General features: G+C 44.4%; 1 protein-coding gene across 1 annotated transcript; it reads right to left on the minus strand.

Moving 5' to 3' along the window:
• Nucleotides 1-15,738: 15,738 nt before the first annotated feature.
• On the minus strand, nucleotides 15,739-92,660 carry PLPP3 (phospholipid phosphatase 3). The gene is made up of 6 exons (XM_081145513.1): nucleotides 91,903-92,660; nucleotides 51,920-52,077; nucleotides 38,438-38,718; nucleotides 37,970-38,027; nucleotides 29,295-29,471; nucleotides 15,739-15,978 (listed from the first exon to the last, which is right to left on the minus strand). Exons 1-6 carry the CDS (start codon nucleotides 92,039-92,041, stop codon nucleotides 15,856-15,858), a joined length of 936 nt encoding a protein of 311 aa, XP_081001639.1. The 5' UTR covers nucleotides 92,042-92,660; the 3' UTR covers nucleotides 15,739-15,855.
• Nucleotides 92,661-108,954: the final 16,294 nt, after the last annotated feature.

Below are 108,954 nucleotides of genomic sequence, written 5' to 3' on the forward strand. Positions count from 1 at the left end.
AGAAATGAGAGTATATAAAGTACTTGTTTAATAAGTGCTGAACAAGTGTAAACTTCTATTATGTTATGTCTCACCACTAAATTATTAAGACAGACCACATACTACAGACAGGGAAGAGCACCTGGATTCCAGGCCCGGTTTTGTCACTCTCTTGTTTTGTGATCGGAAATAATTACTTACCCTCTCTGGGCCTCCATTTATTTCCTCCCTAAGGGCCTTCCAGTTCTTACACTCCCTGGGTGCCAGAATCCTGCCCCTTGGAGCCTTCTGCTCCCTGGGCCTGAGCAGCTCCATCTCTGCCTGTGGAACTCCCTGCTCATCCTGAATGACGGGTTAAATTTAACTTCCGCTGGGGATACCTTCCTGAATAGCACAGAGACAAGCAAACAGACAAAAACAAACACGGGCATTTTCCCTGGCCTGTAGGATACAGCACGGTCGACTATCATTAGTGTCTCTGGTTCTCTCATCAGCAAACCAGGTACCCCTGGAGGGCATGGCCGGGGCAGGGTAATAAAAAGCGCTTGGCCTTTGAAGGCAGATAGGGGCCAAACCCGAATTCTGTCCCTACTAGCTAGGTGATGTCTAGGTGATGGGCAAGTCACTTCAACTCTCTAAGCCTCAATGGCCTCATCTTAAAACAGGGAGATGTGTGCACATCACAGGGATGCGAGGCTTCAGGAGCTGGGACAGGAACATCAGAATCAGTCACTGAGAAAGGCTTTGCTGGAAGTTCCTTTCTTTCGGGAAACATTCCCAGGGTGTGGCACAAAGGGAAGCCCAGAGTAATGTGTGCACGGAACCTGCGTGTAGAGCTGCCTGGAAACCCAAACCCTGCAGCCGCCAGGCTCCCCGCGGCTAAGCCACGGCCACAGAGCGTTGACGTCCCACCGCCCTCCTGACCCCTTCCTTCCCAAACAGGGCCTGGCCGCCAGCCCCGGGCAGCGCCTTTGGGGCCGAGCCTGCCCCGCCCTCGCGCCCGAGTCGGTCTCGGTTGCAGGGGGCTGGGGGGGAGCTGGGGGGGGAGGGGGCCAAACAAAACCTCACCGCGCCTCCCAGACGGACCCACGGCTACAGAAGCAGCACGTGCACGCGAAAACGCCCCGGCCGGGCACGACAACAGGGGTTAGGAGCTCTGAGCCTCCCCGCTCCCCCAGCAACCCGGCCCCGGGACCCCACCGCGCAGCCGCCGACTCTCTGGAGGGGACAGAGGAGTCGACAGGAGTCCACGCCGCAGAGAAAGGACGCGGGCTCCTCCCTGGGCCCGCCTCCCCAAGCCGGCGATAGGCCCCGCCCACGGACGCGGGGCTGCCAGTCAGCGCTTTCTTCTCTTTCCTGCAACTTGATTGGACAGCCTGGAGCAACGGAGGCGGGAGGAAAACCCGGGACCAAAACAAATGCAACCGCGGCTTCGCAGGAAACCGACCGAGCCGGCCACGCGGGAGCTGAAGCTCCGCCGAAGGAAACCGCAATTCAGTTCCTCCGAGCAGTGAAGACAGTTCCCCCCTGGAAACGACGGCGGAGGCAATGAAGGAAGAGAAGGAGAGCTTGGGGGGAGGAGGAATATACATACATACATATATACATATATATATATATCTTGGCTGAAGTTTTAAAAAGAAAAACCAATACTGCAAACGCATTTGGGTAACCCACCGAGATTTAATAACCCATCGATCTCGCATCCCCATGCCTTCCCTTCTCTCCTTCCGCAGCGCCAGGTCCAGGCCCCGCCGTATTTTCCCAGCTCTGACTCCGGGCAGACCCCAGCGGGTTAATCCGCTCCGCCGCCCGCCCCCACCTGCGCCGCCCGGGGCTGCTCGCTGCCCGCCGACCGGACTCCCTAAATTCCTGACTCCGCGCCCGGGCCTGCTGCGTTTCCCGAGTTAGCTGTCCCTCTCTTCCAAACATCTATTTTACAGCTTCTCTCCCGTCGGCCTCCCCCCTCCTCCCCCATCCTTGCCGCTGCGAATCTCGCTTGGATGTTACAGAGGAAATAGAGGCGCTCGGACCAGACGTTCCTCCTGCGCGCCCCCCGCGCCCGCGCCGGCCCCGCCCGCGCCCGCGCCGGCCCCGCCCCCGCCCCCCGCCCCCCGCCCCCTGCCCCCTGCCCGCCCAGCGCTTTCTCGCGCCCTTCCTGGGCCTCCGCTCCGCTCCGCTCGGAGCGCACGCCCTTCACCGCCCAGCAACCCTCCCTCCTCGCCTGTACCAGCACCTTTCCCCCCTTGACTAAATCTTTGTCCTCAGCACACAACGTCTCCCATCTTTAAGCAACAGCAAACTAAAACTAAACCAAAAGCAAAAAATCTCTGTTTGCATATCTTCTTCCAACGATGTACCCATTGTTCAGCATCCCCTTACAGCACAATTCAGCAAGAACAGGCTGTGCCAGTGCTTTTCAAACTTGTTTGGTTCACCTACCCCCAAAAGAATTTTGAAAAATTATGTACTCTTACACACATTTTAGAGCCGACATCTAAAATTGTTCATTTTAAGTTTAAATAGTTGCAAGGAAGGTAATTTATGACAATTTGTAAATATTAAATGTTTGAAATAAAGGTACAAAGTCAATTTTTTAAACGCATCTAGTTAAATTTAAGTATCATAGCAGTCTGATGCTTACATTTACTCTAAACCTAATGCAGATTATATGATTAAAATTCTTTTATTGATCAATTATATCATAAATCACTAATAAGAATATGTATATAAATAGAAATGTAAAACATTTTGTTTCCTGTAACCATTATAGTTCTAAGTATTATAAAATTCCATCTGAACTGACATCATAATTATCAGTAGTACACAATCGATCAAAATATAGATTTTAAAAAATAATCTTTAAACTTATAAAGTACAATTTTGTAGGAAATTCATTTCATAATGAGATATATGAAGATTTTAAAATTAGTTCATGTATCCATTGGTATATAATATTTATCGCTAAAGTGACACAGGGTTAAACATCAATTCTATTCTCTTTTTTTCTCATATTTACAGATGTCAACACTGAGAAAACTTTCTCAAAAATACATATGTGGGGAAAGAGTTTTATTATAGGAATGTGACTCATTCTTTGAACTCCATCTAAACTATATTCCAAAAACCACATAGTGAACTATCATCAAAACTTATTTTGAAAAATATGGAATCTGATAGCTAATAAATTAGGAGCTCGGTGTAGAGCATGCTAATTGTGAGGTGCCTCTTAGACATTCAAGCAGAGATATTAAAGGACTGCATCTTCTCCCTCCTGTGGCAGGAATGATGGTGCCCTAGCAGGATCAGGATGGGAGAGGTGGCTGCAGAGGCTGACTCTGGCCTTGACCGCCAGTGGAAGGGGGAGAATGCTGCACTGGAGTCAAAGGACGAGTTCTAGTCATAGGACCAGCACTGTTGGCAGTGTGACCTTGAACCAGTTATAAAACCTCTCTGATCCTCAGTTTCCTCTTCTCCTTTCATGCAGGTCTGCAGAATCTGAAGGCAGGAGGAACTCTGACTGGGAACCCAAACTTTCGGAGTTCTTTAACTTCTTAGGATAACAAAATAACACAGATCCAGGTGCAGCTAAATCACCAGGCATGCACTCCAATTTTCCCCCCCTTTTTTCCTTTTTAACACATCCTTATTGATTTCAGAGAGAGGGAGAGGGAGAGAGAGACAGAAACATCAACGAGGAGAGCGTCATCATTGATGGGCTACCTCCTGCACGCCCCTGACCTGGACCGAGCCCACAGCCGAGTATGTGCCCCTACCGACTGGGAATCAAACATCGACAGCCCGGATCCCAGGTCGACGCCCAGCCGCTGAGCCACACCCAGCCAGGCCGGATTTGTTTGTTTGTTTGTTTTAACTTCTAAGTGTAGTAAAATACTACATAAGAAGGCAACATAAAATTACCATCTTAACCATTTTAAAATGAACAGTAAGTGTTAAGAATATTCACATTGTTGTACAGCCAACTGCCAGAGCTTGGTCTTCTTGCAAAACTGAAACCTATACCCAAAAAATAACAACTTTGCATTCCCTCCTCCCCTCAGCCCTCAGCCCCAGGCAACCACTATTCCACTTTCTGTTGCTATTGCTATGACTATTCTAGATACCTCATAAAAGTGAAATTAATAGCATTTGTCTTTTTGTGACTAGCTTATTTCATTTAGCATAATGTCAAGGTTCATCCATGTTTTAGCATGTGTCAGAATTCCTTTCACGTTAAGACTGAGTAATCTTCCTTTGTAAGTACATACCAACTCTAAATTTTATTCTACACGGGGATGAGATGTTTGTTTATTCAAGAAGCGTTTAAGTGCCTACGATGGTTGGGTATATACATCTGTGTATGATGTACAATGTGTGCCAAACAGATACAAGGTTCAGAATGTAGTATAGATTTGAAGTGGGCCCATTGTCCTGTCCCATCTTTTCACCTACCCACCAAGCCTCTAGGTCAGAATATCAAGTTGGCACCACAGTCTCAATATTCCAGTTTGGAACCTGAGACTACCTCGTTTTATTCTCCGCGAAGACAGTGCATGTCCAGGTTCCTCCTCACACCCACCCAGCCCTCCGCCCCACCTGTATTCATTCCCCTGTAACAGCTGCACAGGCGTGTGTATCGCTCGTGAGACTGTGCACCTACTGGCAAACCGGGAGCAAGTAAGATTTATTCTGTACCCTCAGCACTTTAACAAGATACGGAGCTCATAGAAATCTTCAATAACTGTTTTGTAATGTTTACTCCTAAATCTGGAAAAATCCCTTCTTTATTTATTCAGATTATTCAAAATAATTCAAAATTCAAGGTAATTAAAAAAGTACTGCTTGCCTAATTGTGCCAGGCTCTGATCTAGGGGATGGGACTGTTAAAAAGAACGAGACAAGCTTGATCTGAACTCTTACAACACTTTCTGGTCAGAGGGTGAGAAATCAGCAATGAGTAGAATACCAGATGGTGATTAGAACAGGGTACCAGAGGAGCAAGGGCTAATTTCTCCTGGAGGGTCCGGGAAGTCCTCTCTGCAGAAGTATTTGTTGAGCAGAGATCTGAAAGACAAAGAGCCAAGCAGGGGAAGGTTATAAGGAAGGGCTTTCGAGGAAGCAGGAACAGAGAGTGCAGAGGTCCTGAAGCACAAAAGTTGTACTGATGCAAGTTAAAATCATACTATACCCTATTTTAGAAATAACCAAATCTAAGAGAGAGGCAGTGATTTGTCCACCTCTCACAGAAGTGGTAGGTAGATCAGGAGTTGCATACAGTCAGAAAGCAATAATACTTAAGGGGTTTGCAAGCATTTATCAAAGCAGTTCAAACCCCTAAGCTATAGAAAAAGAATAGCCTAGCTGAACTTGACCCCCACTGGGCCATCTACCTCATCCCTGCTCATGGCTTGCTTCGCCTTCACCATGCCCAGGCGGTTGACTCCTAAAAGTCTATCTTCAGCTCAGACATCTTTCTAAGCTAGAGATTCTAGCCCATAACAGGAAATACAAGCTCTATTATGTTTTGTACATTACTGCATGTTCAAAACAAAGCATTGTCTGGCACATAGTAGATACTCAATAAATATTTGTTGAATGAATGAATGGATGAACTGCTGGCCTATTTACCCAACTACTTATCCAGCTGGATGTATTCATCTCAACATCCCACAAGCACCTGAAGTTCAGCATATCCAAAACAGAACCACATCTCTCTTGCTCTCTCCTCCAACTGCCCTTTCCCTGTTTCTTCTCTCTGAGGTCGGTACACACTCCACCTGATTGCCCGGCTCGGAAACCTGGGCTTCACATTTCGTTTCTTCTCTCTGTTTTCACCCATCTCACATAGGCCATGACATCTTTCCAGTTCTAACTCTTAATATTTCTAGAATCCACCTCTGCATTTACATGTCTTCCGCGTATGCTTTGTCTAAAAACTTTATCATTTCTCTCCTGGATTTTTATAATAATCAACTAATTGTCTCATTTCTTTCTGTCTGCCTTAGATAAACTAATTTTTTTAATGGTTTTAAATTGTAAAATCTACATATTCATTCTAAAGATATGGAAAGTACAGAAAAACTTAGAAATCACCAATAATCTCACTATGCGGAGATAACTATAGAATTTTGTTTCATTTGTTTGTTTGTTTGTTTGTTTGTTTGTTTGTTTTGGCACAATTTCTTTCAGTGGTTTTGCTGTTCATTTTCTATCTATTTATTTTAAACCAAAATCAAAATCATTGAATCTAAGCTTTCAAATTGGGGGGAGGTTGGCATTTTTTTATGAATAACTTCCTATACAATTAAATATTGTTGAATACATTTGAATGCTTTCAACTATTACATCAATTGAATATATCATTATTTAATCATTTTCCAATTAACATTTAGGCTGTTTCCAATTTCATTATTATAAAACGGCTTTCAATGTACATTCTTGTACCTAAATGTTTGTCTTTATCTCTGATTTTTTTCTTATGGTAAATTCCTAGAAGTAAAATTATTAGATCAAATTATATGAGCATGCTTAAGGCTCTTGACACGTTTGTCAAGGTTTCTCAGAGTAACTTAAAAATGCAAATCATCATTATTCTCAGCTCATTAAATACGTCCAACCGCTGGACATGGTCGTGTTCTTTGCCTAGAACACTATAATCCCTTTTTTTCATCTAGCCAACTCTTAGTTGTTGCTTTACAATTTAGCATTAAGCATCATCCATTTAAGATAAAATAAAATGTCTCCCATTTAAATGCTTGCAGTGAGTCAGACTATGCTAAAACTCATTTAATCATCACGACCGCTTCACACAGATACGCTCTCTCCAAAGTCCAGCTGAAGAAATACTGGCTCGGTTAGTGAGTGGCTTATGTAGTTAAGTGGCAGAGTGGAGATTTAAACTCAGTCTATCCGACTCTAAGCCCGTGTTCTTTCTCAGTATGTGTAGGATTTGCTGGCCTTCTGATCTTCCTGTCACTTAGATTCCTCTTCTCTGGGTTTCCATAGTATGCTGGGCTTACCTTTGTCTTTCTGTTTGTCCATCTATCAGTCTCCCTTGTTAGATTGTAAATTCCTTGAGGGCAAGCACTATGTCTAATTCACAGTGTCAGAGCTCAGTGAATATTCATTGAATGAATGAGGAATTAATATACAAACAATGGTTGTAGTCTTACAACTCTGACCTCGGTTTTCCTTAATTTCCTTTGCTGTCACTAATGATGACTTTATGGCTTTGTCGCCTTGGGGGATCACCACTCATTTCCTCTGAGGTCTTGATTCATGCTGGGGTCCTCCAACTGAGCAGTGGTGACATCATGGTCATAGAGCTCCTCTGCCAATAGAGGTGGAGCCCGGACAGCAGCCTGTGAATCAAGCAGAGGAGAAAGATGTCAAGAGGGAGCACCAGTAGAAAGTTTGTTTGCCCACATGTGCCAGAGTAATGAGGGGAAAGGAAACACAGAAATAGAAGACAGAGGCTTAATGGGATGGAAAGAGGCCCCTGTATGAGGCAGGAACTGGCTTCAATGGATTAAAATGAAAATGAAAATGAAAAACTTGGCACATAAGCTTCAATTGGAATCAAAGAGCTCAGGTCCACAGGAACCATTGTTGTCCACCAAGGCTGTAGCATTAATGTCAAAACTCACTCTGCCCCCTCCTCCCAACACCGTGAACCCAAGAGCAGGGTGCTGTTTACTTAGGTACCATGGATTCCACACCCCATGACAGGCACCTTCCATAGAGAGAGCTTCTAAGAGCTGCTTGGACCACATAGTCCACAGTCTGGTCAGCAAAGTGGCAATTATCCTTTATTTCTCCTCTCCACTGTCACCGCAAACATCATAGCATCTCCACAAATGCTACCTAAGGGTTTGTGTCAACCACTCAGAAGAAGCAGCGTGAATATGCACATACATGCATATTCCATGGACACACACACACACAAACTTGCATGCATATCCAGAGATACACAATCATGCACCTGCAAATACATTTATATATACTTGTATATACACACATACACTTTTATGTATGTAAACTAAAGGATACACTCTCTAGGCATCTATTCAATCAAAAAATATTGAGTACCTACTTTGTGCTGGCCACTGCGCTCCATCCTAAGGAAAAAATGAAGGATAAGATATTGTGATTACCCTCAAAGAGTTCACTGTCCGTGGATGAGATAGACATACAGCTAATCACAGAGCAAGACGACAGTGGGAGGCCAGCAGCGCCATCCAACCCAGCCTCCGGGCTCAGAGTTTTCCCAGCGAAGGTGGAAGCAGATCTGATCCGTGAAGATGACTGGGAAGAAGTAGCTCCCTATGCAACAGCAAAGTGGAATGAGATTGGGATCATTGCAAGTGGTGCAGCATGGCTGGGTTTCGGGGGATAAAGGAGAAAGGTAGGTGCATGGAAAGAAATAGGGGTAGAGAGATAGGCAAGGCCCAGATCAGGAAAGGAATCCCATGTTGAATTCCAAATCTAGAACCATGGCTGACTTAACTAATGTAAAACTACCTTCCTCGGAAAAAACACATAGGGATGCTGCATAAAATGTAACAGCTCCCTCCATTCAATAAAGTATAACAGTTCTCTTTCCCCATTAATACATGGGCCAGATCAAAAGAAGTTCCATTTATTAGAACTGAAAGGAGAGTATAAAACCAAGGTAATAGCTCAGGTTGAAGTTGAAGTTGGAGAGGTGTGTAGAGGGCAAGTCATGGTTTCACATATCTATCTAAGAAGTCTGAACTATTTTCTGAAATCCTTTAGAGAGTTTCAAAAGAGAATGCCTTGGTTAGATTTGCATAGCCCAGAGCCTATAAAGGCCCTGAGACTCCTTCCTGTCCCAAGTAAATACAAAACTGCTTTTTAGAGACCAGAGCACATGGGACTCCCCCAGGAAACACAAGCACTGCTATAGATAAGCTCACAATAAAAAACTATCAACCACGCAAGTTCAACCTATTTAGTATCCGAAATAGAAAATAAAACCCAAAGGGATTTTACTTATCCACACTTATCAGATTGTTAAAATTTAAAAGGCTTACAACACCAATTGTTGAGAATGGACATCAACTGGAAATCTCAGATGATACTAGCAATAGTGTCAATTTGATACAACTACTTCTGAGAGCATTTTGGCAATAATGTTTATCAAAGCGGAGACGTACATACTCTACCAACCAGCGATTTCATTTCTATGTATATTGGGTCTGAAACTCTCATTGTCTTGGACAGGGAGAAAGACATAAGGGTGTCCATTGCTGCACTGTCTGTAACAGTGAAAAACCAGAAGCAACCTAAATGTCCATCGATTGTGTAATGGATTAATAAGGTAGGTATGGTTTACCCATACAGTGATGTACAGGGTGATCAAAATGAACATTCTAGATCTATGTGCCATCATGTATAAATTGCAAAAACACAAGTTGAGTGGTTAGAGCAGATTATAAAAATACGACTACTTTGATAATACATATTGACATGCACACATATGTAAACTCACCAAACAGTCTGTCTGTAGCTCTGTCTGTAGCACCCTTACATGAAGGGGTGCACATCAACATTCAGGATAGTGCTTACCTGGGGGTGGGACGTGTGGAATGGAGGGACTGGGCATAAATTTTATCTTAACAGCTTATTTCTTAACAACAATATTTGATCTGGAACAAATAGGGCTGTTTCTCTTTTTCTTATTCATTATTATTTACAAACCTTTTGGTATTTAAAAATAAACTACCAAAGCCTCCCTGATACTTAACACTCATCTCTGAGATCTGGGGCCATTCACTCCACATCTTCATTTAGGGGGAGCAGAGAACCTGAACGTGACTGTGTGCACTCAAGAGTTTTTGAAAACTGCAAAGGGCTGTTAAAGGCTAATGGTCATCAATGGAAGGATTCATGCAGGAGCTGGCATTTTTTCCAGAGTTGGATGTTCTAGAAGGTTACACAAGAAGGGGAGAGGGACCACATAAAGGACCTCAAAGTCCTATTGATTCATTCCATTCTCACTCCCACAGCCGTTCATCCAGGTCCCTCCTCCCCTTATTACATTACCATGATTATTTATTTACTCCTGTGTCTCTCCTTTGGCAGGGCTCTTTCCCTTCATTTTATTGGTGCAGAGGCGCAGTGTAAACAGGCTTCAGGCTCTAGGTAGACCTCAGGGAAACCAGTCTCAGACAGGACAGGTCTTCCTGCCGAAATCTCTCATAGCTTCCTATATTTGTTCTTTATAACACTTGTCTTAGTTCTTAATTACACATTTGTGTGATTATTAGGAGATTCTCTCCTAGCCTATATAAGCCCCTAGAAGCTGAGACCCCATTCGTTTTATCCACTATCCTGTCTCAGGTGTTTACCAGCGCATGGTATACAGTAGCTAATGAATATTAGTTAACAAATAACTCACATGGTTTGGATCTGAATCCCAGAGCTAACCCATTCATTGTATGGCATGGCTTCACGTGTCCTGAAGTCCCCATGAAATGGGGTTATTTCTTCCTGAGACTAGTTTAGTCCATCAAGTACTATTGGAAAGCTATAATAAAAAGACTGGAAGACTAGTAGTAAGGGGAGACTTGGGGTTTGGTCTCACGTTTTTTCCCACTAACTTGCTGTGTGTCCCTCATCTCCCACCAGCAGTTATTTTGTCCATCTGGACCTACGTTCCCCTAGATTTGAAGGGAGAAATTTGGACTCTGGCCTTAAACGTCTCCTTGGCTGCATCTTGGGGCCCAAAGTTACATTTCCACTTGCAGCAAAATGCTGAGAAAGTGCTGAGCTAGTGCAGGGGCGTAAATGGGGCTTGTCTAGCAGCAAAAAGCAGGCTGAGCTTGGTCACAGAAAAGGAAGCCACAAGCCACATGGGTTATTCCCCAGGCCCTGAAACCAAGTGAACTTTGCCTATGGACTTTGAAATTGCCTGGGACTAATGACTCCCTTTTTTCCTTCCAGTTTCTCTTTTGAACAAGAATTTCTGTAACTGTTATCCTATGCCTGTCCCATCATTGAATTTTAGGAGCAGATAACTTGTTCCTCGAGTTTCATAGGTTCACAGATGGAGAACAGCTGTGCCTCGGGATGGGTTAAACCCAGAGCCGTATCCTTACCTGGTTCAGGTCCTGCAGTTTGGATGGTGAGATTTGGGACTTTGGAGTTGAACATTTTGGATTTAGAGTTGATGCTGTAACGTGTTGATATCTGGGGGAATGTGACCATATATGTATGTGGGATGTGTGTGAACCTTTGGGGCCAGAGGCTGAATTGTGGTAGGCAGAATAGTGGCACCCTCGTCATATCCATGTTTTTCATCCCTGCACCTGTTAATATATTCTGTGACATGGCAAAGGAGAATTCAGGTGGCAGATGGCATTCAGGTGGCTAATCAGCTTACCTTTACATAGGCAGATTATCCTGGATTATCTGAGTGAGCCCTATGTAATCACCAGGGCCCTAAATGGGTAAGGAGGGGCAGAAGAGGGGAACCAGAGAGATGGCAGAGCGAGGACTGGGCCCAGTGCTGCTTGGCTTTGAAGGTGAAGGATTGCAGGTGGCCTCTAGAAGCCAGAAAAGGCCTGGAAACAGCTCCTCCCCTGGAGCCTCCAGATCTGTAGGATAATAAATTTGTCTTGTATTAACCCACCAAGTTTGTGGTCATTTGTTAGAGCTGCAGTAGAAAACGAATACAAGCCCTGGCATGCAGTTTACTCTTCTAGGATCTTAGACAAGTTGTTTCATCTTTGCATTCCTTAGTATTCCCTGTTTCTCAAAAAAATAACTGCTATGAGGATCAAACGTGTGAAAGTGCCAGGCACACAGGTGACTCAATAAACGTGAATTTCCAGCTTCCCCTCTTTTTCCAGATTGAGGAAAGACAGGGAAGAAAATGAGGGGCCAAAGGCCATTCTCAGCAGTGCACCTCCTTTCTTTGATGTTGGCTGTGTGAAAGACTCCCTAAGTGAGCTCCCAAACACACCTTATCTAGAGCAATGCTCCATATCTGCCTTTGGGGACCCACAGCTCCTCCCTTCCTGGTGAAACTACTTTTAGAATACAAAAGCCCTTTAGAAGAGCTTGAGGTCTGAAGAGCAGGTGGAAGCTGCGCTCACCTCCTCCCATGACCACATCAAAATTACAACTTAATTATAGAACAATCAACCTCGATAACCATCCTGCGAAGACAAGCTGAACAGAAGTCCTATAACTAAGGATATAAAGAAGCCACACTGGGACTAGTAGGAGGGGCAGAGATTGGAATGGCTGACCCCGCACCCGTGTGTGGTGTTTGAAAATTGGAAGGGGTATCTCAGCTGTGGAGGTCCCCAAGGAGGAAAGGTCTCAGTCCCACACCAGAACATCAGTGCTAGGAGCCGTAATATCTTGCTATGAAAATGCACGAATTCTGTCTGTCTAGATGGGAGAAAATGCTGCTGAAAACCCAGGTGTCCTCTTAAAGGGCCAGCATACAAACTCTCACTCCAGGCACTCACCTTGGGTTCCATAGGAGGGACAAAGGCTTGGGGGTGGGGGAGGCACACCAGAGACATACAGGGAAAAACTGAGTTGTTTGGCTTTGAGGCGAGGTCTGGCAGGACAGTCACCATTGTCCCTGTGCTAAGCCCTCCCCACTGTGCAACCAAATATTAACCTGCATTAGCCTGGTGAACTTCACTAGCTCCAACTTATGATTCCGAGGCTCTGCCCTACCCAACTAAACTCCTGAAGCACCTGGCTCAGGTGATCAGGAAGATTGGGCCACTGGGCCCCACAGGCCACCTACTACATAGGGCCACCCTGTCATGACTGGAAGTCACAGAAGATCTACCTAAAACACAGAAACAAACACAAAGAGGCAGCCAAAGTGAGGAGTCAAAGAAACATGCCCCAAATGAGAGAACAGGAGAAATCTCCAGAAAAAGAACTGAGTGAAATGGAGGCAAGTGATCTCCAAGATACAGAGTTCAGAACAACGGTTATAAGGATGTTCAAGGAACTTAGGGAGAGAATAGATAAACTCAGTGAGAACTTCAACAAAGAGATAGTAAGCATTCAAAAAGGACATAGAAACCGTAAAAAATAACCAGTTAGAAATGAAGACTACAATAACGGAAATGAAGAATGAATCAACAGCAGATTAGATGAAACAGAGGATCAAATTGGCAATTTGGAAAACAAGGTAGCAGAAGACACTCAACCAGAAAAGCAAAAAGAAAAAATAATTTAAAAAAAAATGAGACTAGTTTAAGGGAACTTTGGGACAAAATCAAGCACAACAACATTGCATCATAGGGGTACCAGAAGGAGTAGAGAGAGAACAAGGGTTATTTACAATAGTGAAGATATGGAAGCAACCCAGGTGCCCATCAGTAGATGGATAACGGAGCTGTGGTGCTTATATACAATGGAATAATACTTGGCCCTAAAAAGGAATGAGATCCTTCCATTTGCGACATGGTTGGACCTAGTGGGTATTATGCTAAGTGATATAAGTCAGACAGAGAAAGACAAATACTATATGACTTCATTTATATGTGGAATCTAAAGAACAAAATAAACGGACACAACAGAAACAGACTCATAGATGTGCAGAACAAGTTGAGGTTTGCCAGATGGGAGGGGGGCTAAGGGGATGGGTGAAAAAGGTGAAGGGATTAAGGAGTGCACATTGGTAGTTACAAAACAGTCACGGGGATGTGAAGGACAGCATAGGGAATAGTCAATAATATTGTAATAACCATGTATGGTGCCAGGTGGGTACTTGAATTATCAGGGGGATCGCTTTGTAAATTGTGTAATTGTCTAACCACTACACTGCATACCTGAAACTAATATAAAATTAAATTGAATGACAGCTGTAACTGAAAAACAAAAAGAGTCTGAGATCGCGTAACAAACAGGCTTTCAGAGATAAAGAACAGCAGAGATAGCTGCAGCCATAGGATGGCCGCCGTATTTCCCACTGCAAGAATCAGGAGTTGAGGTAGGTCCATTCACAGAGACGGGCCTGCCCTTCCCGCTCGCTCCTCCTACCCACAGACCCCCAGCAAACACCCCTCGCACATTCCAGGCTTCCAACTCCTTAATTAGTTGTGTTATGAGCTTTTATTTAAAAAGCACATTTAATACAAGTATAGTTTCGCAGATACAAGTTTTCACTTTGTATTCTACAAAAGTCTTTGAATATTATTCTCTTTACAAAATGGAACCTTACAAAAATACTGACAATTTAATGTTTTTATACAGTTTTCTCTAGTTGTAGTTATTTCTTTTATTGTAAAACAATGTCTACCACAGAGCTACAATATTTTAGTTGATATTAAAAAAATTTAACTCAATGCTTTTTTAAGCAGCTAATGAAATAACACAGGTCGAGACACAGTTTATAATCATAGTGGATATAGCTAAAATTGTTTCAGAAATAATATCTTACATAGTTAACTTTTAATGTTTTTATACATTATTTATATAATATTTATATATAAAAATCATAGCTTGCTATACGTTGAAATGACAGGACGGCTTCTGTGGTAAAGATGTGCTTGTGGTTGATCCGTGTGGTTACATTTAGCCCTTTGAAAGGTTTGCACCCAAGATCTGAAAGCATTTCTTCCTTCCTCCTTTCCTCAAAGGTTCAGTAGAAGGGGACCTGTCTACTGCCCAGAGTGGACCTCGCATGGGAGGGCACTTACGGACCGGGGATGGAACCTCTACGGAGATTTAACCCATGTGTTCTGCCCAGCAGAACCTACCAAGAACTGCCCCAGAGATCAACCCCAAGACAATAGTGCTTTACACAGCTCAGCAAGGGCGGCTCCCACAGACCCTCGTCAGCTCCCTTCTCTGGAAGGGCAGCCTCTCAGGATGGGACCGTCTGCTGCTCTGGCTCCTCCTGAACTTGGAGGAGCCACAAGGTTGGTGCATTTTTCATTCTTGCCCCTTCGCTCCCCCACCTCTTGTACGGAAGGCTGCTTTCCATCAGCCGGTGGCAGGCCGCGCCTCGGCTCGTCTCCGGACCCTCCCAGGAAATCCCGGTGGCACGGAGCAAGGATTTCAAGGGGAAAAGCAGTAACCAAAGCTAATCATTACTAAGAGTGTACAAGTGCCCGGTGATCGATTACTGCGTCAGCATCCTGCAACCGAGGTTTCAACATCACAGGATGACGCGTCGAAAGAAGACACACGAGGGCCTGGACCCTCGATCTCTTCTGAAATTGTGCTATTTGTGAAATTCACTCATCCACAAAGAGTCTCCTAATCACTAACGTGAGGGACTGTGGCGGCGCTGGGCCAGGAAGTGACTGATAAGGCTTTAGGTCTAGGAAGCTGGATTCAGGATCTGAGCATCTGAGCATCTGCTCCTTCTCTGTATTGAAAAAAACCCCCCAAACTTCCTGAAACCAAAGTCACAGTAGGAGACAGAGTGGTGTGGGCAGAGAGACGCAAGAGGGGCACCCCCCATGGCTATTTTCTCGCTTCAGTGCTATTTCTGGCATCTTGTGCTACAATGTGAATTTAAGCTTTTCTCACAGGCCTGGGACGCCTCAGGTCACAAAGGTGACCAGCAGACTCGACTCAAAACATTTTAGTGTTTGTTCCAGAACAAGCCGGTGTTCACTAGAACATGAACACTTAACCCAATTGCACATCCAGGACTCCGGCACGTGGGGTTAGTTTGCTGTTGTTTCCACATAGGTGAACACTACCTATCTTGGAAGGCCACAAAGTTAAGACATTTTTTTTTTCCTTTTTAAAATCAGTCGGGTAAAAAGTTCTTCCCTACATTCTACTGTCTGATGAGATTGGAGAGCAGCAAGACCTTGCTGTCAGCAGTCATTTTACAAGAACAGCTCAGGAGGTGGGCGGCACCTACACCATGTTGTGGTGATTGTTCCTGTCGATAATGTCCACAGGTGAAAGGATTTCCTTCCTGATGGGGGGAGACAGGGAGAGCGCCGTCTTGGTCTTGAAGAGGTCGGTCACGAAGAAAACCTAGAAGGACAAATCAGAGATCCAAATTAGAGATCGACAGCTGGGGTCTGGGGAAAACAAAGGGAAGGTGACAAGGGTGTAGACTTTAGGAAAAAGGGGTCCTGAACCACAGATCTTAGAATAAGGAAGGACCGTAGAGGGCATATAGTCCAACTCTTACTGTACAGGTAGGGAAACTGAGGCCCAGAGAAGGGCCGTGACATGCTCCAGGTTGCACAGCCATGGTAGGAACATAACTCAGTTATGTGGACCCCCAGCCCAGTGCTCCATGTCTTCAACCCCCCAATTCCTTATTTCTCAAGGCAAATGCACAGCAATGAAAGATAAGTTCCTAAACAAAGGAAGCAAGTCCTAATTGGTCAGTCATTAATCCATGATCATTTCCCTTGGCTCACAAAGAACTCTAGGGTGTAACCAAAAGATATCAGCCACTATGAATTCCTATCAGCAGGAACAAGAGTAAGGAAGCCCTTGTGGCCACTTTTCCTGGAAGCCCAGTGATATCAACAATTTGATGGGGGGGTCAAGAAGCCAGGGTCTTGCTGCAGAGGGCGTCAGCAACTAACGGGGAGGAAAGGTCAATGAAAACTCGCCTATCGCTCCATTGAGGTCCTTCCTTCCTCTGAGCTCGCGACCCCACTGGGTCTCTCTCAAATCACTGAGAAACTCTTTCTGAACACCCACTAGCAAGGGGGTGAGGATGACCTGTCTCATCCTCAGGTGTAGTTCCTGTCTCAATTAGCTTCCGACGAAAGATGCAAGAACTTGGTGAGTTACTGGAGCAAGAAAAATTTATGCTTTGTATTAGATGGCAAAGTAAATACAGACATCAATTTGAGCCACTTAGCAACAGGGGTTTGTAGTAAGTCACCATAAGCGGCACCTATCAGTCATGTAATTTAATAGGAAACACATGGCTGGGTTTCGAAATGGGGAATGAAACACTTTCAAAGTGCCTCTGCCTAATAGCTCTTTGGATGGAAAAGTCTTTGTCCTGCAGAGGGTAATGTGCTCACTGTTAACGATGGCATGGTGACTCATTCCGGATACATTCTAGGCAAGCAAATAAAGTTCTTAATAAAACTTCACCGCCGTCACGGCTAGTTCTTCATAAAACTTCACCAATGTCATGGCTCTAGCAGCCAGGGACTGGCCATACTAAGGACTTGGATCATTTGCTGAGCCAATTGCCACAATGTCCCTTCTGTAGTTATGCAACGATCAACAACGTGCTACAAAAATCACAGCAAGAAACTGGTGACGCTGACGACCCCAGGTGGACTGTGTGGCTAGAATACAGACCTACTTACTGGTCACCATAAAATCCGTTACCCCCTTTGAATTTTGTACTGATTACATGAATTGTCCCCATATATAACCTACTAAAACATTTTATTATTATTTTTTCCTAAAAAGAAAAAAGGCTGGGCTATTTCTGCGCTACAGTGAGGAAGTGAAATATTAGCCAAGATTTTAATGCACTGACAGCCTGAGTGCTCTTGAGTGTACCACTTTGCAAAGGAAAACATTCAGCTCCGTGTCCCTGTCTTTTCTAAGGAGGTACGGCCAGTGAGAACTGTGGCCCAGAAAGGTTTGTCTCCCAGCCAGAGCCAAACCTGAGAAACAGGAATGAAAAGATCTGTCCTCAGCCCTGCCAGGGGGCTCTAGACTCCCCTGCTCAGGAGCCTGTACAAGTGCTCAGAAAAGGGGTTTTCACGTGCTCATATAAGGAAATCCTAGCGAACATGAATAAAGTTAAATGTGGAGATAAGCTTTTCAACTTTCTTCTGATAGGTAGAGAGCCAATGTCCTCATCTCTGCCTGGAAATCACCTTCCCCTCCCTCCTTTACTGTCCAGAGGAAGGTTTCGATCAATCCCTCCAGAGCAGGATTTCGACTCCACTTCTTCTAGCCTAGCAGCGAGCTCTACCACGTAAGGCTCTTACCACTCTCATTTCTGAGAGGTCTTTCCCCAGCCTCCATCCCGTCTGCTGAGGGCAAATACAGCAGGGGACAGCCCCTTACCCCCAAATAAACATCTCCCATTCAAGATCCTAACACCACCTTAAGCTATAGTGACTTATTTCCCAATTCAATTTTCTGAGCACATATCCACTGCATACTAGGGCTTCTGTTTCCTAACTGCAAGATAGAACAATATGAAGGTCAAAGGCAACAATGTACTTGAGAAGACCTAAGTCTATCTCTGGTACATAGTTCGATAAAAGGCGCTCCTTTCTGTAATTCCCCGGTCACCAAAGTAATGACTGAACCTAGAGATGGCCATGTCCTCTTGTGTCTCCAAAACTCTGCTGATCAGTCTTTCTTCCTAGCTGGGAGGCTTCCTGAGGATGAAGCCTTGGACCTAATCACCCCGTATCACCTACAGCACTCAGCATTAAGCCTTGCACACACCAGGGGCTCAGCAAATGTTTGTTGTTAAATTTCTAAACTCCTCCCTACTGTAGCAAGCACTCTGGCCTTGGATCCTATCAGCACACATAACGCCTGCAGACTTCAGGGGAATAACACTCTCACACACCACGTGCACACAGCCAAGCGGCAAGATGAAAAGTTGAGTTGGGTCCAGCTGAATCCCACCCCCGAAGCTGTATTAGCTGTATTAGCTGTATTTCACGTTCAGCGTGGCTTGAGGTTATACAAACACTTTTTTGGGATCATGAAACACGATCCTGTCAAGACTCAAACAGGGCTCAGTCTTCCTAATGCTTGGACAGCAGAACACAAAAAGGACTAGTAAGAGCGAAAATGTCTTGGCTTGGAGCCGATCCATTTCCTGCAGAAGATGATCTCCACCCAGAAAGAAAACCCAGAGGCCCAGGCTGGGGAGGGTCTATATAAATTAGTTAGCTCTCTTAGGTCTATGGAGCAAATCCATTTCCAGCCCCAGTCCCACTCCACAGATCTTCTCCCCTGGAAGAAAGGACACATCAGCAATCACAAAATCTATGCCTGAAACACCAAGAAGAGTTATAATTCCACCTCTCCTTTTGTTTGCATTTTCTAAATTGCTTTCTTGAAAAATGCAATCAGTAAACACTTACTGAACATTTGCTCAGTGCCAAGTCCCGAGATTATAAGAATAAATATGCATAAGATGGTGTCCTTTGCCCCCCAAGAGCTCACAGGGCAATGAGGGAGAGATCTGGGCAAATAGATCACTACAATTGCAGTGTTTTAAGGATTATGATAGGGGGAAGCCAGGGTGTTAAAGAAGCACAGAGAAGGTGGCATCTAACCCAGGCTGAAGGGGAGGAGAGAGGGCCTTAGAAGGCTTTCCCCAGAGGAGGTATATTTGAGCTTAGCTTTGAAGGATAAGTAGGAGTTAGGCAGGTGGTGAACGACAGGAATGTTGTTCTAGGCACAGGGAGCAGTGTGTGCAGGCTCGGCAGCGAGAGTACAGCATGTCCGGGAGCTGCGGGAAGCTCCGCACGGCCAGGGCCAAGCAGTCAATGCGGCCGGAGAGGAGACAGACAGATCTTCAGAAGCCTCCGAGGATACGTTAAGGAACTCGGACCATGTTCTCTTGGCCTTCGGAGTCACTGTCTGGGATGAATCAGGAGAGCAGCGTGTTGGGAAGACTTGCACTAAGATCATGATGGTACCCAAGAACGGAGAAGTTAGGAAGGGTGCAGAGAGCCGTCAGGACACTGTTGCAGAATCTAGGAGAGCGTGAGTTCTGAGCTACAACCATGCAGTGCAGATGAAGAAGAATTGATGGTTTGTGAAATGCTGAGTACAGAGCTGCAGTGGGTGGAGCCGGCGCACACACCTGTACAGGGGAGGGGATGCTTTTCTCTCCAGCTCTGTGTTCACCTCTAGAAATCTCTGCATTTATTCCTATCAGAACCCTTAAAGTTTGGGTAACTGTGATAGTGAAAAGAATTCTAGCTCTGCTTCCCTCTGCCTTCTAAGATTTTGGCTCCCTCTGATATTCTCTTGGGGAAGTGTTCTGCCCTCCTGGGTTGGAATGGCAGGCTGTTCTGTGATCTCACTTACTCAAGCCCTCAGGACAATGTAGCCCTTCCATCAAGAGCAAGACCACACACAGACAAGGCAACTGAGGCCTGGAGGGGCCCCATCCACTGTGATGAGGAGCTGGAACAGGGCATTCCTTATAACAACTATAGATATACCATTGGTCACTGTCTCCCACTCCCCACCCAACATGCACAGCACTGTTCAAAGCTTTGTTCTTTGGAGTGGGACAGACCTGTCTTCAAATCCAAGTTCTGCCATTTTCAGCAAAACACCGAAATGAGGGATACACTGCCTACCTCAGAGGGTCACTCTAAGGATTACAGGACATAACACAAGGCACAAGTGTGGCGCAGTGCCTGGTGCCCAATAAAAGGTTAATAAATGGGACGGGAGGCATTTCACTGGCTTGTATGTTCAGTACCTACCTGTACAAAGTCACTTCTCTTCCCTCCCCCTAGTGTGGAGCGAGAAGAAAGAAGAGAAAGAACTAGGAAGGAGGAGAGAGGGGAAAATAGGGATGACCGAGAGTGTGAGTGAACCCGTGGAAGCCTGCACAGGCTCAGGCTGGCGTGAAGGCCGCCGGCACTTGGGGGCTCTCCACCGCACAGATTGGGCTCGCTCTCAAAGACCATCATTTCCAGGGCAATTCTGGAGAATGAGTTGGCACAATCAAAAGGGAAGAAGCTGCAATGTCTTGCTGCCAGCAGTCACCAGCTCGGAGATGCCAGCCTCCCGGAGCACAGACAGCCCAGCCCTGCTGCTGCCAGGAACAAGAAGTGTGGTGGCAGCCGGGTTTCCACGCCCACTGCAGCGAATGGCCAAGTCAGCAAATTCTGAGGGCCACTGTCAGGGCAGATTATGACAGCAAAATTGTCCTTTAAGTGTTTCTGGAGTCCCTGGGTATTTCAAACCTGAGAGTGCGTAAGCGAACTCCCCGAAGACAGGAATTGTATATTTACTCGTCAGGACGTTCTCAAGCCCGTTGGGCTTAGATGCGGGCACACAGCTGATAAGTATAAAAGCAGAATTTGGGGATCTTAGGACCAGAAGAAAACTGAGGGTTGTCTACTGTGGTATTTCTGAAAGTGTCATCCTCAGATCATCTATTTCACAATCAGCTGGCTGCTTCTCGAAAAAGCAGATTCCTGGGCTCACCCAGGAATTTACTCAGTTTACTAAATCTGAATTTAATAAACACTGCTGGTGTTTGTTATCAGAGTAGTTAGGCAGACCATTAGTGGACAGTTTATAAAATTGAATAGATGGCCCCAACCCTAATCTGCCATTTAATGGCTCTGTGTCTTAGATAGATATCTTACCATCTTTTCGAGAGCAGCTCCTTTACCTACACTGGGCTTCATTAATACCTTCCTTGCCACCCTTGTCTTCTCTTTGGCACCCATATTGAACTTCTAATGACATTCTGCCTAAGCATTAAGCATAGGCTTTAATACATAATGCTTGAAATGCTATGCTATGTTTCCCCTTTAGACTGTGAGCTGCTCGAGGGAAGGAACTGTGCCCAGAGCTCCGCAACTGCAGTCCTCAGTAAATCTAGTCCACCCCCATGTGGGGATAGACACCACACGCTGCTCCTTTTGCATCCCACTCTAACGTAACGAGCGATCTATAGATTAAGGAGCAATTTTCTTTGCAGGAGAAAGTCTTGAGTCTTGACTCACTCTCATGCCTGAAGTATAGTAAATGTCTAAAGAAAAGCCATCTTTGGCAGCCCTATTTTTGGACTAAATGGGAGTTAAAAGCAATCATTACTTTTTAACCTCAATAAAGAGTTTTCAGTGGTTTTTGGCCCTGGGAATTTGCGTGATTTCCTAATGTACCTGAGAGGAAGCATGATGGGGTGGAAAGAGTGTCCCACTAGAAGTCAAGATCGAGTCCCGAAATTGTCACGCCTGTGTGGCCCAGGCTAAGTCACACTCTTGTCTAAGGCTTGAATTTATACAAAATGAAGAGGTTTATGACTTCAGATGATGAATCTGCACTGTATTTTGTGCAAATGTTTCTTTAAAATCTACCTTCCCATTGTTACTGTAAGGCTAAAATAGAAGGACTTATGTGGAAACACTTCTAAAGGTCCATTCAAATCCTACTTCGGTTACCATCGTTCACAATCAAATTCCTACTGAGGGATGTGAAGGAGGGAGTTAGTCCCATAGAAGAAAGGAGAGCTTGGGGCAGCAGAGGAGAGGGAGTGCAGGCAATTCTGAAGGCCAAGGAGCCTTACAGAGGGGCACTTCTGGGCTGTCATGAAGAAGGGTTTCTGGTAAGGAGGACCCACAGGGCTCACAGCTCTGTCAGTGGGGTGCTTGACTCAACAGGAGCTGGAGTTCAGGAATGTAGTACCCAGGGATGATGGGCTGACCAAAGGCAGGAACCCTCACTCTCAAAACTCATGCATTCTGAAGCTGAAAGCGTGAAGGGGACCATGATTTGCCGAGCCCAATTCCCATTATCCCACTGGTCCCACCATTTTGAATTGCAAGGGTCAGAAGACATCTCATGCTCTCCTCCTTCTCCAAGTCCGTGCCATTGCCTCAGCATGACATGCCCTTCCTTATCTTTTGCATCTCATAGGAAATGTCCACTCATTTTTCAAGAATCATCTCCTCTAGGATTTTTTTTCTAGCCTTCTAACACCCTCAAGGAGAATGAACTATCCCCTCTTTTGAGCCCCAACTGTCCCCAGAAGAGGGTCCCATCCTTGCAGCTTGTCCTTCAATTGCATGTTTGTTCACATGTCTGTCTGTTCTAGATCAGTGTTTTTCAAACTTTATGTCATAAATCACTAGTAAGTTACAAAATCAATATACTGGACGGTCACCACCAGCATTTTGAATGATTAAATTAAAAATATTATAATGTATCACACACAATACAGCTAAGTCTTAGTTTGTGAAATATTTTAGTTATGTGTAAGTGCCTGCATTGGGTTATGATGTAAAATGTATTTATTATGGATTGTGGTCAAGTCTTGGAAAGCTACTGCACTCTAAGCTCTCTAAGGATCAACTCTTTTTAGTGCATCTCTTTAACCCAGTACCTAACGGATCATACACATTCAGTCAATGTGTTGCATGTGCCAAGCATGATACATATTCACTGAATCCTCAATCCAAAGATCGTGTAAGGTTATTACAACTCGTACTACACAGAATGGGAAACGGTGGGTGAGAGGAAGTGACTTGCCTAACAAGCAAGCGGCAGGAATACAAGGCCCCTTTCTGAGTCTCTGGCCCATCACCTACCTCATCCATCTCAGCAGGGGAATGCAAAGGAGATTTTAGAAGAACGCTGCAAACTGTGGATACTGCAAAGACACTGTCATCCTCTATGTGGGGGGGTGTCAAAGTTTATCTGTGCCTTTGCTTTCCACATCCACATTCCTGGCACCCCTGCCCACCTGAGAGTGTGGGCCTGGGGTGGCAAAGAGCTAGGCTTCTGCAGGCCCAGAAGAGATTTGGGAGGTCATTTCATCTACTCCCCTGTGCCGACGCAGAGCAGAATAAATCCAAGGGGAATAGGTGGTATCTCCCCCATTGGAGAAGAAAGAGATCCCACAAATTCATGGCACAGACCAAGCATGTTTTTGGAGTTTACTGTTCTAGTCCTTGGAGATAGAATCAAGACCCCCGGGATCTGGTTCCACTCTGCCCCTGTGTGTCCTGGGCATGTCACACACACTCTCTCTGAACCCCAGTTTCCTTTTGAGGGCATGGTCACCAATGAACTCCTCCTCACATGCACAATTCTCGTTCATCTCTTTACCTCACCGAGGCAAAGACAAAGAACACCCTCGCCCTTCCCTACATCCTGGAGGAAGACAGCGGCACACAAAAGAGCGACGGCCAGCAGAGCCCCACCCCTGGGGAAGAGGAAAACCAGGAAAGACTCTGCTGTGTGTTTATGAAACTCACGGAGCAGCTGCTTCCTCTGCTGAACCCACAGCAATGGCGGCCTGGCCCTGCCCTGACCCCTCCCAGGGCCCCACAATTTGCCATCTGTTAGAGGGTCAAAGGAGGAGGTGACCAGATAGGCAAGTTGTCACCAGAAAGGAAATGAACTGATGTCTGTCCCCTCATCCCAGTCCCTGGATTACTCCAGGGAATGGGTATGGTGAGTCCAGCTGAAGAGCTCACACCTCGATAGGACTGAGTGTGTGTGTGTGTGTGTGTGTGTGTGTGTGTGTGTGTGTGTTTACATGGACCTGTCTGCGTGTGTCTGTGGTTCTGAGTGCGGATGACAGATGGAGAGGATGGATGTCTGTGTGTCTGGGTGTGACTGGCTCTGTCCACCTGTCTTTGGGTCTCTCTGGACCCTGGCTCTCTACTTTTGTCCTGCATACCTCTGCCCACATGTGTAAATGTGTATATCAGTGTGCAGGCCCATCCGCCCCTATGTGCCCATGTTTTCGTATCGAGTCCATGATAAAGTACTGAGTCTATGTAGGTTTACTGTCTGTGTTGGGTGCCATTGTCTTCTCTCTCTGAAAAGGGCTCACTAGTGAGCAGTGGGGGAGGAAACCAAGCCCACTCCTGTCTGGCATGTGATTTTTGTCTAGACACGTCTACTTGCTGTGACAGGACTTACTCTCAGCAGACCTGTGTAAAAGTGCTTGGTTGTCATGGCCTGTTACTTAGGCTCTGCGGTGACTAAGCCAATGTTCATGTCATGTTCCCCAATAGAGGCCATTTTCCTGAGCATTTCAGGGAGATGGTAACATCTGAGAGAGCAAGTCCAGTTCAGTTACTGCAGAGTCAGCCACACCATAGAATCTCTGTGGGAGAAGGTCACAGAGCTGCAGGGCCTCCAAGATCAATTCACAGTTGAGGAAACTTGGCTCAGAGGGGAAGTATCTTGCTTGAGATCACAAGATAATTCATCACTCATTCTTTCACAGTGTGTCAGCCACTGTTCTAGGCTCTGAGAATGAATAGCCAGAAAGTTAAGCCGTGCAGTCTGCTATTAAGGTACCTGCAATAATATTGGGGAGACAGACATATGAGCAGACAATTATGACAGAACCAGGCTGAATACCATAGCAGGAAAAACATGCAAAGGGTCACTGGGGCACCAGAAGAAAGTTAGAGAATTCTGTCTTCAGAGAAGACCAAGGGAAGGTGTAGTAGACTAAACAACGGCTCCCAAAGATGTCCTGTCGTAATTCCCAGAACCTGTGACTGTTACCTGACATGGCAAAATAGACTTTGCAGATGTGATTAAGTTAAAGATCTTGAGATGGGAAGAGATTACCCTGGATTATCCAGGTGGGTCCAATGTAATCATGAGTCCTCATAAGAGGGAAGCAGGAGAGTCAGAATCACAGGAGACGTGACAATGGAAGCAGGGGCCAGAGAGAGAGAGATTTGACGATGCTAATGCTGCTGGTTTTGAAGATGGAAGAAGGGAACACAAGCCAAAGCATGCAGGCAGCCTCTAGAAGCTGGAAAAGTCAAGAAAATGATTTCCCTAGAGCCTCCAGAAGGAACACGGCCCTGCCAACACCTCGATTTTAGCCCGTGAGACCCATTTCGGAATTCCGAACTCAAGAACTATAAGACGACGAATTTGTGTTGTTTTATAGCACCAAGTTTGTGGTAATTTGTTACAGCAGCAACACGGGAAACTAACTCAGAAGGTTTCATCAGAGATGAGGGAAAACTGGAACTGTGTAAGGGGACAACTGTGTAAAGTAAGAGAGCCCAGAGAGTTGGAGAATATTGACAAGTTCGGCATGCCTGGAGGGGAGCGGGAGGTGGGGCCCCGAGAAGCAGCTTGGGGCGGGCAGCCCTGGCTCTGTGTGGAACCACCTCCTGGCTTCTCTACTTTTTCTCCATGTAACTTAAACCTTCTTAATCCCTGTTTTCTCATCTCTTCAGTGGATATAAGGTTCAATATAGGATCTGGGGAGGACTGAAGAGGATCTATGTAAAGTACTTAACATAGTGGCTGGCACCTAAGCTTTCAGTATATGTTAGAAACTATTATTTCCGTGTTAAGTTAATGGGGGTCCATCGAAGCTTGGCTTAGGAGGTTATCAGGCAGAGTGGGAAATGGACTCTGGGTTCCTTGGCACCCCAAGCTGTGGCCTTGTACCTTCCTGGTCCTCCCAACTGACCTCAGGTGAGATCTCTGTGTTTCAAGACACATTCAATACAGCCACATTCAGGGCGAGAAGAGAGCTTGGCTTTCCCTGGGTTTCCCTGGGACAGCCAGCCTTGATTCTTGGGGGAAAGTTCTGTCCGACACACGCAAAGCAGAGGCCTGCCGAGGCTGAGAGTGCTACGGGGCACAGTTCCGGGAAAGGGCCTGAAAAGGCTAAAACCTGTGGTACAGATGCCCTCCACCCTCCGCACAGTTCCCTCTCCTGGGCACACGGTGTCTTCAAATGGCCTCTTGGTTCCCCAGACCCATCTCTGCTCAATCCGGGATCCCGAGCCTTGCTTCTGTCTTCCTCACAATCAAAACCTGATGACAGCCCGGCCGGGCGTGGCTCAGCGGTTGAGCGTCGACCTGGGATCCAGGCGATCAGGGTTCGATTCCCGGTCAGGGCACATGCACGGCTTGTGGGCTCGATCAATGACTCTCTCATCATTGATGTTTCTATCTCTCTCTCTCCCTTTCCTTCCCTCTCTCTGGAATCAATAAAGATACATTAAAAACAAAAAACAAAAAAAAAACACCTGATGACAGATCTTATGATGGGAAAGGAGCCACTGCCCCTTCCCCCCAAGCTGAGCAATCGCAGGCTCCTCGGCTGACTAGCCGCAGCTTCTTGCCCCAGCCTCTCAGATGGCCTAATGAGGGGCCCCCTCAGTGCCGTGATTCCAAGGTAGCCAGGACCATGAGCTCCTGAGCACCAGGCCGGGGGCTAGGCATTTGGAGAACAATGATAAATAAGATCGAGTGTTCTCGATGTTAAGATCGAATGATAAGTTGTTCTCATGTGTTCACAGCTAAGGGGGCAAAGGACAGGGAAAGATTTATCACCCTTTTCTGAACCACCTTTTCACTGTATAACAGGCTTTCAGACAGAGCAATGGCTAGGTCAGCCCATGGGGTAGGGAGGCTCAGTGACACCCTTAAATTATGCCCTTTTAGCAGCTGTCCATGCTGCTATGCCTTGGGTTAACGCTGGCTGACCTCAGCTCCAGTGACCAGCCCTCCTTGCCAAGTGCAGAGGGCAAAGCTTTGGAGTCTGGGAACCTCTGGGAGCAGCTGTCAACTAGCTGTGACCTTGGATGACTTGAGACATCTCTCTGAACCTCAGTTACTTCATCTGTAAAATGGCTTCATGGGCCCAAAAGGAGACAATGAATAAGAGATCTAGAATAGTGCTGGCACAGAGTAGGTACTTTATCAGTGCTAGGACCAGATTCCCATCCTGTGTCACAGTAGGCCAGAGCCACAAAGAATGAAAGTCAGGCCCCTTCATTTCCCTTCTTGAATATAAACCCTGGTTGTCCCGGACACTTAGTCTAATTGTGAGTGACTAGTGCTCCAGGATAGAAAAGAGAGGAAGGCTACGAAGGATCCCCGATCTTTCAATTTTTTTTAATTGGGGGTGCAGGAGACTCTAATTAGGGCAGTGGCGCCAAGAAGGAAAACACTACAACAGGCCTTGTGGGCCTCCTCCTGCTGAGAAGGGTACAGTCAGCAAAGCGTTACCCCTTAGTGCATACACCCATCCCCCACTGTCACTTCACATGAAAGGACCAAGCATAAGAAAACAAGCTGGTCAGTGACAGCTGCTCTCATTAATGGCTGCTCCCCCAATTTCTCTCCCTTCTGGCCTTGACTGAAAACAGGAAAGTAACGAATAAAGCCATCAAAAGAGCCAGTCCCCTAGGTTAGGGCTCCCAGGCCAGGCTGGCGTGTAGCTCAGAGGCTACTTTCTTTGTGGCGCCCACTCTGATTGCCCCAACTCCCCATCCCTCTTGCCCACTGCAGAGTCAGGCCCTCGCCTGCCCACTGCAGTGCCCTGTCCCTGTCTCCATTGCAGCCCCACGTGTAATGTAACTCCTGCGTTTGGCCTGGCTGGGAGCAACTAGACAGGGATTTTCTTGGGAGCAAGGGCTTATCCATTTCCCTGTCTTCAAGAGGATGTCCCCTACAGTGTCCTCAAGAAAGGGCATGTCAGCTCATTGATTCTAGCTTCTTGCTGATGAGGCATGCGCTTATTTACTCTGAGCTAGGAGCCCTGAGAGGCCTTGGTAAGACAGGAGAATTACATATATGTTACATATATGGTCCCTGACCCAAGGAACGCACATTCTAAAAGGAGACACACATCAACAATTTCAACATAGATAAGCGTTATCACAGAGGAGAGTGAGAGAGGTTGCTGTAAGGGGACATGGGGCTGCAGCTAGGCTTAGAAATTAGGAAGGGACAGGGACTGGTCTATATCTCTCTACTGTTCATGATTCTTACAGTTAATGAGCAAAGGTTCTACTAACAACAATACAACTTCTATGCCTGTTGCTTAAACATCCAGTCATTACTGTATTCTGGGATTCCTGCCGAGCTCCCCTGAGAAGGGCCCAGAAGGCACAATGTCAGAATAGGCACTCATTCACATATGCTGAATATGCCCCTCAAAGCTTTTAGCAGGCAGGAAAAGCAGGTTCCCGAGGAGACCGAGGCTCAGAGAGGTTGAATACCTTAACCCACCCTCGCTGGGATCAGTATGTAAGAAGGGGAACCCATTCATTTGGGGCAAATCAGAAGGTGGCCCATCCCAAGTCCCTTCTCTAGTGAGCTCTATGACATGATGGGCAAGGCCCTCAGGTTGGGGGAGGCCTTAGCCTCTCCAGACTCCCTCTTCTCCAGCCAACATTGGGGTAGGGTCTGAGCAAAGGTCACAGCGGGAGAGACAGAAGTTTACCAAGAAGCTGAGTTCTACTAAACGGTAAGTGTCCACCAAAGCAGTATTTGAGCACTCTGAGACTTGACATGTGACCTGGGCCAAGTTTCTTCCCCTCTCTAACCCTAAATGTCTTCAGATATAAAGTGAGTTGGATGATATCTACGATCTCCCAGGTGCGACACTCTACAAGCCCAAACTTGCCATTATTTTCAGAACAGAGGATTTACAGACCCTTTTGGATGAAAACACACAGGTTGAAAGAGGCAGTCACTATTCGCATTTTCCCAGAGGGGTGCTAGGGTGGGGTGGCTCTTCAGATACTCAGCAGAAGACTAAGAGCTTTCTGGCTGTGGTCACTGAGCTGGAAACATTTGCGAAGCAGCAGCCGAGGGCTCTGCTCACATACCGAGGACAAGAGGCTACTTACTATGCAGCAGGCGACCAGGGCTCCTTGAGCAAATCCTGCCAGGACGTCGCTGGGATGGTGCTTGTGGTCAGATACGCGGGACAGTCCTGTGTAAAAGGCCATCATGATCAGGGTGAACTGCAGGAGCGGCCGGAGCAGACGCGCACCTCTCCAAGTGAAGCGGGCCTGGAGGTACAGCTGCAGGCAGGAGAGAGAATGAACAGAGCGGGTGACCCACCGCTCACGGCACCACAGCACCCGGGCCACACGCTGCCTCCACAGCCTGGGCTTGGCATGTTGTAGAAAGAGCATTCAACCTGACATGACCTCAAGCCAGACATCTAAACCTCGAGCCTTAGTTCCTGTACTAAAAAAATAAGAAAAATGGAGTTTTCCCAGGGAGATCAGCTAGAGAGGGCTGAGGAAGATGACACAGGACAAAGGCCTTAGCATATCACTTGGCACATTCTAGACAATAAACGTTGCTTACTCCTTGATTGAAACTGATTAAAAAACAGTAACCAGGGTTATTGGAGGTTTTGGGGTTTTTTACAAACGGTAATTCATTGAACGCATTTGTGTGTTTCCCTGGAGCTATGGCTGTGGAGCCCCTACCCTACCTGCCTCTCAGGACCCCCATGGGAACCGAGGTGCATTCTGAGAAGCAGAGGTCACCATGACAGTCACAGGAGATGGGTCTGCTTCAGAAGAAAGCAGCTCTATCAAAGGACAGGCTTCTAAGTGTCAACTTGGGCCTGTGGATGTTGAATTAGGAAATAAGGAAACATAAAACACCCAGACAATGCCAGAGGACTTTCAGAGAGGGCCTGACAGACACTGGGCCGGGTGGGGCAGGAGAGCAACCTGAAGGAAAATGAAAGGAAAAAAAAAAACACCTCTGGCCAAAGTAAAAAAGCTGAAATGACGTCAACTGCGCATTGTCCCCTACAGTTATCTTGCTCCAGTTTCCGTTCTAACCTCTGGGCACAACCTACTTTCCAGGTTCCTGTGGGAACTTGGGAAACGAGGGGGGAAGAGGCAAGGGGACAAGGGGAGCTTCCGACTACAAATCAGAGCAAAGCACTGGGAGAGGCCAGGAGAAAGGGGAAGGGGGCCGAGAGGAGGGGGCTGGCCGCCTAAAGATAGGCCTCTGCCCTTCCTGAGACAAAGGGACACTTTCCTTTCGGTGGTCAGGAAAGAGCACGCTGGCGGCCGAGCCTGAGGAGACAGAGGGTGGAAGATTCCGGAGTCACTCTTGCCCGTGTAGGAAGAGGGTCTAGTACCGAACCCTCAACTACTTGGAAGATTATTTATTTCAAAAACCCACGCCTGCAAAACAGCAGGCAACTTTATAACCTGTATGGAATTATATGAACATATTATTGGAAATCTAAGAATAACAAATGAAAACATAAGAAAGAGAATGCATTAATATTGTTGGCTGCTAAGCAAGGGGGGAAAAAAATCAGTGGTTTTTCATATATAAAAAATAACCAGTTAAAGATCTAAAATCATCATAATAGCAAAGATGATTAAATAAATAATAATTAGCTTACAAAGAACCATACAGCTTTTATGAAATAAGGGACATAAAGGGTAACTTAAATAGAGAGGTAGAATTTTATTTATAAGAACACTCATTTTTAAGAACACTTAACTTAAAAACTCATAAACTGGCATATAAATTCAATCAGATTCCCATGGATATCCTGTAAAATTTTGGAGGAAATAAACTTGAAAAAAATGTATTCTAAAAATAACCTAAAAGGCCAAATCTGTGGAACTAGGGAGAAATAACATAAAAGTTAAATTATAAATAAACAAACTAGGCATTATAATATGTGCTACGGACACAGAAATGAGTAGTTATAATTCCTGCCCTATGGATCATACAGTGGGGGAGAGGGGGAGTACATGAAAACAAAAATAAGTATACTTAGGGGTTTTATAGGAACTATGAAAGAAGCTGGGGTCCATTACTAAGTGGAAGGGATATTTGACTTGAATCCTGAAGATGAAGAGGTGTTTGCTAGGAGTCAAGGGGAAGCAGTGAAGGGCGTGTATTCCAGGCAGAGGGATGACTTAGAAGCCGGCACGCAGAGCTCCACAGCACTGCACGTAGCTCAGAACAGCTGAAGAGGGTGTATGCGGGTTGATGAGAAACGGGCTGGAGACAAGCAGGGGCCGCTCATGAAGGCCACTGGATGTCAAACCGAGGAACCTGGTCTTTATTTAGTAGGTCAGTCTTTCCTAAACTGTATTACATGGAATATTAGGGGTCTTTTAAAAAAAGATTGGTAAACGCTCCATACTAAATCCTTATTTTCATCAAATACAACAATTATTTTTACAGATCACCTACCTATTGAGTCCCTATTGAGAAATGTTGAAGTAAGCAATGGTGAAAAGGCAAATGGTTTTAAGCAAAGCCCTCGGTATTATAAAAAATTATCTACCCTAAAAAAATAAAATAATCTGCACATCAAAAGCTAGTCCTTCATTTCTACTAAAATGGTACAACAGCAGATTCTACAATTGTGAATCCAAAGCTCCCTTCCTTTGGGGAGTCGGGATGGAGATGATGTCAGTATAGCTCCAACTCAACACAAGTCTTAAGGACAGTGGCAAGTTCAGGCAATAAGGAATAGCCCTTTTGTATTGAGCCCATTATGGTCTGACCTCCCTCCAGCAAGTCTCGTCAGTGGATGGGGTGGGGTGGGCAACAGACAGAGCACAGGTTTCCATCAGAAAAACCTCACTGAGCCTCTTTCCTCACATATAAAATAAGCGTAACCACCACCACTGTCTTACGGACTGTAGTCCAGACTGGTGGTCACACAGATCAAGTGGCTGGCACCATAAGCTGCTCAATCAACAGATGATCTTAACTCTCTAACTATTTTGCTTAATTTGGACCTAGTAGCCTCAAGATTTTCTCATTTCCCTCAACTGGAAAATCAGCAGGTCTTCAGAAAATGCTTGTTCAAAATCCTCCCAAACTTCCCCCTGCCCCCTCCATGTAGACTTAGGGTCACGGGCCCTGGAACTGAGGGTGGGGCAGAGGAAGGGTGGGTTTCCCAACCGGACAAGGCACACATCTCCCCTTCCACTGACTCACATACTGAGGGCTGGAGCTTAATAAAAGGAAAGAAATGAGAGGAACTTGGGGAGAGAGGAAGACAGGCCAACCTTTGGAACAGCTTCAGGAAGAGAATGCTGATGAATGAGCAAGGGCAAGGGGCCTCGGGGAGAGAACCTTCCTGGGAAGCAGTGGGACACGGAGCTCGGGTCACACAGGAAAGCTTGTTCCCCTCCCCCGACTGCCCCCCTGCCCGTCAGTAACTAACACACTTATGGAGAAACGCTTCGAGATCTCAGGACTGGTCCTGGTGTCTGCGGCTGGGGCTTCAGGGGAAAGCACAGTGGTAGTGAAGTGGGTTTTTGGGTGACAGCACTGATTCCAGTCCTGGCTCTACCACTTACTGTGCGGTCCCTTAACTTCTCTAAGCCTCCTCTCTGAAACGGGTGGAACAGCATCTCCCTCTAAGGGCTGCCAGGATGCAAGGAGATGACACGGAACCCTGCCTGGCATAAGATGGGTATGCAAGGCACTCTCCCAGAAACCCATGCCACCCTTTGGCCTTGGTAAATGAGATTTACTCAATGACTGTGCTTGATTTCAGCAACACAAGTCAATTGCTAAAGAAAGATTACACAATGACCTTCCACCCAGTGGCTACTTCAGATCTGAGAAATAAGCTGGCGGCAGCAGGCTTTGAGGTCGATCGGAGGACCTGATAGCTCCCTCCATCCCACACTCAACAAATTGCTAAATGGATTGAATTTTGCTGGTTCATAGCCCAGCTCGCAGGAACCATTCCAGGCCAGAGGCTCAGGCCTCACAACCGATCAGTGAGTACTTTCTGGAATGCCCAGCTCCCTTGGAAACCTGAGCCTGGGACACTATGTGGGTCAGGAGGCTCTGTTCACTCCCACTCCATAAGGGCAGGTACCCCTAAGGCAGGAGAGGAAGTCCAACCTTCTGACCACAAGGATGAAATGTCCCTGTCCTGGACCGAACAGTAAGGAGACTTTCCCAGAATCAGAACTCCTACAGGGGCTTCATCAAAGTCCTAGGCATCCTGAAAAACAGCGGTCAGGAATGGGGTGAGCAGAGCTGGACAGAAAACCAGAAAGCCTCAACCACCCCGACCCTCACACTGGTCAGCAGCTGTGTAGGAAGATGTTTGGGCTGGAAAAATGCACTTCCTAACCATCAGTGTGACATTGAAAAAAAGCGAAGTGTTTGACCTGCACTTAGAGCAACTAGGTTTGAGTCTTTTCTCTGCTGTGTACCAGCTACAGGACCCTGGACAAGTCACGCTGCTTCTCTGAATTTCTGCTTACTCATGTGTAACATGCGGAGCTTTGTTCATTAAAAAAAAAACCAACTCACATGTTGTGAGCATCTATTCTATTCAGAACTCTGTGAAAGGCACAGACATGAATAAAATAAGTTCCATCATGAAAAGAGAATATAATCTTAAAGTCCTTCTCTCGTACTAAAGTTTTTCTTCCAATTGCTAAAGCTGTTGATTGTAGATATGACGAAGACTGCAACAGAAAGGTGTGTCTACTCCCCACCCCCCACCACCCTGGTGCAGAGAGCTCACTCCATGAATGGAGTTCTCTTCTTGGTCTTAGCTTCAAAATTGGGGTCCTGTGGAATTCCAACAAAACCTCCTTAGAAAGCTCTGGCTGGACTCAATCGGGCTCCCCTGGTCTTCACCAGCAGAGTCAGATGTGGGGTGAGTCACACGTGGTTTTTGCTAAGTCATTTGTGTTTCATTACACGATTTGCATACTGGCGAAACAGGTCTGCACTGTCCTCTCGCTTCATTTCCATCACTCTGGGGACAGCTCTGCTGAGAGTGAAAAGGAGGCTTTTGTCCTTCCTTCTGTCCCTGCCTGCTCTCTTCCTGGAAGTCTGTCCAGATCACTGACACCCACAGGGAAAAACTTTCTCCCTTCTCTCATCTCCTCAGTGGCTCACGCTTGGCTCTGGTTCATGGGCCTGGTGACTCGTCTACATGGTGCGAAACTGGACTTTCTCTCTAGGAAGTTATTCAACTACTTTCAGGACAAAAGAGAAGGGAGTCAGATCTTGTTTTCTATCACTATTGGGGTAGAAAAAGAAACCACCATTTTGCTGAGCACTGTTTTACACACTGTGCAAGGTGCTTTAAGTGATAAAACCTGTTATCGTCACATCCTCCTGTTAGGTTCCACACCATTGTGCCCATTTTTCAGATAAAGAGAACAAGGCCAAAAGAGGTCATGTCATTTGTTCAAGGTAACAAAGAGCCTTGATTTACATGGAGTAAGATTTGCCTCTTTCTAAGTCCATAGCTCTAACCATAGAACCACCTGTCTTCCTTAGGTAATTAGTGCTCTGCACACAAAGAATTGGGGTCTTTGTTATTGGGCTTCTGTCTTGCAGAAAAGAGGGGACTACACAGCTGTCATGGATTAAAGGACAATTTGCATGGGGCATTTGGAACTTCAGGTTCCTCTCATTTACCCTGTCACGTACCTTTGTAAAGCCCATGTCTGAAACACAAGCGCGCAGCTTTTGTAAGAGTTAGATAGAAACTCTGACCCACTCTTTAGCTAAGGAGGCCTGTGAAGTGACTCAGAGCACCTCACAGCAGGGTTAACAGTCCTTTCCTCTGTGCCCCAACCCTTCAGTCCACCCTGAATCAGAGAACTTATCCAATTGCTTTGCAGCTATGCACTTTTCAGGCTTTCCACACAAAATGGAGCTCTTTCAATGTCCCCAAGTGCTCATAAGGTCTAATTACAGGTCACTAATACTGGAAGGAAGGGAGGGAGGGAGGGAGGGAGGGAGGGAGGGAGGGAGGGAGGGAGGGAGGGAGGGAGGGAGGAAGGAAGGAAGGAAGGAAGGAAGGAAGGAAGGAAGGAAGGAAGGAAGGAAGGAAGGAAGGAAGGAAGGAAGGAAGGAAGGAAGGAAGGAGAGAGGATGGAAGGCTGGAGGGGGGGGGAGGGATGATGGATGGATGAGATAGAGGGAAAAGAGGAAAAACATCTGCATAGCAGCGGATTCCACTTGCAAACAACAATCTTGTTCCTGCAAAGTTCCAGCAGACACCCCCAGGACCTGTGGGTATGCCTCGTGGGTACACCAGACCCCACTGCTCCAGGATTCTAAACACGCTGAACAAAACCTCAGTGACTAACAACCACAGGCTGGAGAACACGCCGTCAGAGGACAGCCACTTCCCTGTTTCCTTGGTGCCCGCACACCCTCTGACACATGAACGGTTCTCACGGGCACCACAGTCAAGAGTCATTCGGTAAACAGTTCAGCAAAGAGGCAGCAAAGGTCTTCCCTACACCACGCAGGCCCCTCGTGATCTACCGAGTCAGTGGGGAGACAAAGTCCTGGCTGCAGTGGAAAGACGCTATAGTTTCTCTGGTGGACAGACAGAGAAGTGAGTAACAGTGTGTCGGATGGGGGGAAAGTAGACTTCAAAGGTAGTATTGGAGGAGGGGGCTGTCATTTTTTAATTTTTAATTTTCAGTTAGTTTACTTTCAGTAGTATTTTGTATTGGTTTCAGGTGTACGGCATAGTGGTTAGACAATCATATACTTTACAAAGTGTTCCCCGATATTTCCAGGACCCGCCTGGCACTGTGCACAGCCATTACGATATTAATGACTACATTCCCTGTGCTGTACTTCACATGCTGTGACTACTCTGTAACTACCAATTTGTATGTCTTAATCCCTTCACCTCTTTCACCCAGTTCCCCACCCCCTCCCATCTAGCAGCCACCAGTGCACCCTCTGTGTCTGTGAGGGGGCTGTCATCTTAAATAGGGTGGCCAGGGAAGGCTACACGGACCTGAAGAAGGTGAGGAGGCAAAGTGCAGATTCCTGAGAGAGGAGCTCAGAAGACCAAGGGAGGGGCCTCCGAGGGTAAGGTACTTGGTGCCTATCTGAGCTGCAAAAGGAGCTTGGCCTGTGATCCCACAGGGCTTCTCAGCACACCCTCCACCCCCTGCTTCCTATCAGCCATCAACACTTACCTAACTGAATGAACACTTGCAGCTCCCAAATCACCTTCCTCCTCACCTACACAAAGTGGTCCTTCCAGTCCTCCCGTCTTCACCTTACTGGAAGCCTTCCCTGCTTCTGCCCCCTCTGCTCAGGTTAGCTGCCACAATCCTGAGCTTCCACAGTAACCCACGCATCCCCTTGCCCCTCCTGCACAACAAACCAGACTGTTGCCACAGTCTGCCTGCCTCCCTAGACTAAACTCCCCAAGGACTGTGACCGTGCTTTACTAATCTCTATATCCCCACCCCTAGCACAGTGCTTGGTGCATAATATTCTCTCACAATGTGCTGGATGCTGAATGTGGATGCATAGGTGAGTCCCAGGAGGGCAGGCCCAGGACTGATTCATCTGAGTAGCCAGGGAAGGTGGCAGAGTACCTGGCACAACAGAAGAGACACCAGGTATGCTACATGAATTGCTGCCTGCCCTGGTGTTGGCATTGTATCCAGACAGCCAAGTCATCCTCAGTCCCTGACCATGGAGGTACAGGGCCAATCCGGATATGGTCCTCTGGGGTTTAGGCCAGGGCTCAGGAGTAGGAAGCTCAGGATGGCCATTGTCTTTGAACTCCATGGTAATGTGGGCCTAAGTTTGACCCTGATGGCTTCCCATCAGCAGTTAGGATAGTCTTCTTTCAAATAGAACCATAGAGATTAAGAGATAAGTAGACACCATCTAATTCCACCCTTTCATTTGACAGGTGGGGAAAGTGGGGTCTAGAGAAGAAAAGTGGCAATAACTGTGTAAAATAGACATGATGGTCTCCACTGTACAGATGAGTACACTGAGACCTGGAAGCTAAGTAAGTCGCTTACATTCCATAGCTAGTCCCTGGCATGGCCAGAAGCATCCAGGTCTGTCTGACTCTAAAGGCATTAGCTGTTAATGCTACACCCAGCCAGTTCAAATGTGATTCTCCCCAGGGCCCCAGGGAACCTGGGGATCGATCACAGGGTGTGTTAACAAAAACACCCAACTCTAGCACTCCTGTATGCTCCCAAACTGGGGATCAAACCCGCAGCCCGGGCATGTTTCCTGACTGGGAATCGAACAGTCAACCTTTAAGTGTATAGGGCGATGCTCAACCAACTGAGCCACTCCAGCCAGGCTGGTATCTGTAAAATTTGGCAGTTCACTTGAATTCTCGGAGCTTTACTTGGTGATTCTTTCCCACAACAGAAATAATATTACTTATGACATAAGGTTCCTGTAAGGATCATCTGAGTTAATGGATTTTCAGAAAACAGGGTTTATTACCATAAAATATTATACAAGTGTCTTTAACACTTTATAATTTCAAAATGGGTACGCAATGCTTATCAAGCAGTTACAGTAAACATTATTTTTATTTGAAAAATGAGAAAATCCTGGAAAGTAAAATAACTTCTGCCAAGGCAATGGCTGAGCTCAGAATAGAATTTAATTTTTCTAGCTAATCTCTTTTTCAAGGATTTCACAGTAAATCTGTTCCTAGCCAATCTGGGGGTTTTGTGTACAGAAGGGATTGAAGCTGGGGCTGAATACTGGACATTGGAATCAGGGGGCTGGTACTTACCACCAAATACAGCATAGTATACATGGAGAAGGAGGCATGGCCCGAGAAGAAGGACTTCCTGTAAGATCAAGAGAGGGCCATGAAAGGGCCGTATGCACATTCCTCACACACATTGTCTGCCTGTCTTCCATCTCTAGCTTGTCACCTGGAGAGCAGCACTATCTTGGGTTTTTTTGCATCCTTGATGGTGCTTTGGAACAAGTTGCCTGGAACCTCGCAGGCACCCATGAATGCATGAATAAATGAATGAATGAATGAATGAACTTACTAATACTATATTATAATTGTTTATTTACATATCTAGCTCAATCATTTGTGAGTTCCTCAAGAACAGACACTTTGTCGGAATTGCCCACCAAACCCAGAACCCAGCGCTGGGCCTGGCACCTGGTAAATGCTTCGTACGTGCTCAGTGAACTGCCCCGTACCAAAGGGGTGCACACAGGGGTCCGGGAGGTGGTGTCTCACCTGGCTTCCTGGACTTTGCTGTCGTCTCCTCTGCATCTGTAGTTTTGAACATAGCCCTCAGAGCAGTTGATCAGGCTGAAATCAGGGTTGCAGACGCTCAAGAAGTGAGGACGCAGACGTCCTATGGAGACTTTGGCAATGTCTGTGAAGGACTGGCTGATGGCGCAGCCAAAGAGGAAGCAGCCCACTTGCTTATAGAGGGCTGCCACGTAGGGATTCTGAACCGTGGACCGGGACTTCTCCTTCAGGTAATAGATCCGGTAGAATTCCCCTGTGATGATCTAAAGGGAAAGCAATAGGGGAATTAAGCAAGATCAAGATTCCCTATCAAAACTGATGCTCTAAGGGATATTTAATGACATAAGAGAATGTTCAGTATATAACTGCAGATTACAAGCTAAGAAACCCCGACTTTCTATTTAACAAGCATAAAGATACAAATATGCATGGGAGGAAAGTTCAAACTGCTAACATGTCATTATTCCCCTTTTTAAGAAAGTCCTACATAGCCATACATACCTTCATAATAACAAAAACATATAATCAAATATATTGTTATGCAAATATATTTTAAGGTAAGAAAGAGATAAATAAGAACTTACATATATAAAACACAATTAGATGAAGAATCGAGAACACAGTTAAGAATGGTCAGGATGTCAGAGGATCTGAGCAAATGTGAGGATTCTGGGATTTGGGGCAAAGGATCACCAACAACAATCTAACTCTACAAAGGGCCTCAGCCTTTGATTCCCTGTAAGATAAATGCCTCTGTTGGCTACACAGCAGAGGACCAGTTTTGCTCTGGTGATGCACCAAACCGCACAGCCTGCCCTGCTGCCCTTGTCTTAACTCCACAGCACAGCCCCGGCCACTTCCTGGTGGCGACCACAGTCCAGGGACAGCGAAGTTCACTCATCACTCACCGCAAGTCCCTTTCACTCTTCCTCACAGGGCTCGAAGATGAGCCACATTTGCCCTTTCAGGGAGCAGAGAGCATGTTCACAACCACAGGGAAGCAACAGACTGACACATCGGGCACTCCTTTCCAAAGTCTCCCGTTACTCTTCACGGTGGGGGAAGGCATCAAGGCCTGGGGTCCGATCCAAGTCCTCAAGGGCTCCGAAGTGCAGGGATAGGACGGCCACGTAAAGAGGGGCATGCCGGCTGGGCCCGGGGGCCAACAGATGGAAGAGTGAGAAGAGCGACTTCCACTGACATTCACACAGCGATTCTGTGCTTGTAAGTGCTTGCTATTATTTCTAAGTGCAACATCTTGGTTTCCCAGAGCATACTGAGTGTATTAAGTCTGATTCTATACTAGAGAGAGATTGTCAAAGGCCAGTCTAGCCCAGCATCCACCCCCTGGGTGAGTAGGACCAATACCTGATCCCGCAGAGGTGCTCAGAGACTATCAGTTGAATGAATGAATGAAAGGGAGCAGGACAGTAGTCCTCACAATTGCCTTATTACAAAATTGGGAATATCCTCTAAACATTACCAGGAGTCCTTTGATAACACGCTGCAAAGATTAAAATCTGAGAAGTACAACAAGTCAAAAATGAAAGGGTCCATCATACACAGGAGAAACTGAGGTCCAAGCTAACTCACAGCTAAAGATTAGACCCAGGTGTTCCGAGGCCCCACCCAGCATTCTTTCTCGCCATTCATGGTCTAATTCCCCTTTGAACCTGTTTACACTTTACCCTGTGTAACCTTACAGGCTGACAAGTTCCAGATGTTTATAACCGCCATCATGTTCTCTAAATTTTTCTTGGTCTTCTTTATTTATAAGTCATGCTCATGTGACTTTAGATGCAGGGGGAAGAACACCAAACTAGGAGTCAAGGAGCCAGGGTTTGAGTCCCTGCTCACTGAGTGAATTTGGGAAAAGTTAGGCTCTCCATTTGCAAAATGAGGGCGCTAGACTCCATGACTGATTACCTCATAATTGCAATGACACGTATTCTCAACTCTCCTGGGCCACCTCCACCACTAGCCTCCCAACCCAGCAAAGGTAACAAGCAGTATGAAAACAAAGTACTTCCAAGGAGATGACCACAGGCAAGGAGCAGAACCAAGGCCCCGTGCACCATCCCTGCCCATGGATCGTTCCTGAGGTCCCTGAACCATACCACTGTCACAGATTACGAAACTGCTTCTAAATTTACTCAGCTTGAGCGTGACTTCCTGTTTGATGCTGAGACAGAACAGAGGGTTTCCATTGCAAATGAGCATCTCTTATGTGAATTTACTACTGAATCTCAGGTGACTGATGTCTCTGCATCAGTCAGCTTAGAGAGAAAGGGTTTGATTACAACTCGAAAATTCCTTTCAGGTCTAACATCCCTTCATTGTAAAACTTCAGTTTTCCATGCCCCAGTCTTGCAAACAGTAAACTGCTCATTAAAATGTTTCCTCCGATTATGGGGAGATAAAGAGGTTTAAAGAGAACATTTTATGGTACCTCAAATTCCTAACAACAATGCTAGTCATAGCAGCAATCATTCTCATTTCTTTTGCACTTTACAGTTTCATTTAATCTGCAACTCTGTGGAGAAGATACACCCATTTTATAGATGGTGATACTGACGTTCTGAGAGATATTGATTTATCTGCAGGATTCAGAGTACAGCTCAGATATTCTGACTCTCAACTTCCAAGACCTACGGCAGGCTGCACTGAGATAATTTTATTATTTCAATTGTTATTAAAAACAGTTTCCACTGTAGTATAGCAATTGTGTATTTTCAAGGATTGGGCCAGGCTGAAGCCATTTAGCAGACACATGATTCCAGGACCACATGGCTTCTGGGCCAGGCCTGACAGATCTTGGAGTTAATGAGCAACAAATTATGTATTTTCTCTCTCCCCTTGTACAGAAGGGTCGGGGAGTCGACAACACAGCCATAAATCATCATTATGAACCAGCCGGACTTGGCTTCTTGTAATCCTAACCCTTAAAAGACCATTTAATGAAATTCGGGCTGTGAATGACGGCCCGCATACCTCACCTCTGCAGAAGAGGCGAAGGCTTAAATTGTTCCCTGACACGTTACACACCTAACTCTGGAGTCCCAGATTTACTGCTTTCGGACTTTATTCATTACTCACAATGTTTTTATTCCTGGTTAATAAAATAAGCTCTTCTCTCCCCTGCCTTCTGGCCCTACAAAGGCTCTGTCCCCACCCCCAGATTCCTGCCCCTGGAGCCCTCATTTCTGCTTCAGTCAGCAAGGCTGTGATATGTAAATTGCACTGCTGAGAAAAATGCCTTCAATGTTGATCCCCTTTCTGAAACAGCAAGCAGCAGATTTGGGGGGGGGGGGGTGGCAGGCTGCCAGGCAAGCATGGGGAACTCTCCCCTACCTGCCTCTTAAAGCACTTGGCACAGAATCTGGAAACTAATAAACCGGGAAAGCACTGCAATTAAGCTACGAGGGGACAGAAAGCAATCAGTCCCTGCCTGAGAACCACTGCAGTTCGGGGGAAGGTTGTCTCCGACTGTAAGAGGGCCACTCTTTCTGTCTTTTCTAGTGAAAAAGAGCTCAGCTGCCCATCTATTCACAAACAGTGAACCGCTCTGGAGAGGAAATGCGGAGAAACATTAGGATAGACTTTCTGGATAGGAGAGAGCCTAGCCTGGTGAAAGAGCACTTGCCTTGCAGCCAGCAAAACCTTGGTCTGAATCCCATCTCTTAACCTTAGGCAAGTGACTTCACCGCTCTGGGTTTAGGTCCCCTGTCTATAAAAGAAGCCTGATAATATCTACCTGGCAGGATGGCCAAGGGGACTCAAATAGGCGATATGTCAATCGCCCAGCACCTAGCAGAGGTGCCCTCTGAAAGTTAATTTTCTTCTTCCATTGGAAAAGGGGAAACAAAAAAATTAATAAATACTTGTAGAGAATATCTTTCCCAAGATACTTCTAAGAACTCCTTGGAAGAGACCATTCCACGAAGTAGTTTAGAAAGAAGTACCACCCTCCAGGGTAGAGCCAGGAAATGGGTGTGTGGATGCCATGGGCTTTGACGATTTTATCTAAAATGACTTTTTCAAGGGGACACACTGGGGGGCAAGTCTAAACCCAAGGCAGAAAGGGTACACTGTATCGTTTGTGTTATTTTTAAACATTCCACTCTATTTTAAATTATCTCAAGAAAAGTAAGATTTTTGCATACTGTCTCTTTTTAGAGACACAGAACTCATCTTCTTCCCCTACCAGATTCCCTATATTCTGATCTGCTTGAATAATAGTATTTGCATAGTACTTTACAGCTTACAAAGCATTTCCACATCTACTGTGTTACTTGCTTCTCACAACAGCCTGTGAATTACTAAGTTATTCATAAGTGAGTATGGCCAGTGAACCACTCTCAGTCAGAAACAAGGCCAGGGAGGGCTGCTGCTGCAGCCTGGAGCTTCTTGTCCTTGATTTTATGCTCTGTCCAGCGACATCAAGCTGGCTTTCTCTCAGAAGTCCTAGCAGGCAGCAGGGTCTATGTCTCCAGTGAGACGGGTGTCGCACCTGCTAAGGACACGTCATCGTCAGGCACTTGGACATCCAAGTCTCTGCTAGCTACAGAGCACCCGGTTGTTCTTTCACGGCTCAGCTGTGTGGATTAATGAATCTCTTTCAGTCCAGAAGAGATTCATTCAACAAACATTTGATGATGGAGAATGATAAAGGGAGAGTCCTTTTTCTCTGTTTTTTTTCTTCAGTCCCAAGGGAAAGGAAATGTAACGCGTTTAGGTCCTGCTTCTAAGGATGGGGACACAAGTCTAGCTGTATTTCCTCTGAAGCTGAATGCTCCATCTACTGCAAGAAAATGCAGTATCTCTGTGACTACAGATAGCTGATGAAAAATCTAGCAGGAGATCAGCGCTTCACGGACTGAAAGGCAATGAGGGCACAGATCTGTCCAAGGCCACCAGTGGGCTCTACGGGTAAATCAAAACTCCAATATGTAGGATACGGACAACAAAGAGGGCAGGTAGAGGCCACCGAAGCTACTCATGGTTGAAATCAGCAGCAGCCACCCCATGCCCACTAGTCTTATGAGGAATGTGGTCTGAAGCATGAAGATTCCTCCCTTTCCCAAAAGGATTCAAAGCCGTAGGTCTCCTAGGTGAGCCGCTCTACCTGTCCATGCAAGAGTCTCCTGGCTGTGCTTTCCCAGCTCTGCCTATGCCCATCTCTTATTCCTTCTGATATTCATTTTTCTAAGCTTCCTTAAGAGAGCACCACTGTGCTTTTCTTCCTATTTCTCAAACACCTTTCTCCTTCCAGTGGCTCCATGTCTGAGTTCTACCAGATAAATGTGGGTCTTCCCTAAGGTTGTATTCTCACCTGTCTGCAGTGCTTCCATAGTTTCAAATATACTTTTGTGAAGATGACCTCCACAAGGGCTTCTCCCTCCCTCCCTCCCTCCCTCCCTCCCTCCCTCCCTCCCTCCCTCCCTCCCTCCCTCCCCATTTCAGCTTATACCTCACCCCTACTGGCCCTATTCCAACCTTCAGTCAAATTTCCCAACTGGCTATCAAGTCAATGTGATTAGGGTGTCACCCTAACCATTCCATTCATTCCAACCTCTGCCCCAAACCTCACTTTCCTTCTCTGCTTGAGGTGCCACAAAACATACAACTCCAAAGACATGAAATTGTAGACTCCTCCACCTCCTTTATCCCACTGTCATCCAATTCTGTTCCTCCTGCTTTTGCAAGGCCACTCATCCTTTCTCTCTCTTCCCCTTGCACTGCCACCACTGTGGTTCAGGTCTCATCTTTACCTGGGTTGGAAAATTGACCAAACTAGCTTTGAATACTTGTCATCAATCTCTAGCCAATTAATTGCATGGAAAACGCCTCAGCATTCAAGGAATTTCACAATCTTGCTATAATCTTTTCCTATCTTATCTCTGTCTACTCCCTTACATGTTATTTCTCCAGCCAAGCAGGTCTATTGTTCACGTCTCTACTCTCCTTGACGTAATCCTCTGCCTGGAATGTCAGGGTCCTGATGAAAGTCCCGACATCTTTCAAAGTAAAGCAAGTGCCAACTGGTGTACTGGGTTAGAGTTTTGGCTCTTTTACGTAAGGGTCTTGCACAACTGAGCTGAGAACTCAGTTTTCTTATGTGTAAAAGCGGGGATGTTGCGGTACCAACAGCTCAAGGGCTGTTGTGATCACTAAATGGGTGAAATGCTCAATGAATCATGATAACGATGAAGCCTTTGCCAATGAAAACAATCCTCTGTGATCTTCCTCTGAACTCTTGTAGTGCTGTGTTTCTCTCTCAGGCCATTTATGGCATTTGGCCTGTTTTGTCCTTGAAGCTCTCACCTCTCTGGAGCCCAGCTCCCTGGGCTGCCCTGACTCTCTTCTTAGTCTCCTTGAGGGTCTAGCAGTATAGTCAGTCTTGGACTTGCCCTGCTTCCCTTTTAGACCATAAGCTCTGAGGGCACTATTGTCTTATAGATCAGCCTCTAGGCCAAGCTGCCTGTCACACACCCACTCGTTACAGGGGAGGTCTCACCAAGCTCGTACCTACAGCAGGTTATCGCCTTGTGTACAAACTACTTCATACAAAACACTATCGCACACCGTCGATCTTAGACAGCCACCTGCCCGGTGGCCTCGATGTTTTGTCTCCCACCATCCACTGAGCTCTCCAAGCCCAGGATCTAACAGCTTTGAGAGCTCACTATATAAAGAGCACTCTGCGTAGGACCCAGCATGGAGCGGGCCTTCGATAAACGTCAGTTCAATCGCTGGGCTCTGAAGCCAGACAGATCTGGCTTTTAACACCCGCCCTCCCGCATTCACTAAGCAGAGAAACCTTACACTGGTCACGTCACCCTTGTAAGCCTCAGTACCCTCCCTCCCTCATTGTAAGTGGGGTAAATAATACCTGTCTCATGCAGCTGTTGAAGAGGAGCTCAGATAAGGCGTCTTAGTTTCTGGCCCATGAGATGGCTTGCCCATGTCATCCAACTCTCTACCCCACCCCCTAATACAGCCTGACTCACAGGGACAGATTTCTCAGCGCTTAAGCATTATCACTTAAAATAGAGAAAACTGTCATCTTCATATTAGACCCATTTTTTTCAAATAGTCATTAGCCCCTCAGAGCTCTACCTAAGGAAGGAAGAACTGCAGCTGCTCTACTTCTTCCAGGCAGGAGCGGGGCAGTGGGGAAAGGGAACCAATTACAGTAAATCCTAATCTCAATGCCTGTGTTTTGTTAAATCACAAATAGATGCCCCCCTCCCAGCACCCATCCAAGGGATAAGAAGGCCTCAGAGGAGTTCCTTAGCCATCTGATCAAGGGATGACACAGTTGAAGGATTAATGTGGCCACTCTCTGTTGGTGGTCTTGGTAATTGCACAGATGCAGTGGATTGTAAACTGGGGGACGGGGTCTCCCACTAAGGCAGCGCTGGGCCAGCACGACTTCACTTTTTTCAGAGTTAAAAACACGACTAACCTTTAATGAGGAGGCAATCTTGGGGAACCTTGTTTTCTTGGCAGTGCTTTCTCAGATAAAGGGAGATGGGGGTGGGGAGGAAGTAATGAAGTCCAGATGTAGGCACACTGAAGCCTGATCCTGAATAAACAAGTCTTGGAGGAATTAAGCTCTTCTTCATGTCTCTACAGCAAGAAATGCTCATGTGGCACAGAGAATGTTCCGTGTGCATCATGGACCATATTTAAGATTTTAGGGAAGCAAACAGGACACTTTCCCCTGCTCCAGACATCTTTTGACTCAATACTTTTTGATTTTCTGCCCAAAATGTATGACCTCCTGTGATTTTTATAAACATATAGAGTGTCCCCCAAAAATGTATACACATACTTTGAATAATTATAAAGGCAGTTTTATTAAAATACATTTCATTTTCAAAATTGAGCTATTAGCTGTGAAAGTGTATATACATTTTTTGGGGGACACCCTGTATATTGAACACCAAAGTCTGTGCCTTGTCCTAGCAATACATAATCAAATCACACTGGTCCATATCCTGATGCAGATAAAAGGGTATGCAGGAAACAGACAAGTAAATAGACACGACACTTCAGCACCGTAACCTCAAAGACAGAGCTGGGCCCAGGGCTCTCGGGACCTTTGGAAGGTGAGGGAAGACGCAGCCAAGGAACGGTGGCTGGAGAAAGAAATGTCTGCACGGTGTTTATTTAGTACCTACCATGTGCAGAGGAAAAGGCCTGGTCTCTGACTCCCAGGACCTATTATCTACCTGGGGAGACAAGACTCGGACACAAATCACATTACACGGCAATGTGTATTGAAGGTGCTATCTGTCTGCTTGAGATGGGACAGCTTGTAGCAGTTTAGTGATGAGAGAAAACATGCAGCCAGTTGGGATAAGGTTCACCCCTGTGTCCCCAAGCACCTGCTTCACCATGGGTGTTTGATAAATAACCGTGGAAGGTAGGTAGGCGTTAGAAGGCAGCTGTGGTGTCGTTATTTTAAAAAAGCCTTGGCCTCAGTGTCAGAGGACTGTTCTGACCCTGCCACTAATTAGTTATGGGCAAGTCGCTTCCTATTCTTTTCTTTTTTTTAAATTTTTAAAAAAATATATCTTTATTGATTTCAGAGAGAGGAAAGGAAAGGGAGAGAGAGAGAGAGAAAGAGAGAGAAACATCAATGATGAGAGAGTCATTGATCGCCTGCCTCCTGCACGCCCCCGACTGGGGATCGAGCCCGCAACCCGGGCATGTGCCCTGACCGGGAATCGAACCCCGATCGCCTGGATCCTAGGTCGATGCTCAACTGCTGAGCCACACCCAGCTGGGCTGCTTCCTATTCTTGAGCCTCAGTTTCCTGAGCTGGAAGAATCAACCTCCTATGATGACTTCCAGGTACAAACGAGAGGATATTCACATAAAGGCCACTTTGCAAACTGCAACACTAGACATGAAAAGAGTGACTCTCACTGATGACACACATAATGTCACTTGACTGGACCCCCAAAACAAGCCCATGGAGTTGGTGAACTATTGAAAAGGAAGGCATAGCTCCTTTCAAAGGGAGCCAATGGCTTTGCCTGAGGTTGAAGGACAAGTAACAGGGTAAGTAAGCGCAGAAGTTGGGACATGAACTTAAATTAGGTGATGCCAAAATCTGAGTGTTTTTCTCCAGTTAAGAATATTATTAGAGGATTAGATTCAATGCGATGCAAAAGGGAAAGTAGCTGTTTTATGGCTGAAGAGATGAGAGGATTGACCCATGCATCAACTCCTACATATTAAGAATCTATATAAACCCCTTTCGGGGCTTGACCAAGGCAATCACTGATCCCATGTTTATTTAAAAGGAATACTGAGCATTTTTTCCATATTAAAATCTTTGCCCATAATACTCTTCACAGCACAGAGCCAGGCAACATGACAGGAGGCTAGATAGGAGATGATGTTTTACTACTTGCTCCTAATCTCACTGCTGCTAGAGTCATTAAGCCTTTATAAGGCAGGGATAGAGTCCATTGCTTTGTGGATTTGGAAGGAATTCCTATTATGCTAATTCCAGAACCTGAGGTACATCTGAAAAAGAGGTCAACATGACTAGAATTTTCCCTATCTCCTGCCATAGAAGGGGGTCTGCTTTCTCTATAACTTCTGATGATCTCCACCACCGCCACTCCTTTCCTTTGTTATGGGGACATTCAAGCTGCAGCAAGGGCATCCAATCAGCCAAGGCTTCCCTTGTTATTTGAAACAAACCTGACATTTGGCAGAGCCCGGTGATTAGATTTCTAGCTCTGAGTGCCTACCTGCCATCCCTGACTGTCACCCTTGCCCTCTGATCAGAAGTGGATTGTGGATGGAGCCAGCTGGGCTCTAGGACTGGCCACAATGGGGAAGTGGGAAACAGGGTATTAATGTTGCTTAATTTAAGCTGGATAGCTTTTCTGGAAATGAGTCTACCAAAGTGAATGACTCACGTTTCTTTTGCGTGCTTGTTTCTATTTTTCCTTTTATTTTTTTCCCATCACTATTTATCCCCCCTACACCCTCTTCCAGCTCCACTCCCCTTCTGCCCCCCACCCCCAATCACCACACTGTTCTCCATGTTGATTCACTTTTCCTCTGAGGTCTTTGCTTTGACTTTTTTCCATGAGGACTCTGCACTTAATGGCAGGTAAGTGGGCAAGCAGACCCCATTGGGAGCCCTCATCTCGCACATGCCCCCAGCTGCAATGCGAGGGCAGCGGGGTCAGGAGGTAAAGGTCCTCTTGCTAAGAGCACAGGAGGAACAGTCATGAGACCGGGGTTCTAATTCATTAACTACAAGGAAAGAGCAGGAAATAGGAGTCCAAAGGCCGGAGTTCCTTTCCTGATTCTATTTTCACCAGGTATAGGGTCTTGACTAAGTCACTTCACCATATTTTGAATCTGTTTACTCATTTATAATAAAAAGTTAACACTTACTGAGCATATGGTAGGTGCCGGGCACTGAGTTACTTTACATGCATTAGCTCATTTAATTCTGAAAACCTTAATAAGTAGAGATATTATCTCCATTTAAAAGATGAGCCTACTGAGGCTCAACGAGGCTCAACTTGCTACTGAGCTAGATCCACACCAGGTCTATGCCTTTAACCACATCCTAAACTGAGAACCCTAAGAATACCTAGCTCTCAGGGTTTCTGTAGGGATAAAATGCTTGAACATGGTCCACAGGTTTCTATGGCAGATGGCAGCACCTGACAAAAGACAATTATTGCAGCATTTGCTTGCCTGGTCTTTCTCAAAACTATAGGAAAGAACCGTCCAAATCTATTCTGCTAACAATGCTTGGGGTGGGGAAGCAAAGCCGTCGCCTATCCTATAACCATGGCCATAGCACATGACTACTTCAAGGAAACCTGGGAGGTCAGGGAGCCTTTTAATTTAAACACTGACATGACATGAGGAGGCAGGCAAGTCACAAATAAGCTCTTAAAAGCAGAGTTTTCACGGAAATGCTAGCATTTCTAAGGCAGAAGGGACGGTCTTAGGAAACAGCAGGAAAGCGCTGCTGAGCAGGAGTTTTGCTTGAGGAAGCATGGATCCTGAAGAAGCTCCTTTAGCACCCTGTGTTCACCTGGCTGCCACAAAGTACATGCCCACAAATGCCAGCATTTGATTCTGATAGAAATCCCCATGAGTGAATTCAAACACCAGTCTCATTTTACAGATGAAGAAAATGGGGGCTAGAGAAACCAGAGATTCGCCTTATTCAAATAGTTAGCAATGCCAAGGCCTCTGAAGAGCGTCTCTTTCCACTGAGCTGTATCTGGGAGCATCTCACTAGGCAAGCTGGTCATAATGGCACGGAAGGAGAGCCAACAGCTCCGGACATCCCTGTCCCTGTGCTCTTCTTACTCTAACCACTCCCAGGGTATAGTCGGCCTCTTAAAAGCATTCAATTAACTGATCCTCCAACAGTCAAATACACCTGTTCAGGCCTTAATACAATATTTGACTTCCATGACAAACATCTTTTCCAGGAAAAGCCATTCTCCCTCGAGAACTCAACCCCACACTGTCCACTTGGAGCAAATAGTAAAATCAGATTTTAAATTCTTCATTTTCTGAACACAAAGATCCTTAGTCCACCTTTAAAACTACTACAGTTGCCAAACGGACTGTTTTTCTTTTAAAGGTTGGAAAGAATTCTACTAGTCTCCCTCCCCCTCTTCCCCAATTTCAAACTGTTGATTGTGAGCCTGGTTTACGATGTTATTAAAAAACAAAGAGGGGTCTCAAAGTTTACAACCAACCCCCAGAGTGGGGAAGTCAAAAGAAAAACTTTATGAAACGTGGTTCAGGTACCATCAGCAGTTTACACTCAATCCCGAGTAGGCAAGGTTAGCGAACTGCCTACCCCCTTCAGCCATTCATTTGGAATAGACAACCTCCATTCCAAAATCGAGTGTGCGTGATGGAAAGAGGGCTTTGAAATAAGCCAGACATAGGTTTGAGCCCCAACTTTTACAAGCTGTGGACTTGGAGCTCATCATTTAACCCCTTAGACAGTCTGATTTCCCATTTGAATAATGGGGACAATAGCACTTATTTTACATATGGTGCTCTTTAATAGTAACTTCCTTCTTCTTCTTGGCTTGCTAAAACAAGCCAAAGATAAGCTTCCAGGCTATGGCTAATCCATAGATGACTCAAGGATCTGTGAGAGAGAACTTACGATCTTGATGGATATGATGTGCATTTATGCGTTTCATCCACATGGCTAAGGTTCAGGAGCAAAGAACAAACAAGAGTAATACTGGAGATGTGGAATGGATAGCTGTGAAAAGTGTATGACTCACAAATTATAAGACTGGGTCACCATCAATTACTCGTTCCCTCCCTTGCCCCAAATGGACAGATGTAAAACAGGCCAGTGACCTTCCAGGTAGAGCCCAGGTAGGCCATACCCCAATCTCCAGGAGGCTACCATCGCTCAAGATAATGGTAAACCTTGCCCAAGTCCCTGCCACATTTTTGCATCTTCAATGAAGACTTTGTCCTTTACGGGGAAGACAGGATGTAAGTCTGGACTTTACACCTGCATATGAGTAACCTGCTCAGCAGTTAAGAGTTTGCATAGTATTTCAATATTCATGATCTCTTTTACTCCTCCCTGCAATGCTATGAAGCAAGGTGATCATCCTTGGTTTTAAAGGTATACAGCTCGTCGGTGGAGGGCCAGGTCTAGAACAGAGGTCTCCAGATTCCAAGTCTCATTTCATTTTGACTTTGACACCACAGCCACTGGATGAGAGAACTGAACAATATGTCAAAGAATGCCAGGGGCATTATCACTGTTACAGCAGCACAGCAGTGACATGGAAAGAACCCAGAAAATGCCTGTGATATCTGACAGGGCATTTCCCCCTCCTCTGGGACTCAGAGCTCAGCCTCTGGAGTGAGGGACAACTGGGTTCAAATTCCAACCCTCCCACTTATTAACCAAGTGACCTTAGGCAAATTACTTTTTTCTATGGACCCCAGTTTTTTAACATTAAAAGAAAGATCAGAACAATATCCAGACTTCACTGGGTTGCTGTGAGGATACTGCATGCGAAGTATTTTAGAAGGGTGCTTAGCATCCTTTTATAATAATTTTAGTATACACTAAGTCCTCACCGTAGGCTCTGTGACTTTGAACAGAATGCCATACAACAAAACCTATTTTACCAAAAGCTAATTGATGTAAACGAGTTAAGTTCCTATGACATCTCACCGATGCTAGAATGAAAAGACACCGAATGAAACGATGTTATTCAAAGACCTGCTGTGTATGTATGCGTGTGCGTAGTTAGTATTTTAAAATTCCTTTAATAATGGTATTAACTTCGTTAAATAAATAGCGTTAATCAAGTGAAATTCTGATTGACCCACCACGTCTCTGACTCGGGTATTCTACAATACGACACAGGGGAGGTCAGACAGGGTGAGCACAGCAGCCTGGGCACTTACCGCGAGGATGGCGATGACGATCCCCACGGCGCAGAGCACAGCATCGTTTATTGTCTCACCAGTTTTCAGGGGATACTTGATGCTGTCATCGTTGCAGTAAAACCCTCGGTGGTAAGGCTTGATGGTGCTGGTCTCAATGATCAGAAAGGGCAGGCCCGCTGATCAAGATGGAACATCGCATATAGCAGGAAAAAAGACAAGAAGGGGGAAACATCAATGCAAGGTGGATAGAGAATGACTCCAGCAAAGAGCACCCCAAATAACAATGACAGTGATACTAACTCCTTGAGAGCTTTCGCTCCACGCATCCCCTTTCCTCCTTTTGCGGCCCACCCCCCGTCTAAGAGCACAGAGGGAGGCCGTGGAAGAGCCAGGGCAGGAGCTTTCCCACTGCTCCGCAACATCCTGCTGAAAATCAACCCCCAATGCGTAATAATCACTGACATAGCCCCGAATTTAATGGTGCCTCAGGATGCCTTCAAGTACATTCTTCTCTTAAGTCTTAACCACTTCCCCTTTGAGCAGTTCATCCTAAGGCTATGCTACACGGAGTGGTGAAGGCCGGGCGCAGACAACTTGAATTTGAATCCCAGACCCACCACTTCCTATCAGTGTGACTTCTGGTTCTCACTCTATCTCCTGGGCCTCATGTCCCCATATGTCAAAAGACCTGTGGAGAAAACAGCACAGGAAATTGCTAGCACAGTGCCTGGGACACAGTAGCTGTTCAATGGATGCCATTTTCAGTCTTTTTCTTTCACTGTGCAAAGAGTCACTGCGAAGACTGAGCAGAGCTGAGCTGGGCCCTGCTGCCTGCAGGCCTGGAGCAGAGCCCAAGGGCACGGAGAGCACCAAGCTGCCAGTGCAGCTGCTGCTGGTTTAATCAGTGGCCAGCTCGATGCCATTCTCTTAAAGGTCAAGGCAAATGGATTCCATCACCTGTCAGGAAAAAGTCCCTTATAGCACTGAAGTGATGAGGGAAGGGTCACAGTATTTCTTGCCTCAGCACCACAAGAGCCTCCAAATCAGTCTCCTGGCCTTCACTGCCTTACACATATCCACCAGTTTACTTCCTGACATGACATTGCCACGCCAAAGCCTCTTCAGTGGCTCCCCATTGCACAGGATGAGATAAAGCATGGCCTACAGAGTTACCCATGACCTGAACCTCCCCTCTCTGGACTCACAGTCCCCTGCCCCAAGCCACCCCCATCCTACAAGAAAACAGTACACAGAGACTCTATCTCAGTGCAAGCTCTTTTCTTAGGCTGAAGACCTAGCACCCAAGTTCCACACCAAGCCCCAGTGCCACCTTCACAATGTAAAAGGTGAGCCACTGAATGTTAGCACTAGGGAAGGCCATGAAAAACAGTTGGTCAATGGTAACAGACACCGCTGATGTGCACCTACAATGTGTGAGGTGCCTCATATCCATTTTTGCATTGAATCTTTCAACATTTTAAAGCATCATTTAAGCATGACAAGCGCTTATCTTCAAGTGGAAAAAAGAGGTTCAGAGAGACTATATTTAGCTCACTCAGAGTCTCTTAGTCCATCCCAAATGCCTAAATCCCTAATTTTACTTAGCAAATTGGTTTCATCCCAATGTGAATTTCATTAGCTAAAAAAAAAAAAATCCCAAGATAAGCAGTTGTTGAAAAGATAAAATTCCATTTTCATGTTTTTCAAAAAGAATTAAATTCATATCACATTGCTCCAGGGCCCAGACCAACTCTTTAAAAAAAAAAAAAGTACCATAACTCCACAATTTTTCAATTACTTGGGTCCAGACTGGCAGTGATAAAAATGCTCACTTTCTAAAAAGTGTATTTATGTATCACTGTGCATACGGGCATGGATTTATTTGGTTTTATTCTTTGGATTTATTTGAATTCTACGGCTATTTATTTTGTGACCCCCTAACTGCTTCCTGCTAGAACAACAATTTACTTTATCAAATTCATACTGGTGCTTTGAAAAGAAAGAACAGCGACACACCACAGCATTGTGCCTGACCTTCTCAAAGTAAACACAGAGGGGCCCTGGAAGGCAATAACCATTAGCTCTTGAAACACCGACTCTGCAGTGGAGTAAAGGGGGCAAGGGAGGTGGCAGATAAATGCTCTGGCTCAGGAATGGCAAGAGCAGTCAGTTGATCTTTTGGGGTTGGGGCGCTAGGAGAGAGATATCACATGGGCCTGAACCATCTTCGTTCCACTGCCTAAATATTTTGAAATGTGGCCAATTTGGCTATGAAAAGTAGCTGAGAAGCCAGCAGTACGATATTAATAGTCCGCTTTTAAGTTCTACCCATCATGATAAATCCTTTAGCTGGGTGTCTGTGCCCGGCCACAGCCTCTGTGGTGCCCAGGAGCCAAAATGTTGCTAATAAACTCAGGTAGGGAACAGACCCCGAGTTCCTTAAATTTGTGCTACACTCTCAGGGCCCCAGCTTCTATTTTTAATAGCGTTCACGTGACAGGCCTGTAAAACATATGTTTCTAAGGACAATAAAACACATATAAAAGGGCTATGGAGTGAGACAGAACTGGGGTAATGATCTCAGCTCAGCTCCCTTCTACTTGAGTGAGCTATTTCTCATCTCCAAAAGCCCCTTCCCATCTGTCCCATGGGAAGAATGAAATCTGGCTTTGGGATCGCTGGGATAATGTAATACATTAACGCAGCCAATCATTCATTCACTCATTCATTTATTCAACAAATCATTATTGAGTCTTTACTATGTATACTAAGTACAAAAAATACAGAGATGACACAAACCCTGCCCTCAGGGAGCTTACAATCTAGAAAGGGAAGACACATATGCTCAGTTATAATCAGTACAGGATGGCTTGGCCGGGGTGGCTCAGTGGTTGAGCATCCACCCATGAACCAAGAGGTCACCAGTTCCAATCCCAGTCAGGGCACATGCCTAGGTTTCGGGTCCATCCCCAGTAAGGGGCATGTAGGCGGTAGCCGATCCATGTCTCTCTCACATCAATGTTTCTATTTCTCTATCCCTCTCCCTTCCTCTCTTTCTAAACTCAATCAATAAAAAAATTAATAAAAATAAAGTCAGTACAGGATGTTGCTTTAGTTGGAAGACACCAGGCCACAGCACTGGTGATGTGAGAGCACAGTCTGGCACACACTATGGACACTCAATAAATGTTAAAAGGAAGAAGGGGAGAATTCCCACAGAGAAGGTTAGGGAAGAAAATGCCCAGGCAATGCCTTTGCCCTCCTAACCTGGGAGCAATCCAAATCTTTTCTGCCCTCCTTGTTCAAGGCTTGGGGGGGGCTTCCGGTTCTGATTATGTGGACGAGGACCACAGACAGACAAGAAGTTGGATCTGAATATGTTCTGTTTGTTTTCTTGAAAGGCATTGAAATAGCATTTAGAAAACCCAATGGCTTTTTTTTTGGTCTCCCCTACCAACTGTGGTCCGATTGGGGGTGATGCCAGTTAAAGCTTGACTTTGTTCCAGCAAGAGAGTGACCTCAGATTCCTTCAGTCGATGAGAAAAGCAGAAACACTTTCCCCAACGGGGCAGCTAGTCCTCAAGAGATATAACACCATGCCTTCCCTCTCCAGGACACAGAGAAGAGGCTGTTTTTTGTTTTTCCCCAAAGCAGGATCTCCATTTCCAGCTTTGGCACCATCTTTACTACCATTATAGTCCCCGATAATCCCATTTCAAGAAAATCCCCAGTACTAGCCACTGGAGATCTAAAGGTGAATACATCACAGCACCTGTCCTCAAGAGGCTCATGATATTGTGAGAAAGTCACAAAAACAAGTGCACTAAAATATCTCTAACGTGTGGACTGACATGTATAGACTACAGCAAGGGCACAAAAAACTACTCTGCTGTGGACACTAGAGATGGCCCACAGTGGACGGGAGTCGTGAGCTGACCTTATATGAGTAAGAGGTTTCTGAGGTCCAGGGGCTAAATACACTCATGAAAACTCAGCATGGGATTCCAATAAACCAGCCAACAAAACTGATGGCCATTATGAAAATACAGTTTTAAATTTGGCTACAGAGTTGGAAGAGATGCATAAGTAAACAGTGAAAGGAAGAAAGGGGAAAATAGCATGAAGAACAGTAATAATAGCTAACATTTAATAAACAACTATTACGTGCCCACAGTGTGCTGAGGATCCCCACATAAACACTGCAGTATGGCAAACCTAGATGCCTATTCTAGGTACTGATGGGGCTACTGAGATGAAGGAATTTACATGCCGACCTTCAGCTGGCCCACAGGCTAATGGGAGAAACAGTTATAAAACCAACACGTTAGGGCCCTGGCCGGGCAGCTCAGCTGGTTAGAGCATCATCCCAATATGCCAAGGTTGCAGGTTCAATCCTGGATCAGAGCACATAAAAGAATCAACCAATGAATGTATCAATAATTGGAACAACAAATCAATGTCTCTCTCTCTTTTTCTAAAAAAAAAAAAATCAATAAAAATTTTTTAAAAACTAACACATTAAGTCACCTTAAGTTTCAAAGGGATTAAACTGACTTCCAGCCACTCTGCAAGTACATTGTGGAGCTGGATGGGGTTCAAATGATCTGACTCCTGGGTGCTTTCTAAAGTGAGTGAGTCACTTAAAACAGAGAGAAAGAAGCCACCTATGTGTTAATAAACTAAATAAAGCTCAGCAAAACTCCTTTGAAGAAAAATAATGGTCTGCTTGGAATAGTCAAGGCAACAGCACTGGCTATTGTTCACTGAACACTCACCATGTACCTCATGTGCTCCACATCTAATTAACTGAAACTCTGAAGCCAATATCCCAGAATTTAGATTTATCTCTAATGAAAGGTAGATTACCAGCTTTTTGCAAAGCAGAACTAGAAGTGTGTACACACACGCACCCCCCCCCCCCACCAATCTGGTGATTCCAGACCCAGATGCAAGTATTTCTCCTTCTTTTAATCAAGGATCAATTAACTTCCTATACCTCCAGGGACCTCTTGGGATGTGTAAGCTGCAGAGGAGGCGAAATCCGAACTCACTAACAACACTTAATGGGCAGAAAATCAAAGCATGAAGAAAGGGCCCTGTGTTGGGTTCGGGCCTTTGAAACTTCTTGGGCTTTGAAAAACTAACACTTGGGTAGGCTGGGTGGTTGGGAGTGGAGTGTGAAAAAACAGAGGATAAGTTTTCGTGGCCCACCCATTGATAAAGTCATGTGGGAAGTGACCCAGCCCCAGAGCCCTGCTCCCTTCAGCCACAGCCTCTCGTTTGCACAAAATTAAACACAGCCTCCTGCTCTCGGAGCGTTTAGGAAGCTCTGGGTGTGGCTAAGGAAAGAGTGGGGGCTGGAGAGTGAATGAGAAATCTTTGCACTTTTGTATGCCCCAAATCAAAGCATCAGGGAGGGGCTTCCCAATGCCTCCGTTATCCAAAGCCCTTTGAGTGCCTTTTCCAGAGTCGTCCAACTTTCTGCTCCCCCCAATCTGTACTTACCTTAAAATAAGCAAAGTCCAGGACCTATGAGAGTAATAATTAAACTCACATCTGCAGAAAGCCCCCATACCTACCCAGAATATGCGTGTAAATATCAATCACAGAGTAAGTTGCTCAAATCGGGCAGCCATTAGGATTCTGTGACAGGGATGTATCCATCTTACCTATACTATAGAGTACTAGAGTTCTGTTCACTTTACAAATGAAAAATTGAGGCTCAGAAAGGTTAAGCAGCTCACCTGAAGTGCAAAGCTAGCAAACGGCACCAATTTGGACCAGATGTTAGAAATACAGGTGGAAGATGCTGGACTTCTGATTTCAAGGAGTTTAGAGTCTAATTAAGAATTAATGTATTCTGTCCCACTGGCGTGGCTCAGCAGTTGAGCACTGACCTAGGATCCAGGAGATCGAGGTTCAATTCCCAGTCAGGGCACATGCCCGGGTTGCGGGCTCCATCCCCAGTGGGGGACGTGCAGGAGGCAGCCGATCAATGACTTTCTCTCGTCATTGATGTTTTTATTTCTCTCTCCCTCTCTCTGAAATCAATCAATCAATCAATATATATATATATAATGTATTCTAATCTTCACTATTGCTATGAAAAGTTATAGGTTATTATTTTCATTTGTACCCAACAGAAAACTAAGGCCAGAAGTTCCATAACTTGTCCAAGCATCACAAAGGAGTCAATTGGTCACGGGATTTGAACCCATGTTCCTTTGGCTCATGTTTCCTTACTCCATGACCTGACCCTTCCCTTTTTTATAAATGTATTCCCTGTTAAAATATGACCAACTGATTTTCTTTTTCATTCACTTAAGGCCAGAATGGTCAACTTAACTACTACTTAGAGGTTCAAAATACAAATATTTATGTTGCTTGTAAGTGACAGGATTTCTATTTAAAGTAATTAATTGCTACTTGTCTTAGAAGTGTGCAAACTTTCTTTGGTTTACAATATTTGTCCAGATTTTTAGACTGGACACAATCCAGATGAGACAAAACTAAGTGTACTATGAAGGTGTTTCTCACCTTTGAAAGGGGCTGCCATGAAAAACACTTGCTCTTGGCTGGTGCCAGCATGGAATACTCTGGGTCTCAAGGTTCTCTTTGACAAATGCTCAGTTCTTCGGTGCTGGAAAGTTCAGGCCCTTTCTTCACAAAAAGAAGACTGGCAGATCTGAAGTGAAGAAGCTAACGGCAGATCTAGTCCTGGTGCCTGGGTTTCCTGACCTCAAGCCCAAGGTGTTTAGTCCCATTCCACGAGTATGTATGGACAGTTACTGAGTAGTGGGAACTGTGTTAGGTGCTGGGGACACAACTATGAGCAAGATGCTGCACTATTTTCAAGTTCCTCAACTTTGGCAAGTTTCAGGTTCCATGACAAAGAGAAAGCTGTCTTTAGTCTAATCTTGAGTATGAAAAATAAGTTGGATGGCCTTTTTATTTGAAAATGCTTATAGTGAAAACACTTCATTCTTTAAAATAATATCAGCTGCCTTGACACTCCCAGCTCTGGCCATTTTGGCCTTTTTAGTAGGCTTTTTAAAGGGCTGCCATATCCACCAGGAACTAAAAACAAACTGAACACCAGCCCATGGTTCATACCTATCACTGAGAGATCCAGACATCTTTTGTCACTACTACATATTTCACAAATGGAATATTTTTATTTCTAGTACAAATACACTGCTACCAGAGCCAACATGACTTGTGATTCCTGTATTCCAGGTGAAACTGGGTCATTTCCCAGATCTCCTTCTTCTCTTTGACCCTTCTTTTAAATAAAGATTAAAGTAAATTTACATTCATTGAGCATCTATTATGCGCCAAGAGTTTGGGATACATCAGCTGGTTTAACTCTCACAATAACCCCCTAAATTAATTAGTATATAGCCAAAAACCTGAGGGTCAGAGAGATAATAATTTGCCTCAGCGTCCACTCTGCTGGTAAGAGCCATAACCAGTATATGTAATAGGAGGCTCTGACTCTGAAGGTCACTCAGAGATGGGGCCAGTTAGCCTTCCTTGCTGAGCACACATGAACTGTGTCCATGCAGATATTAGCAAAGCTATAAAGCTCTGGAAAGTATATGTTGCCCTTGAACAAAGATAAAAAGCAAGCTCCTCCTAAGATGTTGAGATGGATTTATAGATCCAGCCACCCTCCTGCCTCAGTTTCCCTTATGACCTAAATGAGTTCATTTGCCATGTGGCTGTGCAGACCGAGGCCTCAGCAAGAATCACTCACATGTATAGGATTTTACAGCTCTTACATAAGTAATCACATGTGACCTTCTCAACAACTCTGTGAGCAATATTTTTAACATCTGGATTCAAGTACCACTGGCGAACTCCTATTCATCCTTCAAGACTTAAATCTCTTCTCACAGGACTCACTCATCTGGCTGAGTTACCTAATTCCAATTTACCCGTGAACTTCTGAGTCAAGCAGACAGGAATTCATTTCCCACTTCTACCACCTGTCACACTTACTGTGTGACCTTAGGCAAGTCACTTTACCTCCTGAACTTCATTTCCATCATTGCTTAGTCCAAGAGTTTCCAACATACAGTTAATTATGAGGACTGAGACGCAGTTAAAATGTCCAGTAATGGCCTGACTCCCTGTATGTCCATTTTTGCTCCTGTCTCTGACAGAAAACTACTGAAAATGTTTAAGAAGAAATCAGATGCGATCAAAGTTCTATCAAAAGCTCACTAAAGTAGCTGCGGGCCTGCTAGCCACTCCCCCAAAACAATCTGATGCCAAGGGAAATGCAAGCTCATAAAATCCTGTAATTCCAGGGACTTTTGGGGATTATATAAACAGAAGGGGCTTCGACAGTGGTTAGCAGGACCTGGCACCCTGACTCGGAGGAGAAACTGCACAGCAGGAACTCTGCCATCATTCTCAAAGATCACACAAGGTTGATAGGAGGTAAAGCTCTAACAAGGGTGAAAAGAAACCTTTCTTTTTATTTTTCCAACAGTTAAACATGGTCGTCATCAAGTGTGTCCCCATCCAAGCCACACTGCCCAGGTGTACACAAAACACCAGGTTCATGTGGCGGTAAAATAAACAACATGTGGACTGGCAGGACATTGGACAGCTGGGAGGGCCAAAGTTCGAGACAGTCAAAAGGCAGGACTGGAGCCAGGTGCAATGCCAAAACTGAAGAGTGGAAGCATTGCCAGGGGCCGTGTGAGAACAGCAGCATGCTGGTTGGCGCTCCAAGGCCATCAGGGCTCTTGCTCCAAGATAACCCATCAAGCTGCATGGTCCAAGTTCTACATCAAAGGTCACAAATTGGCAGCCCATGGCCAAATCTGGCCTGCAGAGATGTTCTGATGGGCCCACCCAGGGTTTAAAATTTTTTAAATCAGTTGTTAACATTTAAGAGCAGACGTCTCACAGATCATCCAGATTTCCAGCTTCTTCAACCAGCTCTCGTGCCACGTGGCAATAGAGGCCGGGTACCGGCTGCCGCACGCATTCCCCAGGGTGCCGACATTCCCTACCGACTCCAAGACACTACGGCTGCGTGTCAGTTGCCATTCTTAGAGTTTTACTATACATTTTTCTGTACCTGGTCTACTTCTGTTAAACTGCCTGGCCCCCGTAGACATCTGGCTTTTCTATCCCTGCTCTGGAGAATATGGAAGTCCTTGCATGAACCCATAAAAATAGAAATAACTAACCCTTGATTCAACAGTGTCCTCCCAGGTAGGTATTGGCCACACTGGACATGTGTGTATATGTGAATGCATATGTGCATGTGTTTGTACATATGTCTTTTTTGGTGTGTGTGTTTCTTTTTGAAATTTTAAAAGAAAATTTTTTTATATTTTTTGTTTTTCAATTACAGTTACAGGCATACACACAGTGATTAGACATTTATATAACTTATGAAGTGATCTCCCCAGTAAGTCTAGTACCCATTATGTGTATGTCTTAATCTTAGCCCAAGACTGAGCCTCCTATCTGCGTTTTCAATTATAAATCCAAGGACTGCGGAAAGTCACCACGGCAGAAGAGTTAATAATATTTGCATTTTAGATAGGGGGAAACTGAGTTCAGAAGTTAAGTGACTTGCTGAAGGTCTCACAGGCAGGAAAAAGAATGAGGGTTGGCAGTCAAGGCTTGCAGAACTACAAAGCCCATACCTTGTGGCTGGCGGTGGGTGGAGTTACCAAAGGGTTCTATTTTTAAGGCAACAGCTATTTAAAATAAAAACAAAACAGCCACCTTCTGATAGAAGCTCATGAATTCTAAAGATGAAAAGCCAAGTGAGAAGCAACTTAAGGATTAAAGCCCATTATATATTTGTTGGTATGACAAATCTTACTCTAAACGGAGTTAGGCACGTGGCAGTGACATACTGATCAGGCTTTGGAACTACAGGAGATCTTAGATGCCATTTACTCCATCTAATAGATGGGAAGACTGAGACCCACCACACTCTAGCATTCCAGTTATTCCTTTCCTGTAAATCTCCTTCACTAGCTGAGAGTCTCTTCAGAAAAGGGTCCATATATTTTATTTACCTCTGTATCCCCAGCATAGAGAATAATTCCTGGTACTTAGAGGGTGCTCAAAAAATGTGTATTGAATAAATAGGAAACAAACTAAAATTCAGAATATCCGATTCCATACCTAATACACTCAATGACCTGTGGATTCTTTTGCCCCCTTCTGAGTTCTGAACTCCTCCTACCTGATCTCTCTCATAACCCAAATCCTGTTTTATAAGACAACCTCCCCAAAGCAATACAATACCACATATTCTCATGAAAAGCTGACATTTCCATTAGGAATAATTTATGGGGAACCTCGCCAGTTTCAAGTCTCAGATGGGTGCTTGAGCTGGATGATCTTTTTAAATATATATATATATCTATATTGATTTCAGAGAGAGGAAGGGATGGGGGAGAGAGAGAGAGAGAAACATCAATGAGAAGAGAGCCCTCATTGATCAGCTGCCTCCTGCACGCCCCCAACTGGGGATTGAGCCCGCAAACCGAGCATGTGCCCTGACCAGGAATCAAACAGCGATCCTCTGGATCTTAGGTCGATGCTCAACTGCTGAGCTACACCGGGCTGTGGGCTGGATAATCTTAATCATCAGTTTTAGGGCCTTTTTCACATAGTGAAAGTGAAACTACCAATTGTTTGTAGGGCAACCCCAGGTCAGTGACTCAGCAATCACACCCCACCCTGCCCAGCTGCCCCAGGGGTGGAAGGGATCAGTATCAGCCCACCCCTGAAGAAAGAGCTAAGTAAAAGAGCTCCAGTCTCAACGAAAACAACTCAGACCTGGGTTTGAAAACCAGTTTTGCCACTTATAATCTATGCAATCTTCAGCAGGCTGCTTAACTTCTCTGAAGCCCAGTGGTAAAGGGAGGATGCCAACAGCCGTTCACGTGGTAGGTATTAAGACTGTGACTTCTCTGCCCTCCCAGTCCAGAAAATCTACCATCCAGCTGTTTACAGGATGCCAATCAACCGGCTTGACTGGTTTCCTCAAGAAAGTGACTGAACTAACCTGGACAGAGTTGTGTCAGCTCAGACAAGGGCTGTCACTCAAGTTGAGCAAGACCGGGGCCATTCCAGTGGGCTGCGGCGGATAAGACAACCCTCACCCCAGGAGCACACTCCCCTTTCCCAGCCCTATCAATGTTCCTTTTGTAAAACGCTGAAACCTTCTTCAACTATGACAGCTGCCACCTGCACAAATAATTCAGGGATGTAATTCTGTAACTGAATACAAGCCCTGAAAGCTGAAAAGTCTGAAGTCCAAAATAATCCCTTTGACCTTCTGCTTAAACACTCACTAATCACTTTTTAATTTGTAGTTTATTTCCTCTCTCTGTGCTGTCCTTATAGGCTCCATTTTCACTTTAGAAGTATCCAGGGAGTGAGGTATTACAAAACACCTGATTAAAGTACAAGTCAAACTTCTTTCCCAGACATCTGAGGCTCAGTCCGTGCCCCGCCGAGTTTTACACGTTGCACTGGGTGGCGAGAAAGTGAAGGAAAAGGCTGCTTTGAACGACGAAACTCCTCCCTGAGAGAAGTATGGGCCACAGAAACGAATAAGACGTGGTCCCCGCCCTCGAAGAATGCATACTTGGGGGACAAGGACCCATGATGCAACATGACAGGAACTCCCACAGAGGCATTTCTAAGACGATCAGGACACCCTCGGGCACGTGGCCTGCAGCCGGCAGGGATGCAACGCTGGTTTACTGATTAGCCGGGTGAATGCAATGCAAACATTCCTTGCTATCTTAGAATGGCAATAATGTAGTTAAGACTATACTAAAAGGAAAAAAAATCCCAAATTGGGAAGCTTCCCCCGCCCCCACTAAACATTAACAAAACTGCTGTGTTCCACCCTCGACCCCTACCCAACTCTTAACCCTGAGGGCAAAGAAGGAAAGTAGTTTGAGGGAGCCCATCTGATTCCCACCACACAGATGCTGAAAACATGTGAAAAAGAAAAAACTGGTAGCTAAAAATGTTATTCAATCCAGAAGACACTTCTTCATTGGGGAAAAATTACTAGTAATTAATCATTACTAGGATTACTATAAATGGAAGTAAATTGATAGCAAATAAATATGTTGGGGTCATTCTACTTTGCGTGGCTGTTCTAGCAAATGAGCCAGACTTTCACCTGCTGATTGATAGTCTCAGGTCGTCTGAGTTGGGTCAGCTCGGCCAATATCCTGGGAGGGAAAATAATTTCGACCCCAGTTTTTGGTTCAGTGAACACATGCCTGATATCGATAACACAGGTGATTCTGAGGGTATTAGTTAAGTTTCTCTTGCCAAGGCAACCTTAAGAAGCAAATACCAGCCAGCAATGATTGATTGTATTCCTCGGTGCTCACTCTGCTGCTGCTGTACAATCACACTGCTGCTCTCTCAGGCTCTATTTCTTCATGTACAAGTGAAAGGTGTCTTCATGCGCATGTTACCAGGTGTCTTGTGGACCTAAGTTCAGGAGTTTTCACCTTTATCCAAGGAGTACAGGGCATTTTATAAGGCTTCATTTCCATGGCATCTCCACAGAGCAGGTGGGCACCACCCTGCTCACTATCCTAGCTGGGTAACTGAGGAGCACACTACTTTAAGTTTGTTGAAGCCCACTGGCCAAGCAGAGCCCTGGGAGTTCAAAGATGCTCATTTATAAAGAACTCCAGCAAACATTCCCAAATCTGCAAACCTTCAGCTACAAAGAGGTGTATCAGCAAAAAGGTGGTGTGGGCTGGAGACAGGTGGGAATTAGCATTAGCTACAGCTGCAAACCCGGTACTATGCTAGGCGCATTATAGCCGGGCCTCATTTATTCACTCCCAGTAATACTTTCCAGAGAGAGAGTACCAGCTCCATTTGGTACAGGACAGAACCGAAATTTAGAAACAGGGTCTCGGAGCAGCACAGCAGGTGTGGCGCTGGGTCAGGCTGGCTCTCCACAGCTCTGCGCAGCCATCCCATTTCCCGTCCTTAGGTGCTTTGACTGGACCTGAGAAGCGGGGGCGTCTCACACTAGCCTCTGGACAGAAACCCACGTGCTCCGGGCCACCTGCAGTTGCTCTGGCAGCCCCACCCTTCCCCCACCAGTAAGGGGACAACAGAATGTGGGCATCCAGATCCTCGTGGGAGAACCAGCTGGAGTCAAAACTCCTAGGTGGTTGGCCACAGGAACCCTATTGTTCTAGAGGGAAGGTCTTTTGCCAAAACTCCAGGAAGCCACTGCTCCGTGATGCATTTTTCAGCTGTTGAGAGAAAAGGGTAGCTCCTGGGATGTTTCTTCAATGGTTCTGGAAGCCAAGGCCTTAATCCTTGCAAAGCAGCTAGGAGCCAGTTTCTCTCCGAGGGACAGAACGTCTAGAGTCCTTCCTCCAAATGAAAACATAAAAACTCCCCAACTACCCCTTTACAAAGGCCCAAAATGTGTGAATCAGGCCAGAGGGGGAGAGAAGGGTATGGAAGCCCAAGGGGGGTTCAGTCCTTCTCTGCACCCCTCCTCCCCTCATGACCCTGCCCACCTGACCCCTCTATTGCAGTAAACTACAAAGTCCCCACTGTTCTCTCTGCCCATCCTCCCCCTCGCCCCCCACTTACCCCCCCACCCACACAGACTTTTTTAAAAGGGCAAAATGCCAAATAACATTATTCCCCTTCACCATGGTATTGCCACAAGAACTGCCTGGTATGTTTGCCTGAAAAATGGAAGGTTTTCATGGGGGCCTCCACTATAGCTCTCCCTTTGTGGAAATGGACTTGGAAAGAAGTGGAAGGATCCCCAACTGGAACTTAACAGGGCGGACAAGAGCGGAGAGCAGGGCCCCCGGAATTGCTCAAAACCCTGAGGAATACCGCTGCACTTTCGGAGCCTGCAACAGGCCCGGTGCACTCTCGCAAGGCTACTTTCTCCAGCCCCTCTCTCATGCCTCGGCATGAGGTGGCTCTCCGTAATGGGTCACCTCACCTCAGGGTAGGGGACCCTATTATACAGTTGGAGGAGGGAGGGGAGCATTTACGTGCTAGATCACCCACCACGCAAACAGGTCTTCCTGTGCGCCATGTAAATCGCAGAGAACAGTTTGACTGCCCGTATTAATCAACTGAGCAGCCAGAAACATCAAAAAGAGTTTTCCGCGTTTGGTTTGGTTTGGTGAGAATTTGTAATTAGCAGACCTAGGTACGAGTCCCTCCCTCTGCCAGGTTGTGGCAGCGTGACCCTGGACCAGTGAGTTCTCAGGACCTCAGCGTCCTCATTGGCAAAACAGGTCACGCAGCCTGGAAGGACTGCTGTGAGGATTTCCTGCGGTGGCGTGTTAAACGGCCGGGCACTTAGCAGAAGCACTCGCAGGCTTCTTCCTTCCCCCAAACGCACGGAGGGAAGGGGCCGGATTCCTGAGATCTGACAGGATCCGTGAGAAATAATCTCTCCTATCAAGCTCCAAGGACCGCAGAGAGCACAACTGCCGTGCGGCCTCCTGTGTGTCCATCAAGCTGACAGAATGGGTTTGGGGGAATTAATTATTCAACAAACTCGCCCTTCACAAATCCCATCCAAAGGACTGGTTTGATGCCTTTCAGCACACTGACTATAGAAAATACTGAAAGACCAGTGCACTTCAAAAGCCTCACAAAAACCCGGGCCTGGGTTTGGCAGGAGTTCCTCAGCCACTGGGTTTTTCTGTGTGTGGTTTATAATAACATGCAAACCCGATGCCAAGTCCTAATCTATTAAGGGACTGCCAATTAGCAGGAGGCTTAGAGCTGCAGGTTTGAGAACCGGGAGCAGGTCTAATTAGGCTCGCAAATCATTTCTCTCCATCGCCCTTCTCAATCTGACACCAGGTACACTGGCCACTTGTTCCGCGTAGATCCTGTCTGTGTTGCTATGCACACATTTGTTTGTTTGTTTGTTTGCTTGTTTAAAGGTTGCAAGCCTGAAGCCCAGTGCTTATTTTCAGATCTGTCTTTAAGGGTAAAATTGGGGATTGAATACAATCTGAACAATTGAACAATTTGGATGGTGATTCTCAGATTTGGCCAATCATCAAAATCATCAGGGTCACTTATTACAAATTACATTCCAGGCACTGCCCAGACCTACTCAATCATTCAAGCAGAATTTCTGGGGCAAGGGCCTGGGAATTCTTGTTTTAAACAAGACTTTGAGATGAATTTATCCCAAGGTGATTTGGTAGCCACTGCTCAAAAAGGAAAAACGATTTCATTTTTGAATTCCAGGGCTTAAAAATAGTTGATGGATAACAGACATAAAATGCAATTTATGTATGCATATACCAAATAAACACAATTTTAAACCACACTGAATGTCAGTGTCTACTAAGCACCTATTGCGTGCAAGGGATGGAAAATACTGAAATGAGTAAAGCAGGGTTTCTGCCCTCAAAGAGCTCCCTGGCTAGGGGACCAGTAACATCCCAATTGAAAAACCTGTCTTGCCTCCATAGGGATCCTATAAAAATTCAAACCTGCAATTGTCCTCCCACCTCTCTTCTGCCTCCTCGTGAATCTAGCCTTTCCAATATCTTTGCCAGGCTGACTCCAAAAAAGAAACAGAATGATTTCAGACCCCGAATAGCAGAGGCCAATCTTAAAAGGGGAGAAAAAGCCTGAGAAGCATATGGTTTCAAGATACAGTAGAAAAAAAATGTGCTTTAGTCTGAAGACAGAAACAGAGTGGGAGTAAAATTACGAGGTCCCTGGGCAGCAGAAAAGGTCCTGGGCTGTCTTGGAGCCCTAGGTTGAACTTTTTTGCGATACAAGACCCTTTTCCTTGCTGAGTCTCCTTACCTATTAAAGAGAGGAGACTGGACCACTTGGCCATCTCCCAAAGTATATCTGCCATGAACCTTTCTTCCTGGAGCCTTCACCCAAGTTCACTGTTGAGCTTCAACAGGGAGGTGTCCAATCTAGAAGAACAGGAGTTGTCCAGAACACACCCTAAGAAAATGTAGCCTAAACGGTGGCCTTTGCATATCTAATTGGCTCTAAAAGTATGTTTTGTGTGCATGGCTTTCAAGCAGGACTGATGTTCTAGCCAGCAGGGGCAATGTTTTTTTACTTATCCCTACAGTGCTAGATGTACAGTAGAGGCTCAAAGAAATACGTCTGGGGTAGACAGTGGCGTAGCCGGGCTGTGTTTAGAAAGATCACTGGTGGCATGTGGAAGATGGAAGGGAACACAGGATCTTTACACTAAAGATCCCCGCTCAGAGGTAAGACCAACTAACTACCTTCCCAAGGAAAAGCCTTCTGCATTCTTTAGACACATCCCCACCAACCCTAAATAAGACATGTTAAGGCCTCTCGCAACCATGATGCCATGCCAGGCCCTGGGCAGCACAGCTCAAACCCTGCCTGGTCTCCAGGAGTGGCTGAGGCCGTTTCCCTATTTGCTTTGAACACCTCACTAAAACTGACGGCTAGAGCCCCCTCTTCAGACTCGCTCAGGTCATCTTAGCACATGGCACTATTTAGGAGCATACGCAGGTGTAGATTAGAACTAAACGGGTAAAGAGGGCAACCCACCGGTGGGAAACTGAAGAGCATTGGCGAAGAGTAGCACGGCGTAGCTCTAAGCACATGGGTTTTGGAGGCAGGTGCCCCTGGGTCCTGTCTCCACCTTAAATAAACCAGTTAACCTCTCACTGTGATAAGATTTTTACTTATTTTTTTATTTACTGATTGATTTTAGATAGAGGAAGGGAGAGAAAGAGACAGGGAAGGAGGGAAACATCGATTTTTTATTGCACTTATTTAAGCATTCATTGGCTGATGCTTCTACGGGCCCTGACTGGGGGATGAAACCCGCAACCTTGGTGCATCAGGACACTGTTCTAGCCAACTGAGCAGCCTGGCCAGGGAAGAGCAATGAGATTTTGTGTGCGAAGATGCTTCATAGAATGCCTGGCACTCAGAAATGCTCAAAAGGGTTACCATATGAATATGGAATGGTGGGTCTGCGGTTAGAAGAGGCCAGTGTGATTCTGGCCCATAAAGAAATGACTTACTTCACAGAGTGACTAAATACGTATACTGAAAGTCACCGCCTTTGGCTTTGTGAGTGACGGACAATATAAATGCTCAGAAAAAGCACAAGCTCTGGGGGCAAACAGATTTGCGCTTGGAGCTTGGGACCTGCTCTTTTAGTCCTGTGACACCGGGCCAGCTGTAAGCTCTCCAGGCCGCCTGTAGAAGGGGCAAGTGCAGCCTCGAGGGGTCACAGTGTAGACACAGTTCCGCAGAGCGTGCGCTCAGTTCACGGGAGCTACTCTTACTGTTCATGGCCGTCCCTCCAAAACACTGGAATGAAGAGGGGTGCCTAGGGCAGCCCTTCGTCTCCACGTAGATGCTCTTCCTTGCCTTTCAAGGAAGCAAGGGCAACAGTTAGGTAGAGTTTTCTAAAATATGACCGACTTTTCGATGTCTGATTATTTCCAGCTAAAGGAACTAATTCGGGATTTTCTCAGTACTTCATGCTGGTCTGAAGGGTATGTCCCTGTCTTCCTTGGAACTTTCAAATAAGAATGGAACGATCTATGCAACAGGCTCAGCAAATGCTTTAGAACAACACCAAAGTTTTAACTAAGCATAGTGCGCAGTACTTAACCTCCTTTTTAAGTAACATGATTATAAGGTTTCAATAGGTCAAACTCAGTTAAATTTATCAGTTAATAAACCATCAAACATTGTCTTACACTAATCAAACTCAAACCAAGGAAGACTTTTCTTTGTTCATGGTATTTTTATTTCATGGGTAGAAAACAGGATGTGATGAAAAGCACAGTTTCAGAGTCACATAGGCCTAAATCCAACTCGCAAACTACCTGGCTTAGGCCTCAATGTCCTCACATATACATGGGGGGGGGGGGGCTATAGGTCTAATTGTGTCCCCCGCGCCAAAAAATTTCTTATGTTGAGATTCTAACCCTAGGACCTCAGAGTGTGATCTTATTTGGAGACAGGGCCTTTACAGGGGTAATCAAGCTACAATGATGTCATTAGGGTGGGTCCCTATCCACCTCGACTGCTGACCTGATAAAAAGGAGATAGTTGGACAGAGATGTGCACACAGGGAGAGTGCCACGTGGACATGAAGATGGCCATCTACAAACCAAGGACAGAGGCCTGGAACAGATCCTTTTCTCATAGGCCCCAGAAGGAATCACCGTGATCACCTTCATTTCGGACTTCTAGACTCCAGAGATTGGAGACAATAAATACCTGTTGTTTAAGTCACTTGGTTTGTGATTTGTTACAGCAGCCCTAGCAAATAGGGGGCAACTGTACCTACCCCAGAGAGTTGTGATCTTGGGGGAGTGGGGCAAAGGAAAGCGAAAGAGAATAAATGATGCTTAATTCTGAATGATAGTCAGGGGTTATTTGGTCAGAGAGATAAAATAACTATTAGCAACACAGAAAATCATATGTAGATGTACCTAAATAACCAACGGGAAATCAAGTAAAAAATACTAAAAGGAAATGCCCAAATGGTGTTTGTGTTAGGCAATAGATTATGGGTGATTTTTCCCCTTTTCTCAAATTTGCAGTGATGTAGTTTAAAACAGCAAGAATGAAAAGCAAATTTACCTTTTGAAAAAAGGCTAAAAGTTTTATGCTAGTGTCAGAAATGTCTTGGGTCTTCCTATTTTGTTCAGCTTTCACAGAACAACTTACATGTAGGAGGCCCCAAATAAGGCACTAGGAATATATAAGAAATAAGATGAGGTCCCTGCCTCACATTTCATTGTCAGGGTTCTTCATAAACTCATACTTATTACCTATACCTCTCCAAATATGCACAGAAATACAGTATTTTCGCTGAATTTTAATCTACCACACAAACACACTAATTCATAGAGGGAGAGAAAAGTTGTGTATGTGGCCTAGGTATCTATACACGCTCAGAAACTTTTCTTCTAGATGTTCTTATTCAATAAATCAATCAGCCAGTGTAACTTCTCTGATTAGGTCCAGCTGTCAAAAACTACACCCCAGTGCAGATCCAAAGACATGGGAAAGCCATCGTTCCATCTCATGATGGCATCTGACTAATGTTAGGGTAGCTGTTTGCAGATTCAAGTCCCTGGCACCTGTGAATCCAAGTATGTTCGCATTTGCTGATCAAGCTTATCTCTGTAAAACTGCTGTGTAGGAACAATATAGTTAACTGCCATATATATAACACTACGAGATGGAGGCTCAATAAACTTAAGATTCCTGACACTCGGAAGACACACAGCACAGGCTACATGACTGATGCACATTTGGGGCACAGAGCAAACATTTAATATCACTAATACATGAGAAGATGTCCCTTCCTGTCTCACACCTCTGAGGCCTCTCTGTTCCAGAAGAATCGGTTTTCCAAATGTGTGACCCAAAGTCACTGCTCATCTTCTAGGGTGATGGAGCTCAGTCAACCCAGGTCCTCACAGCCTAAGTTCTCTTGTCGATGGTTCTTTTCCTTCTATTGTTCCTATTGCTCTATCTCCCCCTCAATCTTACCAAGCAGTTGACAGAAAATGGGTCTTTTCTAGTCATGAACATTTTTGCTTCACAGATTAAGTTTAGATACACAAAAATAAAGGGAGGTGGGGGGTGGGATGAAGAATGGAATCCACCGGAGCTTAAATAGTTTCCTCTCCCTGGAGTTACCTCACTGAGTCTTCCCTGTGTTTCCAGCCCCTAAGTGGACTGTCCCTGCCGGACTCCTCTGCTGGTCAGTTTGCTGCTGTTTAGAATATCTTAGAAGGTGAGTACTAGAAGTTTCACTTCAGGGAAAGTCAAATTAAAAAACCTGTTTGGGGGGAGCAGGGGAAGAGGGTCATGCGTATGTGAACACAGTGAGAAGTACTTAATAGGAAAGAAAGTCTCCTTCACTTGAAATCTTCAAGGTTTGGTCAACAAGATTTTGAGGTCCTTCAGTAGGAACTGTGTCTTTTTAACTTCATAGCTACATCAACCTAGCACATGCGGTGATTAATAAATATTGCAGGCAAATGAATGAATTCATGAGTGTAGCTGCTTTAGGTCTTGAAAGAAAAGCACTGGTCTTCAGGCCTGACATCCTTGCTACAACGGTAAGGTCTACACATCCCTTCGCAGGTCATTTTCCTTCTGTGCTCAAGGACACAATGTTGTTAAGTCCACGTTTTACAGGCACGCTGATTAAGCTGACGGGGGAACGACAACGCATCTGAAACCAACTTTCGAGGGTTGAGAAATAAACTCTCACTGTACGGAGAAACTTTATACTTCCTCCATCCATCGATCTCCTAGGCCCTCTTCAGCTCAGCAAGTCCCAGGGCGCCTTTCCAATCCCACATCGCTCTGTGCTGAAGCCAAAGCCCAGTTTCCTGCCTCAAAGGCCCTTTGTTTGGGTTCTCTTTCCAAATCAGCGTATCCTGAGCTTGAACCCTCTTGCTTTTGAGAACCCCGATGCCTTGGCAGCAGAAGGCTTTGCCAGAAGGTTTGTGGTCCTAACAGCTTTCAAAAACCTCAATGTGAGGCCATGTCTCTAGCTAAGAAACTCTTTTCATGGGGGGGGGGGGGGGGGGGAGAAGGAGTATTATTTTAAGAGTTGCAAAAACAACTTCAAATTGACTCTTTAGTCATTAATTGCTACCAGAAGACTGAGAACTTCTTGTTCTCTTGTATTTAATTAAGATGATAGTTTTAATCAACTTTAAATGATATTGGTTAATATGCTCTGCTCAATCTCTGGCAAGTTTTGCCTCAGAACACTGGAATGCATTAAAGACAAATATTCAACATGTTCTCTCCCAATTGGAAAACACCTTCCTAAAGCAAGTACAGACGGAAAGGTGGCTACATCGTGCAGGTGCCATATGGTGCTCTGGAAGGGCTCCAAAGTTACTTTTCAAAGATCAGATAAGCTGCATCTAATCCACACTTTGTATATTATACATGCTATAAATCCAAGTAGCACTCTCTTACACACTTGTTTGTTCTGAAGCTTGCTAATTATCTGACAGATAACAGTTTCCAAACAAAAAGTTTTTAGGATAAGGGGTAGATTAATGTGGAAGAACCTGCTCCTACCAGGCATCTTCTAATCTTGGGACAACTGGAAAGACAGGAATTATTCTCTCCATTTTACAGATGAAGAAACTGAAGTTCAGGGAGGTTACAACCCTTGGCTCAGGTGGTAAGCTAGCAAATAGTGGGGCCAAGACTGGAGCCCAGAACTGTGTGACCCCAAGACAAAATCCTCTTTCCACTGAGCCACACTGCCTCTTAAATAAGTTTAACACTTTATGAAACCTCATGATGGTGAATCTCTTCATGTCTCCTCTTATGTCACAGCCCTATGACAGGACTCAACAAATCAACGCGGTCAAGACCTCCCCTGTCCTAGGGACACAGTCTTTTTTATTTGATGACTTCAGATCTTAAAGACCACCTAATTCTGCCCCATTATTCAGCTAAGGAAAAATCAGACCACCAGAGTGTAAGTGATGTGTTTAAGGTCACTAACTAGTGCCAGAGCTGGAAATGACTTTGAAATGAGGTGAAAGTACCCCAAAGGTAGAGTAGTAAAGAAGTGGGGTGAGCAGAAACCAGCCTTAAAAATGAAAGCCCTTTCCCATAGGCAGAGAAGGAGGGGAGGGTGCTTTGAAGGGAAAAGACATGATCAAAGGCCAGAAGGCAGACACCTGCTGGGTGGGTCTAGCAAACAATGAGACCAATGAGGAGGAAGGTGGATGTCATGGGAACACCTGCGCTCTCAAAATAAGGCTGGCGGGAACTTGGAGGGATGCGGAGAGGGTTATCCCCTTTAAAAGTAATCATGTTTCTGGAATATTTTTTACAAGAATAATATATAGGGGCTGGCAAAAGTTGGTTTACAGTTGACACAGTTTGTTCTTGTATTAATTACTGTATTATTTTCCATATGAGCAACTGTAAACCTACTTTTGCCCACCCCTGTATTACTGTTCTTTGGGATGTTAAGATTTAAGGGGTTGTAGATAACTGACACATGGGAACAATATCTGACTTGAAGAATAACCGAATGCAGTGTGTAAAGGGATACTTTAAAATATGGCATTTACTGGATTTAAACTTGAATCTGCGCAAGGTAAGCATTTTGTTTCCTCTGGATTTTACCCATTTCCTAAGCCAGTGAACCTCTCTGAGTCCAGTTTTCCCCTTTATAAAATGGGAGCGGGCAGGGACCACATCGATTCATCATTAGGTACCCGGTACATTAAAGGTGCTCAGTGAATGTTTGTGAAATGACGCATCATTACCATTTATTCAGGAGCTTTTAATTATAAAACTAATTAATATTATTGTTAATGCTAATAATTACTTATCTGCTTGGAACCAAGCATAGTTGAAGCTGGGCTAAAATTATAAGAAGGTAGATTGTATATTAAGATAACCTTTTGAACAATTAGAACTGCCTCCAAGGAATAAACTCACCACTGCTACAAGAATTAAGCAGAGGCTTAATACTGACCAAGGAAAGATGATTTAGAGGGGTTGTGCCCTGGATGGGGGTGAGAGTGGGAGGACTGAGTAAATGGTCGTGAACCCCGAGTTTTATCATCTGTAAAACTGGAGTAATATACCCATTCCACAAGGATATTACAGAAACTGAACAAAACACATGAAGCAACAGGAACACATCAGGTGCTCTACACTGTGAGGTCCTTTGGTATTTCAATCTGGAGCCTTCCAGAATCAAGAAGCAAGAAAAACCCACATAAATATCTAACAAGTCAGACATGAAAACATGCAGTGTGCGGGTACCTTAGTGGATTGTTTTAAAAAGTTTCTCCACAGGTAAAAGCAATGATCCAAATACTTTTGAAGCGGTAGAAGTAAAGAAAAGTATGGCAATATGATCAAACAGAAAAAGGTTAAAGGGGAAGATCATTACCTTCTTCCCTTGAAGTGAGAATTTCACCGTATTTTAAGGAATAGAGATTTCAGAGGAATTACCCAGTTGGTCAAAAGAATTTAGAGAATCCTTCATGCTGGAACACTTAACAGTCCCATGTCACAGATGAGGCAACAGTCACAGAAGAGGAAAGTTAGTTGGTCAAGGTGACCCAGTAAGTTGGCAACAAAGTCAGGACGTCCACCCAGATTTCGTGACTCCCAGCTTGGGCGTCTTCCCTCCATGGACGAAGGTTTCTACTCTCCCATTCAGAGGCCCTCCATAAGGCAAGACAAGGGTGACAAAAATCACGCTTTCTAAGTACGGCCCTAGTGTTAAGGTAAGTTAAACTTTTTTTTTTTTAATAGAAGCCATCATGGTTAGTACAAATTCAGTCTGTTGACCGAGTTCAAAACACTATGAATGCAAAATTGAACTTAAAATACCTCGCTGCTCTTAAGTTACATACTCCCAATTCTCCCAGGTTAGTTAATACTTCATTATGGGCTGTTACAAACTCTAGCAAGCGAAGGTTTTTTTCCATTTCGTCACACTGACTTGCAGGAGGTATGTATTAAGCACCCAGTGTTTAGCTTTATAATTATACTTAATAATAATTCAGCTATTTATAAAAAGAGATACTGTGCGCCAGCGGCTACCTTAGGGTTTTAGTAGTACAGGCAACAAAAATTTTATTTTTATTTTTGCTTCTTGTCTGTATTTTCTAAAATAACTTTTTATTGACATTTTCTTCAATAAAAATCTTTGAACACCTATTATATACAAGAAGTCATAATCTATTAAGATGGAACCATACAAAATTGTGAAACCAAAAATTTTACATCAGAAAGGTCAACACAAAGTGCTGTGGCAGCCCAAAGAAGACTTAACTCTGGCCCTGGCCTGTGTAGTTCAGTTGCTTGAGTATTGGCCAGTGCACTGAAAGGTCACTAGTTCGATTCCCAGTCAGGGCACATACCCAGGTTTGGGGCCTGATCCCCACCGCCAATCTGATCAATCTCTCTCTCGCCCCCCTTCCTTTCCTTCCTCCCTCTCTAAAAAAACCCCCCAAAAACCAAAAAATATTAAAAAAAAAAGACTTAATTCTGCCCAGAGGAAATCAGGAAAGGCTTCACAGAGGGGATGGATTTGAATTGAGTATCAAGAGGTGAGTAGCACACACCAAGCAAAAAGAATGACATGGCAGGAAAGTGCCTGGACTAGCCACAGACTGAAGGGTATGGAGGGGGGATAGAGGGGATGAATGGGGAGTAGAAAGGGTTGGTGGGGCCAGATTCTGAAGGGTCTCAAATATGCTAAGAAGTTTATTCTGTAGTTAGAGATGGGGTCATAAAAGTCCTGTTCCAAAGAGAAGGACCTACGTGATCAGAACTGCAGTTTTGAGAAATGGCTCCTGCATACTCACTGCATAAAGGATATACAGAGAGACTGTCACCCTAGGGAAAAAATCCTGTAAAGAGATGTTTTCAGCTCTCGGTGTATAATAGCATGTGCCTAAACTGGGATAGAAATAGATTGGAGAGAGAACAGATTCAGAAGACAAAAGAAAATGATATTCATTATACAAATAGGACTTTACAGTCATAATACCTCAGTATTTCCTGGATATTCATGATGCCATACCCTTTGGTCTCAACAGCTCTATGAGGCAGGCAGGAAGTGAATCATCGCCCTCACTTTATCATGCCTAAAGTGGCAGGGCAGTGATTTACCAAGGGTCACCCAGCTAACGTAGCAAAGCCGGAGACAGAGCCCAGCTCGGCGCTCAGCTAGATTTTTTTTTTTTTTAATTTTAAATTTCATTTAATGATGATCTGAAGACATCTGGCCAAGCTTTCTCCAACTGCTGTTGGTGCGTCGACTCATCCTCTCACCTGCCCCTTGAGGGCAGGATCCACCTCTTGTATTTCTTGTATCTCCCTCAGTGCTTTGTATTTGTATCAATAAGTACTGAGGGACAGGTAAGATAGACACTGAGTCCCAGGAGTGTTCTCACCTGTAGCTTTCTGACAACAAATAGGTACACTTTCCCACTGGTCTCGGCTTTCCCATTCATCGGGGTCCACAGCGGAGGAACAGCCCTTGCTGTGGCTCCTACGATCCGCGGCGTCTCTTGCCAGCTGCCTTGCTGCTCTGCATTCAAAGCGTGAAGGCTCTGTACAAAACGGGCCTTCTCGAGGTCCTATTTAACTTTTCCATGGGTCTGTGTTTGTCAAAGCGTCATGCCAACCCCGTCAAAAAAAGAAATGCCACAAAACTTCTTTTAGGAAAGGGAAAAAAAGACCTACTTTATACACTTGCTCCCATGCTAATCACACCACCACCATTCAAACCCCAGCTGAATAGCAGCCCTACAATAGCCTGGGAAATACACAGAGCCTTTAACCAAAGTGTAGGCTATTTCGCTCCAAATGTTGCATTTCCCTGGCCTTTTCACTCCTTTGGAGAAGACTGATAAGAAGAAGAATTAACAATACAGTCTGCAGTTCTATCCCTCCGCAGAAAAGTCATTCCATTTCCGTTTGAAATTGGCAAAGTATCCTCCTGCCTGGCTTCTGCCCTCTTCCTCGGAGGCTCCAAAGACTTGGAGCTGAGCTTGTCATTGACATATTTTCAATAAAAGTGAATGCATGGTCCGAGTGACCAGCTCAAAGCAGATTCTAGCAGAGCACTTCCCCTGGAATCTCAGTAAGCCATCTCTGCTAGTGATTAACGAGTTGAATTATTAGTAAGGTATGTCACCACCCACCCACCCAGAAGAGGTGAAATGGGCACCGCTGACCGGGCTATGGAAAACTGGAATGAACTCCAGCCTCCTACTCCTGAGAGCTGCTGTGCAATTCACGTCAGTCAGCAACGCATGTGAAGGCCCCTGCACTGCGGCCCGCCAACAGGAGTATTCGGGGAAGTTCACGACCTTCCCCCTTCCAGCCCAGAGTCTAATCTCTATCCTCTAGGAACTCACAATGAAACAGGCAACGCTGAAATGAGCAAGTGGCTTTAAACCCCAAATCACAGTTGAACACTTAACAAGATCCGATAATTTCATTTTAAAACTTTCTGGTTTGCCTGCTTTCTTCAGATGCTTATTATGGAAATGAGTCGTCAGCGAAACTCCAATGCCTTCACTGTTGGAAAAGAGAACACAGGTGTTGGTTGGGTCTCATCGCAGGGGCTCGACCGTTTTCCAGTTGCAGGATCCCGAGCAAGCCCCTCAACCTCTGCGAAGGGCAACTGCCTCCCCTGCAAAATCCATGAGAGCAGTATCTCCCCTTCAGGGCTGTTCAGTTTTAAGAGATATGTGAATAGTGCCTAACTATAAGGGTTCAGAAATGTTCTTTTTCCAGCTGACATTTGGAAATATAATAATATCCTGGGTGTGGTGGTTTTGATGTTTTGCTTTGTTTTGTTGGCTTTTGAGGGCTGGAGAGCTGGAGACCTAGAATGAAAAAAATCAATGGAGGAAGGAAAAGATATTTCCATTCAAATCTCAGATGCATCCATTATCACTAGGTAGAACTGTTCAGGGAAAGAGATTACTAATTAATAATAAATGTTTGAATTTCTCAGCTGAGGCCAGCACAACCATAAATAACCTGTTTAAAGGCCAAATTATAATTACAGGTTCTTCAACCCCATCGGTGGCTTTAGGAAAAGATGGCTTATTTCCCCCTGTATCATGAATGCTTTGACCTAAGACGTATATTCTAATTTCCAGCTGGGCCCTGGGAATCCTGCATCGCCACGATGCCTGAGGTCCAGACCTTCCGAAGCAATGGTTCACGGGGTGAGCGCAGCCCATCATGCCTCCTGCCATGGCACTGGGACCCCGCTTTCCAAACAGATTTAAATGAGAAGCCCACTAAACCAAAGGCTCAAGGATATTGGTAACACCTCGGAAATATGTTTAAAACCTCAGCCTGCCAGAAGTTCCTCCCTGTGATCACGGTTATGTGCAGTGGCATCAAAAGAAGACACTATGCATTTAATCAAAATACCTATTAGGGCCAAGAGGACAGCAAGACAAATACAAGGATGAGACAGTGTATCAGGACAGGCCATGAATCCCAAGAAACCTATACCGGCCGAATTGACCGAAACAGCTCTACGGGTAAGTGTCTAATGAAATCCGCTGTGTGGCTGAGAAACATTTCTGCCACTTCCTGTCCGTGGTTGTCAACTTTACAACAATGTGGGTCATTTGTGGGGAAGAGGTTACTGGTGGAAGGTCTACTTACTGCACTTAATGAAGGTACAGCATCCGCAGCCGCTAACCAGAGAAGCTCAAAATTTCTCAACGTGACCCAAAGGTTACACCAAACCACAAGGACAGCAGATCGGTCCCACGGCAACCCATTACCGCTGCTCGATATGAGGGACAAAGGCCTAGTTCAAATCCCTCCTCCCTTTAGGGAACCTTCCCAGGATCTGGTGGTCTTTGTCTCTTCTACATTCACAGAGCTCCTTGTCCATTCTAGGGTGTCCCACCTTTTCACCCCAAAGGCCACTCGCAGTTTCTTTTTGAGCCTCTGACGTGTCTGGAAGACATCTTTATCTATCAAGTAAACCATTTGAAATCATTTCTCCACTTTGGTTAATCAAAGTATACAAAGTGCCAGTCCTGCTGCCTGGTTCATGAAAATGACCAGCAAGCCCAGGGAGAGCTGGCAGGTGCCATTCCAAATTCAAACGACAAGCAAATGCAGATGCTTTGACTACTCTAGGCAGAGGCTCATGCTGAGTTAGTCAGAGCAAGTTAATCACTGGGAAACCTACAATGCACATTAGGTATTTTTGAAGTACTGGAAAGAGCTTCAGATGCCTCATGATTGCCCTAATTGACCTTCAGAGGTTCAAAGAACCCACGGTGAGGATCACAGGTCTCACTCATTTCTGGACAATGCATCATGTGTTGCTGATGGGAAAGCTAGCACGGAGTTGGGGAAAACTGGGGCTTCAGAGACACTTGGAGAACATAAGCAGTAGTGCCCAGTGGTTAAGATGGGCCTCACAAGACAGACTTCTCAGGTCTGGCCCCAACTCTCCAACTCACCCGCTGCATAGCCTTTCGTAGGTTATTTTTAACCTCTCTGAACCTCAGTTCTGTAAAATGAAGACAGCAGTAAAGAGGACTCATGAGGGTTAAACAAGAGAACATATACACATTGCTTAAGCCAGTGAGAGGTACAAAGCTAGCACCAGATACATGTTAGCAATTGCCATTATATTTAGTCAGGCTTGAGTCCAGACACCAGCCCCAACACAGTACTAGTCCTGAGAACCTGGGCAAATCATTTACCTCTCTGAGTTGCAAAATCAGGTTATTGACCTTCCTCCTTCTGTTGTTGAAAAGATTAAATGAGATGTCATCTAAAGCTAGTAATAAAGGTGAGGGCCTTTTCCTCACCTCTTGTAATATTTATGGTTTAATTTTTCATGTGCTTGTAAGTGCAATATAACTTGATGCTCCAACTAATTCCTAAAGGTTGTACTTGTGCCTTATATTCTTTAATATTCCCAAGCATCCAACACATGAGTCTAAAAGATACATGTTAATTTAGTTTCTGACATGATAATTATGCATAAAGGGGGAAACTGTGGTCTTAAAAATCTTATAAAGCTGCCCTGGCCGGGAGACTCTGCTAGTTGGAGTGTTGTCCCGCACATCAAAAGGCAGCAGGTTCGTTTCCCAGTCAGGGCACATACCCAGGTTGTGGGTTCGATCCCGTCAGGGGGGCGTATGGAGGCAGCTGATAGATGTTTCTCTCTCACATCAATCTCTCTCTCACATTGCTCTCTCACTCTCCCCCTTCCTCTTTTTCTAAAATTCAAAGGAAACATATCCTCAGGTGAGGATTAAAAAAAAAAAATCTTATAAAGCAGATTCTAGGAATATATGGGTTTTAATATTAACATTTGTTCTTTTAATTGTTTTCAAGGAACTCTGAAGATCCAAGGCTTTTTTCATTTGCTGAGGCAGGAAGCTGCTTGTCACAACCTGGTTAGTGGAAGCGTGTTCCTCAGCGGGTGAGTGGGTCTGGCTGACCACCCAGCACCTATTCCTCAGCTTTACTGTACTCTGCTCACTCATCTTAAGTCCACTGGCATTACTAAACTGATTAAACACTTTGTTTCTCTGTGAAAAATGCCCCTAAGAACACAGCAACACCTTACAGTGGTTTCATGAATATGTTAATTCTGGTCTTAGGTAAAACTTTTGTATATTTTCCTTACATATTTTTATTAATCCAAATACGTTTCTAAGATGGTACAGTCACTATGGAAAATAACTTGGCAGTTCCTCAAAAAGTTAAACATAGAGTTACCATATGATCCAGCAATTCTACTGCTGAGTATATACACCCAAGAGAACTGAAAACACATGTCCACACAGACATCTGTACGTGAATGTTCCTAGCAGCACCATGCATAATAGTCCCAAAATGGAAATAGCCCAGATGTCCACTGACTGATAAATGTATAAACTAAATGTGGTATGTCCATACAATGGAATATGACTGGGCAATAAAAGTAAATCCAGTACTGATACGTGCTGAGCATACACCATACAAGATGGGTAACCCTTAACCACACCATGCTGAGTGCAAGAAACCAGCCACAAAAGCCCACAATGCATGACTCCACCGATACATGAAATGTTCAGAACGGGCAGATCTATGGGAACAGAAAGTTGATTAGTGGCTGCCACGGGATGGGGGGTATGTGGGGAGTGAACATACGAGTACAGGTTTCTTACTGGAAATGATGCAAATGTTCTAAAATTGATAGTGGTGATGGTGGCCCAACTGTGAATACACTAAAGGCCAGTAAACTGAATACTTTAAATGGATGAACTGTATGATATGATGAATTATATCTTAAAGAAACTTTTAAAAATACCATACTACTCAAGAAAAACCATCTCTGCAAACCAAGAGGATTTCTAGCGATCCATTTATTTTAAGGGGCATTTGAGAAATTTAAGAAAATAATGTACAGACTCATCTTTCTAATAAGGCTGTGAACGTGAAGAAGCATTTACTAATCCTATCAGGTGGATTTTGTAAGTCTTCTATAAACACTGCAGTTGAAGTGTTTGTGGAGGGAGTGGGAGTGCCACGCTCAGAAGTGCCCAACCAGGAGATGAGGAACTACCTATCTCTCCTTCTTGCCCACCCTCCTCTGCTCTCCCCAAAGCCTTAGGAAGCTCTCCCCTGCTTCCCAACTGGTCTCCTCTCTTAATTTCTTTTTCAAGAATATGTTAATATAAACATTGTCTGTAGAACTTTTGTATTTTGCTCTTATATATTTTAACTAACCTTAAGTTGTTTCTAAAACGGTGCAGCCACTATGGAAAAAGAGTTTGGCAGGTCCTCAAAAAGTTAAACATGGAGTTAACCCTATGACCCAGCAATTCCACTCGCTTTATATTGTGTTTAGTTTCTATATGAAATTTTCCATAATGAAAGAAAAACGAAAACAAAAATGAAACTTTATTTGCTCTGCTGGCCCTCCAAAATACCGTTCAAGTTCCTTAGCTACCTGCCATTTGCAGCCTGCCTTTATAATCTGGCCCCAGCCTCTTTCTCCAGCCTCATCTCGCAGATCCTCTCTGCCCCACTCACTGCAAACACACCACACTTACACTCCAACTACTCACCCTTCCCAAGTATGTTTCCACGTCGCAGCACCTGCTGTTCCCTTGGCTACAATACCCTCTCCCCCTTCATGGCTTGTAGGCTATTATTTCTCACGCAAGACCCAGGTCCATGCCCCTAAGCAAACTTCATCACTCCTCACCAAGCTGCTATACCCCTTCCTTACCACTACAAAGTCAGCGCGCGCGCGTGTGTGTGTGTGTGTGTGTGTGTGTGTGTGTGTAAAATCATGCAAGAGATTCCCATTCACAGCCTGGGAATTCTTAAAGGGCAAGGAATCCCCTGGATCTAGCATATAAAAGGTGCTCAAGAAATATCTGCAAAAGATAGATACAAAGATAGACTTAATTAAATAGACTCTCTAGAAATTATATGATTGATACCACAAACTAATTTGGGGGCCAGATATAAAGAAACCATCAATGAGAACGGCTTCCTTCGTGTCAATATAATCATGTGTATTATGTGTTTTAGGGATACATAAACAGGAACCAAAGCATACTGCTTATTATGACAAGGCGCTTATACTGATTTGCATTTCTCTACAGAACTCTCTAGGCATATAATTTTGTTAATTTGTAACAAACCTCAAAAACACACTTACCACCAATACTCTGATTGCAATATATACTTTCAAAGAAGACAGAAATCACCAAGTTCCTTTCAAAAGCTTCCAACTGGGTCTTATGTATGTTATTTAGTTTGGTTTGTTTTAAATTTGGGGATTTTAATGCAGATCGTAATTTATAATTTCATCTAGACCTACGGGAAGAAGAGTTTCACGAGGATGTTCAAGAACCTGACATGGGCTTCTTTTGAAGGACTGCCAATGAATGCATGACCTTGAGAAAATTATTTGATCTGAGACTCAGTTTCCTCCTCAGTCAAATTAGAATATTTTCTACCTCAAGAGGTGGTGAAGCTTTTAAAAAGCAAAAACTTTGAAAACATGGTTTCTCTTTCTTCTCTCCCTGAATACATCAGTTGAAAAAGATGACGCCTGTGCGAGCTCAAATCAGTCAGCAGCTAACTTTGGTAGCAAGCACTTTGTAGAACATGGGCCAGTTTTAAGAAAAGTAATATATCAAAAATGGCCTCATCCTTCAAATTTGGACCATGTACCCCTGGCCTCACTCAACTATCACCCACTGATCTGGATCAAAAGTTAAACCTGTTTGTCTTGTTCCCATTTTAATTGACACCTGCAAGAGAAAGAAGAGACTGTAGCAATCTGGGGAACTCTGCCTTGTGAATGGTATCAAATTTCAAACTGACAAGTAAATACCAGAAAAGCAAAACAGTAGATAGCCAAGACTTGGGTTCTAGGCCCTGCTCTTTCAGGATCACTGGATGATTAATTACTAACCAATCCAGGCCTCAGGTTCCCCATGTGTGAATGCAGGGCACTGAGTAGGACTCCCCAACAGTGATAACAGCAGTTGCCACCTGCTGAGTGTGTGTGCACCATGCTCTATACCAGGCCTATCCTCACAACCCCACATGCTTATATTATTGTCCCATCTTACAAATGAGGAAACTGAGGCCTCAGAGACATTCAGAAACTTACCTAAGCTTATACAGCTAATAATACGAAGTAAACTTCTGTCTGACTCTAAAACCAGACTGAGACCAAAAAATGACCTTGGCATCGTTGATAATGATATCTCCAAGGTGCTTTCAAATTCCATGAATCTAGGCAATGAGGAATTGCTCTGATGGTACTTTCTTTATTACGTCCACAGAGAGGCTCATTGCGTGTACTCTAAACTAGTTTGCAATTACTTATGTAAAACTGTCTCCTCCACAACCCAAAAGGATCCTTGAGGTAAGATTCGTATCTTGTCCTCTATTGAGCCCTATAAGACATATTGAATATATTCGGACTCAATAAAACTGAAGTAAATGAAATGGAATGAAAAAGAAAAGAGTGAGTCTTCTTTGCATTAACTGCATTGAAAAGTGGGCAGCAAGCTAAGCTGACGAGAACTCTGGTGAGTACTTAGTATCTGGGTGCCCTTGAGCAAGTTACTTAACCTCTCTGAGCTGCAGTTGCCTCATCTATAAAAGGATCTAATAGCTGTACAACATGGTTAGCGTGAGTAATAAGTACGATATCCAGGACAGTTACCCCCTTCTGCATCAAAGATGTGAGTGACCTGGATAACAGGTATTTTTATCATTTTCAATCACAGCTGTTTTCTTTAGTTGGTTTTTTTCCTGGGCTGTCAAAAGATACAGAGAAGAGACGATGCTAAAACCGACCGTTTGCCCAAATCCTCTCCCGCCCTTCTAAGAAGGTGTCTTTGTCTTTCTTTTAAGATGCTATGGTCACCTTCCTTTCCAAGGAGGAGGGAATGCAGCCACCAAAGGCTGCTGAGGCTGCTACACTGTAACTTTCCCAGACCAGAACACCTGCCACTGCTCTTCTTCAGCTAATGGGAAACATTTGTGTTCCCTCGGCCTCGTTTTTGCTTAGGATTTTCCTCACAATTTTCTCTCCTCAAATATTTCAGGCAACTCTGCCACCAAAAAATGAAGGAATATTCTACAGAACCATTAATGAGTGAGGGCACTGGGAAGGAAGGGAAGTTACTACTCTTACTATGAATATTATCAGCAACATAATACCTGATAACGATACTGTGCTTTTTAACTTTGCAAAGTGCTTTCAGATCCATGATGTCATCTGAGTGTCCTCACACATGGGTGTCACTAGGTTTGCTTGGTTCTTTTACAGATCAGGGAACTGAAGCCGGGGAAAGGTTAAATAATTTCTGCCCACGTCACACCTATCTTAGCTTTATGTCAAGATGCAAACCCATCTGTGAGTGAATTCAAAGCTTGTATTGTTTCTACAGATACTTTGCCAAGCTAACTTTACTCTTTTAAAGGCTCTGTTGGGGGATCTAATTTATTCCATTCACTTTTTACTCATACACAAACTTTAGTATCTCAAAAGAAAATATTTATAGAGTTAACACCTCATTTATCCAAAGTGGTCAGTGAGCTGGCAACTTCGACTACCTAGAACTCAGTTCGGAACCCGGAAATAAAAACAAATCCCAGCCTCTGAGCAATTAGGAGACACCACCAAGTCCTTGCGCTAAAAATCACAGGAGGCCTCGGGGTGGCACCCAGAGGTAATTTTTTCTTTTGAAAGAACTGTAACAAAACTGATTGTCTTTACTGAGAAAGACAGGTGCACTGGCCACAAATGGGGGGAAAAAGTAAGCACAATCTAACAATGTGGAAAGTGCCAGAACACTCAGTGCAGGGACAAAAAGCCCTCTACGTAAGTCAATTGCCCTTAAGATATCAGCTGTTAAATAGCATACAGATTCTTACACTGGCCTGATAAGAATCACTAGAAATTTGTATAAAATACAGAATCCCAGGCACTGGCCCAAGGCCTACAGAATCTGACTCTCCCAGGAAGGGGTCTGAGACACCAGATGGGTCTCCTTATTAGGTGAATTTGTGTAGTACTGACAGAGTAGGTATCCCCAAAATAGATTCTTACTCCTCAAATAGTGCGTACTGAACTGAACTCACACACAGGGCAGGGTTTCTCAGTAAATGTAACTGCCTGCTGACTATGGGCTCGTTAGCATCATCCGGTGACCAGCTGCGCTTGCCAGCCCAAACAACTGCACAGGAAGGGAGAAAGAATCCGAAATGCACAGGAAATCCAAAGGGCTAAAAGTGGAAAAGGCCACCAGCCCTGGCTTTAGCAGTCTCCCCCAAAGGCCGCTACACACCCCCATGGTATGTCTCTTAAGTATATGAGAAAGTTACGAGAGAAGGAGCAAAGCCAAATCCTAGCCATTCTGGACAATGAGAACATAGGACAGTGAGCTGGGCTTACCTACTAAATGGAGGTTCCCTTCTTTATTTCCATCCATGCAGTATGCTCAGCTAGGCGGTTTCAGTTGATTAATGAAAATCTGTTTCTATATTCTGTGGTTCACATGGTAGATTAAGGTATCAAAACCTACTGAGTTATCAAAAACACATACCTAAGTGAATATAATAAATGACCAAAGGAAAGAAGGTAAGTCATCTTGTTTACTGGTTTGCTTGTGATTACTGTAAATTTCAGGGGGCAGGTGAAAGGGCACATCCGGCTAAGGAAAAATCTAGCCAGTTTCTCAGCATACTGGATGAACTAGGAAAAGTGCTTACTGTCTCTCCCGAAGAAACACCAATGTAAGCACATTGTCAGCACCCCTTCCTGGGAATGAAATGTAACCACCTGTTCCAAGAGAAGTAGTTACTGGGTTTCTATATCACACCACCTACCAGCACAGACCCATAAAATTGTTAGAGCTAGAGGGGGTCTGAGAGGTTATCTAGTCCCTTCCCTTTGTTGCAATGATAAGGAAACAAAGGCCCAGAAAAGTCAAGTGAATGTTCCCAAAGCCACACAGCCATGCAGTGGAAGTACAAGACCAGAACTCACTTTTCTAGGCTCCTCGTTGTGAGGACTCAATGAGGTAATGTACAGTGAAGAGCTAAACAGACAGTCGACAAATGTGAAGGTCATTCCTCTCTTCTTGAAATCGGTCACAGGCTGTTGCATAGCGGCTGCTAGACATCGGACATAATCTCGCCCAACTAGCCATTATACCAATGGAAAAAAACCTGAGACACATAGAAGCCTAGTTATCCACAACCATGCAACTAGATGGTGGCACTGGATGGCCTGGAATCTGAAGTTTCTGGCTCCAAATAGCCCATTCTCTTCACTACACAACACTGCCTCCCTCTCACTATTAAAAGTGACTAGTTTAATAACACATGATGATTTTATGTATCTCGTTTTTGGAACCAGTGCTAGAATTATATCCCAACCATTTAATTGCAAATTGAGAAATGTCCAAAAACATTCCAGAAACAATAAATTACATAGCAGGGTTGCTGACTATCCAAATTCAACATTTCTACCTGTTTGAAGCTCTTTCCCTTTGCCTCATGACCCTCCACCCATTGACTTTGTTTTCTGATGGGGAATGGAACAGGAGTCAGGACCTTCAGACCAACCTGACCACCACCTGTTTCCTTAAACACCTACAATAAGCTCAGTTAACCTACCTCCTGGTATCAAGAGCCAAATGAAGAACAGTCTTCCTGAACAAAGGAACTTTCTCTAAAGAGGATTAGATGGTGCCCTGGCAGGGTAGCTCAGTTGGTTAGAGCGTCGGGTTGCGGGTTCTATCTCCAGTCAGGGCACACACAAGAATCAAGCAATGAATGCACAAATAAGTGGGACAACAAATATCTCTCCCCCCCAAACACACTCCCCTCTCTAGATAAATAAATAAATAAATAAATAAATAAATAATAAATAAATAAATAAATAATAAATAAATAAATAGATAGATAGATAAATAACTTCAAGAATCTACCTTAAAAAAAAAAAAGACAATTAGGTGGTAATCTAGGGCTCAAGAATTCTGCTAACGTTTAGATCAACAATGAATGGAAAGCATCTGTCCTCAACTAACTGGGCAAATGTGCAATTCAGCTATTTGAAATGAATGGTTTATGGTCTTTACTATAACATCATTACTGAGAGTTTATTTCATGGTCTCATCTACCAATCAGACACAATATATGAAGACAACCACAAAACCTTCATCCAGGATTCCAGATTATGAATCCCTTGCATTTGTCCAAGTCTTGAGAGATGACAAAATAAGCTTCACATCCAGTATTTCTTCTGATCCTCGCAGCAACGTAGTGGCCATTCTCATCACCATTTTGCACATGAGCCAAATGAACTCAGTGGATGAAGGGCCTTGAACAAGGTCCGCAGGACAAATAGCTGGACCTGTCTACAACTGCCTACCCAGCAAAGTGCATGGGTTGGAAGGAGGCACTCACTATGTACCTAGGGAGGGGGACCGGGCAGAGGGAAGGTCCAGCACAGAAACAGCAGCTCAATGTGGACTTACCAAATCTCTGCACTGGAACCATTGTCTTATAGGGTAAAAGCTGCCCTCAAAATCTGGTTATACTTAGTACTTGAACTAGGCCCAAATCAAAACAACACCATAAGCCAAAAGGCCATACCACTGACCAGAAGAGTTGAACAGCCTTTATCCATCTGCTTAGGTGCAGATGGATACCTAGGAAATGCGGAGAGGCAGGATTTTCTACATATTGAGCTTCAGGACTTTCTGATGAGATCTGAGTTTCAGGATTCTTCATATAGTACAGGAGAGGGGGATGGACTCCAGTCACACTCACTGAGAATTAGGGATCAACCCAAATCAACTTCAGTATGAATCTTAGTCCTTCCCTTCTCTGGCACTTGGTTTTCTCATCTATAAAATGGGCCTAATCTCTTCATGAGGGTTTCAGTGAAGAATACAATACATAAACTAATTTACATAAAAAGAGGCAAACAATAGTAGATGCACCTCCCTCCTTGCCTGAGAATACTCTCTGCTGTTCTCATAAAAACTCACACACCAATGCACAGAAAACAGGAGGAAAACAATTTCAAAAAACTACCATGCAAAGATTCATAACTGTATTTATAAAAGCAATCAGTCGGTGAAGGTGAAAATAGCTGTTCAATGGGAGGTAAACTACCATTGGTGTTCACTGACACCAGATTCTCTTGGCCTTCAAATAAGAGTGGACTTTTGGGGGTTTTTCACCAAGAATTTAACATTCCAAAAAGGTATGTGGAACAAGTTAAACTGCTTGTACATTTCCACTTACATAACACTTATCTAGTATATGAGCTTTTCTTTTTTCCAGATATAAGATGAAGCTTGGTATATATCTGTGTGAGAGACTAAACAGAAAACTACGTCTCTCTTTTTAATATATTAGTGTCCTGTAATCCAGACCATATGATCAATAAACTATATAAAAATTAAGTCATACCGACAGTCTTAAGCAAAAAGTGAAGCAAGTAGAAACAACTTTTTTTTAAGGAATGTGTTATATGGAATATTAAAATCACATGTTGTGTTATTAATTTTCTTTTGGAGGCCAAATAGAGTTCTCTTGCATAAATTTCTCAAGTAAATATTTACCTTACAGTGTTTCCCATAAAAGTTGTTAGAGGCATTAAATTAGTGGTATTGTAATTAGGCCTATGAATAGTGTTGGCATTGATTATAAGTCACTTTGAAAATGACTCAGTTGACATGGCTTTAATGGCAAGGCACATACATTAAATAGATAGCTATGTGCTTCTTCTAATAAAATACAAGGTATTGTTATCACTACTGTTTTAAGGTAAACAAAACCACTTATTCAAACAGGCCAACAGTGAGTAAACATAATGAACAACTAGGTTTAAGATATAAGCTTTTGGGAGGAATATTGGGGCAGATGAAACATACACCTTCCATGCACAACAGAGCAGCTTGGAGTTTCTGTGTCCCTGCCACAATAGAGCTGATAGGTGTGTCTTTTCACAAATTCCTTCACACTCTTTCTCTTTTAATAATAATATACCATCTCTTGGGCCTGGAGGAGGACAGCAATGAGGCTGCGCCAAGGCTGTCAAGCGTGTTCTGGCTGGGCTTTCCCAATCACAAGGTAGAAGGTAGGAGGATACACTGCACCGGCTGGCAAGGAAGAGCTCACCCTACCAGCAACCAAACGCACCAGTCAATGCTGGAAGCTCCAGGCAAGTTTACAGCAAACAGCTTCAACGTGTTTAGGGCTTCCTGGTTCTCCCCCAGGACCGGGGAGAGTCATTTAAAAATTCAATAGCTTGGCAAAGAAAGTACTAATCTTCCCACTGTGCATGACAATAAACCAGCCACCTTCAGGAAGGTAGGCCCCCCAGTGACAAGTCCTTTACATAGCATCTTACTGTTGAATTTCCATGAAGAGGTGGGAATGGGATTTGCAGTCAGCTTTCTTCCTTTGCACAGAACACAGTTTTACCCTAAACCCTCTCTCCATATCTAAAAGGGGGCCATTCTTGTTTTTAAACTCTAAGAGCCCCATCTTTCTTTGACTCTGAAAATTTACTATAGACAGGCAAGCCAAGGAGGTACGGACCTCAGGAAGGAGCCTGCTACAGAAAGTCATGAACGGAGGCAATGTGCACAATCGGCCTGGACAAATCTATTTCAAAGGGGACTCAAATCTCAGTGCAGGAGTTCTATTTAAGGGAACTGAAGCGGGAACACAGATGTTTCTCAGTTAGCAGAGTTGGCAGAACAGCTCCTGGCCTAAATCCGAGTTCTTAATGCAGGAAGGGGCCTTGGAGAGCATCTAGTTGAACCACTCACTCAACTGATGAGGAAACTGAGGCCAATGAGGCAGTTAGGTGGCACACCCAACAAGTGGCAGAGTGGCAGTGTTCTGATGACAAGTCCTGCATGCTTTCCATTACACCATGATTCGCTTTAAAAAAATTCTACGCTGACTTCAACCTTGGAACTCCTGTAGATTCGTGTCAATAGCTTTTTCCCTCTCCGCAGAGTTCATAAATCCTTACTCTCCCACTCCAATTCCTTTCACTCCCACAGCCCTTCCAACTAGTTTGATAAACAGACGTGGACTATCGCACCAAATTTCTGGGGTGCATTCATCGTGGTCCCAAAACTTGACCGTGGTTTGCTTTCCCAGTGCCTCAGTTTCCCCGTCGGTGAAATGGGACTCCTCACCCGAAATGCACCGAGCCAGGGAGAGAGCTAGTTAAACTTACCACCTGGCACACAGTAGGCGCCTAAGAAATGACTGCATAATGCGCACCCCACAAGCCCCTACGGAGCACCTTCCAAAGCCCTGGGGGCGTTGAGGAGAGAGGAGCAAATGGAAAGGCGTTTGCAGGTCCGGCCGGGCCGGGCAGCGACGGCGGAAGGGGCTGGATGTTTACATACAGTCAGGGGAAGGCGGCCGGGCTGCGGGCGGGAGCCCGGCGCTCCCGCAGATCCGTTTTACTCGGATGGAGGGCAACGAGCTACGCGCTGGCTCTAAAGCGTGGTTCACCCAGCTCCCCCTATTCTGAAAGGAGGGACCCACATGTGCCAGGGGATTCCACCTGGGCTTCCCAGTGCAGAGGGCTTCTAAGGAGCATGTTTACAGTTGCCCGCGAAAGCCTGCGCCCGCCCAAACATTCATGCGCAGGCCGGGAGGTCGGTGGGATGGGGTCGGGCGCGGGCCAGGGGCCAGCAGGGGAGCGAAGGATCCTGGAGAGGCTGCGGGGGCCTCCCGGCGCTGACAGCGCGGCGGAGCCCGGAGAAGCGGCCGGCCGGCGGCCCCGCGCCAGCGAGGAAGCGCGGAGCCCCGCGCGCGGGCACCCCGCCGGGCGGGCGCCGAGCGCCGAGGGGCCGCGGGGCAGGGGCCGGGGGCCAGGGACAGCGGGGTGGGCTCACCCATGAAGAGGCAAAAGAGGTCGAGGCAGATGAGCAGCGCCCGCTTGCTGCCGCCCTTCCTCGGGTTGTTGTTGAGCGCCGGGCTGCCGCCGTTCTTGCTCTCCGGGACGATCGCCTTGTCGTACTTGTAGTTTTGCATGGCGCTGGCTGCGGCGCGAGCCTCTCGCCCCGCGAAGACGCCCCGCAATAGCCGCCACACACCCAGACACGGGGGGCGCTTCCCGGCCGAGGCTGCTCGGGGGAGCGGTGGGTCGGCCCGGGGTCGGGGCGCGGCGGCGGGAGTGCGGCTTCGCTGCCTGCTTCCAACGCAGACGGCGGCGTTCTCGGCTCCCCTTGGGCGCCTCTGCTTTCTTTCCTCTCTCAACCCCAAATCTTTCGAAAGTCCAGGGGGAAGAGAGCCAAATCCCGAGCAGAAAGTTTTGCAGAGCCGCGCCGCTCCGGAGGCGCTGGGCTGGCGTGTGGCTGCGCGGAGCGAGCGGGCGGCGGCGAGGGCGCCCGGCCACCTTCCCCCGCAGCTGGCGACCTAATGAATGGGAGCTGCGCGGAGCCCGGCCGCTCCCGAGCGCCTGCCCCCGACTCCAACTTTTCCTCCCGCCGCGGCGGCCGCCTCCGGCGCTGCTGTTGTGATCGCCGCGCGTTTGTTTTCTGCACTTATATTTCACGAGGTCCTTTAAAGAGAGAGGGGACGAGAGGGACCTCCTCACTTGGCTCTGAAGGGCTTCAGAAAGCACAGCCCCTTCTTAAGCTGCCTAAGATGTAGGATAATTAAGGACACATTTTTTCCCCCACCCCTTTCAAAAAAAAAAAAAAAAACAACAACTCTAAAAGGAAAAGTTACTCTCAAACCAGAGAATCAGGGAGCCCCTAGCGTTCAGAAATATCAGATTGTCACAGAAGGAAAAATATATATATAAATAAAAAAGAGGCATTTTCTTGCTAGCCTGGGGTCAGGCAAAAGTTAATGCTGTACACCTAAAATGCGCTTCTCATAAATGGGCTTTCAAGTCGTTTTTCCTCCTAAGTCTTTATTTTCAGGATAATGCGATTCAAATAAAAATAGTCAAGGAAAACTGTCTTTGGTTTTTTGAAGATCTTAACGCCCAACATCTATACTGTGCTAGATCCTGAGCATAGAAACATAAAAAAGACGACAGGCCTCTGGAGGTAGATTTCAGTGGATTTAATTCCTGACTGTGGCTCTGTGCCTCGGTTTCCACACATGTAAAGAGATGATGATAACTCTTTCTCCCAAGTAGTGTAATTGAAGATTTAATTAGTTAATCCACCTAGAAAAGTGCCAGATATATAGGAAGTGCTATATATGGGTTCCACGGGCTTTACTCCTGGTTCTGGGGTGAAGGGCTCTCCAGAGCTCAAGCCCCTCTGTGCTAGTGCGGCGGCCTCAGGCGGCCTGTACCGCCGTGGGGTGGGGAGGAAGCCCAGGCCAGCGGGAGTACTCCCTGGAGGTATCATCTTTAGCTTGAGTTTCGGGGCAAATCTAATGCTTTGCCATAGACTGTCATACTATTTTTAAATTATTTTATGTGACTTAATCACTTAATATTTCTTCCAGATAAACATTCCCAGGGCAAGGAACGTCTCATATTTTCTATAGTGCCTAGCAGAGAGCTAAGCACACAGCGGACAATAAAGGAACATTTCTTCCAGATGTCTCTTTTTACGCATCCTGTAGCTTTTTAATAACATTTACACCAACTTGTTATGGGGTTCCTTAACCCTATATCCAGTCACCATCAGCCACTTGTCTCTCTCTCTCTTTCTTTCTTTCTTTCTTTCTTTCTTTCTTTCTTTCTTTCTTTCTTTCTTTCTTTCTTTCTTTCTTTCTTTCTTTCTCTCTCTCTCTCTCTCTCTCTCTCTCTCTCTCTCTCTCTCTTTCTTTTTCTCTTATTGATTTTTAGAGAGAGAGGAAGGGAAAGAGAGAGGAGAGAAACATGGATGTGGGAGGAAACCTCAATCAGCTGCCTCCTGCACGCCCCCAACTGGGGGTTGGGACTGCAACCAGGACATGTGCCTACCCCCGGGAATCTAGTGGGTAATCTTTTGGTGGAAGGATGCCCATCCAACTGAACGCACTGGCCATAGCCACTTGCCCTTTCTCAGCCTTTTCACACTCTGCACCCTTGCTCTCCTACTCCCTCTGCCTATAATGCACATTGGTCCCTTCTCTAGCTCACAAGATGCTCTCTTGCTTTAGGGTCCTCTGAAATGTTACCTCCTCTGTGAGCCCTTTCTTGACCCCTGGACAGAATTAACTTCACTTTCCACACTTTGTTTATGACACCCTGGTAGCACTTATCACTGTCTGATTTGGTGTTATAAGACTAGTCCACTCTATAAATATCAGCTTCACAGCATCTCCCCAGTACCTGGTATACCAGTTAGTGGCTGCTGAATTAAGCTCACATCCAGACTGGATAACAATGGGTGGGGCTGACAGAGAAAGGCAAAAATCACTGTTTTCTGGAAGCAAGAGTAAATGAATCTCCAAGACAGTGCTGAAGCTGGGACACAGGTACGTAAAAAGAAAAAAAAATAGCAGCAAGAAAAAAAAGCCAGGGTAACTAACAGAACAGATTCCTTAGATAGTTTTTCAGTAAGAAATACCTTCTCTTGAAATGTTAAAATAGCAGAAACAATACGAGACCGATTTCACCATTATTGACATTGTAAAAGGAATTCAGGGATTCCCCTCTCTCTCCCTTGCCCATCCAACCCTCTTTGCAGTTATCATCATCCCTAAAGTTCTAAGTCGCCAAACCGTATCTATGGAATTTCGGCCTAAAAGTGCCAGCCTTCCTGAAACTACACCCCACTCTGATCTTTTCCTTCTTGGATTTCGAAAAGTCCTTGGGCATCTGTGCCACTCAGAAGGCCAATTATATTCCACTTTATACTACTCTGTTCTATTATTTGAATTTCACCTTACCTCTGAAATGACTTTTATTAATTTAAGGATAAACATTTTTAAAAGCCAGACTTTTACTGTAGTTAAATGGTATCATAACTGGCAATCATTTTTGGTCTCTTTAAAGTTACAGGGTAAGGTTGTTAACTTTAGCCAGCACTAGATCGGATACTAGGAACCCTTTTGGCTTTAAGTTCTCTGGACTAAACTGAGCTAATTATTAAGAAGAATAAAAATCAAGTTATTCCAGGAGCGAATGAAAGGGAAAAATCAATGGATGTTTAAATGAGCATTTTAGATTTCCATTTACAAGGGTCTGTGGGCTTTTTTTTTTCATAACCAAAAGATCACAGTGTTAATTGATGGATGTAGTTGTATGCAAACAAGTATATTTGGATAACTCTTCCAGGGAACAGAACACTACAGAGACTCATTAAAATGGACTTGAACAAGTCATAAATACAGTGTCAATATCATTCTTTAGATAATAGGAAATAAAACAGCCTACCAGATACCTAAACCCTAAAATCACACCATCTAACGAGCAAGTAAAATGCCACAGAACAGACTTGATAGTTTAGAATGGTGTCATTTCAAAGTAATTAAGTAATAAAAATTCCCGGTAAATGTAGCTTACCAAAATTCACACCTAAAATGCCACTCAGATCGTTAAACTAGTTCATATAAAAACTATAGCATCAGCGGGGATAAATGCCCTTTTAAGATTAACTTATTATGTGTGGCAACAACTGCACATCATTATTAAATAACTGACACCTCCCAAGAGACATGAATGGCCTTTGTTTCTAAGATCTCTTGTTACCCTATCATTTTATTTCTGTCTTTTTAACACCTAACATTCAATAATTAATCTTTTTTAAAAAAAAATTCTAAAAGTCATGAATTGGCTATGGAAATATTTAAGGGAGAGATAACTGAGTCTCATTTACATAAAGGTGTATAGTCCAAAGGTCAGAGCCCAAATTTCCCAAGCCATTGAAATTCATTTAAGAAGACAGATGAGTTCGGGCTACTAAGTAGCCATTGATCCAGGTTCTTTAAAACCTCTGGTTTTTACTAAATAAAAGTTGCTGGCTTGCTGCTATTGCTGGACTCTAGATCAGGGGTGCTCCCACAGGACTGAATAGAGGCCTCCGTGTAACACTCCTGATAAAAGGCTGGAGGAGCAACAGGATTTGAGGTCTGACTATCTTAGATCTGCTGTTTGACCCAAGGCAAACTGAACAACTTCTCACAATCTGTTTCCTTTACATTTAAATGAGGCTGACGTTTTTTTCTGGTTCTAGGAACTGTAACATTAAAAATAAAATAATATGCTTGAAAATAGCTCCTATGCAATGAGCAGTGGACAAAAGTTAGTTGAAGGTTAATATTTTCAATGAACACTTTGTTTCTCAATACACCTAATTTAGTATACGTGCTGCAGAAGCATACAATTCACCTAATTTAAATACAGATATTCAAAAAGTGTTTGTCAACTACTAACTCTCCATACTCCGTATATAACTCTGTTTAATTTTATTCATCCTTCACTAAATAATCACCTCCAGTGTCTCTATTCCTATCTTTTTTTTAATGCGCAATTTCTTGAGATTTCTGAAGGTACTAAATCAGACATATTTTGTTTTTTAGACAACTTAGATACATATTGTTTTCTTCAAGATTGTTTGTGAAACTCAAGAAAAGCCATTTGCTTAAACTAATAATCTTGGGCAAGTGAGAGCACTTTCATTTTAAAGGCACCTTCACCCCTATTATCTTATTTTATCCTCACAACCCACTGAAGTAGGTGGAGTTGCTATCATTAGCTTATTTTATAGATGAGAAAACTGAGGCAAGCCCATGTAACTGGCTAGAACTGGTTTTCCCCACAGGCACAATGGAAATAATTCTAACCTGAGTTCACTCGGTAAAAAACAGATCCCTTTACAGTTTATAAAGGTATTTACATTCACTGAACTCACTTCAAATAGGTAAGACAGAGGTTATTATTTAGAAATAAAGATACTGAATGTTGAAAAGATAAAGAGATGTTTCAAGTTGGAGGTCAGGATGCCTGAAGCACCACCAGGACTCCAGGTCTCTCAATTTCTAAACTATGATTCTTTTCTTTACACCACAAGATGAGTCTCACCCTCCAAGTACTCAGGAATTTCTACTTCTCAATAGTGGTTTCCCAGAGTAATTCAGAGGGACTATAGAATCAGTCTCAAGTTTATTTAAAAGACAGAGGAGAAAAAGTTGTGTTTTGTCTGTTCTTACGGACTTGGAAAGGAACAACATTGTGGCATCTTACTCGCCAGGCAGTTATTTGTTACCAAAAGGGAGCTTTAAGAACACAAAACAGCGGTGTTAGTGTAAAACAGCCTCGATTTGTGTGAATATTTTTACTTTTCCACAAGCGGTAATCTTTTCTTTAGCTAGAAATTGGGGAAATTAAAGATAACCTTACAATAATTTAAACAGTTGATGTTGTTCATGTAAATAAAAAACAGAATCTAGAATAGATGAATTTGCATATAGAGATGCTGCAGAGTTTATCTCTAGAATGAGTCGAACTACAGTGAGGCTGATAACTGAAAAGGAGAGTGATGCTGCCACCTTGTGTCATTGTAGAAAAGTGCTATGACTCCAGAGTGAAAACTTATAATTGGGGTATGGGGATGGTTGGAATAAGAATTTAGAACTTTTGTATCATACATGAAATAATAATAGCCAACAGTTACTGAGATTTTTCTGATCCAGGTATTTGTCATTCATGCAACAGATATTTACTGAGCACTTACTTTGTACCAAGCACTATTCTAGGAGCTACCGAGGCAGGATAGTAAGGAGCTAGGAAAATTCCTTGGCAAGTAGAATGGGGAAACTGAGACAGCTGAACAAACTGGCCCAGCAATTTATAGCCAGATACAGAAGGTCACCAGGTTGGAAAGCCCCAGGTGCCTAGCAAAGGGCAAAACTGACAGAGAACCTTATCCCCAGTGTGGCCTTTCCTCCCCTGGCATATTGCTGGCCATGCAGTTTAGACCTCCACCCCTACCCCCCTTTCCGCCAGGCTTCAGTTGTGTTTTAGCTCCAGGCCCAGAAAAGCAGCAAAACCAAGTGGGTGATGCCAGGACCAGCTGCACTGAAGCAATGGCTAATGACCCCCTGCCCTGGTGCTGACCAATCAGTAGAGACCATGACCTTGAAAGGGCACACCTGAAAAGTTGATGAATGTTTTATTGAAATCTCCCCTAAGACTGCCCCTAAACTCCCAGCCTTTAAAAACCTTCAAAACAAAGCACCCAGCATGTGTCGCCTCTCAGGAGTACCCCTGAACCTTTCCTTTCCCCCTCTCCTTACTCCACAGGCATGCATCTCCTAAACTCTAGCAACCAGGGGAGCAATGAGCAGCGGCAGCTTGTCCTAGGCTAATGCCCTGAATGTGTGTGTGCCCAAGGCCCCTTTTTCTTTGACTCTCCAGTGAGCCAAAGCAGCCCCACCTAGGCTCTCTCCTATTGCTTCTTCTATCCTAAGCCCTTCCTTGTTCCACTGTCCCAAGTTTTGATAAATGTACTGTACTCTCAAAATCACCTGGACTCAAGTTGTGAAGTCTTTTCTGCAAGAAGTCAAGAAGCCACACACTACAGGCCAGCCTGAGGCAGACCCGCTCCAGGCCCAATCCCTGTGTGATGACACTATCAATATGGCAACGAACAAAGCAGACAAAAATTCCTGTCCTTACTGAGCCTTTAGGGCCCTAGTTATTTTATATGTGTGAATTCATTTAATATTCTAAACAACTCTGTGAAGAAGGCTTTCCCATTTTATAAATGAGGTTACTGGGACACGGGGAGGCTTTGTAACTGGTTTAAGATCATGTGACTACTAAGTGATAGAACCTATATTTGGTGTGATGTAAGAGTTACCAAGACTTTAATCATTTATCTAGACCAGCAATTTTCAACTGGTGTGCCACAAGAATTTTTAAAACATGCAATACCTGACTACTTAGTTAGGGGCACTGACCTCTTTTTCCTTAAGTTGGCAAAAAAAAAAAAAAAAAAAAAAAAAAAAGACAACAGCCAACACAATAGCCTTCCAGTGTAAATGAATCAAATTATACTTATTTTTTTTGTCAGATCAGCAAAAAAATACATATTTTGGTGTGCCGCTGAATTTTAGTAATTAGTTTATGTGCGCCATGAGATGAAAAAGGTTGAAAATCACTGATTTAGATTGAATAAACTTTGTTCTCTGTCTAAGGTACACAAGGGAAAGATTAGTGGTGTCCCCAAGTGGAACTTTAGCTGTGTGTGTCTGGGAGAAAGGATAGGAGGTGTATGTGTGTGTATGTGTACACACACATATATACACTTATGTGTACTCTTGACTGAATTAATATATGTACATATTCTGTACACATATTCACTGTATACAAATGTATTTATTCACTGAATATGTATCGGTATTTATTCACCCATCAAATTTTCATGAGCACCTGTTCCATAGTAGAATTCATGCTAGGTGCTAAGGATACTCAAGTTAAAGCTCATGATCCCTTTCTTCAAGTGACTCATTTTTAGTGGGAGAAAACGTAAACAAATTACTTGCCACATTATCACAACACCTATCACATTTTACTGTAAAGATTTAATTGTTCTCTTAAAAAAACTATAATCTCCTTCAGACAAAAGACAAGCCTTTGTGGCCTTCATGGTATATAGTAAGCCCTCCGACAGTAATCGTTGAATGAATGACTAGCAGAGGGTTGAGTTCCATAGAGGGCTGTCAGGGAAAGTTGTACAGAGCAGACAAGTCACAGCTGCACCACACAGTTGTACCAGGTATATAATAACTTGGATATGTACATACAAACCACAGTGTAAAACCTCTACTTCACACTGTACACAAAACTGAATCCCAGATAGGTTACTGACATAAATGCGAATGATAAAATACAGTTTTTAGAATAAAAAAAGGAGACCAAAAGATTTCTTATACAGGAATAGAATACATTAATGACAAAAAAAGAGATGTAAATTGGAATTCATTAAAATTAAGAACTTATATTTGTACAATACATTCGAGGTAACAAACTATGACCTGTGGGCTGAATTCAGCCTGCTACATGTTTTTGTACAGCCTATGAGCTCAAAATGGTTTTTACATTTTAACATGGTTGGAAAAAAATCAAAGGAGAATAATATTTTTAATATGTGAAATGTATATGAAATTCACAATTTTATTGTCCATAAATAAAGTTTTATTGGAACACAGCTATGCTTATTCATTTAACATACAGCTGTTGGCAGCTGCTTGTGTGCTACAATGGCAGAGGTGAGTACCTGAAACAGAGGTCACATGGCCTGCAAAGTCTAAAATATTTCCTATCTGGCCCTCTACAGAAAAACTTTGCTTACACCTAAAATACACAAGTAAGAAAGTAAAAAGCAGTTAGGTCAGATAAGAAAAATGCATATATCCACAAAGAGGATTTATATTCAGAATATATAAAGAATTGTCAATCAATCAGAAAAATATAGATACCCCCCCCAAAAAAAAAAAAAACTTAAAGAGGGTGGGAGGAGGGAGTCTTGAATAGGTACTTCACAAGTTAGGGTATACAAACGGCCAAAAGGCATAGGACAAGGTCCTCAACAATATTAGTCAATAGGGAAATGCAAATTAAAACCACAATAAAATACTGCTATATACCTATCAAAATGGCTTCAGTTAAAATCTTGACACTATCAAGTGTTGGTGAAGATGTGAACCAACTGGAGTGAAAATTGGTATAGCTACTTTAGGAAATACTTTGGAAATATTTACTAAAACTAAACACACGCATATCGTATGGCCCAGCAATGCCACTCCTAGGGCAATGCCCAAAAAAGATGAGGGCGTATGTTCACCAAAAGACAAGTACTAGAAGTTTCATAGTAGCTTTATTCTTGATAGCTCACAAATGCAAGCAACACAAATTCCCATCAAAAGAACTTTTGTCTTTTTGCCCTTTAGTCTACTAAGTGCCTGGCACTTAGCAAATATTTGTTGAATAAATGAGTAAATGAACAAGTGAATGAATGAGTGAATGAATGAATGAATAGCTGGGAAGGCACACAGGGGCCTCAGGAAGAGCTAATGATAATTTTCGATACTTGTTGCAAGAGTCCTCACTTGAGGAAGCCTTCTTCATTGTTTTTCATTAGATAAAAGACGCAGCTCTGGGGTTTCATCTCTCAGCAGCCAAAGTTCTACACCAAATTCACTTTTCTCAGGAACTTTACTGCCTAAGCTGAATTTCATACTTGCTGATTGCATTGTTTCCCCAACCTGGCTTCTCCCTCTCCTCTTAGACAAATCCTCGGGGCGATGTTAACTGGCTTTTTTCTCCCATCTTAAACTTTTGAGCAGTTTAGTGGGCTTTCCCATATTGCGAGAGTGTCTCAGGTTAATCTAATTTGGATAAAAGTTAAAAGTTCCATTAAGACAGAATTCAGGTGTAAAAATAAGGAAGGCAAATTCAATAACATTCTCTGAATGTCTGCTACACACTGGCTCCTTTCACGTGTATTTATATCATCTCTTCATGTTAACCCTGTGAGATGATAGTAATAGCTACCACTTACCTTGAGCTTACTATACGCCCAGCCCAAAGCACTTTTCAAGTATTTTGTAATGTATATACTATTTTACAACCCTATGACCTAGGTGCTACTATTATCCCCATTCCGGAGTTAAGAAAATGAGATTCAAAGAGTTTAAGTTACTTTCCCAGGGTTACACAACTATAGTCATGGTGGAGCCAGGAACCAAATCAGGCAGTTGGGTCCAAACTCTGTGCTCCTAACCAACAAGCTGTAATAACGCAGTAGGTTATTATTTGCCTATTAAAAGTTATTGTTAGCTTCCATAAGAAATGAGGGAATCAGGAAAAAAATAACTTTTCTCAAGATCACACAGCTAGTAAAGGGCAGAGCCAATATCTGAACTCAATCTAAACCAGTATCATATTACCTATGTACATATCTATTTGGTTGATTTCCAAAGCATCTCTAATTTGGCATATCCAGAACTACACAACCAGAAACCACTCTTCCCCTTGGGGTCTCCATCTAAGTAAACGGAATCTCCAATTACTGGTCTGCTCCATCCTTCACACCCTACACCCAGTCAGTCACCAACTTTCATTGATTCCCTCCAAAGTCACACCCAAATCAATCTGTCTCTGTGTTTAATTCAGCCGTGCTTTCTTCCTCACCTACTGCAATCACCTCTTATATGCTCTCTCTATTTCTACATTTGTCTACTTCTAATTCTCCACAGACCAGCCAGGATGATTTTTTAAATGAAAATTTGTTTATGTCATGCACCTGCTTAATTCCCTTTAAAAGTCCCTTTGAGGCTTATGATAGAATTAAAAATCCTCCATAATGTGGTCCTTATCTCACTCGCCAGCTAACGTCTCACCTTGATCATAGACTCTAGGGACCCTGGCTTTCCCTCAGTTCTTCATAGACACTAAGTTCCTGCCCAACATGTGGTCTATATATGTATTGCTTCTTTTATTATGTTATTTCCTTTTATGATGTTCTTTCCCTCCCTTCTATTACCTTCAATTTTAAAAAAACAGCTCTTATAGAGATGTAATTCACATACCATAAAATACATTCATTTACAGTGCTTTTACTATATCCACCGAGATGTGCAACCATAACCAAAATCAATTTTAAAACACTTTTATCATTCCCAAAATAAACCTGTACCCATTAGCAGTCACTCCTCATTTCCTCCAATCCCTCCAGCCCTGGGTAGTCACTAATCTATTTCTGTCTCTATGGCTTTGCTAGTTCTTGACTTTTCATATAAATGGAGTCATGCAATATGTTGTCTTTTGCAGCTGGTTTCTTTCACTTAGGGTAATGCTTTCAAGGTTCATCCAAGTTGTAGTATATATTAGTACTTAACTTTTTTTTCTTACCGCGTATTACGCCATTGGATGGCTATACTACCTTTTCGTTTATATGTCCATTTGGTGACCTTTGGGTTGCTCCTGCCTCTTATGAGTAATGCTGCTATAAACATTTGTGCCCTTAAAGGGACTTTAACCTTTATTCAAAGTGAAATGAAATTCTGTTTTAGAGCTGGGTCAGAGGAGTGATGACTTATGCTTTAAAAGAACATTCTGGCTGTTTTGAGAATAGACTGGGGCAGGCAAAGGTAGAAGCAGAGAGTCTAACTTAGGGACTCTTGCGGTAATCCAGCAGGGAGGCCGCTGTGGATTGATTCAAGGTGTAGTCGCCGAGAGGGTGGTGACAGAGGTCAGATTCTGGAGACATTTTATTTTTTATTTATTTTTATTTTTAAATACATCTTTATTGATTCAGAGAGAGGAAGGGAGAGGGAGAGAGAGGGTTGAAACATCAGCGATGAGAGTCATTGATCGGCCGCCTCCTGCACGCTCCCGTCTTGGAATCGAGCCCGCAACCCGGGCTTGTGCCCTGACCGGGAATCGAACCGCGATCTCCTGGATCCTAGGTCGGTGCTCAACCACTGAGTCACGCCCGGCCGGTTCTGGAGACACTTTAAAGGTTTAAAGGCATGTGGTAGGAGAAAAAGAGAGACATCAAGGATGACTCGCAGGTCTTTAGCCCGAGTAACTAGAGGAGTGGAGTCCATCTGTAGAGCTGGGGAAGAGAGCGAAGGCGGCCCGGGGAGGAAGGATCGGGAGTGCAGTTTTGGACATGTAAAACTTAACTGTTATTCAGGGTGTCAAGCAGACGGATAGATATATAGTATAGATATAATTTTATTTTCCTTATAACATCAAATAACTTGTATGCCAGTTTAATTTTTTATTTACTCAGTAAAGAACCAGTGAGCGCCCATTATGTATAAAGCATCACTGCCGCTCTCCGACAAAGACCATCTGGCTCTGGTGATGCCGCGGACAGTATTCTACGTGTTGCCAGTAATTAGTGAGCACAGGTGGGGCCCGGAGACATGAATATTAGCTGTGTCTCTGTTCCAACTGGTTTTGTGATCTTGGGCAAGTATCTCCACTTATATGTGCCTCAGTTTCTTCCACTTTAAAATGGGGGTTTGTGCAAGATGGTAGCCAAGATCATCACCCCACCCCGCTCACCACCGCGCCTGCACACACACAGCCCTAACAACCCTTCCACTTGCTTACGCTGATTGAAAACCAGTTTTCCCAAGCAACATCATTTCCCTGGAACTGTGCTGGGGAAGGCTTTTCCCTCTCCTGTCAATTCACTGGTCAAAGAGAAAGAAGTTGGTCTATATATTCCTGGCTCTCCGTGGCCACTTCTATGCCTTTGTTTCTTTTCCATGAATTTAGCAATCTCTGGTCTTTAAAAAACAAACGAACAAATGAGTCTTTGTTGTTATTATTACAAGAGTAATATCATTTCAATGTAGATAAAAATAAAAAGTTATGTTGCCTCCCCTTTTCTCTGTTAATTTCTCAGAATGCCGTACGCACGTGTCTGGTGTGGCATTTGTAGCATTCTGCCTGCTATTACAGTCATTTGTGTGCTCGGAGATTATGCCTTTCATGAGATCAGTGCCTGGGTGATACTCATTTTTACAGTTCACATAGTGTTCAGCTCAGCGCCTTGTTAATCACAGACACCCCAAAATGTATACTGAATTAATAAGTGAGTCAATACACCATGTATAATAAAATATATTTTTAAAAATCCAATATACAATAAAATAATATTTTCCAGAAGGACCCTTCTGATGTCTGTGGGTGGTTTTTCGGCTCTTTTGAGCTTTTATGTAATACGATTATACCTCCTCTGATTTTATATCCACCTATGAGGTCATGGAATTCTCCCTGGCACATGCAAGGTATTTCTGACTTTTTTTTTTAAGTAGCACAGTGAAAATATTATTGCAAATAAAATCAGTAATTTGAATCCCAAGTCTGTCACTAAGTAGCTGTGTGACTTTAGGTAAGTTGCTGTCTCTCCCTAAACCTCAGTTCCCAATTTGACAGTAAGAAACAGACCTTATATGCTGGCTTGATATAAGAATACAATGAGATAATGAATGTGGAAATTCTTGGTAGGCTGAAATGATGCTATTGAAAAACGATCCTTTAAAAAATAATTTCTGAGAAGATATACTATTATTCCATTATTTTTACTGTTAAAATGATGAACATTCTTCAGTGGACTGTTTTAGTAGACTCTTTGTTAAATGCTAAGATTTGACAGGGATTTAAGTTGAGAAGTCTGCTCTTTGATTTTCAAATTATGTTTATTATTAATATAAATAGAATATATTAATATAATATATTTATATTCATTATATATAATTGTATATTACTTATGGACAGAATTCTGTTCATAAAAATTTTGGGAATTTATGTAATTTAGGACCACCACATGTGGCTGCATAATTCCAGGATTTCCATTCACACGGACACCCATGAAGCCCCAGCCTTGAGCATAGGAGCGAAGTGGTCCTGGTAGTCAGCCATGCAGTTACAAAAAGAATGGAGAGACTTAGTACACTAACACCTAAGAAATTCCGTGAGTGCTTTAGGAGGCATGTGTATAATGAATTCTTAAACTGTACATGTCAGTCTTTATTATTTCCAGTACTAGGAGCAAGAAGAAGCAGCATTGAGACAAATATTAAAAGAGATAAAGTTGAAGGGTATAACTAACTAGATAGAGACATAGGTAGAGATATAAATTCATCTTTGGCTAAGTGCTTCCCACCATTTTATTAAGGTAGGTCTGGATATCATTTTCCAAGAAGTGTTTCTGAATAAAGGTACAGTTATAATTTGTTAAAAATTATATATCCCAATAAATAAATCATAAATACATAAATGTTACACTATGAAACTTTTCTTATGTAACATAACTGTTATGCTTACTTAGCTATATTTCATCAACTTATCCATTTATTCAATAAATATAATTGAACATTGGCTCTTGCTAAGTCCTAGGAACAAAAAATTGTCCTCAAGATGCTCTCAGCCCAGCCGGCGTGGCTCAGCATCGACCTAGGATCCAGGAGAGTGAGGTTCAATTCCTGGTCGGGGCACATGCCCTGGTTTCGGCCTCGATTCCCAGTGGGGGGCATGCGGGAGGCAGCCGATCAATGACTCTCTCATCATTGATGTTTCTGTTTCTCTCTCTTCCTCTCCCTTCCTCTCTCCGAAATCAATAAAAACATATTTAAAAAAAAAAAAATGCCCTGAGATATTCATTGTGGTTCCTAGGGCTCCTGAAAGACCATGAAGTAAACTTAAAATGTGATTTGTGGGGAGTCCAGCATAGAGTTAAGCCTCAAAAAGGGGAGTGGGGGAGATAAAGATCATCCCTATTTACCATGGGGTAAAATCATCTTGGCAGAAAAGAATGGAGACACATGAGTCAGCTTGGAACTCAAGTTAATCTTTTGGGGAGGAACTGTGTCCGAGTAGAACATTGACTTACCATCAAATATCATTGCAGCCAACAGGGAAGCATTTATAAAGCTCTTTGTGAGCCAAGTGCAGATGCTGAAACGGGAAGACCTTCTCCCATTCCCAGGCATGACCAGTGACATCAGTAAGGGAAGGAGAGCAGTGTTGGAATGAGCCCAGCAAGTGCCAAAGCAGCAGGGGCACCTGGAGCAGCAGTAGAGCCCAGAGGGAAAGGCAGACACTCAGGGCCTTGGGATGCTAGTGACTTCACTGGGAAAGTTTCAGAGTATTAAAGGTAGTCCCATGGTAACAAGAAGAAACGGTCACACAAAGGGACTTTGTTGTCCCTCAGTCTCTGACAAGAACAATAAGCCTATTTATCCTTAAAAAAATAAAAGGCAGGCCTTCTTTTTCTATAATATTATTTAAACTCATTTTCCCCCATTTTTTAACCCAGTTTGTGTTAATGTGATAAAGAAATCATTATTTTACAGTTGAATCTGGGAAAAGTATTTTGTCTAATGCCCCAACCTGTGGGTTGGAGATCAAGAAAACTATCCCAAGGTAACCTTATATATGCCCTTGAGCATTCTTTCTAGTTCATTCTCCTGGGATAATCGGTAGTTATTTAGGTTTCAGGATTTGATATTGATACTCTCTCCTAAAACAGGGCAGGAAACACAGGATAAAATAATAGGGCTAATGTTTGAGGAAGTTTCTTAACCCTTAACGGGCATGTTTCTGAATGTTTAATTTTGGAGAAATGTGATGTCTTTTCAAAATTACCTAAATGATTCTGTTGATTAACTTCCATATTGCGATAGTGTGGAAGTTGATTAACTTCCATATTACCAGCATGTGTGGCCGTGGGCAAGCTACTTCCTAAGTTTTCTGATCTGTAAAATGAGCTGTGTCTGCATTATAGCGTTCCTGTGCAGGTTAAGTAAAGAATGTTTCTACATAAAGTTAAATAAAATGCTCAACTCGTGGTAACTTTTTGTAATTCAGCAACATAACAGGACTACTCCTTAGAAAGGACATTCTTTTATGGAGGATTAACACTTCTGGTTTGGTAACTAATTGAAATGCGCATGTTTCTAAAATGTATGGACAAATGAGGAAACAAGTTTAATGTTCTGTATCAGGAAAGGAGATGCATTCAAACAGAAACAGCAAAAGAAAAAACCCAAGACTGAGAGCTCACACTCGGTTGGCCAATAAAAATCTTCATCTGAAAATGTTCGGGAGGCTGTTTACATTCTTCCTAGGCTTTGTTATCTGACCTCTAGATTACTTGAGTGCTTCTAAATAGCAGAGGGTGATAGAATCTAAACCCCGGCCTTCTGTAATTTACAAGTTGCAGAACTGGTCTGTGTGTCCATCTTTGCCGCAGAGAGAAAGCACCTCAGCAGAATTATTTCTTGAATGCATTAAAATCTTTAAACCTTAGAGCCAAAAGGACTCTGAATTGTAGCTTGGACCTCATTTTGTACTATATAGAGAAACTAAGGGGCTTGCTTAAAACAGAAAAAGCACACCAAGATCCCACATCTTACCTGGCCCTCATCCTGTGCACTTTCTACTACACCACATTGCTTCTGCTTCTGTTTTTGTTTGTTTTTGTTTTGCATGTGAAGGGTTATGTTTCAGCAAAGAATTAGGGGAAAGAGCGAGCCTGTATAATCATATTATAGTAGGCAGTTAGACAGGCATGCACAGAGTAGGAATAACAGGCGAGGTACCAGGTTGTAAAGCCCCAGGTGCCTAGCAATGAACAATTGTAGGGTGGGACACCCCCCCGGGTGACCTCTCCTCCCCTATTATATTGCTGGTGGTAGTCCAATTGCTAAAATGTTCCGGTGGTGATGTAAAAAATATTTTGGTGAAGGGGGGTGACTTCTTTGGTATAATGACCCAGGCATGAGACGGGGAAGCAGCTCATACAAAGACAATAGAATTGGCTAGTTGTTATTAAGTTGTATCTTACAGATCCTCTTTCTTACAGAGGGTAATGAGAAGCTGAAGGAAGATAACAATGGTAAATTAATTGAGAAGGTCAGAGAGCCTCTTTGATATCATAGAAAGATGCCCTCATTTCCTGTAGTAAGTAGCAGGAAAAGCTAAAAAGCAAACTCAAAATTGCAGAGTTCTTAGCTTCAAAGACAATTGAACACATAAACAAAGAAGGTCTAGTATGCCAATGTCAGGGCCTTGGTTGTGAAAACCTGGGATCCTGATACGTGGGGTGGGAATAACTGCATCAAGGCCCCTGAATAATTTTGCCCCCTAGACTTACTGAAACCTTCAGGGCCTGCAGAGGTAGACTACCGCTCCTCACTAAGAACAAGCTCTCTCTTCGAAGAGGAAGATGCCTAGAGACCTCTCCTCCATTGTTCAACTCAGCCCCAGGTGCCAAGTCAATAGCTGTGTAGAGTGCCAGCAAAATCCAGACAGGCTCCTGGGGAGCCACTGAGGGAGGGTCAGGGCCGTACTCCAGGGAGCTGTGAGACTCAGTCAGCATGTTCCCCATGGAGCCGGGGAAGCACTTGTGTGACTGGATTTTGAGACCATTTTATCAAAGGGGCTGGAACATAAGATTGAATAAGAGAGAGTTTATTGACTTAAGGGAACTCTCTTGAGATGATGGCCTTAGCACCCTTCCAAGAAA

The sequence above is a fragment of the Miniopterus schreibersii genome (genome assembly GCF_964146895.1).
Source record: "Miniopterus schreibersii genome assembly, chromosome: 8".
NCBI classification, from domain to species: Eukaryota; Metazoa; Chordata; class Mammalia; order Chiroptera; family Miniopteridae; genus Miniopterus; species Miniopterus schreibersii.

Bases quoted from the DNA above. Each gene is read 5' to 3' on its own strand.
- PLPP3 (XM_081145513.1), bottom strand. From the start codon at position 92,041: ATGCAAAACTACAAGTACGACAAGGCGATCGTCCCGGAGAGCAAGAAC. The intron at 38,028-38,437 runs GTGAGACACCAC...TTGATCTTACAG, and splicing joins AGCAAAGTCCAGGAAGCCAG to GAAGTCCTTCTTCTCGGGCC. The intron at 29,472-37,969 runs GTAAGTACCAGC...TCCTGCCTGCAG, and splicing joins ATACTATGCTGTATTTGGTG to CTGTACCTCCAGGCCCGCTT.